At 39.3% G+C, this 144,179-nt stretch overlaps 4 protein-coding genes across 6 annotated transcripts in view; all 4 read left to right on the top strand.

The window, feature by feature from the left end:
- The window catches only part of LOC307104147 (growth-regulated protein homolog gamma-like), a gene marked incomplete at its 3' end in the record, with an annotated part of 2,339 nt that extends 855 nt beyond the window's left edge, over positions 1-1,484 (top strand). For both annotated transcript variants that reach the window (XM_079778845.1, XM_079778844.1), the window contains exon 4: positions 840-1,484. In XM_079778845.1, coding sequence (XP_079634971.1) covers positions 840-855 — 16 coding nt within the window. The remainder of the gene's footprint in view (positions 1-839) is intronic.
- Positions 1,485-5,021: 3,537 nt separating this feature from the next.
- LOC307104163 (growth-regulated protein homolog alpha-like) lies at positions 5,022-7,084 on the top strand. The gene is made up of 4 exons (XM_079778877.1): positions 5,022-5,254; positions 5,349-5,493; positions 5,601-5,684; positions 6,401-7,084. Exons 1-4 carry the CDS (start codon positions 5,152-5,154, stop codon positions 6,414-6,416), a joined length of 348 nt encoding a protein of 115 aa, XP_079635003.1. The 5' UTR covers positions 5,022-5,151; the 3' UTR covers positions 6,417-7,084.
- Positions 7,085-27,001: 19,917 nt separating this feature from the next.
- On the top strand, positions 27,002-130,360 carry MTHFD2L (methylenetetrahydrofolate dehydrogenase (NADP+ dependent) 2 like). Of its 2 annotated transcripts, XM_079772710.1 has the most exons (9): positions 27,002-27,203; positions 29,683-29,716; positions 41,023-41,207; positions 42,423-42,545; positions 58,135-58,287; positions 59,433-59,540; positions 75,458-75,550; positions 109,648-109,773; positions 129,194-130,360. In XM_079772710.1, exons 3-9 carry the CDS (start codon positions 41,054-41,056, stop codon positions 129,304-129,306), a joined length of 870 nt encoding a protein of 289 aa, XP_079628836.1. In that variant the 5' UTR covers positions 27,002-27,203; positions 29,683-29,716; positions 41,023-41,053; the 3' UTR covers positions 129,307-130,360. The 2 variants fall into 2 exon arrangements, with proteins under 2 accessions (XP_079628836.1, XP_079628835.1); XM_079772709.1 differs by lacking the exon at positions 29,683-29,716.
- Positions 130,361-134,748: 4,388 nt separating this feature from the next.
- On the top strand, positions 134,749-141,001 carry EPGN (epithelial mitogen; the record flags this gene model as incomplete). Its single annotated transcript, XM_079769927.1, has 5 exons — positions 134,749-134,791; positions 135,287-135,376; positions 138,615-138,723; positions 139,395-139,547; positions 140,947-141,001. 5 exons carry the CDS (start codon positions 134,749-134,751, stop codon positions 140,999-141,001), a joined length of 450 nt encoding a protein of 149 aa, XP_079626053.1.
- Positions 141,002-144,179: the final 3,178 nt, after the last annotated feature.

The following is a 144,179-nucleotide window of genomic DNA, read 5'->3' as shown; positions in this document are numbered from 1 at the left end:
GTCATTTGTGCCAGATCTTGGCATCTGCCTCCTGAAAACTCTATCAGGGAAGCCCAGGGTTAGCTGAAGGAGTGACAACTCATTGTTTCACAATTAGATTTGCCACCACCGTCATGAATGTGCTCTGGTGACCTCCACTCCATCCCCTTTCAAATGGGTGTGGGTGGATGGGTAGTCCTCTAAGGCTAAATAGATTCAGCCAACGATGCTAAAGGCCTCTTACCCATTAAGGACTATAACATATTTAAATTTTGTTTTATTCTTCTTGATCTTTTGGGTCCCTGCTGAATGCCCAGGGTGATCATGCCTAACTCTAAGCCTACTCCTGCCGGTTTCTTCCCTTCCGTTTCTCTTCCTCGTGAAGGAATATTTGACACTCTACCCTCCACACCCACCTTGAGAAACCTAGTTTTACATAAAACCCGGCTGTTTTTCATACTGAAAAGTGGAACCTCTGGTTTGAGACAACATGGGCCTGGGCAGTTAAACAGGGAAGAGCAGGGACTTTGCAGCAAGACCACCGTAAGGTCAAGTCTAAAATCTCTGGGAAAGTTTTTTAATCCCTTTGAGCCTCGGGGGGAAATGTACTGTGTGAGGATTAAGTGGAGTCATGCACGTACATTTTTAGCCCAGTATGACATAATCAAGTTGAGTCCACAGTCCCACTTCCTCAGTAAAGGAGCAAGCTGCCTGCTGTGCCGGGTAGAAGACACAGTGGGGCCTTCTGGGTGCAGGGTTTGGCCAGGGTCAGCGTGCAGCCATTCCCCCAGCTCAGGGGCCCCGGGAGGGAAGAGCGCTTTCTGTTAACACCCGTAACAATAACCCTTTTCTCACCTTAGGGGCAACACCAACTGAGAGAGAAGAAGCTCACGGTGGCAGTTCCTGAAAGGAGGTCCCAGCTCTTACAGGACTGAAATGAAGACGGGAACAGCTGGACTCCACAGACAACTAGAAAGGGATTACTGTATTTGTTGTTTTTTTAAACCAGAGATCTATTTATTTATCTATGTATTTATTTTCAAAGCTTGTATTTTAACATTTTAATGTTAGTATTTAAAGGTGTGAAACGTGTGAATGTGTTTAATCAAACATAACTCAGTTCTGATTGTTATTTAATTTGAAGATGAGGGGTTTTAAGTGTCTCATTAAACTAATATTTATTGGGAGACCATTACGTGCCAGGCGCTGTGATGGACGTGGAGGGGGGTGTACGGGAGGGGGGAATCTAAGCAATTTGACAATGAGATAGATCAATGTTAGGGTCAGGCAAAGTGTGTGCACACCTGTTTTTTGTACTTGTTTAAAAGAATGTCACTTGTTATTTATTGAAACTATTTTATTACTCGGTCAACATCTTGATGTTGAAGATTCCTTTGGACATTTTATGTCTTGCTTGTAAGGCATAATGCCTTGTTTAATGTCATTATGCAATGTCTCTCTTTGTCTTAGAACAGAGAAGTTAAAACTACTGTTACATTTTTACAAATGGCATAAAAATAAAAGTTTTGCAAAATATAACATGTTTAGGTTTTGTTTTATTCTTCTTGACCTTTGGTTCCCCGCTGGATGCCCAAGGTGTTGTACAGTTGGATTGTAGGTCATGCTTAACTTTAAGCCTACTCCTGCCTGTTCCTTTCTTTAGAGGAGGGCACTACATTTCTCTTACTTATGAAGGAATATTTGACACACTACCTTCCCCACCAACCTTGAGAAGCCTAGTTTTGCATAAATTCAGCTGTTTTTCGCACTGATCAATTCATTATATAAAATTAGCACTTTATAAACTTCTGAATGTTTATAAATATTTTAACAAGGCTCCTATTAAATGCTTTTGGTATGTGGTTGTTCAAACAAGTATGCAATTTTTCCTTTTTAATAAGGGTGGGCGCAAAAGATGAAAAAGTGGATTCCTCTTAAACACTCAAACAATCTGTGTTATTTACAATATTAATAACCATTATTATCTATGGAGGTAAAACACACTCTAAAGTAAAATACATGGCAAAGTAACACAAAGGGCAGTTAGGGAGATAAATGGACTTATAATATATTTCTTCAATTGTTAGAGAAAAGTATTAAGTTTAGGAAAGTTGTAATGTGGCAAGATATATTAGCATTTTTAGGGCAACCTCTCAAAAGGAAATGCAAAACTTTGGATATAAAAATCTAAAAAGGGGATACAATGGAAAATAAGGAAATACCTGAATATTACAAAAGGTGACAGAAGTGAAGAAATAAAGGAGCAGAACAACAGGTGGTGCAAGAGAGAAGGGACAAATCTTTGTTGAAGAAGCCTCATACATCATGTAAGTAGTGTCTCTCCTTCTGAAAGTGGGACTTAATTCCCTTCTTCCTGTGTGTGGAGGCCAGGTGTGGTGATTTACTTCCAAAGAAGAGATTAGAAAAAAAGGAAAAACAATATCGTTACAGTGGAGAATTTGGCAGATACCACCTTAACCGTGTGATCGAGATTATTATCACCAGTTGTGTTATGGGAATATATGTACTCCCCCACATGATGTGAAGAGGAGGGCACTTCATCTCCATAATATTCTTCCCCAAACCTATAACCTCAGTATGATCATCAGAAGATCATCATAAAAAGCCAAACTGAGGAACATTCTACAAAATCCCTAATAAGTATTCTCCGAAACTGTCAGTCATGAAAAGCAAGACAATACTGAGAATCTGTCACAGATCCGAGGAGACAAAGGAGACGTGGTGACTAAATACAATATGGTGTGCTGGATTGGATCCCAGAATAAGAAAAGGACATCAATGGAAACTTTGTGAAATTTAATTAATAACAATGTACCAATGTTAATCACCTACCTTTGATAAATGAAGTATAATTATACATTTTTCATAAATCTGAAGTTATTCAAATTTGAAGTTTATTTTTAAAAAGACAGGACAAATGGAATAGAAAGACAGTAGACTGAAATCCAACTATAGTAAAAATTAAACTAATTTAAATGGAACAAACATTCCAATTAAAATTGAATTTTTTTTACTTTTTAAATACAGACTACAAAAACAAAACAAAAATGTATGCTGCATAAAAAGTCACCCTTTAAATATTAGATCTCAAATAGCTTGAAATTAAAAGAATTGAGTGTTATATCATGCTAAAACTGACAGAAACCTAGTATAGATGTACTAATGTATTAATTACTTGTAATTATTAATCTATTATTGATATAAATTATTAACATGTTGGCTAATTTATGTATTAATGAAAGCCTGATTAATATATTAGGACACAAAGAAAGAAGTAGACTTAGAGATAAAGAAAGCTGGTTTAAAATAAAAAGGGGGCAATTTTATAAGAAACAAATAATTCTAAAAGTTTATGAAACTAATACCATTTGTTAAAATATATGAAGCAGGCCGGCATTGCTCAGTGGTTGAGGGTCAACATGTGAACCAGGAGGTCAGGGTTCGATGCCCAGGTTGAGGACTAGATCCCCACTGTGAGAGATCGATGGTTCTCTCTCATCATTGATGTTTCTATCTCCCTCTCTGAAATCAATAAAAATATATTTTAAAAAATTTAAAAAATATATATGAAGCAAATGGAGAATAACTAAAAGGAGCAATAGATGAAACCTTGACCATAGTTAAAGATTCTAGCAAACCTCTTTAAATAATAGGCAAAACAATAAAGAATCAACAACAGTATAGAAGTGTTAAGCAACATGATCAACCAGCTTGGCCTGAGCGATGTATATAGATACTTCACTTAATAAATCACCTTTTTTCCCCAAAAAACACAGGGAACTTTTTATAAAAGAGACATATATGGACCATAAAAAGTGTATTGACAAATTTCAAAATGTTGAAATATTTAAGCATATTTCATAGTATGTTTATAACTCATCTCTCAACTTCCTAAAATTTGCTTTCATTATACAGGAAGCATCAAAACAGGGTCATCATGCTGTTTTCATGCGCGTTATAACTAAGTGTGATAAAGAACATTTCCATGAGGACATTTCCTCATTTCCTATATCTATTTCTTGATATTCTTTTGTAATATTGGCATTCTTTTTTCCTTTGGTTTATATTATTTGTAATGCAATTACTCATTACTACTTCCACAAAAGTTTTAAACAAATCTTAAGTAAATGGAAAGAGAAAGTTTATATTGAAATCCATTCTTTTAAAAGCCTCAGCATAATGCCCAAATCTAATATATTGGATGGTGCTCAGAGATAATTGAAATGAATGTAAGCAATTATAGATGGCTGGAATCATCAGGATGCCTTTACTGTAGAAACAGAAGGAAAGACCAGCTGTGATCCCTTTGACTTTTTTTGTGAGGTTGGGCAAAACTAAAAACTGTGGACCCCCTGAGCCCGACCCAACCTTCCCTCCCCTCAGCAGCTCCAAAATAACCACCAGCTCCTAGTTCATGGATTAATCAACGCCCTCTAAGCACAAGAGGTGTACACAGGGATTACTAGATCTCTCTGGAAGTTCCAGGATTTCACAGAGAAAGGAAACTATAGGATTGGCACACTTTGTCCTAGATTAAACACTGAGTTAAACTTTTGACACTGGTCATCCCCTCACCCCTGATATAACACAACGTGTGACTTATTTGTGCTTGTAAAATACCAGATGAACAATTTTATGTATAATCTTCTGTATAATCTGAGAAGACAGAGCTATTTTAAGAGTGCCTTTATGCAAAGGAAAATAAAAGCGTCCAGCCAGAAGATAATTTATGCGTACGTAACAGGGAAAATTCAGTCGTTTCCCCCTCCACACATTCTTTTGAAATGTGGCTATTAGATTAACGTTCCCAACGGGTGCCTGTCTCCGCTAATAAGTGACATCCGCTCTTACTAAGCCGCTGGCTCCCGCTTTGGGGAATTGGGCGGAAAGAGAACCTCGCAGAGTCCGCCAAGTCCCTGGGGAGGCCAGGCGGGGCCGCACCCCAGATCCTCCTCCCTCAACCACCACCCCCCACCCCCCGCGACCTGCAGGTCCGGGAATTTCCCAAGCCCTGGGGTTGCTAGCTTTCCGCCTCGAGCATGGATAAAAGGGGTTCGCCCGCCTCGGGGAGCCACAGACCTCGCTCCACCAGCTCTGCTGCCAGCTCTCACACTCCAGGCACCGCAGCACCGATCCTCCGAGCTCAGCCCCATGGCCCGCACCGCCACCGCCGCTGCTGCACCCCGCGCTCCCCGGTTCCTCCGGGCCGCGCTCCTGCTCCTGCTCCTGGCCGCCGCCTGCCGGCAAGCTGCAGGTGAGACTCGAGCCCTGGGAGCCCAAGGAGAAGGGGGATGGCGGGTGGGCGCCCATTGGGAGCATCCCGCTAACCCAGCCTGTGGTCCCCGCAGCGGCGCCCGTGGACCCCGCAGCGGCGCCCGTGGTCACTGAACTGCGCTGCCAGTGCTTGCAGACCATGCAGGGAATTCACCCCAAGAACATCCAGAGTGTGCAGGTGACGTCCCCAGGATCTCACTGCGACCAAACAGAAGTCATGTAAGTGCTACCAGGCTCTGCTCCTTGTAACCCCTACTGTCCAGATGCCCCCACCCTGACCCTAGCCCGCCCTCCTGTCTCACGTGGGTTCTCCCTTCTGCCTGCAGAGCCACTCTCAAGAATGGACAGAAAGTTTGTCTCAACCCCGCATCCCCGCTGGTTAAGAAAATACTGAACAAGATGTTAAACAAGTGAGTTATGTGACTAGAGTCATTCGTGACAGATATTGGCATCTGCCTCCTGAAAACTCTATCAGGGAAGCCCAGGGTGTAGCTGAAGGAGTGACAAGTCATTGTTTCACAATTAGATTTGCCACCACCGTCATGAATGTGCTCTGGTGCCCTCCACTCCATCCCCTTTCAAATGCGTGTGGGTGAATGTGCCTTCCTAAAAGATTAGGTGGATTTGGCCAGTGATCTCAAATGCTTCCTGCCCATTAAGGAACAACACTGTTAATCTAGGCTGCTTTAGAACGGAAAGGTGGAACTCCCTGATTCGGGGCAACATGGGCTTCTCAATCTTAGTGGTGATGACCAGGGACTTGGCAGTGATCCTCTGCTCCAAATGTACGTCTAGGCTATTTTTACTATTCCTGTACCAGGGAGAAAGTATTTAATCTCTCTGAGTCTCAGTTATATGGGGGAAATAATAATATCTACTTCATGGGGTTTGCTATGAGGCTGACGTGATGTTATGCATGTACTTTTTTCATGTAACATTATTTCCTGGCTTTTTGAAGCTAATAATACAATTGTGGCCACAGGTCCCTTATTCCTCATTAAACAGCATCCAGTAGCCTGGCATTTCCTACCACACAGGGGTGCAGGGGTGCAGGTGGTAACCATTTGGTACAGGGCTAAGCAGTTACGTTTCTGAGTCCTAATAAGCAACCATTTTCTCATCACAGGGCCAGCGCCAACTGACCTAGGGAGAAGGAGGAAGCTGACAGGTTTATTGTTGTATCCTAAGTGGAATCGGAGTGAAAGAAGAGAAACAAAGAGCTCCCGAGGCTACCTGTGTTTCATTTGTTTGACTATTTCTTATGGGAGTTCTCCTATTTATTTACATGTGAATGTATTTATTTTTCAAAGTTCTATCTAATATTTAAAGACGTGGAAGTGTTTGGTGATTTGCTGTACTGTTACTGTAAATGGTCATTTTTATGTCAAATCAAAGCTGGTTCAGCCTGTTATTTAATTGATGATGATGCATTTTTAAATGTTCTTCACTCAACGAATATTTTCAGTTGGCTGGGTGGGTGGGAGACCACACGTTTTTCCACCCACTGTGATAAAGGCTGGAGATAAATAGTGGGGGTTTCGAGCAAATAGGCCACAGTGAAGGCAGGGGAATGTTCCGTGTACATCTGTTTTTGTACTGTTGAGAAGAATGTCAGTTGTTATTTATTGAAACAGTTTCACAGTATGTGGTCAACATTTCTGTTATTGAAGGAACTAATGTTCTAAATATCCCTTGGACATTTTATGTCTGCCTAGTAAGGCATAATGCCTTGTTCAATGCCAATTATGCATTGTTTCTCTCTATCTTGGAATAGAGAAGTTAAATGTTTATGGATGTGTTTTTACAAATAAGATGAAAATAAAGATTTTTACAGAAACTTCTTGCTTTGGTTTGTTTTAATATCGTGACGTCTTGTTCCTCCTGAATACCCAAGTGCTGTAAATTTATAATAGACTGTAGCTCACACCCCCTACACGGATGATATTGGTTGGCACCTCTCTCTCTTAGTTCCACTCCTGTTCATGAAAGCTTATTTGATACATTTTGAAAGTCCTGCAGGCCCTCACCTTAAGGCTCCCTTTTTTACATAAAAGATTCACTTTATTTTAGTATAAACAATCTGTTACTTAATCCTTGCTGTTTAAAATATTTCAAATGTTTATACATATTTTAAAAGAGCTCTCATTGAAATTAATATGTTAAATTGTTTTTCAAACAATTATACATCCGATTCCCTCTTACTGAAGCTGGAAGCTAAGTTGAAAAGTGGATTTGTAGTAGGCAGGTAGATGGTTCTGAGTAGAGCAGGAACGACGGGCCAGGTGCAGTGGGTCATCAGCATGAGAGCCCCGGGTGCCCAGCAACTGTCAATACCATAAGCCCTTGTAAGACCATTCCCGTAAGCATGAATCCCTGGGCCTGGGAAATTCTGGACTCGCTCCAGACCCAGAAAAACAGCAAAACCAGGCTAAGCAAGCCTTGGCTGACCTCAGGACCAGCTGCAATGACCAATGCCCCCAGCACTACCACCACCTCAGCACTGACCAACCAGCGGTGACCGTGACCCTGTGGAGACACACCAGGAAAGCTAATGGATATCCTATTGAGATCCTCCCCTGAGATCTCAGATAAAGGCCCTCAGGATGCAGGACCCAGAGTGGCTCTCTCTGTGGAGCACGCCCTTGCCTTTCTCCTTTCCCCACCCCTGTCTGTCTTTTCCCAGGACTGATTTCTCTCTCTCTCTCTCTCTCTCTCTCTCTCTCTCTCTCTCTCTCTCCCCATCTCTCTCCCTCTCTCTCTCTCTCCCCTCTCCCCACCCAAGCTCTAAGGGCCCTTCTTATGCTATAACTTGTTTCCTGAGCCCATTTCTTCTGTGGCGCACTTCTTTGACCTCAGTGACTTTTTAAGTAAACTTGAGTCTTGGCTCTGAATTCTTCTCTTAGCCAGAACTCAAGAACTGTGGTTGCTGAACTGTGTTAACACCTGGTGCTATTTTTCCACCACTAACAGATTCTTCCTCAAATAATTTGTGCAATGCAGGGGCAAAAATAGATTAAAGCCAGTGGTGGAGTACTTACTCTAGGTAAATCGTCTAATAGAGAAGGGCTTCATTTCCTAGCCTTCATGGAAAGAAAACAGTCACAAGTATAATGCTGTTCCAGTGACTCGCGGATATGCTAATGGTTTAAATGTTTCTAAATCTGTAAATTTGAATTTACATTGCCCCAGGATGGCAGGAACACATCTAGCTTTCACAGTAGACACAAAGGCTGGCATCTAATGATAGGGAAAAGGAAAGATCAGAGTCACCTTGGAAAAGGAGGGAAGTTTGTGCATAAGTTGGGAGGGCCAGCTAAGTGTTTGCTTGTGTCTGACTCAGCACCTTTCCTGTGTCCCTTGCCAGCCTTTAGTAGGAGGAAGATGGTGGGTGCATGACCAAGCTTGTCCTGAACATCTGTACAGCTACTCTGAGCCTCCATGTCCTACCCTGAAAATTCATTATAATAGTTTCTTCATAGAGCTAACCCATTTGGCTCAGTGGATAGAGCATCGGCCTGTGGACTGAGGGGTCCCAGGTTTGATTCCAGTCAAGGGCATGTACCTTGGTTGTGGGCACATCCCCAGTGGAGGGTATGCAGGAGGCAGCTGATGGATGTTTCTCTCTCATCGATGTTTCTAACTCTCTATCCCTCTCTCTTCCTCTATGTAAAAAATCAGTAAACTATATTTAAAAATAATAATAATAGTTTCTTCATAAATGCTATGGTATTTTCTCAGATTTATGAGATAAGATGCAAAAGCAATTTGTAAATTGTAGGAGGTGAACAAATGCAAACCATTCTGGAAGCTCCATAAATGCTAGCACTGATTCTTTCTTTAACCCCTTTAGACTGTGGGAAATAAAACTTCCTTGGATTCTTCAGAGTTCTTGTGCAAAGTCCTAGCTTCTTCATATACCACAAGTACTAAATCTGTAGCTATTTGTCCAGTTAATTACTCTGATCCTAACAGATAATAAAACTTCTGTAATCTCTCCCACAAGGACCCATTGATTACTTCTAGGACTGTTAATGGTGAATCGGCACCAGGTGTTAGACTTTTGTCCTTGATTTTGGGCTAAGAAAGAATTCAGAGGCAAGACTCAAATACAAGAAAAACGTTATTTAGAAAGTCACAGAGGCAGAAGTGAGTCAGGGAAGAAGTGAGCCCCACACCTGTGCCTTCCCCAACCCTTCACCTCCCTTACCCCCCTCCTTCTCCCAGGCTTGTTTCCTTTGCCCCAGGGGTAAGACCTGAGGCAAGCAGGAAGTGACACACATTCATTGTGAAATGTGTCTTTGGTTCAGAACACTTCTTGTGTGGATTCATGATAAAAATTTAAAATACAAATATTAGAAACTTAACATAGGTTTTGTTAACTTGGTGAATGCAGAAAAGGATGAAGGAGATGGAGTTATTCATAGAGTGACTGAGAACATAAGCTATGAAGAATTAGACTGATTGGGGAGTTGTTTTCAGTTCCAACACCTTCTAACTGTGTTAATTTGAGGTTATGTTTTTGATTAATTTAAACTTCACTTCTCCTTTTGTTATTGTTGTGATTAGCTAGTTTATTAATATTAATAATTGGAAGAGAGCAAAGAGAAGGCCAGGCATGGTAAACATGGTCATCTGGGCAGCTTCACCAGGAAGCTACAGCTTCACTCTCTTCAGGGAACCACCAGTCCATTCCCTGCAGATCACTGGGGAAGGGATTGAACAAAGGGGGATATGGGTGCATACTCAGTGAAGTCAGGGTGACATAAGGAAAGTGCTTGCTTGTCAGTCTAGCCTCGGGAACAATGGATTGGCTAGGGGGTAGACCCCATCAGATATGAAATTCTATAAAGTTAATTGGCTAATTTGAAAAAGCTCCTAGTTAAAATCCCCAAAGAGTTTCTTCTTGCTCATTCCCTCCTCTTCTGTCTTGTTCTCTTGCTCTCTTTGGCTCCATGGCTGGCACTCTCTCCATAGCCATGTGGACTTAAGCATCAGCATGGACCATGGCCATTGGGATCCCACATGCAATGGACTGCAGCTGGGAATACAAGCTAAGCTAGTCTGAGGCTGGACTGGACTGGACTTTAATATGGAACCAAAATTCTGGGAAGTGGCCTTAATTTTGGCCCTGCTGAAGACACAATTGGAATTCTTCCATAGCAAGGTGGACAGAGATGGGGCCTTGGAGGGGAATCCCCTTAATTTTACTTCATCAATAAAGCTTTCCTTGAACCCTCATCCTCCCATGGGGGCCTCAGGCAATTCTTTTCCTCAAAGCATCCTAAGAACTCCACTTCCACCGATAACACTTTCATGAAAGAGGTGGACTAATAGAATCTCCTTTTTGTACTTTTTCCTAGAATTGTGAGTTATAATTTGAATAAAGAGCTAGACAGTTCATGAGAAGTAATGGTTTGTCCCCTATGAGTAAAATCGTAAACAATTAATTCTTTAGTTTTGTTGGTTTATTTGAATATGAATAAATGAGATGAAATATAAATGACTAAATTATCTCACTGTACAATATATTTGTGAGTTTAACTTAGGATGTTTTATACATGACTGCTACTTCATTTTATGACAACACCAACATTTACTTATCTGCTCCACTATTAGGTTGAAATTACAGTTTTGCTATTATGAAAAATACAGCTCTCAACATTTTTGTACTGGTCTCCTGCTACACGTGTCTGAGATAATCTAGGATAAAAATATAAGAAGGGAATAAATGGCTCTCAGGGTATGCACATCTTTAACTTCACCAAAGAATACTATTGTCCAAGTGGTTGTACTGATTTATTCTTCCCAAAAGCAATTCATGCAAGTTCCTCTTCCTCCACCTATTGACCAACACTGGAATTGTCAGACTTAAAATTATTGCCAAATTCTATATAATGCTATCTTATGATGGTTTTAATTCACATTTCCCTTTTTGCTTGCTTATGAACCATTTGTATTTTATTCTTTGTGAAATTTTATTTATTTTTCCCATATGTTCTGTTATTTTCCATTTCATAAAAGTTTTTTTTCAAAACAAACATTTTGTCTATTAATCATTGGTCACTTATATATGTGGCAAAATGTTGCATGTGTGGTGTTTTTTAAAATAAAGTTTTATAACTTTTTGATGGCTAGTCTCTTCTCAAAGTAATAAAAATATTTTCTATAGTGTCTCCTAAAAATTGAATAGTTTTGTCTTTTATATTTAGAACTCAGAATTGATTTTTGTGCTCTAAAATATGAGGTAGAAATAAATTTTTTCACACATAGATAACCAATTGTCCCAGCACCATTTACAAAACTTCATCATTTTTCAATTTCTACCATAAGTTAAGATAACAAGTATGTATGATTTTGGCACTCTGTTTTCTTCCTCATCAGTCAATACATTCAGACCTACAGTGTCATACCTTCCTAATTACTATAGCATTATTAAAATTCTTGATAAGTGAAAAGGCAAATGTCCTGACATTATTTTCTTAGTTCTTTCATATATACCTTAGAATCAGCTTGTAAATATGAGAATTTTGAGTAAAAGTGCCTTGAATTTATAGATCAGTTTTGGTAGGAGTAGTTGATGCATCTTTACAATAGTAAATCTTAATTTTTGTGAACTGAATATAGTTAATAAACTAAGGTCTTTAAATAATATTAAAACATTTTTCTTGTACCTTATTTTAAAAAACTTATTTCTAAAGCCTTTTGTAGCTGGATGCTATTATAAAGGGTATTTTAAAGACTGCATTTTATGTTTTTTATATGTTATTATGTATCCATCAGCCTTTTAATTCTGTATCTGTAAATTATTTTGCATTTTCTACATAGACAATTATGTCATCTGCTATTAATGGGATTTTTGCTTTTCTATTCATTATACATTTTAATATATTTTCTAGCCTTCTTCACTGGATAAAATCTTCAATACAAGCTTGAATGGAAATGATAATAACTGGTACTCTTGTTTTGAATTCCATAGACAACTTATAGCCATTTTAATCACTTACATGTTTAGTGGGGATAATTATAGCAGGTAAATAATACATTACATAAAAGGTGCATTTATAATTCATTCAAGTCTTCAGCAAAGTTTTTTTTTTTTAAATATCAATCTACTTAAGAAGCAAAATTTTGCCTCAAGATTCCTTGGCATCTTCTGTACCTATCTTTAGTCTGTTTGATAATGATTGTCATCCATAAATCCTCAGGGGCAAAGCAAATTAATTTTCCATCTTTCAATGTGGCTCTGAAAGGAGACCATTTGATTACTAAAAATGGGAGTGCTGCCTTTCCCAAAAAATTATTTAAAAATCCCAAAGTGATTTCATATTATTTACTAGGTTTTAAAAACAGCTACAAAATATATGTATTTCTAAGCAAATTTGTCTGAGATATTTATTACACTAGCCATATATTTAGGATACAATGTTCTGTATGTACTACCACAATTTTCTACCATTGACTATGAATAATGTCAGTTAAAATGAAAGATAGGACCTTTTCAGCAATAAACCAGTCAGCAAGCATTTATTACTATGTATACAATATGTACGCAATACATGAAATTCTGTTTACAAGGTTCTGTAGGTTTGGTAACCTACATGTTATCTCCCAAGCTGCCATCATAGAATATTTGTCATATATTGTTTAGCAATATCCCTGGAAATCTTTTTGATCTATTTTTGTTTGTTTGACTTGCTTTTAGAATCTCATGAAAAGCTCATTTATTATTGGGTGGGGAGAGAATATGTTGTCCACATCTCAAGGACAATGTTTCGTGTTCCTGTTTAAGTTCTCAATTAAATTAATTCTGAACTTTTCAACTGCTGTTCCCAGACCACAAGGCCCTACCTTAATCTCCAGGACACCTCAGAAGTTCATTAGGTCCAAGTGTTACCATCTCACCATAGTTTGAACTCAGAGTGGAAATTCCAGGATTAAAAAAAAAAAAGTGTTATTCAACGTGCACTTGTGATTTAAAAGGAAACGGAAGAAATTCTTGATAGCAGGTGACTTCCTCAACCTCATAAACCCATAAACCACTACAATAAATGTTATACCTGGTGATTAAATGTTTAAGAGTTTTGGTGAAAACAAAACAAGAGTATCTGCTATCACTTCCAATCAAGCTTGTACTGAAAATTTTAACCAGTGCAGTAAATTTAAAAAAAGACATGAAATTTTATAATGAATGGAAAACAAAACTGCTATTGGTAGCAGATGACATAATTGTCTATGTAGAAAATGCAAAATAATTTACAAATGTGTAATTAGAAGGCTGATAGGTACAAAATAATATACAAATTTGGAATGTGTAGTTTTAACATCACATATACTATCATAAAAGACACCCTTTATAATAGCATTCAGATAAAACAATCTTTAGAAATGCGTTTAACAAACAGGTATGAGAAGAAAAAAATTAAGTGTTATTTAAAGACCTGGGTTTATGAACTGTAAGAGTATTGTCAATGGTCTGTTGTTGGGACGCTGTATATGATTAACAGTTTAAGTCCTGGTGAAGACATGCTCAATAATGAATAGCATTATTAGCTATGCAATCTTGAGAAAATTACTTAACAGCTAATAATTTGGGTTTTCTCACTTTGTCCCTATGAGACTCTGCTCTAGTCATAGTAGAGCACTTCTTGGTTTCTGAAAATACCGTTTGTTTTCTGTTTCGGCTCAGGGTCTTACAAGATAGAACATCTTTCATCTCCTCCCCACCTCCTAGCTCATTCATCCGGTTAATTTTTATTTATTCTTCAGCTTTTAGTTCATTAATCACCTCCTCGGGGAGGCTTTTCCTGAGCTCTGTATTAATTATCCAATTAAGTGTCACAATAAGAATCATTTCATTTTCACCCTGATTTTGCTAGTGAAAGGAAATGAAGCAAAGAGAAAGCAACTGACTTGCCCAAGGTTAAAAAAAACCTGTTAAAGGCAGAGCCTAGGCACGATGCCAAGATTGTTATCTCCATTTTCTTCCAATACTTCCCCTTCAGCCAGCAGGGCCAGCTCCACCCTGGTTGCACCCAGCCTCTGTGGAATGTTGAGACATAAAACCTCCAGAAAGAGACCCTCTGTGTATTTCTGGGTGAGGTGCATTTCTTCCCCATGACATGGTAACTCACCAGGCCAAGACATCCTGACTGCTCCTCCTTGCCAGCTCTACCAGCCTCCCTTCACTGGTTATCAGATTCTATGATCTTAGTCTGGATTTAAGCCTGTCTCTGCATTTTCTCCTTTGTTGCTGATGTTAACATGTAACTACTGAAATTTCATTAGCTCTCCCCAGAGTTCAATAGGGACCCACAGTTTCTCTGTTTTATTTTTTTTGTTTGTTTTTTTCCGTTTTACTTTATAAACAATTCAGTCAGTTGCCTAAGCCAGGGGACTTGGCTTCATCATAGACTGACTCTCTCCTTCTGCTTTGCATCCAACTGGGCTCTAGGTCCTGCCATTTCCACCCCCTTAACAATTCTCACATGTAACACCTCTCCCTTCTCTGTGAAATTGCCTCAATTATGCCTTTTATCAGCTTTCACTAGAGCAGAGGTCGGCAAACTCTTTAGTCGACAGAGCCAAATAGCAACAGTACAATGATTGAAATTTCTTTTGAGAGCCAAATTTTTTAAACTTAAACTTCTTCTAACGCCACTTCTTCAAAATAGACTCGCCCAGGCCGTGGTATTTTGTGGAAGAGCCACATTCAAGGGGCCAAAGAGCCGCATGTGGCTCGCGAGCCGCAATTTGCCCACCACGGCACTAGACCATTGGCATAACTTCCTAACCAGTCCCCCAGACTCCAGGCTGCCCCCTCCTGTCAGTCTTATTTACTGCAAAGTGATTGTTCTACAGAGCAGATCTCATCAGGTCATCCCTCTCCCTCAAGGGCTGTCTTACCACGCAGTCAGTGTCCCTGGTTTAGGTGGTGTATTAGTTTGCTTGAGCTGCTGTAACAAAGTACCACAGACCGAGAGGCTTAACAGAAATTTATTTTCTCATAGTTCTGGAGGCTAGAAGAAGTCCAAGTGTCCTCAGGGCTGGTTTCTTCAGAGACTTTTCTCCTTGGCTGACAGATGGTCGTCTTCTCCATGTATGTTGACAGGGTCTTCCCTCTGTGTGTGTGTCTGTGTCCTAATCTCCTTTCCTATAAAAACACCGATGATAGTGGACTAAGGCCCACCCTAGCACCTCATTTTAACTGAATTCCCTTTAAAAATAGTGTATCTCCAAATAAGGTCACATGGTGAAGCACTGAGGTTTAGAACTTCAACATACGAACTGGAGGACAAAATTCAGTCCATAACAAGTGGCTTACACAATTGGATTATTTATAAAATTTCTTGTTATTTATTCTCCTGGTATGCCCCAAAACATACAGAACACTAGTTGGCCCAAGAACTATCCCCGTCTTCCTTGAGCCTTTCAAAGTTTCATAGTCCTTTGACAGAAAGATCCAAACTCCTAACTACCTTTATGGTCATTGCATAAGCACATACTGCTAATCATTCAGAAGCAAAAACTTACACCATCAAGTAGGTAAACTGGTTATACTCTTTTATTGAAGGAAAAGTATGTGCACATTATAAAAATTCAAATGGTAAAAACGGTTATACAGTAAAAAACAAACAAACAAACAACCCTCAAGCCTCTCCCTTCTACTCCGGATCTTCCATTTTCCTTCCCAGAACCTGTGTGGATTACTAATTTTCTGCATGTGAGTATCATTCTTGTAATAAAATAGTCTATAAATAAATCAGTATATGTGTTTATTTGTATGTGCATGCTATAGACTATTGTGGTGTACAACATGCACACACACACTTCTTTTTTTATGCTACACATGGAGAAATACCATGCATATTGTCCTGTACCTCCCATGCTTTGTGTAAAAATATGTTTTGGTGAATATTCAATTTCAGTGAGTATTTTCATATATTTCCCTAGAGGTGGAGAGATGTGGGGCACAGTATTTTATTGCTGGAATGTATCATTAGTTATTTAACAAGTTTCATATAAATATAATTAGGGTGCTTTTAATATGTTGTTTCTTTTGCTCTAATCTCTATATCTCATTTCTTTTCCTTGTCTAATTCCATTGTCTAGTACTTCCCCAAACCTGTTATATAATAATGGTTGTTCTGGACATCCTGTCTCAGTTTTAGCTTTTTAATCCCTTCCTTCTATTTTTCTACCATTAGACACCATGCTGACTTTTGGCTCCTATTATACATGTAGGTTGTTAGTATTGTTATGTGTTTTTTTTAAAGTTTAAACTTTTTTTTAATGAATTTTTTTTATTGATTTTTTACAGAGAGGAAGGGAGAGGGATAGAGAGTTAGAAACATTGATGAGAGAGAAACATCGATCAGCTGCCTCCTGCACACTCCCCACTGGGGATGTGCCCACAACCAAGGTACATGCCTTTGACCAGAATCGAACCTGGGACCCTTTAGTATGCAGGCCAACGCTCTATCCACTGAGCCAAACCGGTTAGGGCAGTATTGTTATGTTTAATAACTTACAATATCTGTTGGGAGAATACTTTTCCATCACTTATCTTTCTTTTAAAATTGAACTGGTGAATTTAAATAACATGTCTAGTCTTTACTTGTCCTTTTAATCATTCTGATAGGAGGAGAAATAAGTTACCTTACTTGGAAGGAATGAATCAGGCATGCTCAATTTAGTACTTCCCTTTTCCCCTTTGTAACCAGGCCATCCGTGTGTGCGAGGCCCCTCCGGTTCAACATTACCGTGACTTGGTGGCTTATTTGTGGTATTCAGTAGGCAGTCTATTTGACTCACATCTTAAGCTATATCTTCCAATGTTTATTTTTAGCAACATTAAATACTGGGTTTAATTTTATTTGCCACTCATCTGATCTTTTTTTTTGTATTTGTTATAGTGCTGAGATATTTTCTTGAGTTCTTTAGACACCCCAACAGTAAGTGTGCAGTCATATTTTATTAAGAACTTTAAAATCTAGAATGGATGTTTAATGCATTCTTAGCAATACCTACAGATCATTTAATCCATTACCAGTTTATTAATATAGGCACATAGTATATGCTGAATAAATGATTATTAAATTAAATTATAAAATCTCTGTATTTGTAAATTCATAAGGAAATGCAAAACTGCCTTTACTGTTATATGTTTCCAGGTATGATTCCCAAATTTATTCCTTTTTACACAATATTAGTTAAAAACTTCAATAAAGCATATTATGGGGATGTTATTTATTCTTTTCTAGTTTTAGAGGCTAAGAAAGGGTTTCATTTCCACTCAAATATAGTACCAGAAAAGTGTCGTATAAAACCAATCAATATAATAAAATCATCTGTGTACATAAATAATGTTATAGTTACCAAAATATAATAGCCCCTAGACAATGAAGGCAACAAAGCAATCATAAGTAAAAGGGCCAGTCACTCCCTATATTGTTATTTGATACTGTTATTTGATAAAGTAGTAGAATTAAACCAAGAATATCATCTTAGGTTTGGATTAGAAATGAAATTGCCCTTTGAAGTTCTTTCCTGGGACCGAAGTGAATATTTCTTTTAAGTTAATTCTTTAGGCTGAGGTTTCTTTAAGTACAACATCATGAAGATGATTCATCTTAAAGTGGGATAAAGAAGTTCTGCTTTGAAAGGGTTTTACATACACGGAAGTTCCTGGAAATAGAGTGTGTAGATTAAAGGTATGGCTGTGGTAGCCAGATGGACTTATCCGTGAACCCTAACTTTGGCACATACTAGTTGTGTGACTTTGGAAAAGTTATTTAATCTCTCAGAGCCTCAGATTCTAAATCTGAGAGTAAAATGAGAGTAATTCCCTTTAGACCCTATAAAGCTGTTTTAAGGATTAAATAAAAGAAAAGGTAATGATGTAACACAATACCTATTCCAGGAAAATAATAATGTTTTCCATAAATATTAAAAAATACTATTTATTTTTAATATTAACATTCATGTGAACTGTCTTCCCTTTATCCCCTCTATCAGTTAAAATATACATTTGTGCCAAATGGACTTTAATAAATGTAAAAGTAACTTCCACAAACAAGGCTCAAAACTATTTACTTTTTATTATCCATGTCATTGTCCCATCCACTTAAACATGAATATGTTTTTGTTATGTGGCAAGGTACAACTGAGTTAAATGTATTTACAGTTTCTTTTTCCTTGAAAATGCATCATAAGTTTAATATGTAAATAATGTAAAAACTATTCTTTTTGTCTGAGATTTTTTTTCCTGGTCATAGATTACAATTTCTCCTCTAACAATTTAAGTGGAGATTATCCTATACTAGAGGCCCAGTGCATGATTGAATCATGCACGTGTAGGGTCCCCTACACGCTTTTGCTTTCGATCGTGGGGGAGCTGGGTGCCTGTCCGCTGGTACAGGAGCAGACAGGCACCCAGCTCCCCCGGTTTTGATGGTCCGCGGCGGGACATGAGCTCGCTGCCCCAGAGGCCCCTTCTGTTCCACAGCACAGCCATGGCGCAGATGCTGAGCTTGCGCCGCCACTGGCGACTCGAGCTCAGCGTCCTGCTGGCCCAATCGGCTACCCCGGCCACCCCGATTACTGCCCCCTGCGCCTCCGCTGGCCCAATTGTGGGCATAACGGAGTGATGGTAATTTACATATTACCATTTTATTAGGTAGGATAATAAAAGCCCAGCGACTGCATGGCAGAACGACTGGTCGACCAGTCGCTATGATGTGCACTGACCACCAGGGGGCAGATGCTCAATGCAGAAACTCCCCCCTGGTGGGAGTTTGCGCTACCACAGTGGCAGCACTGCTCAGCTGACTGGGATGAGCGGCTGTTCCCGAATCCCAGGCTGATAGGCAGGAACCCAGGCTACGATCATTGCCTCCTCACCCCAGGCTCCTCCTCCTCACTTCCTGCCACCTCCTCTGGATGCCTGCAGGCCATGCAGCACCGCTGTTGGGCTCACAGAGCTGACCCTGGAGGCTGAGAGGCAGGTTCGTGGCCACTTCGGGACTGAGCCCTACTCTGCTGCCTCTCAGTGCTATTGTCCCTGGGCCCAGCCCCAACCAGGTCCCCTGGAGAGGCGAGTGCTCCTGCTCCACAGAAGATGCCGGACCAGGGAGCAGCCACTCAGAGGGCGGATCCACAGCTGCTCCACTGACCCAGATGAGTGGACTCCCACAGCGGCCAATCCCTGCAGGCCACACCCCCCATCAGTACACGAATCCCGTGCACCGGGCCTCTAAGTTTAGAATAAGAAGAAAGGATTCTGCCATCCACTGCCCACCCCTTTCTAGTTGTGATACTCGATTAGATTTTCCTGCCTAAGAGTTAGAGCCACCAAAGAAATATGAACAATTTAATGTGGCTACTAAATATTAATAAGCTTTTAGTATAACTTTCTTAGGTGAGTACTATTAAAACACTTCAAAGAAACATAATTAATGTAATTATGAATGTTCCACATTATGAACAAATATTTAATTTTTACTTTATTTTAGATACCAAATAGTGGTTAAATTCTACCATGGGTTCCCTCTAGTGGCCATGTTATATATGATTACAATCAAGTAAAATTAATGTGTAAATAAAAGCTCTGGGGGCAATACACCTAAATATTGACAGTATTCTTATTTGCAGACTGTGTATCTTATGACAGTGGCTTTTATAATTCTTCTCCTCTTCCTCTTTCTCTTCTTTCATTCAGCTTTTCTACAACTTTCAAATTTTCAATAATGAACATGTATAAGTTTTGTAACCAAAAGTATAGCCTTATTTAAAAAATATTCCAAGGTACCCTGGATGGACAGTTCAGTTGATTAGAGCATCATCTGGATACAGTAAGGCTGCGGGTTCAATCCCCAGTGAAGACACATACAAGAATCAACCAATGAATGCATAGATAAGTGGAACAACAAATTGATGGTTCTCTCTCTCTCTCTCTCTCTCTTTTTCTCTCTCGCCCTCTCTCATCAATAAAAATATTCCAAGGTTATGTTCAAATGACTCACAACATTTAGATGGAAGTCAAGATTGGGTTCACTATTTCAATAAACTAATGAAAAGAGCTTCATCCCCTCCACAAGTAACTTTTTTATTTTCTGTTATAGCCAAAAAGAGTTTTATCAAACTTATTACTAAATTCTTACCAATCTGTTAATGAAAGTTTTCACATGTATTATTATTTTCTGTGCATGTATATCCAGAGATGACATGATATTCAAGTCAATGCCAAGCTTTTGGGTTTATGAAACACGGATTCCCTCTAGTGGCCAAATTAATTATGGGAAATAAAAGTGGTGTAAACATGTACTCTTAAAAAAGAGGCTTCTGCTTGGTCATTGAGCGTTGACCTATGAACCAGGAGGTCATGGTTCCATTCCTGGTCAGGGCACATGCCCGGGTTGAGGCCCGGGTTGTGGGCTTGATCCCCAGTGTGGGGCATGCAGGAGGCACCTGATCAAGAGTCTCTCTCATCATTGATGTTTCTATCTCTCTCCCTCTTCCTTCCTCTCTGAACTCAGTAAAAATGTTTTAAAAAGAAAAGAGGCTTCTTAGTAAGTGAGGGATGTGGATTACATCCAAAGAGAATCAACCATGCTTAACCCTTGTGTTTTACCTATTTTAATTGAGGTATAACTTACATACAATAAAATGTTCTCATTTTAAGTGTGTGATTTGATGAGTTTTGAAAAATGTATACATTATGTATCATACCATAATGAAAACCTAGAACATTTTATCATCCCAAAAGTTCTTTTGTACCCTTTTTTTAGTGAGCCCCAGATGAACAGTACAATATAAAGTAGAAATGGTGAGAAAATACTATTGTTCTTAATCTTAGGGGTCTTTCACCATTAAGTATGATTTTATTTGTGAATATTCATAGGTGTCATTTTACCAGCTTGATGAATATTTCTAGTTTTGTGAAAGTTTTTATTTTATTATGAATAAATGTTGAATTCTGTCAAATACTTTTTCTAGATCTATTGAGATCATCATTATTTTTCTTCTTTAATTTGTTGCTACCGAGAATTACATATTAATTTTTGAATGTTGAACCACTTATATTCCTACTTGTTAATGATATATTACCCTTATAATATATTGATTTATACTATTTATTATTGTTTTAAAGATTTCTGCTATTATGTTGAGGAATATTGGTCTGTAGTTGTCTTTTCTTGTGATATTTTGATATAAGAGCAATGGTGGCCTTATAAAGTGAGTTGGGAAGTGTTCCTTTCTCTTCTATTTTCTGAGAAATTTGCATAGGATCATTATTATTCTTCTCTTAAATGTTTGAGAAAAATCACCAGTGAAGCCCAATATGCCTGAAAATACTTTGTCAGAGGTTATTAATTACTAATTAATTTTTAAACATTTATATAGAGTTATAATATTTTAAATTTCCTCTTGGATCAATTTTTGATGATTTCTGTTTAAAATTTATATTTTATTTATGTTGTCAAATATATTGCATTATTATCTTATTAACATGTAAGCTTTTTATATCATCACTTTATCAACATTACTAGGGGCCTGGTGCATGAAATTCGTGCATGAGGGGGTGGGGAGGGTCCCCTCAGCCCAGCCTGCACCCTCTCCAATCGGGGACTCCTTGGGTGATGTCTGACCGCCAGTTGTCAGACATCCCTCTTGCAATCTGGGACTGCTGGCTTCTAACCACTCACCTGCATGCCTGCATGATCGCCCCTAACTGCCTCTGCAAGCCTGCCTGATCGCCCCTAACTGCCCTCCCCTGCCAGCCTGATCACACCCCCAATTGCCTCTGCCTGCCTGATCACCCCTAACTGTCCTCCCCTACTGGCCTGATCTCGCCCCCAACTGCCCTCCCCTGCTGGACTGATTGCCCCTAACTGCCTCTGCCTCGGCCCCCACCACCATGGCTTTGTCTGGAAGGAAGTTGGACGTCCGGAAAATGGCTGGTCGACCCGGTCTAATTAGCATATTACCCTTTTAGTAGTATAGATAGATTATATAGGATAGGATTGCTTAAAAAGGGGGGAGAGCCTTTTTCAGCAGGAGGAGATGCTCTTGGCAGACAAAAATACATAACCCCTATATCTGGACTGATAGCCAGCCATTTGCACTATACTGCCAAACAGGTCATTAAAAAATTGAACTGCTTTCTTACACCTTACACCAAATAGCTGCTGCCCTTAAAAACCCTCCTCAGCCTCCACCTTAGGTTCTGCCTTTGCAGTTCACCCAGATTAGTTTCTGATTGGTCAGTTTCTATGCCAATCAGCGTCAAAAGCTCTGCCTCCTAGGCAGCCATTGGCAATTCGCACTTCACCCAAATTTGGTTCTGATTGGCCAGTTTCTATACCAGTCAGTGTCAAAAGCTCCGCCTCCTATGCAGCTATTGACTCCTGGCATTTTACCCAGATTTGGTTCTGATTGGTTGGTTTATATGCCAGTTAGCATCTCTAGGCCTATCTCTGGGCCTGATCAAAGAGGGGGGCTGATCAGCAGCCCCCAAGGAGTCCCGGAGAGAAACAGAGGCATGGATGCTGGTGAATCAACAGCTTCCATGGAGGCTGGGGATCAGACCCTGCCTCTCTCTATGCAGGCCTCTCTCTGGGCCTGATCCACAGCCCTCTCAGCAGTCAGTGCTGGGTCGCCACAGCAACCCAGCACTGACTTCCGGTGTTCAGTGGAGCCTTGGTCCTTAGGGACCCTGGCTCTTTATATCCTATACTAGAAGCCCGGTGCATGAAAATTCGTGCACTGGAGGTGGGGGGGGGGTCCCCTCAGCCTGGCCTGCGCCCTTTCACAGTCCGGGAGTCCTGAGGGGATGTCCTACAGATGGCTTAGGCCCACTCCTCCAGGGGAGCAGGCCTAAGCTGCAGTCTGGCCTCCTTCTGTGGGAGGCAACCGGGCCGGCCAATCAGGGGACAGCACCACCCCTATCACCCCACCACTGACGCCTGACCTTCCTCTGCGGGAGGTGACCAGATGGGTGATCAGGGGACAGTGCTGCCTCCCCCATTGCCCCTCCACCACCACTGGTCACTGCCCCCCTCCATCGCCGTTCCCTCCCTCTGCCTGCTGGCACACTCCTTGGCTGGCCTGGCATCACTTGCTCACTGGCTCCGCTCCCCACCAACTGGTCATTCCACCATTTGGTCGATTTGCATAATACACTTTTATTATATAGGATGGCCAGTGTGCATCTTGGCAGCTCCTGCATCGAGCGTCTGCGCCCTGGTGTTCAGTGTGCATCATAGCAATCAGTTGGACAGTCTGAGGGTCACTTAGCATATTAGCTTATATATATATATATATATATATATATATATATATATATATATATATAATAAAGAGTAATATGCAAATTGACCATCATTCCAACACATAAGATGGCCGCCCCCATGTGGTCAAAGATGCCTGCCCTCATGTGGACATAAGATGACTGCCACAAGATGGCCAACAGGGGAGGGCAGTTGGGGGTGACCAGGCCTGTAGGGGAGGGCAGTTGGGGGTGACCAGGCTGGCAGGGGAGAGCAGTTAGGGGTGATCAGGCCAGCAGAGGAGGGCAGTTGGGGGTGACCAGGCCTACAGGGGAGGACAGTTGGGGGGGCACTCAGGCCTACAGAGGAGGGCAGTTGGGGGTGACCAGGCCTGCAGGGGAGGGCAGTTAGGAGCAATCAGCTTGGCAGGGGAGGGCAGTTAGGGGCAACCAGGCTGGCAAGGGAGGGAAGTTAGGGGTGACCAGCCAGCAGGGAAGGGCAGTTGGGGGAGACCAGGCCAGCAGGGGAGGGCAGTTAGGGGCAATCGGGCTGGCAGTGGAGCAGTTAGGCGTCAATAAGGCTGGCAGGGGAGTGGTTAGGGGTGATCAGGCTGGCAGGCAGAAGCGGTTAGTGGCAATCAGGCCGACAGGCAGGTGAGCGATTGGGAGCCAGCAGTCCCAGACTGGAGAGGGTGAAGGTTGGGCTGAGGGACAACCCCCCTCCCCATGCACGAATTTTGTGCACCAGGCCTCTAGTATATAGATACTGCCTTTAGCATCTGTAGTGATATCCCCTTTTTCATTCCTTATAATTTGTGTCTTTATGAGGGTGTTAATTTTGTCCTACCTACAATCTAATAAACTAGCCTTCCACAGTTTCATGAAGACTTATAGAAGACATGAGACTCCTGGACAGAGACAAATAAATTTGTTACAGCAAAAGTAGTTGCAAAAAAATGACCAATTCAGAAAGAATATGAAGAGAATAATTCCATTTACAATAGCATCAAAAAGCGTAAGATACTTAGAAGAAAATCTAACCAAAGAGGATTTATACACTGAAAACTACAAAACATTGCTGAAGAAAATTAAAGAAGACACAAATAAATGGAAAGACATCCTGTGTTGATGGATTGGGAGACTTAATATTGCTAAGATGTTAATGTGATCCAAAGCAATCTACAGATTTAATGAAATCCCTATCAAAGTCCAAATATCATTTTTTTTGCAAAAATAGAAAAATCCATTCTAAAATTCATATAGAATTTCAAGGGACCCTGAATAGCCAAAACCATCTTGAAAAAGTACAAAGTTGGAGGTCTCACACTTTCTGATTTCAAAACTTATTCCAAAGCCACAGTAATCAAAAGAGTATGGTTCTGGCATAAGGTAGGCATGTAGAACAATGAAATAGAAAAGAGAGCTCAGAAATAAGCCCTCACATGCATGGTCAAATGACATGATGAAAAAAAAAAAAAGTAGTTGCCAGAGTATTAGCATCATTGTTCCAGTTTCTTGAGCCCCATGTATCACAGAGCGATGTGGAGGACCAGATAAAGTCCGCATGTGTAGTGGGTTGGCCACGGAAGAGGAACCCTGAGTTTAAGGAATCCATCACTTTTATGGCAAGCAGTAAGGAAGCATTCATTCCCTTTGTACAGAGGGAGTCATTACCTCATCTCTCATATGGAATCTCAAGGGACCCTGTCATCTCTCAGGCTTACCAGCTTCATGAAGACTCCTGAGAAATGGTTCAGGTAAAAAGGGGTTAAGATAGTGCTGGGAGATGATGTCTTTGGTAAAGGTATTCACATGTCTGCACATTAGCAACATTAAAAACCTCTCCAAATTAAAAAAAAAAAAATCATTGAGCATCCTTATATCCAGTGTTTTGAACTCTGTCTGATAGAGTGTCCAGAAATCCCTTATCTGAAGCTCTGTACCTAGCTTGGAAATAAAGACTGCTTCTTTGTGTCATCCGGACAAGAGTAGGATGTTTCATTCTTATTGATATGACTTTAAATAGCAACTTTTCTGACAGTCTATGATTTTAGAGAAGAAGGGTCTAACTAAGAAAGCAGCAGTCAAAGGGATTTTGATGACACTTCACACCTACATTCTGACCTTGGAAGAAATATTGTTTCCTTTAACTTTGCAGCTGGTTTTATCTGTGTCTGTTGTTATACTAGTAAAACAAGACAGCATGCCCCAAATGGAATGGCTTATGCTAAGCCTCATGTCACCAAATGAAGACTTACTTATATTTCAGCTCTATCAGAATCAGACTCTTAAACCAGTCAATCAGGAATCACTCAATCATCACTAGTCAGGTAATCTGCCCCACCATCCCCTCGAAAGGAACTGCAATAACCATTCTGCTTTTTTAAAAATATATATATATATATTTAAATTGATTTCAGACAGGAAGGGAGAGGAAGAGAGAGAAACATCAATGATGAGAGAGAATCATCAATCGGCTTGCCTCTTGCATGCCCCCTATTGGGGATTGAGCCCATAACCCAGGCATATGCCTGGGTTCATGAGTGGACGCTCAACCACTGAGTACACCGGCTGGGCACAACCTGCTTTTTGCCTGGATAATTTCCTTGTTCCCCCTCCCTTCTATATAAAAGACTTTTATTTTTTACAGCTCCTTTTTATCTGCTAGATTGGATGTTGCCTGATTCAAATCAACTTTTGCTCAACTAAACACTTAAAATTTTTAAAAAATTTGGCTCAGTTTGTGTTTTAACATACCCCAGTGTAATGAATGGCCAGTCTTGATTTTCCAAAGGGAGCTGATATTTTGCTTTCTCAGTGCAAACTCACCACACACAACAGCGCGTTCCTAGGCTGTGTTAACTTGATCATAGACTGGAAAAACCATAGACATTGTTCAGTTTGCTTTTCTCTCCCCAAAGTGTCAATGATAAGGTAGAGCTACAGAAACCCTAAAAATCAAGGCCGTGTTCAGTCAGGTCCCCCTCTTCTCTCCACACACTCACACCCTTGTTTCTGTCTCCAGCCCCCAAGGTGTCCACCCGTCGCGCTAAGGGAGACAGAAACAAAAAGAACCAGTGAGACCCTCCCCGCTTTAAATCAAATTCCTCGTGGCTTCTCCGAGGCTGTGGGTGGGAGCCCTAGCTTGGGAGAAAGGGGGCGTGCTGCGGGGGGGGAAGGATTAGTGTAGCCGCCTTCCCTGGGTCCTCCCCCCGGGAAGAGCTGCGGCTGGCCGAGTAGGAGAGAAGCCAAGTCGCCAAACCACACGGCCACCCACCAGGCTTCCAGATGCAACCCCGGCCCAGACTACGTCCAGCTCAAGCCTTGGGGCCCGACCCTGCCCCCTGACGCTGGGGAGATCACGCAGCCCCGCCCCCGGCCCCCGGCCCCCGGCCCGAGCTTGGCTCCGGGCCCCGCCCCTGCACTGCTCCCCGGAACCCGGTGGTGGTGGGAGCTGCTCCCCCGCCGGGCCCGGTGGGGGCGGACCCCGTCCAGCAGCTGCGGGACCGGAGCGGCGGGGGTGAACTCCGTCCGGAAGCCGGGGGTTCGCGGTCATGGCTCTGTCCGCCCGCGTCCTCTCGCTGCTCCGCGGTCGCCTGGGCCGAATGGGGGCGCCGGGAGCGGCCGGGCCCGCGTTCCGGGCCTTTCGGAGCAGTGGCGCGAGGTACGAGCACTGCCGGACGCTAGGTGTCCCCGGTTCTGCGCGCTCCGGGGGGGAAGGCGCGGCCGGCGGGAGGGGCAGCGGGTGCGGGCGCTCGTAGCGGGCGGAGCTCCCGCGCTCCGGGCTCAGGGCTTCGGGCGGCGGCGCGGCGCCGCGGGGCGGGGGCGAGGCCTTTCTGGGCTCCGAACTTGGCCTCCGGGACCCCGAGGCCTGTCCAGCTGGCGCGGAGTCGGGCGACTTGGACGTGTTTGGCTCTGGGCTTCGGCACCAGATTGTCCCTTCTTCGCTGCTGGTGCCGCTGGGTTATCGGTGCAGACATTTGAGTCCCTCGGGAAAGCTGCCGTGAAAACGCGGGGTCTGCTCCTTCCAAACATGTCTTTTTGTTTATTTGTTTGGGTTATTGTAGTTGGTACACAAAGGAGCGGGCGCTGCCCCACGTGGGTTGTTATGAGTGTTTGAATTTCTGAATTTCTTTGTTGGTAATACGGAGTTTGGTCTTTTCCAGCCCTAACATTCTTAACCCTTTGCACTCGCTTGCTTTTTTCTCGATTCCTTTATTCTACTCGGGATTTAATTTTTTAAATACCCCAGATTTTACAAAGCGCGGCAGTAGGATAAAAAACTGGAGTTTCTTTTCATACAAACTTAATTTATTTGGATTTTTTTTATATTTCAAATTATTGATACATTCAATACAATTTGACATATGAGCTGCTACCGATGCTAACCGTGTCGAGTCACACTCGACATCCGAGTGAAAAAGGTTTTAGTGATTTTCAAAATCAGACATTAATCTTGATTTCTCAGTCTTTTTTTTCTGAATGACACTTCCCAAACCGCCATTGAAGTGATGAGTCTTTTATTCGCTGCATCTCTTTGGACCTTGTTGCTGACTAGTTTGGAAATACAGAACAGCACGGTTTTAACTGTGTGCCAGCGGGCCTGCAACACGACCCTTCCGTCAGTTACAAACGCAAATCTAAGGAGTTAAATTACATTCTCTTGTCCCCAAGCCAGTGAGTTCAGAAGAGATTCTGTTTCCAGACTTTCGGTACAAGGCTCCCAGTAATGCGTCGCTTTCACTGCCGGTCTCCCTGGCCAGAGATGGTGTCTTATGAGTCTTGTTGTGTCTCCATTGTTCAGCACAATACCTGGGAGAAAGTAATGATCAGTCATGTGGAAATATAGCTGCTGCTTATTTAATTTAAGTCCCCATTGCATGCATTTGGACGTAAGTCTTGAGTAGCTGAAATAAAAATGATTTCCTGTAGGGTTTACTTGGGAAGGCAGTTTTTAGTGACAAGGTCTGCCACAAGAATATGTGAGAAAATAACCGATTCAGAGTTCTGGTTGTGTAAGCTCTTGTGGTGTCTGGAAGAATTTGCCAGTTGTTTGGAATTACTCACTTTATTACCTAGGAAAAGGAGATTCTGGAGAATTCTATTTGCATTACAAAATTGAAGGAAGTATCTACTATAGTTATTTTATCTACTGATTTAGATGTTTAAAAATTTTAGTGTTTGAGGGCTTCTTTCCAGGATGAGGTTAACTTTTTTCAAATTGTACAAGTTGATTAATTTCTCTTAGCCTGCTTGATGTAATCAACCCCTTCACCCTATCCTCTCCATGTGCATTGAATGGGAGTCACAACAGTTACAACCCAAGTGTTTGGTTTTAGCCACTAGGTTTGTACAGATGCCTCCCACCGCCCCCCCCCCCCCCCATGGATAATTTAGATCTTTTAAAGTTTTATTAATAGTCTCTTTATAACTGAAAACTAGAGGCCCAGTACCTGAGATTTGTGCACTGGGGGTGGGGGGGGTGTCCCTCAGCCTGGCCTGTGCCCTCTCGAAGTCTGGGCCCCCTGGGGGGTTGAGGGGGACGTCTGACTGACAGCTTAGGTCTGCTCCCGCAAGCCCTCTGTGGGCATCCTTAGCGCTGCAGTGGAGGAAGGAGAGGCTCCTGCCACACCATCGCCTCTGCGCTCACCAGCCATGAGCCCGGTTTCTGAGCGGCACTCCCCCTGTGGGAGCGCACTGACCACCAAGGGGAAGCTCCTGCATTGAGTGTCTGCCCCCTGGTGATCAGTGCGCATCATAGAGACCAGTCATTCCGCCGTTTGGTCGATTTGCATATTAGCTTTTTATAATATAGGATAGGATAATCAAGTGCAATAATTTTAGAAAGCTTTTCTTAGTGTAGATAAGAACTGTTATTTCGACCCAGCTGCCTTCAGCCCCATTTGATGCAGATTTTAACTGTATAAAAATAAACAGTACTTTTGATAGTTTTTATTTTTTGAAGGCAGCACTAAAAGTCAGGATAGGGTGGTGTCTTTGATATCCTCCTGTTGGCACTAAATACCAGATATAAAGGTGAGGATGGCTGTAAGGTTGAGAAACACCTGTGGACTGGTGAGTCTCTGGTGGGGAGGAATTCGGACAGTGTGTTGATGCTTATTGGTGTCTCTTTTCTCTTCTAGGGCCAGCAGAGAGAAGAGATTCCATCTTCCAGAGGTCGCCACTGTCTGCCTCCCCACTTGTCCCCATCCTCAGTCATCATTTTTTAAATGTGTATAGTGACACATTAGTTATCTAGTTCTTCATAGTGAATGTAGTCTAAATCTGACTTCATTCCCATTGACTTAAAATTTGAACCTTAGTGTTATTCTTACTGGAAATTGTCTCTGAGTGTGATAAACTCTCCACTGAAAGATATTGAATGTTTGAAATTAACAGATTTTAGTATCAATTTCTGAGTTATATAGAGCCTTAAATGAAAGATGAAAATGCATTTTTTATATTTTTGAATAATTAGATACCTGCAATAATGGATATGTAAATACAGCTTTAGTGGAGGTTTTTTTTTGACAAGTGAAATTTCAAGTGATAATGTTTGACAGAATTTGAAAGTTATAAAATCTTGAAGTATCATTTAGCATTTTTCTCAATGGTTTTTCCTTTAAGATTTGCAGAGTCCCCCCCCCCCCCCCCCCCCCCCCCCACACACACACACACACATTTGTGAGAAATTAGATCTTATTAATGGGAAGAAAATATATTTAATGTCAAAGAAATAAATTAACTCTTCTGTTTGTTGCTGCTTATTGTTTCTAAAATGAATTCCCTAAGTAGCCCAAAAGTTAAAAATAAAAAAAACATTCTTGGTGATTAGAGTTTTCCTACTTCGTCTTGCTATATGAGGAGTTTACAAATTAAAAATGTCTTTGGGTTGTAAACATCACGTAAGTCTGTCTCAGTGCTTTTCAGTATATGGAACCGGTCAGGAACCGATCACATTTGAAGGGGAGGTCCCACACAGACCTTTTAAATTAAAGTCTTGCTCAAAGCAGATTTGCAGGTATCCTGCGACAGGGACTTCCACAAACCTTGCTTTAGATAATCCTACGTGAACTAATTTTCAGTAAATGGATATCCCAAGTTTTTGTTTCATGTTTATCCTGTTCTATTATTCCTAAAATCATTAATTTGGCAGATTTTTTTTTCTTCCTCCTGTTATGATTCCTTTTAGCATTTATAAAAATTTGTGTATTGGCCTACAGCTCTTTATAGAAGCCTCACCTTTCTTATGTCTCATTGCCAATGGCTTTATAATTTTTGCAGCTACGCTAACATTAAAAAAAACACCCTACATTTTGGAATTAAGAAAAAGATACTGGTTTATGTTATTTAAATATTAATGTCTTATAAAGTAGGTAGTTGAATTTAATAATTAAAAATCAAGTTTTATCATGAAGGCTGTTCATTTTTCTTCATATTCTCCCCTCTGCACTTATTCAATATTTATATCTTTATAGAAGAATTACTTAATTAAAGATCTTTTTATCCTCATGTGAGGCTGAAAGGACCCAGACTATTTAAGACCATTACTAAAGTTGATTTTCCACAGACTGATTTCAGCCAAGATTGAGTTAGTTCCAATGACTAGCAAAGACAGTTTCTCAAAATCATATTTTGTTTTGTTGGCAAATATGATAGTGTGGTTTTCCCATCTGAATATTTTACCTATTCTAATGAAAATGAGATATGATAGCTGTATGGCTACAGTTTTGATTTCTCAGTATACAATTTTCAATTTAGAACTTAAATATTTCACCATTTAATGTCTTATATCTTAGTTTTATGTCTGTCCTAGTTGTTTAGAAATAATATGTTCTAATGTAATATGTCCAAAATTAAGTTTTCTGATTAAAATTAATTAATAGATGCAAAACACAGACTAATATTAATCTCAGAATTTGTTACTCATGGGTTTAATTTCTATTATATTGTTAGTTCTAATTCAAAATCTCCAAATTGTGCCCTACAATACAAAGCAATTAAACTACCTTAGGACCTGAAGAGAAATTTGACTTGTTAATGATTATATTAGGCTTTTTCATAAAAGAGCTCTCATGAAACAGTTGCTGCTCTAAAGTCTGGTTTAAAATGAGATGGAAACCTAGCTGCAGAAGCAAGATGCTAAGTATTCAAGTTGAAGACACTGTTAATCTTGGATGGATTTTGGCATTTTACTGTTTTGTGAAGGAGTATTTTATATACCACCAAAGTCATGATTTTTTCTGTTTACTATTTTGCTTTAGTTAATTGGCACTTCATTTAGTTCTAATAACCAGAGTTTAGGATAGTTACAGTTTATTTTCTGGGAAGTATAGGCAAATAAACAAGCTCATAGAAACAATACTAAATGCTGATGGCTTTCTGGTCCCATATTATATTGCTCCTGATTATCTGAATATGTCTCCATCTGTTACTTAAAACCTAGGAGAGAGAGAGCTGCAAATCAGCCAATCAGCTCTTTAGTCAAATCTCTTTATGTAAGGTCAACAGAGAACATTCCCATTATACAGCTGAGGAAATTGCATGCCTTTGAGCGCAGTTAGTGACTTGTCCAAGCTCGTAACTGCTAATTAGGGCTGACACTCAGGACTTCTGGCTTGTGGTAAGTAATTAGTATTGCACTGGGCTGCCCTATACTCCTCTTCCCTGTCCCCATGATTTATTGCTTCCTAAGGAATCCACAGTTAGTGCTAGCCCAGCAATGTGGGGAGAAAAAGGACTGAAAGAGCCCTTGTTCTTCTTTCTTTGGGGGTCACTTGCAATATTTCTGCCTTTTCAGGAAATGTCACCTGAGCAAGTAATGATAGGGTAAATTGTGTGAAAGATATCTCAAAGGTCAACTTCACTTTTGATGTCTATTTAATGGCAATATGACTGATTTTCTGACCAAACCAGTTCATTTTTTTTTTTTTTTAAGACTAAAAAGAGACATCCAAGTAATGAAAATGACATTATTTAGAACTAGAGGCCTGGTGCACGAGTGCACCAGTGGGGTCCCTCAGCCTGGCCTGCGGGATCGGACGAAACCGGCTCTCCAACATCCCCCGAGGGGTCCTGGATTGTGAGAGGGCGCAGGATTGTGAGAGGGACCCCACCGGTGCACAAATCTGTGTACTGGGCCTCTAGTATGCAGATAAGATCTTTGGTTAATCTCTTCCCTCCCTCCCCCACTCCCCTTCCCTCTGAGATTCATCAGTCTGTTCCATGTTTCCATGTCTGTGTATTGAGCGTCTGCCCCCTGGTGGTCAGTTTGCATCATAGCTACCAGTTGAACGGTGGAACAATCAAATGGTTGCTTAGGTTTTTACCTATATAGATATTTATTTGACTAATAAATATATTAGTGGACCTATAAAAAAGTTCTATTCAAAACTATTTTCTAAATTAACATTTTAAAAGTAATTAATTTATATTCTTATACATTAAAACAATTTAAAATTTTAATCTTAATTTTATATTCATATTATTTTTTTGTTAAGAACTTTTCATTAAAAGTAACCATAAAATAAGTCCAAAGGAAGCTACATACTGGTCGTATTTGATACACTGATATAAGATTAGTGTTCATAATATATAAATAATGACTACAGATTAGAATAATAATCCATTAGAAAAATGGTTAAAAGAGATAAAAAGTCACTCCACAGAAGAGGAAATCTGCATGGCCAATAAGCCTTTAAAATGTCCAACCTTTAGTAATTAAGGAAATGCATGTTAAAACCACAATGAAATGCAGTTTAATTAATTGGTTAAGTTAAAAACTTTGACAATATCAAGGAAGTAGAGCAATAAAAACTTATACACCACTGATGGACTTGTGAACTACTTTGGAAAACCACTTTGGAAAACAGGTTAGCATACATTAAACACACACATGTATCCTATAATCCAGCAATTCCATTCCTGGGTATATGTCTTATGGAAATATTCTATATTAATAAAAGCCTGGGTGGTCCTTGCGTGACATCCTCATGTCATCACAAGATGGCTGCCACAAGATGGCCACGCTCACGTCACAAGATGGCCAGCAGGGGAGGGTAGTTGGGGGGGAACTAGGCCTGCAGGGGAGGGCAGTTAGGGGCAACCAGGCCGGCAGGGGAGGGCAGTTGGGGATGACCAGGCTGGCAGGGGAGGGCAGTTGGGGGTGAGATCAGGCCAGCAGGGGAGGGCAGTTGGGGGCAATAGGGCCGGCAAGGGAGGGCAGTTGGGGGTGATAGGACTGGCAGGCAGAAGTAGTTAGGGGCAATCAGGCAGGCAGGCAGTTGAGCGATTAGGGACCAGCAGTCCCCAATTGTGAGAGGGACATCCAACTGCCGGTTTAGGCCTGTGGATTGGTCCTAAACTGACAGTCAGACATCCCCCAAGGGGTCCCAGATAAGGAGAGGATCCAGGCCAGGCTGAGGGATACCCCCTCTCTGTGCACAAATTTCATGCACCGGGCCTCTAGTTATAACATATGTAGTATATAATGTATGCTACATCTTTAATGTTTAAAATACAAATAGTAGATTGGATTATAAAGGAAAAATAATGGAATTATCAAAATTTCAGAATAGTATTTAATTATGGGAGAAGATAGGGTTATTTGATAGGGGAGGGTTACACAGGTGATTTCAGTGATTATAATAATCTTTTTATTAAAGTGGGTGGTAAGGTTAATTGTATTATTTTTCCTTTTCATATGTTTTATAGCTATTTTGCATCTACTCACTTAATATAATTCAGGAAGACCTATTTTAATGACATTGAAAAAACATTTTAAGATAGATAAATATCCAGAATACTACCTATCTCACCATTTTATTTTGCATATTTCTTTTAAATCTTTAGCCATATACATGCATATTTTAAGAGTCATAATTATGTATGTAGCTACAATTTTTCGTTTCATATCTTCACTTTATACAATGGATATTTTCACATATTGCTCTGTTATAATTATTTTCAGTGGCTACCAATTTTTAAAAATTATAATACAATAAACATTTTAACTCTTTGATAACTTCACAAATATTTAATAAACACATACGATGTGCACATACTCTGCTAGGTGTTAAGGATATCATAGTAAATATATACTTGCTGCCCTACCCAGCAATTTTAACAAGGACTTACGATAATACAAAAGAGGAAGAGCTGGGTGCCATGGGAGCTCATAGAGGCAGTTCCCCAGGGTAAAGGGTCAGAGAACATATCCCAGAGTACCTGAGCTGAGACTTGAGTAATATATGTGGAAGTGAAGGAGGAACAGATTTGGTAGGGAGGTTAGAGAAGTAAGGAGAAGGAAGAGTGTTTCAGGTCAAGGGAACAGGGCATGTGAAGATCCAGAAATGAGAACCTGGCACAGCTGATACATTGAAATACAGCTGTGTGTAGTGTGGGATTTGGTGAGCTCTGTGTTCTTTAGAAGTGATGCCAAAGAAAGCTCATGCATGGGCTTGAAGCTATAGGATCTTAGATTTTAGTTAAAACTTCCTTTTCTCAGTTTTTCAGGTTAAACATTTTTGGAGTCTAATTTGACTTATTTTTCTCACACGTAACACCCAATCTCAGTAAATCTCAGTGGCTCCATACTCAAATTCAGAATCATACTACTTAGCACCCCCATTGCTACCACCCTTACCCAAGCCACTGTCATCTTTTGCCTGAGATACCACCGTAGTGTCCCCACTCCCTTTGCTCCCAGAGACTATCCTCTACCTTTTAACCAGTTCTGATTGAATAATGAAAATTGGGTCATGACACTCCTCAGAATCTCCAAATGGCTTCCTAGCTCACTCACAGTAAAAACCAACATCCTTTCAAAGGTCTGAATGGTCATGTAATCAGACATCCCTCCTTGACTTCATGCCCTGTCGTCCACTTATTCTTTCTATGGCAGACACTGACCTCCTTACTATTCATTGAACATGCCAGGCACACTCTTGCCTAAAGTTCTTTGTACTTGCTGTACAGTTTCCTTGGCCTGGAATTCTCTTCTTCACACGACATTCCCTCATTTCCTTCATTTATGCTCAAATGTCACTTGGTTAATCAGAGAAGTGACACTAACCCACCTATATAAAATGATAACCCTGTACTCTCGATATGTCCTTTCCCTCCCTTTTTCCACACAAGATATATTAAATATTTGCTTTTTTTATTTTTTAAATTGCTGTGTCTTTTTCAACTACAATATGGTTTCCATGAAATTGGAAAATTTATTTTGTGCACTATTATTTATGTTCCTGGTGCATAGATTAGTGCCTTCTATATAGAAGGTCCTTAATATATGTTTGTTAATTTAATAAGCAATGGGCATGTAGTGAGGAGTTTTACCAGGAAATTGACAGATTACATTTGGAAAATCACTGGCTGCAGTATGGAAAATGGATTGGCAGAGATCATAACTTTAACTAGGGAATTAAATTCTTACTGATATCAACAATGTGCATGTTGAAAAATTCATTTGTTTATGCACTAAGGCAGGCCTCTAGTGTTAGCTATAATTAGTAAACTAACTTAGCATCTTAGTGCTATAAAGTAAAGTAGGCACTGTCACTCTCTCAGACCCTAACATACAGACTGCAGTCAAGTTTAATCTGTATATTGTCTCTTCGGAAGCCAGGAATCAATTTATGCCAGTGTTGACTCTGACATTCTCTTTGTAGTTTCTTGACTGTAATTATCCTGAATTATTTTCAGTGATTGCCTGTTTCACAGTAGCCTATGAACAAATTATTCTGTTGAACAGAGAATCCTATATATTAAAGATGTAATATGAAAATGGTCGTTGTGCCATGAAGTGTAATGACTGACCGCATAACGACTGGATCACAGATCAGAAGGAGCGTGTGGCAGCGAGCTACAAGCAGGCAGCAGAGAGCTACGGGAGGGGACAGGGCAGCAAGCTATGAGGAGGGGTCGGGGGGGGGGGGCGGAGGGAGCTACAGGAGGGCGGCAGCGAGCTACTGGCAAGCTACTGGTGCACAGATTCATGCACAGGGCTACTAGTCAACTATAAGACACATCAGCAGCAGCACTGCTATTTATATGCTATAAAATGCAACATGGAGTTCAGGTGATTTTGTGTCTTAAAATGTAAATGAATGTTGTTTACTATAAGAGTGAATTATAGTTTATTAGCATATAAACCTGCGTCTGTAATCTAGTATTTTACCCTAACTGAATATTGCTGACACAATTTAATTTATGGAAAGTATTTAATGTTTATCTTTTAGAAATGAGCCATGCTGGAATTAGTTGCTGTATCTGCAACCCTTAATATTTACTAATATAGAGGTCCTTGTTCTCTTAATATTAAAAGACCACTAAATTAATTAACAAAAAATGAGCACTAGAAATTCATAGTAAACAGTCTTGAAAAATAAAATTTAAACTCAAAGTAAGTGTATTTTATCTTAAGTCTATCATTATAATTATGTACTAATTATTAGAATGTACAAAGACACAAACTATAAAAACTCACTCAAGAAAAAATGAATACCCTGAATAGCACTGTATATTAAAAAGTTAAATTTGTAGTTTTAAACCTACCCATAAAGAAAGTTCAAAGGTCAGATATTTTCACAGGTGAATTCTACCAAATATTTAAGGAATAAATAATAGCAACTTTACAGAAACTCTTAAGGAGGGTGGAATACTTCCTAACATTCTATGAGGGCATCATCACCCTAGTACAAAAACCATATAAAGACATTACAAGAAATGAAAACTACTGATAAATACCTCTCATGCACATAGATGCAACACAAGTAACAAAATTTTAGATGAGATCCACAATATCTGGAAAGGATAGGTACATTATGACCAAGTGAGTTTTATCCCAGGAATGCAACGTTGGTTTAACATTTAAAAATCAATCAATGTAATTCACCATATTAACAGACTAAAACCAAAAATCCATAGGATTACATATGATAATCTCAATAAATTCAGAAAAAAACATTAGATAATATTCTGATATAAGCTCTCATCAAACTATGAATAGAGCTAAATCATAGAACTAAATGTATAACATAAACCTGTGGTCGGCAAGCCGCGGCTCGCGAGCCACTTGTGGCTCTTTGGCCCCTTGAGTGTGGCTCTTCCACAAAATACCACGTGCGGGCGTGCACATGGAATGCAATTGAAATTTCGTGGCCCATGCACAGAAGTCGGTTTTTGGCCTGGGCGAGTCTATTTTGAAGTGGCGTTATAACACTCAAGGGGCCAAAGAGCCGCATGTGGCTCACGAGCCGCAGTTTGCCGACCACTGACCTAAACCCATAAAACTTATAGACGGAAACACTGGAGAAAACCTTTGTGACTCTGAGTTAGGCAAAGATTCATTGTACCAATACCAAAGGCATGATCCATAAAAATAAAATTGATTGAAATACATAAAAATTTAGAACTGATATTCCAAAGACACAGTTAAGAGAATGAAAAGGCAAAGCACAGACTAGAAGAAGATATTTTAAGTCACAAACCTGATATAGGACTTGAATCTAGGCTATATGAAGAACCCTCAAAACTTCAACAATAAGGAAACAACCTATTAAACAATGGGCAAAACATTACACAGTTCAACAAAGAGGCTAGGCAGGTGGTAAATAAGCACATGAAAAGATGCTTAACATGATTATTCACTATAGGGATGCAAATTAAAAGCACAAGGAAATACCAACATACAGTATAGGCAATAGTATGTCTAAAATGTAAAAGACTGGCAATACCAAGTGATGGCAAGTATGTTGAGCAACTGGAACTCTCATATACTGCTTGTGGAAATGTAAAATGCTACAACTACTTTGGAAAGCAGGTTGACAGTTTCTTAAAACTTTAAACATATACCTACCATATGTCTCAGCCATTCTGCTCAAATTTTGTGCAAGAGAAATGAAAGCATATGTGTATACAATGACTTAAACATGAATGTTCCAGACAGCTTTATTTATCATGACCACAAACTGGAAACAACCCAAATACCCATCAACAATTGGATGGATAAACAAATTTCTGTATATCCATACAATGGAAAACTACTCAGCAATAAAAAGAAATGAACTATTGATACATGCTACAACATTAATGAATCTTAATTATGGTGAGTGAAAGTAGTAGATAAAAGGAGAGTGTAGTGCATAATTTAATTTTTATAAAATTCATGATGATACAAACTAATATGGAGTGACAGAAAGCAGATTAGTGGTTGCCTGGTGATGGGGGAAGGGGGCGGCAGAGGTACACGGCAGGGACATGTAGAATGGTGATATTACAAATGGGGTACCAGGAAATTATTGGGGGTGATGGCTATGTTCATTTTCTTAATTGTGGTAATGGTTTCCCAGGTACATACGTATATTAAAACATCAAGTTGTACACTTTAAATGTGTGCAGTTTATTGTATGTCAATTATCCCATATAATAAAAGGCTAATATGCAAATTGTCCCTCAACTGGCAGTTCAACCAGGGGACAGGGCTGGCCGGCCAATCGCCCTCGACCCCATCCCCTGGCCAGCCCAGCCCGGACAGCCCCTGTCAGGGCAGGCTGGCTGCCCCCCACCCATGCACCATGCACGAATTCATGCACCGGGCCTCTAGTACTTCAATAAAGCTGTTATAAATTTAGGACAGTGGAGTAAATGTGACACACTGAATTTTCCATGAACTTCCATGTCTTGAAAGCTATTAAATTTTTAGTGAAAAGTCAACAAAATTAGAATCAAAAGTACAGTTTACTTATAATTATAAGGTCTAGTTTTAATTGTATTGTCTAACCAGTTTATTCTCTCAGTCAATTATTTGCCCAGGGTTATGATTATTATTAAAGTGTACTTTTGTGTTGAACTGAAGAAGTGGCTTTCAAACACGGTCATGCATAAGAACACTTGCGGGAACTTGCTAGACATGCAGATTCCTAGGCTTCACCCTCTAGGGACTGTGAATTGTGGATGTGGTCTTGGGGTCTGGGCATCTGCAAGTTCAGCAAGCTTCCCAGGCAATTTAAATGTATCTACCCATAGGCCACATTTTGGAATCACTTCTTCCCAGAACAATGTTTACATCAAAATTGTATGAACTTGATGAGCACCATGGACCACTAGGGCCAGACTGAAATGGAGTATGCTTGATCTGGTTCTACCTGTATTTACATCACCTATTAAAGAAGGCAGCCGACTTATTTGGAAGAGACAGCAGGTTTGCCCTTTTGTGTTGGCTGATATTCACTGTGCCCACATTTGTTAGAAAATGAAGTGTACAGATATTAGAAAGAATTAAGGTTCTATAAGATTTTTCTTTCCTCCTTTTCTTCTTCTGCTTCCTCCTCGTCCTCCTTTTCCTCTTCTTCACAATATTCATTGGCCTGCATTTGGCATTTTGTGTAATAATCATGTTAGCATGAAGAAGGAATCATCTTACACTTTACTAGAGGCCTGATGCACAAAATTCGTGCAAGAGTAGGCCTTCCTTCCTCTGGCTGCCGGCACCGGCTTCCCTCTGGCACCCAGGACCCAGGCTTCCCTTGCAGCTCTGGCTTCGTCTGGAAGGTTGTTGGGAAGGACGTCCAGTCTAATTAGCATATTATGCTTTTATTATTATAGATCAGGTACCTTTAAGAAATAAACACATAGTAAGAGTAACACGATTTATCACTCTTAAGTTTGACATCATGGTGAGCTGGCAAGCCTTCCCATAATGCATTTCTTTGTGCCTTTCCAGAGATAGATTTACGTTACCTATCAAAGCATAGCATTTCTTACCTTTTTAAGTACTTCTGTAAACTGCCAGTAAGTAATGTTCTGTGAATTTTTTTTTCCCCCATTAGAAATGATGCCATGGTATGGGGAACAACTGGGCCATCTTTACTGACCTGGTTCCCACAGTAATCACTGACAAGCATGGCAAGACTGGCAGCTGTTGACATGGAGCTGTCCTAAGGCTGTGGAATAAAGTTAAAAGAGTTGTGCAGTACAGAGCTCATGACTTTGGGTCTTGTATAGGGCACAGTAACTGACAGTGAACACACTAGCCTTAGGGTCGCAGTACTGTGGGGTCACATACTAGTGCTACATGGCACAAGGCTTTCAAGATGGGTGTTAGTTTTTAACTAGACTGTGCTGATCTGCTTCTTCCAAAAAATAGCAGAGCTTTCAACAGAGCCAGTATTATAGTCCAGATCTGGAGTATATGGTTTGATAATTTAAAAAATCCATATGGTAGTTATAAAGAAATGTATACTATAGATATATTATAATGAAGATCTAAAACTAAAAAGCAGATTTAGAACATTTCACAAAATTGTAAATATATTTATGAACCTGAAGAATTCGGTGTCATATATACTTGGAAAATCAAAATTTGGATGCTCACTTGGAGAACCACGGATGTTTTAGTCATTCTTGTATCTTAAACGTATGTTGTTGAATACCCCTTACTGTCGTCTTCAGTACTACATTTAATTTTTTATTCCCCATAGACACGATGCCATTATTATCTCAGGAACTGAAATGGCCAAACAAATCCAGAAAGAAATACAAGAGGGTGTAGAGTCCTGGATTTCCCTTGGGAACAGACGACCTCACCTCAGCATCATTTTAGTGGGAGATAACCCAGCAAGCCACACCTACGTCAGGAAGAAGATCCAAGCCGCCTCTGCTGTAGGTAGGGATGCTTTAGTTGTGCTTGTTACTAAAGAATGTTTCTGGTTTTACTTCAAAGTGTGATAATGAATGATCATTGTCAAATAAGTGTTATTTGAATAACATTTATTATTATTATAGATTTTTTTTTGTTACCAATGTTTATGTTCATTTCTTACCCCTTGTCTTTAAATTTCTTATTGAATCAATTCAATGTGATTGCAGATGCTATGGTGAGATGTGAGAGGAAGACTTTACACTTAAAAGGACCATTTTTATTACGTTTGCTTTAATGAGATAATAAATCTGGTCAGTTCACTCTGTCAAACTTGACCTGTCAGTGGTGGTGGTGCTATTGTTTTTACTGTATTCAAATTCACTAATAGTAGCTTATCACAAATAAGGGCAATTTGCCGCACAGGGTACTGGGCCAAAGAATGCATGTGAACCCTGTTTGAGAAATCCCTTCTGATGATGCTTAGAACACCTTTTTTTGTAGAAGGGCCTTTCCTTCCTGTGGAACAGGAGCAGAAAAAAACAGTTACACAAAGCACATCAAACTTGCGGCCCGCATGTGGCCCACAACGAATATTTTTGCGGCCCAGTCAAAATAACGGTGTGTAAGAAACATTTTAATAAAAATTTCATAGTTTAATGTTTACAATATCCTGTTATACACAATTATTAATAATGAACAGTGTTCGTTAATGACTGATTACTATAATTGTGTTGCATTCATTTCCCTTAGTGCCTTATGCGCAGATGCACTGTTTCTCTCCACTAATACCAGCAGCGAATATATAGCAGCCTATTGCCACTCATTAGTCTTGGACTGATTCATTTGGTGTGCGCAACAGGAAATATTTTGCTTTTGGAGAACAGAGAAATAGGTTTATTTGTGTTACACTTATTAATTTGTGCAGTTATTCAGTATCTGGTAAGTTAATGTTCAGGAAAAAATATTAATTTTTATTAAAATGTTCTATTATTTTACGTTAACGATTAATCATTTATTTCAGCCCTTCGTATTCAGCATGTCTCTATCAAAATAAACCTATGTTTCTATGAAAATTGAAGCTTTTGTTTTTTTGTGGCCTACATAAACTTAAACCTTGTTTATTTGGCCATGTTAGCCTTTGAGTTTGACATGCTTGAGTTACACACTGTGTAAGACACCACTAATGAAAAGCACACATCTTTGTTAATCAGGTGACTGTCTGTGCTTATTTTCTTCTAGGTATCTACAGTGAGATTATTCTAAAGCCTAAGGATGTTTCTCAAGAAGAGCTTTTGGATATAACTGATCAACTGAACATGGACCCAAGAGTCAGTGGCATATTAGTTCAGTTGCCACTGCCAGGTATTTAATGCTTTTCTATATGTCTGCTTTGGTTAGGATAAAGGGCATCTTTCAACATTATGTCATGATACTGCAAGTAATTTATATAATTTTTTCAGAAGGGATCAAGCTATTATACTATCATGTAATAGTGACAATTTCTGAGTGACTTATGCTTACAATGACTGAAAATGTGAAAGAACAACTTAGACATTGACAATACATGCATTCCTTGCTTTGCACAGTATTGCAAGACTGTAAAATGACTGTGTAAGCTGAAACCAGCCAAAATGATCTTAATCAAGGGCAAAAATGACAATTGTTCCATGACTCTTAAAATGTTTTCTCAAACCATTACAAATTTACTTACTGTGGTTTGTAAATGTATAGGGAAATGAAAAATAGTAAAACTAATATTTATTAGTACCCTGTAGTTTAAAACATTAAAACATTGAGAATGAAAGTATTTTATTTCTTTACAAAAAACTTGTCAAGAGTTTGAACAGAACTTATCGTCTTCTCATTGTATGACTTACAGTATAGAACAAGCATCTTTTCTAAGTCTTGGTGACTTGAACTTTCATATTTCTTTTTAAGTTTGGATCAGCTTTCATTTTTCTGAGTTTCTTCAAAGTGAGGTTTTATGCCAGTGTCACTTTCTCTGGGACGTTATCATTCTTTTTGTCATAACTTTCCTCATTGATATGATAAGTTCACCTTCTCTGAATTCCTGTCACTGCCTAGCTAAATGCTCAAAGGGCACAGTGTCAACATTCCAGTCACCTATTTCTTGTACAACCATTTATATTCAATTAGCACCCTATTGGAGCAACTTGAGCTTGTTTTTAGGTCATAGGTCTTACATTCACTTCATGATTGCCTAGATTTTGCCTGTCTTTGCTTGGCTGTCACCATTTTCAGATCTATTCAATCCACTTTCAGTTCTAGCAACATCACATTTTGACTCTGCTTACTTTTCCTCTTCATAGGCTAATTCCCTCTGTTATTGTTCACTTTGGGGAAATGTCATGTGAATTTACACTTGGAGACAATGAGGCAACATGCTTTGCTGTCTATGTTTGCACTGAATACAAATGTGCAGTGGCCAATCATCGATGGACTTTGAAAGAAGTGATATGTTGGTCACTGCTCCTGATGCTATATCTATTATTTACTAGTAAATAGGGATTTATGAACCAAAGAGCCAGCAGCTCTGACATAATACAGTTAATATACCATGGTCACTGACATATGAACTGTGTTGTTGAAGGGCTGGTGTTATTTAATTAGTTGTGTCTCTAAAATTTGTGCATTTTCAAGGAGCAAAGCAAGGACTGCTGATACAGTATAGGTTACATTACTTTTGTGCAGTTTCTCATCCTTCTGTAAGTTTTGACTTGCAGAAAATAAAGATGCATGATGCTTTGCCTCACATCTTTATATGGTGTTAATATTTTAATTTCTTCAACAATATAACCTAACATCTTAGTATGTTATAACTTCCGTGCTGATTAAATTACACCAAAACTTTATATGTCTAATTCCAACATGGCTGATTTTAAAAAATAATCAAGTTGGAAAGGATCTTGGAAGTTATCAAGTCTTCAAGGTTTCCCTCTGAGAAAGTGCTTCTGATAGGTAATACTATGGATTCATCATGTTAAAATTAGTATAGTAATTCATCACTTAATTTTAGAACTGGAAAGAAATTCAACATGTACAACACCTTCATTTCATATTATAGGAAACTGAGGTCTAGATATTATTAGGGGTTTACGAGAATCATAAATCTGTCCAAAAATATAGGCAATGGGTTTAAACCCAATTGTTTGGCCCAATTTTTTTTTGTACTGTATTTGCCAAGCAATCTATTTATAGTTTGCAGTTTATGAAATTTATCCCATTTGCATTTGTACTACATTCAAATCCTATATAATAAAACCCTAATATGCAAATTGACCAAACGGAGGAATGACAAGTCACTATGATGCTCACTGACCACCAGGGGGCATATGCTCAATGCAGGAGCTGCCCCCTGGTGGTTAGTGCAATCCCACAGGGGGAGTGCCGCTCAGCCAGGAGCTGGGCGGACATACCTCAAGGGGTCCTGGACTGCGAGAGGGCGCAGGTTGGGCTGAGGGTCCTCCCCCCATTTTCCCCCCACCCTCTGTCCAGTGCACAAATCTTGTGCACTGGGCCTCTAGTAGTTATATAAAATTTCCAAATAACAACATTCAATTTAGTCTGTCTTAAAATTAAATTTATATCTCTAGAAATTTTACCCCTTTGTGGACAATATAACTCATTTGGTGAATTTGTCAGCAATACCACTAGATGTCACTGGTGATCTATCTGTATAGGAATACTAGTAAATTGTTTGAGTCCTATTTATTTTGGAGGATGAGAAGCATGGAGCCAAAGGGAACATGGTGGTAACTAACATCTGGATACTCTCAGAAAGAGCAATTTTCAATTAGCTGAAAAGCCAGTAATATACAAAATAGCAGTGGCTAACATTTATTACATTAAGCAGTTAAGTCTCAGTCACTTTACATTTATTAACTTACTAGAGGCCAGGTGCATGAAATTCATGCATGGGGGAGGGTGTCCCTCAGCCCAGCCTACATCCTCTTGGCAGGGATTGGGCCTAAACCAGTGGTCAGACATCCCTTTTGCAATCCGGGACCACTGGCTCCTAACAGCTCACCTGCCTGCCTGCCTGATCGCCCCTTACCACTGTGCCTGCCTGCCTGATCACCCCTAACTGCTCTCCCCAGCTGGCCTGATTCTCCTAACTGCTCTCCCCTGCCGGCCTGATCCCCCTAACTGCCAGCCTGATCCCCCTAACTGCTCTTCCCTGCCAGTCTGATCCCCCTAACTGCTCTCCCCTGCCAGCCTTATTGCCCCTAACTGCCTCTGCCCCACCACCATGGCTTTTTCCAGAAGGATGACTGGAAGGTCGTCCGGAAGGTGTCTGGTCTAATTAGCATATTACCCCTTTTATTAGTATAGATTTAAATCCTCACAATAATCTTTTGTGGGGTTGGAGCTTTTTTATGCACATTTTACTGATGAGGGATTTGAGGCCCAGAGAGGTTAAACTTTCCTTAAGGTTACAGAGCTGGTAAATAATTGCACTGGGATGTGAATCCTTGTAGACTGGTCACTCATGGCATTACTTTGGACCATTATGTTAATACCCTCACCAGTGTATCAATGTTATCTAGTGAATAATCTGTGCTTACTATGTTGCAGGCACTCTTTTATGCAGCTTATTTTATTTAATCTTTAAAACAGCCTTATGCCGTAGGAATTATCGCCTTCATGTCACAGATGAGGAAACACAGGTTAAATGAATTGTCCGATATTACTTAATAGTAAATGATAGAGCCAGGACCCAAATTCAGGCAGTCTGATTTCAGAGCCTGCCTTTATAACCTTTATTGACCTACATTTTGCTGACTCTGAACATTACAAGCATGTGTTTCAAACATTCACATTCAGGTTCCTAGTGCATGTAACTACCATCTCCACTAGAATTGCCTCAGTGATCTTCCATCTGTTCTACTTGTTCTCCAGCCTTGTAACCTATATGTTTATGGTTTTGTCCTGCTCAATAATGATATTCCTATCATTACTCATAATTTGCTTTTGGTAAGGATAAAAAATGATAATAGTGAGAGTAAAAACTATAAATATAATTATAAAGACTGTAAATAGTAAATAGACTATTCATACTGAAGTGGCCTATGTCTTATTTTAGTAATCACATACTGGTATGTTGTTGCTAGCAGAAGATACCATTCAGCTTTGGATATCTGTAGTCTGAGTTTGTAATCTGACCTTTTGATTTACTGATTGTTATTTAACTGATGACTCACTTTTTTTTCCTCTTTGTATCAAGAGGATTGAAACTATATGACTCATTTGGGTCATATAGTTTGTTGGTCAATACAGAAAGTTGATTAAAAAGGAAAATCATAAAAACAATGCATATTTAGCTTAAACATTATAACATAAAACATTTAAATAACTCATTTTACTCATCAATGTTTTGGTGTGGGTCCAAAACTCTTGGGAACCTACTGATTAGAATTTTGTATCATCTTCTAGCATTAATAATACCTATGATTCATTGGCTATAATTTTCAATTGGAGGTGAAGCTGAGAGAAATTTTGTCTAGATTTAGAAAATGTCTCCCAATTTTCATAGTTGTCTTGCATTTATCTAAATTATTACTAATTCTTTTTATTTCTCAAGAGTCTTTCTAGAATATTCAGCTTAATTTTCATAAACATAACTGTTTTCACAGTCCATTATTATTTGGTTATATCATTTTAAAATTAAATTACATAATTTACTGCATAATAATTGGCAAAACCAGATTGAGATAAATGCACAATTATTTCTTGATTATCATGAAACTCAACTGGTAGGAGCAGGAATAGTTTATTAACTACTCTCTGATATTCTTTTGGCAAGTCCTGGACATCAGCCTGCATGTGTTACAGAAGCAGTGGGATACGTTCGTCATTTTGGTAGGTGGCTATGTGGAAGTGGGTTGAGATAGCCTCCCCTGTACATGTCTGATAGGATTGTTGTAATGAACCAATGAGTAAATGAACAAATACAACAATTCTATTCAATTACGCCTATCATTTGGTTAATAATCTGAATTCAAATTATTTCATGATTTAGAAATCTGAGATTACTTTTTACAATTGTGGTAATATCTTAAATAAAAGAAATTCCAAGTTAGAGTTATAATTCTGAAGTTGGAGGACAAATCTGCATAAGGATTAAACAATGTACAAGCAGTTTCCATGGACTCATTTGGATAGAAAGCAAAGAAATGAGGTAGGTTTATAGCCAATCAGCCAACAAAGGAAATAGAATTGAATTATTAAAAACATTTAATTTTTCTAAAGGAGGGAAGAAAAAAAAGGAAATGACAATAATAAAAACATATAACAGTTGATAGATTTGGTTAAATAAAATAACATGTTGTAAATATTAAATATCAGATTTTCTCAGATTGAATAAAAAGCAAGACCCAACTAACTAGTATATGCTTCCTATAAGAAACACACTTCAAGTATAAAGACACAGAGAGGTTAAAAGCAAAATGATGGAAAAGACATATCATGCTAACACTAATCAAAAGAAAGTGAAGTGATTATGTTAATACTGGATAAAGTATATTTCAGAATGATGAATATTACCAGGAATAAATAAAGTCACTCCAGAGTAATAAAGGAATTGTTTATTAAAAAGAAATGGCAATTTAAATTATTTATATATCTAAGAAGTAAGCTTTAAAATATTCTTTTTAAAATATTCAATAAAAATTAATAGAATTACAAGGGAAACTAAAAATTATAATAGATTTCAGTACTTCTCTCTCAATAATTGAGAGAACAAGTGTACAAAAAAAATCCGTAAAGATAGAGATATGAAGTACAGTGTCATCCAATTTGACCTAATTGACATTTATAGAACACTCTTCTAAAAAAGAACAAAATACACACTTTTTCTAAGTTCACATAGAACCTTTATCAAGATATAGCATTTTCTAGGTCATAAAGCTTTATATTGTTTAAAAGGTTCATGGTACCTAAAGTATGTTTTCTCACCACAATGGAATTAAATAAAAAATCACTAACAGAAAAATATCTGGAAACTCTCCAAATATTTAGAAAATACATAATACACCTTTTAATAACCCACATGTTAATATACTATAGTCATGGATTGGAAGACTAAATATTGTTAAGGGATCAGTTATCCTCAAATTGATTTATAGATTCAAGAGAGTCCTAATTAAAATTCTAATATACTATTTTTGTAGAAGTTGACAAATTGTAAAATTTATATGGAAATGTAAAGTACCTAGAATAGTCAAAATAACTTTAAAAATGAGTAACATAGTTGGAAGATTAATACTGCCTGATTTTAAGACTGATTATAAAGCTATGTAGTCAAGACCATGTGGTATTCCAACCAAGTTAGAAAGCCCAGAAACAGAACCATACTTATATCAACAACTGATTTTTGACAAAAGTAGAAAGATAAATAATATGCTTTCAACATATGGTGCTGGAACAAGTGGATTTTATGTGGATATGAAAGGAGAACTTGGTAAATTAGACTTCATTGAAATAGAAAACTATGCTCTTCAAAAGATACTGTTAAAAGAATGAAAAGATAAGACACAGACTGGAGTATACTTCCAAAGCATATCGTGATAACATGTATATACGGAATATACAAAGAGCTCTCAAAAATCAATAATTTACTGAAAATAAAAACAACCCAATTAAACAAAGCCCAGTCCTAGCCAGATTAACATAAATCCTCTTGTCTTAACAACAAAGAAAAGTGAGCAAATTAAGAATTAATTTTTTCTTGACCCATGAAAGAACTGAGGTTGCAGGGAAAACCACCATTCAAAAATATGGAGAGAGAATCAAATTCAGAGTCACAATCAATATCTACTTACCTGAAAGAGAAATTATCGGAGCCATAGATAGATAAGAACACTTAAATGGTAAATTTGCTGAATTTCTGAAAAAAAAAACAAACAAATAAATGCAACGAAACTATATGAAAAGGAAGACTTTAAAATGGGAATACTATGCACAGGATTCAGGATAAACTTTACATCAGGTTGGAGCAGGAAAGGAGATGGGTTAATGGGTGAATTATATGGTCCGATAAAGATGATTGTTAAAGCCGTAACTTTGTTTGGGGTGGTGGATTTGCATATGCCTACCTTATGAAAAATAGCGATTTAAATATTTTATAATTGGATTGTGCATAGATCAAAATTGAGATTGTGTCTCAAGCCATAAGTTATGATTCAACCATTTTATACGTTTAAAGTTTATTCAAAGAAAAAAGACTAGATTTTGAAAAGAATATTTTATTTCAAATCTTTCCAGACAAAATTTGAGTATTCACATAGAAACAGTCATCCTCACAATACCATTTATTCAGTTAAAAAGAAATTCTTAGATAACATTTTTATCAAAGAATTTATGAGTAAGGGGACAAAAATGAAAGGTGAATCTCCTGTATGTGGAAAAGTTAACCACATGATGGCAATGTTGAGAAAGTAGTGATTTAAAAAAATGTTAATGGTTTATACTGGAAGCTGAGTAAATCACTGAGATATCATTGACACATTAGTGAGATTGGCAGATCTCTGTAGCCACTTATGTCTCTCTCCACTCAGACCCAGGTGAAATCCATCTCAAGAGTTTTTTTAGTCTCTCAAATCTATGTAGTTACATCTTTCTGAGTAGTTGCTTTCACAAACAGGTTATCCTATATAATAAAAGGCTAATATGCAAATCGACTGAACGGCGGAACAACCGGTTGCTATGATGCGCACTGACCACCAGGGGGCAGACGCTTAACGCAGGAGCTGCCCCATGGTGGTCAGTGCATTCCCACAGGGGAAGCATCGCTCGGCCAGAAGCCGTGGCAAGCGCAGTGGCGGTGGTGGGAGATTCCTGCCTCTGCAGCAGTCGGACATCCCCTGAGGGCTCCCAAACTGTGAGAGAATGCAGACCGGGTTGAGGGACTCCCTGCATACACAAATTTCATGCACCTGGCCTCTAGTATTTTATAACTTGAGATGATTTACTTCTCAAAGTATATTTAAAATCTGGAATTCTTGAACTACAGAGGTTACTTCTTTTCTTTTTCACCTTTTTTCTTTTACAATGATATTCTTTCTATTTTCTAGTGTATTCATCTTGGGTCAAGAATTTATCAAAATAAAAAGACTCTTTTAAACATCTGGATTTTTTTTTGTAGGAAGTCTTTTAAAATATAAATTTATATGATTGCTTTGTGACCCTCTTCATTAATTTACCAATTCAACAACTATTTACTTAGAGTTCAATCTATATATAACTCTGTACTAAGCACTAGGGGAAAGTGTTAGTTGGAAAACAATTTGGACTAGCTGTCCTTGAGATGTTTGGAAGCAAGATCACCCAAACACAGCATCTCTTCTTTTCCCTTGTGTATAAAAGAAGCTCCTTAGAATAGACATGCTCACCTACCTACGTGTTTTCTTCTATAGAATATGCACTGCTTTGAGTGCTGTACTATATATTTGATAGGAGTCACTTAGTGTAGTGCCTAGGAAACTGAGGACTTAACAAACCAAGGTGGCTTCAACAATCCTTCTGAAGAATAAGGCGATTTTTGGATCTCTGTGTACTTTTCAGGTCACTTAAGAGATACATGCAGGGCAGAGGTTATAACTTTTGCGTGATATGTAGGTTCCCACTCCATTAATCATTTTTTATAGCCTGTGAAGTAAGCTTGCCTGGGATGTTGTTGTAGCTTCTATGGCCTCGTTGGAGAAAGAGCCTAAGGAAGGGTGGAGAGTCATACCTCCCACTCTGCCTCCAAGTTCTACTCTATTCTCGAATTTGGGGATGTAGAAGTACAGTGAGATTACGGTCACTCCATGTTCTTTTTTCATCCCCTCCTTGATGATGAAACAACTCTTAAATTATATTGTGCAAGTGGTAAGCACCTGGTAAATATTTCCTGTCTTGAAACTTTGATGTAGGACCTATAGGGTGTAACTTAAATATTATTTATTATTATTATTTTTAAAATATATTTTATTGATTTTTATAGAGAGGAGGGAGAGGGATAGAGAGCCAGAATCATCGATGAGAGAGAAACATTGACCAGCTGCCTCCTGCACAACCCCTACTGGGAATTGAACCTGCAACCAAGGTACATGCCCTTGACCGGAATTGAACCTGGGACCTTTCAGTCCGCGGGCCGATGCTCTATCCACTGAGCCAAACCTGTTAGGGCTTAAATATTATTTATTGACTTGAGAAGTGTACACGGCTTGTAAAAATATCTCTCATTTACGCCTAGAAAATACTTAACTCACTAAGAGGTCATAGCTAAATACTTTGATTAGGCAGGCATTTATTTCATTCAAATGTAAGCTCCAGAGGGTAAGAATTTTTGTGTCTGGTTCACTTATATATCCTAAACCCTTAGAACTGTACTAGGCGCATGGTAGATACTCAATAAATATTTATTAAGTGAATAAATGAGTGCATTTTCAAGAGCCTTTTATTCATATTTATTAGGATGAAGCTATGTTTGAAATTTCTGATTTTTCAAGTCCTGAAAAGGAGGTAATAAATGAAAAATAAACATGAATCTTTTACAAAGATTTGTTTTTAAATTTGTATCAGAGAATGTAGAAATGCCAGATATCCAATAATAGAGATGCAAATATTGAAAAATTTTAATGAAAGCCACCTTTATTTATTATATTTTTAAAAATAAAAGTCAGAGGTTAGAGAAGAATCAGACCTTTTTTTCCTTATGGCAGTCTACTCTAATTGTCCTCAGTTGTCCACTAATTTAGTCTCAGTTTCTTCATTTATGAATTAGGGGTAATAGTAGTCATTTGTTCAATAAATGTTTAGGTACTATTCTTTTTTTAAAATATTTTTTAATTGATTTTTAGAGAGAGAGGAAGGGAGAGGGGTAGAGAGATAGAAACATCAATGAGAGAGAAATGTCATCAATAGGCTGCCTCCTGCACACCCCTGGGGATCTAGGCTGCAACCCAGGAATGTGCCCTGATCAGAATTGAACCAGTGACCTCTTGGTTCATGGGTCAACACTCAACTATTGGGCTAATCCAGCCGGACTAGGTACTATTCTTTGTGGTAGGAATACAGCAGTGACAAAAATGTTGAAAATGTCTTCCCTTGTGGAGTAGCAGGAGAGACAGACTATAGAAAATAAACACAGTAAGTAATTATACTTATTAGAAGTTGATATGCTATGGGGAAAAAAAGAAATAGAGCATGGTAAAGAAGATCAAGATATTGGGGAATAGGTTGTATTTTTGTTTTCCCCTCAATATTTTATTATGACAAATTTCCAACATTCAGAAAAGTTAAAAGAATGGTACAGTGAACACCACATGCCCCCAACCTAGATTCTAATTATTAACACATCACATTTCTCCATTTATCTATCTATCAGCCCATCTTATTTTTGAAGCGTTTAAAGGTAAGAACACTTAATGTACCCCTAAACATAAGTGTGCATATTATTATTTACAGTATTTACATTTTCATGTGAAATTTACATGCACTAAGATGAATAAATCTTAAGTATACTCACCTGTAAATTTTGAAAAATTCAAACTCTCATGTAACTAGATACTTTCAATTGAGAGACTCTCCTCATTTTTTGAGATTGCTTTGGATATTTTAAGTTCTTTGCATAGCCATATAAATTTTAGAACCAGTTTGTCAGCTTCTACCAAAAAAACCTCATAGGGTTATGATAGAGATTACATTGCATCTAAAGATCAATTTGGAAGAATTGACATCCTGTGATGTTTTGTAGTTTTCATTATAGAGGTTATCTTCAATACTTTAAAATTCACTTCTAAGTGTTTTATGATTTGAACACTATTGTAAATAGAATTTTTAAAATTTGATTTTCTAATAGTTGCTGTTTGTATAAAAATACAATTGATTTATTTGTATGTTGACTTTGTACTCTGTAATCTTGTTAAATTCATTTTATTAGTTCTTTTATTTTTTATTTGTAAACTAGAGGCCTGGTGCACAAAATTTGTGCACTTGGGGGTCCCTCAGCCCGGCCTGTGCCCTCTTGCAGTCCAGGAGCCCTTGGGGAATGTCCGACGGATGGCTTCGGCCTGCTGTCCATAGGGAGAGGGCCTAAGCCAGCAGTTGGACATCCTTGGTGCTGCTGTGGAGGCAGGAAAGTCTCCCGCCACCGCCGCTGTGCTCACCAGCCATGAGCCCGGCTTCTGGCTGAGCATCACTCCCCTTGTGGGAGTGCACTGACCACCAGGGGGCAGCTCCTGCTTTGAGCATCTGCCCTCTGGTGATCAGTTCATGTCATAGCAACCAGTTGTCCCGCCGCTTGGTTGATTTGCATACTAGCCTTTCATTATATAGGATATTTAGGATATTGTGCATAACAACCATGCCATCTGTGACTAGGGTCTTCATTTCTGATCTTTAGGCCTTCCCCCGCCCCCTTATCTAATCACCACCTAGGATCTCCAATAAAACACTGAATAGAAATGGTGGGAGTAGGTACCCTTACTTCCAATCTTGGGGAAAAGATTCAGTATTTTATTAAATATAATGTTAGCTGTAAACTTTTTGTGAATGTCTATCATATTGGGGACTTCAAGCTTTTCATTTCTTTTGGTGGGCCATAACTGCAATCTGTTTAGTTCTCTTATTCTTAGGTGGGCTTCTTGCAGTTTGCCTCCCAGGAGTGTTGTCCAGGGGTCAGTCAGAGATCTGGGCAGAGTTTTTAGACAATTTGAATCTCCCCTCTATGGCTCTCTTCTTTCCTGGGTGATATCCCTTCAATTTCCAACTGACATAGTAGCCCCAAACTGTGTCCTTGGATTCCCAATGATAGAAATCATTGCAGATTTCTATCCAAATTCCAGCTGACCCATTGTCTGGAAAAGCCTCCAAAATGGAAAACTCTCTCAGTGACATTTTTTCTTTCTTTCAGATGTCCACTCCCTTCCAAATCTGTCTACTTCTAGTGACTCTCCAGTGTTTTCAGATAGTTGTTTTTTAATATAACTTTTCTGACGTTTACAATTATTTCTTTGTGAGAAGTTTGGTCCAGTGTAAATGACTTCAACATTATCAAGCATGGAACCTACATTTTTAAATAATGTGGTCAGAATAGCTCTTATAAGGAATGCAGAACTTAAGCAAAGATTTGAAAGAAGTGAGAGATTTAGCCAAAGTGACAGTTGTTTTTTTTTTTTTAAAGGATTCAGGCAGACAGAGGAGAGCTAGTCAAGGTGGGAAAAGCCTGATATGTTAGATCAGGGGTGGGGAACGTCCAACCTGCGGGCCACATAACGCCCTCAAAATCATTTGGTCTGGCTCTGCGTAGGCATTGAGGATGAGTTAATTAAATGTTTGACCAAATATAACAGGCTAATTTTTAAGATGATAATTTTGTATGGCCCACGAATGATGTTATAAATATTCAAATGGCCCTTGGCAGAAAAAAGGTTTCCAACCCCTATGTTTGAGGAACAGTAAAAAGGGCAGGGTTTTGAGAAGAGTAGTGTGAGTTGACATGCATTTCAAAACTATAACCTCTGCTATTTTGTGAATAGATTGTATGGATGCAAGAATAGAAACAGGAAATTAATTAGGAGGCTGTTACTAGAATTCACTGGAGAGATAATGGCCTCTCAAACCAAAGCAGTATCGATGGACACAGTAAGAGCAGTGACATGCTAGGTATGTTATGAAGGAAGAGCCAACAGATTTTCCAATTTATTGGATGTTGGATATGAAAGAAAGTGAGGTGTTCAGAGTGATGCCAGGTGTTTTTTGGCAAGTCGTACAAAAGGTGGAACTGTCATCAGCTGAGATGGAGAAGGCAATGGGTGGATCAGTTTAATATGACAAGGTTGTGCCCCAAAACGCTCACCCTCATGAGTGAGAGATACAATTAAATAGCTAATGTGATCAACGAAATGAACTAATGTACCGAGAACTTTTTATAGCAGTTCTGTGGGAGAGCAGAGGAGAAAAAGTATTTCAATTTATGATGAGTGAATAGGTAGCAATATATCAATGATTCGAAGCATTAATTTGACCTCATATCTCATTTGATTAGATCATTCATTACCCAAGTTATGTTCTTTTTCTTTCATATAGGAAACCATAATGATATTTTGGATTTCAATGTGCTAGTGCTTCAGGGAAATGGCATGTGCATGTGTTTAATATTTTCTTTTTTTATGTCATTTGGGATGAAGCTTGGCACTAATGACTATTTTTTAAAAATAAATCTTCATTGTTCAGATTATTACAAATGTTCCTCTTTTTTCCCCCATAGTTCCCCTCCACCTGATTCCGCCCCCCACACCATATCCTTACCCCACTATTGTCCTCATCCATATGTGTAAGATTTTTGTCCAATCTCTTCCTGCACCCCTCACGCCCCCTTCCCCCCAAGAATTGTCAGTCCACTCCCTTTCTATGCCCCTGATTCTATTATATTCACCAGTTTATTCTGTTCATCGGATTTTTTATTCACTTGATTTTTTAGATTCACTTGTTGATAGATATGTATTTGTTGTCACTTTGTTGTTCATAATTTTTATCTTTACCTTTTTCTTCTTCTTCCTCTTCTTAAAGAATACCTTTCAGCATTTCATATAATCCTGATTTGGTGGTGATGAACTCCTTTAGCTTTTTCTTGTCTGTGAAGCTCTTTATCTGATCTTCAATTCTAAATGATAGCTTTGCTGGGTAGAGTAATCTTGGTTGTAGGTTCTTGCTATTCATCACTTTGAATATTTCTTGCCACTCCCTCTGGCCTGCATAATTTCTGTTGAGAAATCAGCTGACAATCGTATGGGTGCTCCCTTGTAGGTAACTAACTGTTTTTCTCTTGCTGCTTTCAAGATTCTCTCTTTGTCTTTTGCCCTTGGCCTTTTAATTCTGATGTGTCTTGGTGTGGTCCTCTTTGGATTCCTCTTGTTTGGGGTTCTCTGTGCTTCCTGGACTTGTAAGTCTCTTTCTTTCACCAGGTAGGGTAAGTTTTCTGTCATTATTTCTTCTAATAGGTTTTCAATATTTTGCTCTCTCTCTTCTTCTGGAACCCCCATAATTCGGATGTTGGTATGCTTGAAGTTGTCCCAGAGGCTCCTTACACTATCTTTATATTTTTGGATTCTTTTTTCTTTTTGTCTTTCTGGTTGGGTGTTTTTTGCTTCCTCATATTTCAAATCTTTGGTTTGATTCTTGGGGTCTTCTAGTCTACTGTTGAATTTCTGTATATTATTCTTTATTTCAGACAATGTATGCTTAATTTCTGACTGGTCCCTTTTCCATTTTTTTTTTTTTTTTGGCATTCTCATTATGATCTTTGAAGGTCTCACTAAGTTTCTCGGGGATTTCTAGAAGATTCTTGAGTAACCTTATAGCTGTGGTTTTGAACTCTATATCCAGTAGTTTGTTTTCCTCCATTTCTTTCATTCGTGACATGTTTCTTTGTCTCTGCATTTTGGCTGCTTCCCTTTGTTGATGGAGTGGCTTTGTGTGGGAGGTGACCTATAGGGCCCAGTGGCTCAGTCTCCCCAATCACCTGAGGTGGACACTCTTGGTGCACCCCTTTGTGGGCTGGGTGCACAGTCTTGTTGTAGTTAAGCCTTGATTGCTGTTGATACACTGGGAGGAATTGACCTCCAGGCCAATTGGCTGTGAGGATCAGCTGTGTCTATAATGGAAGAACTGCTGTGCTGGAGATACCCTTATGGGGCAGGACTTGCTTCAGTGGGGCTTTGGTGCTCACTGTGTCTGCCTCTTGAGTGTGTCACTTATGGATGTGAGGAGTTGAAATCTGGTGTCGTCTCACACTGACCACTAGGTACACTTGCTCCTGGATCTCCCAGGAAGGGCAAGTCAGCTACTGCCTGAGGCCATCCAGCAGGAGCTACAGGGAGATCTGCAGATTTCTCCTCTTTGTTTAGGGTTTGGAAGTTTTGGAGCTGTTTGACCCAGCTGCAGTTTGTTAGGTTAAGCTGCGAAAGGGCAGGTCATTCATATGCAAAAGCCACGCACAGCTCTGGTGGGTTTGTAAATTGGGCGGGGCGGGGTCTCAGGGAATCACTTGGGCGTGGCAAACAGTGATGGCTGCCAGTCAGCCCTCTCTGCATCTCTGCATTTCTGCGTCCCCGCATCCCATGCCCCAGCCTAGTAAACAATGATTCCTGCGAGCACCTCTGTAAGAAAGCCTTCCTCACTTTCCCACCTGATGCCAGACAGTCTAGCTTCTCCCTGTAGGAGTCTGGGTCCCCAGTGTCTCGCCGGAAACTGGAGTTCAGAGCAGTAGGGAGCTTGTATCTCCTTCCTGATTGAAAAAAACAGCGCACCCAGTCACCAGCCCAATTTGTGCACCTTCGTACCTCTGCTTTTCCGTGCCTGTGCACGTCCTACCCGGTCTCAATGTGCTTTTTTCTTTCCTTCTGGTTGTAGAACTTCTACTCAGCCAGCTTTCCCATGGTTCTGGGTGATAGTCGTTTTGTCTTTTAGTTGTAGTTTTGGTGTGGTTGTGAGAGGCAGCATGTACAGGTGTATACCTTATGCCGCCATCTTGGTTTCCCACTAATGACTATTTTTAACACTAACCAAGTCTTTTTAATCTGGAATGCTAGAAATATTTAATGAAAGCCTATTTGTGAAAGTATAATAAAACATAAATTTAAATATGCAAGCTTATTGAGGCAAAGACTTATCATCTGGGTGTTCCCAGATCTCATTGGTATTGTTTTATTTTATAGACTTTTCCCTTCCACCAGGCCAGCCACTATGGCTCTGTACTTGTCTATTCTCTTATAGCAGTTAAATGCAGCCATTGGTCAAGAGCATTTTGTCTTACTATTTTGGTGTTAAGAAAAAGAAAAGAATACTGATTTATAAGTGATCTGGTTGTAGGTCCTCACATTTCATTTTCTATACCTCCAAATAAAAATAAAATTGTAAAATTAGACCAATTGTATTTACTTTTCAGATCATGTGGATGAGCGAACAGTATGCAATGGAATTTCCCCTGAAAAAGATGTAGATGGATTTCATATTATCAATATTGGAAGACTGTGCCTTGATCAGCATTCTCTCATACCTGCCACTGCCAGTGCTGTTTGGGAAATAATCAAAAGAACAGGTTGGTAATTTGTGGCCTACAGGACGTGGGTGTTAAGAGCCAAACTGAGAACTTGTGCATTGCCTTGATGGAACCACTTCAATCCCACCGAGTCTGTAGAAAGATATAAAGTTCTGTAAGTCAAAGAATAATCCAAAATAAGCTAAACTGGGCTTACAGGTAACCGCTCTTGCATCTTGTGGGGAATTAATTTTTTAATAGTAGGTTTGCCTCCCTACTTTTAATCTAAAAACAATGTATTCTGATGTACATTTTCTAAAATGTATTATATTTTCCCTTACATTTAAAAACAGAATGTGCTGAATATATTTGAATCATCTGTAATGACGTAGGTTTTTATTACAAACATTTACCCTTGAATTGTGCTCTAAATACCATATGTAATTGACCTCTACATTAATTGACCCCTAAGGCAATATGGTGTCAATTAATGTAGAGGCAAACATCTCTGTACACCTGTGAGAACTCCACCACTGTCACTTCCATTTCTAACAGCATCTCCTTTCTAATCTACTGTTTTCCAAACAAAAGAGAAAATTTCCAAAGGAAAGCAAATCCTAGAATTATACTCTGATATTAGTATTTGGAAAAAAAACCAATATCCTTAATTCTAACTTCTTCATTTTACTTATGAGAAACTATGCCCCAAAGTGATAAATAGTGTTAAATCTGCAAGATTTATCTTTCACACCTCTTTAAGTCCCTAAGTTTAGTGCTTCTCTCCTATGACGTTAAGTGCATGAGCTTTGTGGAAAATGCTCCCCCCACTTTATTTTGTTCCAGTTGTGCTCAAAGTGTTATTGCCAATGAAACTGACATTGTTGTGCTTTGCTTACTTTGTAATTAGCAGTTAATATGTTTAAGTCTCAGTACCTCTAATCTTCATGTAAATCTTAATATTTTAAAAGCAATTTAATGGCAACTTGAAACTATTTGTGATTTTTTTTTTCATGAGGACATAATCAGAGAGGAAGTGACAAATCCAAGAGGCATAAAATAAATATTTATAAATAATGAATGTGGATTATAGATAAGCCATACAATAATCCAAATTCAATTAGAAAATTTTAAAGAATGTTTCAGTTGGCTGTTCAAATGTGTATTTGCTTCTTGTTGATTATTTAAATCAAACTCTGTGTTTTAAGGAATTGAAACATTTGGGAAAAATGTGGTTGTGGCTGGAAGGTCCAAGAATGTAGGGATGCCCATTGCCATGCTTCTACACACTGATGGAGACCATGAACGACCAGGAGGTAGGTGGGACCTTTGAGATTCCATATACCTTTACAACTTTTTTACTTCTTAAATTAATAAAAGCTAGATGTTTGAAATTGTGACTTAGTGTATTTGTATTGGTAAAAGGAAAGAAAAGTAAGAGAGAAAAGAAAGAGAATAAAAAAGAAGAGGGGGGAAAAACTATTTATATGGGGAGAAAACTCCAATAGAACAGCCACTAATCCGAACAAATGCCAGCAACAAATACCTAGAGATGAATGCAAACTACAAACAACAACTAATATCAAGTGAGGCGAGGGAAAACAGAAGCAAAAAAAACAAATAAAAACAAAAGAAAAAGTGAAAAAATCTCACAAACAAGCATAAAAAAACCAATGTAATCAACAATTAAGTAAACAACAACAAAAGGACAGAGAGAAAAAATTTTGGATAGTGAAGAAAGAGAAGAGAGAGGTGTGTATGGACTTAGTGCAGGGGATTGGAAATTAGATATATAAGTAAGGTGAAATTTTAACGGGGTAACAAGAAGGAACAGGGAAAATCTAAAGCAGGGATAGGGTAAGAGAAACAGGACAACAAAAGGGGAAAAGTGAGGAAGAGAGTGTTGACATAAAGGTAAAGTTGAGATAGAGTAAAATGATGCTAAAGGAAAGATGAAAATAGAATGTATAACACTAATCCCAAAATAAAATAAAGAGAAAATAAAATGACACTTAAAAAAAAGGTAAAATAATAGTAGTAATAATACTGATTGAAAATAAAAAATGTAATAATTTAAAAGGTAAAGTCAAGTGAGAAAAAAAAATTAGTTTCTTAAGTAAAAGATGAAAAAAAAAAATGAGCAGTAGTGAAGGTCATTCACTTCCTCTACTGTTCTGTTTGGCATGCCTGATTCCTAGTCAGGACAATATTGAAGTTCCCTGCATTCCATTGCTCCTCAGTGTTGTAGGCCACAGTCCTGATTTTCAAGCAGGCAGTACTTCTCTGTTTCTTATACTCCTTTGTGTTTACACAATAGTCAATTTGTGATTCAACCCCTGGGTGGCAGTGTTTCTGGATTGACCTCCGGGTCTATAGGTCCTCTCTAGCTAGTGCTTAGATTTTGTTTTCCCTGTGGCATTTATTTACCGGTTTGGGGGAATGGGCTGCCCCAGAGCTGGTTCTCTGATCGTTATTCCCCGCTCTGATCTTCAGGTTCCACAAAAACAACTTTCCCCTGCAGTCTCTTAGAGTGTCCCCAATAGGGTGATCCTATGTATTGGGCTTAGTAATCAAAAGCACAGATTTAAAGAGAAAAAAAAAAAAGAGAGAGAGAGATAAAAGAGCCAGAGTAAGTGCGCGAACTCCAGCACTGTGACGCAAGTCTGTGCAGTCTTTTTTCCCCTGGGGTCTAAGCAGCTGGCACACTGTTAAAATATTTTTTTTAGACTGCCCTTTTGCGCCCAGTTCAGCTACGGATTGCTTTTTACAGATCCCTTCTGTTAGCAGCCCTATGGATCCCCTTCCCCATTCACGGATCACACCAGCCCCAATGGCCCGCGGACTTTTCTGGACGCAGACTTCCTCAGTTCCTCCAGCTCCCGCATGGCATGTGTGTTTCTCTCTCCTGCCCGGACCACAGACCTCACCTTATCCAGGCGAAATCTGACTTTTCCGTGAGGAGGCGCAGAGCTCCTCCGAATCCGTGTGCTCGCGCCACTTGGGGACCAGTGTTCCCAGGTTCGCAGCTGTTTGCTGGTGCCGTTGTTGTGGAGTCCCGGGATTTTCAGGCTTCCAACAGCATCCATTCTCCCCTTCAAGATGGCGCCGTCTCCGCATCAGAGCCGGTCGCTCCTGGAGGGATCCCAGCAGCAGTGGAGGCTGCCCGGTCAGGGGAACCCCGTCCGGGCAATCCCCCACAGTCCCCTGGGGTATAGCTGTCCCTCAGTTCACAAACACTCACCGTGCGACCACACAGACTCTCTCTTTGTTCTCTCACTCACGCACTATCTTGCAGTCTGCCTTCCCGTCAGCAGCCATCCTCCTTCGACGGAAAATGAGCTTTAGAGACTTCAGGTGACTTACCCAAGGCCACACAAGGAAGTGGTAGGGGAGAGCTGGGAGCTGACTACTGACTGTGTGTTTTGGAGGATACACTTGGAGTCAGACCCTTCTCCTGCCAGGCCCAGTGTCCTTGGACAAGTCATTTAATCTGTGTAAGCCTCCACTTTCCTCATCTGGAAAATGTGTATAATATTAATATATCCTTCACTGGATTATTGTGAAAATTAAATGAGATATGAAAGCAAAGCACTAATTATAGTACCTGACACAGTGAGTTATGTAAACCCTTGGTATAAATGAACTGTGGCTATTATGATTATTCCTATTATTATGCTCACATTAATAATCTGTGGCATCCTATATAATAAAACCCTAATATGCAAATCAACCAAACGGTGGAACGACTGGTCGCTATGATGCGCACTGACCACCAGGGGGCAGACACTCAATGCAGGAGCTGCCCCCTGGTGGTCAGTGTGCTCCCACCACTCAGCCAGAAGCCGGGCTCATGGCTGGCGAACACAGCAGCAGTGGCGGGAGCCTCTTCCACTTCCTAAGGACCCCTGGGGGGGAGCAGGCCTAAGCCGGCAGGTGGACATCTCCTATGGGGTCCCAGATTGGAGAGGGTGCAGGCCAGGCTGAGGGACACCCCTCGCCCCGTGCATGAATTTCATGCACCGGGCCACTAGTACTAATCATAAAATTTAGAGTAACATGATCCAAGGTTAATGATGTATTTTTCACTTTCATTTGAAAATTTTTTTTCTGACAAGTTTTATGTTTGTTGTATTTTGAATCAAATCTAGTCTTTGTTATAATAATTTCATAAATGTAGAATGGGAATTTATAAAGCATATAAAGTTTTATATAATAAAAGCATATAATTTTATTAGAAATATGACATCATAATACTACAAACCATGCTTGGTATACTTTTTCTTATAGATCAATATATTGTATGCTAACTTCTTTATATATTTTCATTTTTAATTATTTGTCTAAGTCTAAGAAAATCAATTTACCCTTTATTCGTTTAATTTTAAATTAGACACTCCTATGTCATAAAACATAATAAGTTTATAAAAATTTTATACTTTGTGTTATGAAATATTCTCACTTGAATGCATGTTAAAAATTGAATTAAAGTGGAATTAGTTATATAATAGTGGTTATTTACAAACCAGTTGATTTAATTTACATTTATTATAGTGGCACCTAGGTGCCGTTATAATTATAGAATCTAAAAGGTACTAAATTATATTAAAATTATGTTGGACAGTTTGTAACATGGGTGGTGTTTAAGCGCATGCATATTTAATAGGAGTGTGCTGACATGCATTATTAATATACTGAATTTTTGAGAGCTGCTTACGGAAGATTTGGAGCCTGTGGCAAAGTTAATATTTCAAATGCCCATGTCTGTTAGAGCAGTAATTATATGTAATAACTACCTGTGCATTGTTGGCTAATAACAATGATGCAGGAGGATTAGCTTGGCCAATTCAGATCTATAGAACTTGTTCTCATGACACGATGTTGAGCATTCAGTTCACGCTGTACTGCTTTGCCAGAAGAAATTCAGGACCCTAATGATTCATCTGTGTATTAAAGCCAAAGATAACTGCACTAAAAAAATGGCCATACTGCAATTTAGCTTGATATAATATGTGTCTACTCAGGGCTAGTTTTTAGTTCTTGATTATTTAGGACATGGGTTTCTGCTGTTTTGTGAGAAATAGCTGCTTTTCATTCATCAAGGGCTTGAAATATTTAGAGGACTGAGCATGTGCTAAAATTGTGAAATAAATGGGTAGTGCTGGTACTCAATGCAGCAGGGTACTAAAGGTGCATACCTTCTGCTGAGCATACATCACCACAGAAGGCTTTGTAGACAATATGGCATTAGAGCCACCATGCAGTTTATAGAGAGTAGATGAGAAATAGTTCCTGTCCTCCAACAGCTTATAGTTTTGATGATAGTGGTGGGCATGACATATAAGTATGGGTGGTTTAAATTATATTCAGTGGCACAAAATGAAATTTGGCATCCATACGCAAACATTCTAGTTGCTTAGGGAAGAGCCTGGTTAATTGGAGAACATAAAGAGACTGAGAATGGAGAGTTTCTTCTCATGAGCCGCATTCCTTATTAGGATGTTTGAGTATCATTGTGACCACCTTTGTATGGAGTAACCTACCCAGTTTTACCTCCTTTCAGAATGAAAACCGAATACCATTGGCTTTAGCACAGTCTTTATTTTTAACTTTACTGTGAGGAATTGAGAGAGTTCTGCAATTTTTTTAAAACAGTTTTTTTGGCCCTTCAGATAACAAAGTGCCATAATGACCAAAACATTATGATTTTGTCACCAAAGGAATACAGAATATGATTTTATTTCAAATTCTTTTAGAGAATTAGCAAGTTTCTTCCTGCATATTTTTATATTTTTATGTAGGACATCTCATCTAAATAGATCCCAAAATGGCATGGCCACAACATGGGTTATATGTGCCCACTTTAACTAAAAGGTTGTGGTATCATTGCAGTAGCATTGATGCTGGGACTTTTTAAAGGAGCATTTTAAAAGGTCCAGCAACCAATTGATGTTGCTTACAGTTCTATGGACCCAGGGGTGTTATTGAGTTCATTCAGGCAGCATGCACTCAGTGCTTATTCTCTGTGAAACACTGTGGGGTACAGTGTTGACATTTCCTGGAGATGGTAGTCTGCATCTTCAGGGCTCATCTTTGGACACTGTTTTTTTCAGAGCACTGCTTCTGCATTGGTGTTCAGCTTTTGCACTCAAGCTGCCCTTCAGTTGCAACTTCTGTATATCAGTTATTTTTTATTCAAGGAGCACCCTGAGTCAATGGGAAACCACAAGATATTTTGCTAGTAGAATGCCTTTGCTTTGTGAAAATTGGCTCCAGATGGGAAAATAAACAGTTTTGCCAGCCAAGAGCATTGTCTCCGACCTACAGGAGGTGCCTTCAGGTAGTAATACAGGAGTGGATGGTCAAGGAAGTGCCACATGGTGTGTAAGTGTGATTAAGGTCAGTTCAGTGCCAGGTGGGACCAGACACTCTAGGGTTTCAAAGAGAGGAGCCAAATAGGATCACCTAGAAATGCAGAAGTCATGCAGAGCGATCACTACTAAGACCCTTAGCCTTGGCAGTGGAGTGGGATGCTGCCCCTGTGGAACGAACCATTGTCAAACTGGGGCAGGGAGGATGGCAGGCATTTGTCTCTGCTCCCCCATCCCATGATCCTAAGTTAGAAATTCTCATGATGAGATACTAGGATATTATGTTTTGTGATGCTTCTATATTGATTAGACTTTACTGAATTATAGCTTTGAGTTTGCATAGTGGAAAGCAATAGAAAAACACAAATACATGTTCAAGTCTCCTTTTCTCAGCTGCATAGTAAGAGTATTGTCCAATTTCCAACATCTCCGAAATTCAGCCAGATAGGATCTGAAAAACACTGTACTTGGAAAATATGTATTCTCACATCAAACAATGGGGACTATTACATTGTTGAAACTAACATTAAACATTATTTAAAATGTAGAGTGAAGTCCAAATCTTTCTCTCTCCCTTTCATTTTCTTTTTCGCCATGACCTCAGAGGCATTTATTGTATTACCAGCACAAACCATCCTTTTTCTAAAATCGGTATGCCTAATTGTTGAAGGCATCACTCATAAGGCTATTGTGGTCTGCTCCAACCTACCTTTTCAGCCATTCCTCCTATCATTTTCTCTCTGGTACCTTATGCAGAAGCCCCATAGAACTACACATTGTTTCCCAAACGCATTGTCTCTTCCACACCTCTTTGCTATTGCATACCCCATTGCATGCCAATTCCCATTACTCACCAGCTTTCTTCTCACTTCTCACCATCTTTCAACATGTGGCCCAAATCTTCTAAGTTTTGCACATTGTCTATGCTGTTGACACAATACTAGACCTATTGCATATTAGTTATCTATCTGTTCCCCTTTCTTATACACATGGGAAATGTGAAATTCTCAATTCTCTTTTTGTATCTCTGAAATTTAGCACAGGGCTTGGTATGTTATAATACAACTCATCAGTTAATAAAAGTTTATTTAGTATCTCCAATATGCCCACTACTGTACCAGTATTATAGAAAATAAGACCACAGGCAAGGGTTTTAAAATAAAATATTGTCATTTATTGGAAAAAAAAATCCTGTATAGAAGCAAGGAAGTGGAGGAGGGAGAGAAGTTAGGTACTTACCACACACAAATTTCTTAATATTCTAAAACTATAGGCATTTATGTAGAAGTATTGTTTAAGATTCCCTTTTCCCCAAGAATCAGCTCACAGGGGTGAAGGGTGCCTCATCACCATCAGGAATGGGAGAGGAGACGTCAGGACACTGGGAAGGGAGGGGAAGTGGTTGCTGACGGCATTCATTAAAAGAGGTCACAGTGTTTTCCAGTAAAACATCTAGAGTCTATCATTTTGTTTAGACTAACTGGTTTTCCTCGAGCTGCTGACATGTAACGCTGTATTCTTACCGATGGACTGATTTCTTGATCACTAAGCATAGGGCATATTATGGTGACTAAGTCAGATATTGCCCTGTCCTCTTAAGCTTATAATCTATTAAGAAAGACATCCATTAAAATAATTAGCTATGAATGATTAATCATTGTAATTGTGCAAAGTGCTGCAAAGGAGTAGAATTTTCTATCATAAAAAGCTTAGTTGAAGGAAGGGATGAACGATTTCTAATTACACTTACATATGAATGTTAGTCCCCTTTTTTGTCTACCTTCTGTTACTGTTGTATTTTTATTATTTACCTTCTGTTACTAATCTTCATTTCTCACCTCACAGGCAAAAATAAAAAATCTCCTACTTGAAGTATCTAAGATCTAGAAGAAAAATATGCACTCTCTACAAAAAGAATAACTCATACCATAAATGATGATCTGATGACTTAAAAATTTTTAGTTAATGCCAAACAGTGTTATTTTATAAAGTTACTAAATGCTAAAAAAAAAAAAAAAGGAGTGTAGGCCCCATTTTCTTTGGTCAATAAATATCTCTGAAGTTTCTTCTGTTTTATTATTCTTATAGTTTGCTGCTCTTCTTTTATCTAAGGTCTTTTTCTGTTTCCCTTTGTGAATTTTTCTGCAGATTCTCAGGACTTCCCAGAATTGCTTACATTTTCTCCTCCCCTCATCACCATTCTGATTTAACCTCTTACCTACATCATCCTTCAGCATCCCAAATAGTCATTGTTCCCTCCTACTCACCCATTATTTCTCAGCTCAGGTGGAACTTCCTTTAGCAGGCTTCTCTGATCATCTCTCCCACCCCACCCCCCACACCACCACAGACATACTGAAGAACTTCTCTTTACAACATTTATCAGTTTGTAATTGTCACTAATTTGTGTCATTATTTGATTAATGTTCATTACACTCACTGGACAATTAATTCCACAAGAGCAAAGACCAGATCTGTGTCTCTCCCCATTTTATCTTCAGCATCTAACTGTCTAAAAAGTCTTTGTGCAATAAATGAATGAATAATTTACCTTATTTGTAGACCAAGGGTATCATAAAAGGTTTAATACAGCTATTCCTAAGTTGTATTATTAGGAACACTGACATACCACAAGATCTTAAATAGGTTTTAATTTTAAAAAAGAGGAGAGGAATTGGTCAAATAGGTTTGAGAAATCTGTATTAAACAGAACCAAACTTAACTTGACTGTGATCATTCCCAGAGGCTTTACTATAGTAATATAGGAAGCACTGCATCTCTGAGAGAATAATAATAATATTTAGTATTGGACCCTGGAAGTTGTTGTTTTTCCCCGAACAGGCTGTGTGGGGTGACCAGGCTGGCAGGGGGGTTAGTGAGGGGCAACCAAACAACTGAGCAGCAGGCTGCATGGGGCAACCAGGCCGGCAGGGGGGTTAGTGAGGGGCGACCAAACGACTGAGCAGCAGGCTGCATGGGGCTACCAGACCCGCAGGGGGGCAGTTGGGGGTGACCACACCGGCAGGGGGTGCAGTGAGTGATGATCAGGCCGGCGGGTGGGGCAGTTGGGGGCGACTATGCCTGCACGGGGGGCAGTTGGGGGTGACCAGGCCAGTGGGGGGGGGCAGTTAGGTGGAATCAGACAGGCAGGCAGGTGAGCAGTTAGGAGCCAGTGGTCCCGGATTGTGAAAGGGATGTCCAAGGGGTCCCGGATTGAAGAGGGTGCAGGCTGGGCTGATGGGACCCCCCCCCCCCCCCCATGCACAAATTTCGTGCACTGGGCCTCTAGTGTGTGTGTGTGTGTGTGTGTGTGTGTGTGTGTGTGTGTGTGTGTTGCTGTGTTTGTACTAGTATGCCCCAGAGGTCCACCCTTCTCCCAGAGGAAGGATGACTGAGAGGGCAGTAACAGCAGAGAGTTCTTTAAGATGTCTGCATTTTTTCTCTCTCAAATGCAAGAGCCTTGGAAATGCTTACTAGTATTTAACTTTAGTCTATGACCTTGTAAGCATGTTTACAGAATCAGATATTCTAGTAAGATTCCTGAGTTTATTTTCATCTGTTAATCTTGAAAAGCAGGAAATAAATGCAAGAATTAAATAAAACTTTAACAAACAAACCCCATACACACACCTTTTAGTCAGAACAACTAGAAAGGGAAGAGCAATACTTTGACTCATGCTCTCACTTGCCCCCTGTCGCACGGCTGAGCTGGCTGGTTCATTTTGTCTAGGCTTCAGGGGGGTCTGATTGCTTTAAAATTTAGTTGATTTTTTTTGTTGCTAAAATCTGTTTCATAATCATGAGTACTGCTCTCAACCCTGACCTGGCAACTTGGTACCATGAGCATTTGGTCACCTGGGGAATTTATTCATTTGGATACTAATACATTTCATTCCTATTAATAGGACAATAATCCTAAAAACATAGACTTTAAAACTCCTACTTTCATGTATAACTGCCAAGTTGTTCACACCCAGTTGCAGTCCGGAGTGGTGAAGATTGGCACCTGGGACATGAAAGCCTTGTATGAAGGAGCACAAGCTCCCTGGTCACATTGCCAGAGGTCACATTCTGCTTCTGCATTTTTCTGTTTGATAAGGATATATGAGGGTCTTGGGAGAATTAAATGAGCTAATATCTTTAAAGAACTTAGTGTTTACACATAGTAAGTACTCAATACATATTCGCTACTATGGTGTACTTATTCTAAAAATATTTAAGGTGGGCCATAGCAATATCTAAAACACAATGCCAATGAGAAATAGGTAAGAAAAATTTAAAGGACTGAAATGGAGCTAAGAATATGGCTACTGCTAAAACTGGACATATCATTAAATCTGCACAGGTATGTTCTTAGTACCAATCACATTGCTTTTTATATACTAGTGCTGAATATATATTTGGCAACTTTATTTAATTAAATATAAATTATTCTTGCTATATGATTGGATCAGTAATTTTATCCTGAGAGCTTTTTAGAAGGAAAATAATAACTAGTTACTCAATAAAGTATCTTTAAGATTAAAAATAAACACATGCTCAGGATAAATAAAACATATTCTGATATTAAGACAAAAGAGTAATTTCTCCTGAGGGTCCTTATAATCAGGAAACTATGTAATGGATCGAATAATATGTATAACATGCTTTAAAATTTAATGAAATGACAAAATTTTATAGAGCTATTTCTTTTATTGTTTAATTACAGATTAAAGCTAACTCTGGCATGAATTTCTCTTATTTCACTAGACATTTCTTCTCATTCTCTGTTTCTGGGTCATTTTCCTCTTCTCAACTTCTAAACCAGTGTTTCTCAGCTCTTACTCCCCACTTGGATCATCTGGGACTTTTAAAAAAATATAGCTCCCTGAACCTGACACAGAACAATTAAATCATAATATTTACAACTTGGACTTGAACATTAGTATTTTTTTTAAAACACAGAAGATTCTAATGCTATCAAGGTTGAGGATGAGTGCTCAGAAGATTGGAATGAGCCCAGAGCTTTACATTTCATTCCAGAGCCCTTCCATGATCAAACCTGGGCTTCATCTTCCTACCACTCTCACCCTCTATCTCTGCCCCACAGCCACTACTGCCTTTTGCTTTTCTAGAATATGTCATACTTGTTCATGTGTCAGTGTGTTTGCACTTGGAATATACCTGGATGCTCTTTTTGAAGTTATTTACATAATTTTTTGCTCACTTCTTTCGAGTTTCTGTTCAAATGTCCCTAATCACTTATTAAAATATCACCCATGTTATTACTCTCTATTCACTTACTCTGCATTCTTTTCTTCTTTGTGCTTATTACTATGTACAATTTTATTATCTATATATATAAAAGGCTAATATGCAGTGTCCCCTCAGGAGTTCGACCGGGAGACAGGCAGTTTGATCGCTCACTATGATGTGCGCTGACTACTAGGGGGTGGTGTGGAATGAAGGGAGGCCCCAGCCAGCAGCTGGGGAAGGAAGGCCCCAGCTGGCAGCTGGAAGGCCCCGATCGGCCCTGATCGCCGGCCAGGCCTAGGTACCCTACCTGTACACGAATTTCATGCATCAGGCCTCTAGTCTACATATATAAAAGCCTAAGTCAGGGGTCCTCAAACTTTTTAAACAGGGGCCCAGTTCACTGTCCCTCAGACCGTTGGAGGGCCGGACTATAGTTTTAAAAAAACTATGAACAAATTCCTATGCACACTGCACATATCTTATTTTGAAGTAAAAAAACAAAACGGCAAAAACACCCGCATGTGGCCCGTGGCCGTAGTTTTAGGACGCCTGGCCTAAGTCACCAGATGACATGCTGGTAGCTATTACGTGCACTGACCACCAGGGGGAAGAATCTCAATGCAGGAGCTGCCCCCTGGTGTCAATGCATTCCCACAGGGGGAGCGCTGCTCAGCTGACAGATGGGCATCAGACACCGGGCTCATGGCTGGTGAGCGTAGCTGCAGTGGTGCGAGCCTCTCCCGTGGATACTCCCCCTGTGTGCCAGAGCAGTGGCAGCGGCAGCAGGTGCAGCGGGGCCGGGATGAGCAGGAGCGGCACAACACCCAGCCCGGACCCGGGCTTCTCCCTGGTCGCCTGCCACTTCGCACAATACTTTGTGCCGTGTGGGATCAATGTGGACAGCAGGCTGAAGCCCGATGAGCTGGTAAGGCTGGGCTGTGGTGGCATAGCGGTTCATTGATCCCCCCAGGCCAGGCCGAGAGACCCCACCAGTGCACGAGTCTGTGCACCGGGACTCTAATATATTTATGTTTGCTCATTTGTATATTGTCTTTATTGAATAAATGCATCCACAATTTCAATTCAATAATTGGCCAAATCTGGGGCAGATTTTTCAAATATCTACAGACACTGATGGTCAGGATTCAGTCAGTTGTCCATAAAACTCTTTCTCTCCAAGGAACTGTAGGTGTTTAAAAGGAGCGAGCTTGAAACAGTATCTGACTAGTTAAAAGTGAAACCATTGGCCCAAAGTGTTTGGAAGACAACTGGAGGACTGATAAACAGCAAGTCAAACCAGCCAGGTCTTGACCAGATAAAGGCAGTAAAGCCTGGCCCATTTACTAGTCAAGCAGGGACAGAAGCCTTAGACCTGAGTGCTCTGCAACAATATCTAAAATTTAAACAGGTTAATCCAGGAAAAGCAGCTGAAGTTGGGATAGAAAGCATGCAGTAAGTGGAGTTCAGAGTCAAGAGAGTGCAGTATTATTAAGATTCATTGAGTGCTGTTCCTTTGATGAGTACTGAGTTTTCCTCAATGGTTTTTTTTCCTTTTAAACCAGACCATGGTGTGAGTTAATGTGTTGGGAATGACTCAGTTTTTCCTTATCTAGAGAATGTGACAAAAGAAACCCCACACATAAGATTCCAGCCCCTACTGGGTTTTCCATTTTGCTGTATTTGCTGATGCAGGCACAAGTAGGTATTTGAAGGTTTCTAGGCTATCATGATCTCTATAATTTATGCAAAACTGCAGAAACAAATAAGTTGCTAAGACTCTTCTTATAAATTTTTACCTGGGTCTGTGGAATGCTTAGAAAAATTAGGTTCTTGCCAAGGCTGTTATCATTTGAGCAATAAGGACATGAAACTGAGTGTGGGGGGAAAAGTCCTCAGAGAGTCAAGAGATACACATCATTCTAAGGAGTAGTTGTTGCAACTTGTTAGTACTGGTTACCCTATGGAAAAAGCTGAGGAGATAGAATGGATTAGGTTCAGCAAGCCAGAGGATTTGTTGAAGAAAAGTAGTGGGAATACCAGGACTAGAAATAGGAATGACAAGAGTTTTCACTGTCAATTAAGACAGAATATAGTTAGCAGGCGTCAAAAGTTCAGACATAACATAATCAGTCACCGAAGTAGGAATCAGTAAAAGTTTATTGTTTACACACCAAAAAGATAATTTGCAAACTAGGAGCCCTCAAACCAAAATATGGAATGAGGCTCAGGAGTATATTGTTCTAAGACAACTTAATATTAGCAAGAAAGCAGGGACTGTTTATTCTTCACAGTGATTGGTTATAGTATTAGAATGTTTTTAAATGATAGGGAATTGGTCAATGGTTACCTCATATGAACCTTGAGAAACAGTTCAAATTTTGTTTATGATTTTCAGAGGCATAAGCAAGAAATGATCCAGGTCAAATTAAACTTGTTAAATAAGCTTTCCTTGTATGACTAAACTGGTTTTGTCTGCTCAGAGAATTTTCAAGGTTAGTCTCCATTTTTTTATTTTTTTATTTTAACACTGGATAGCTAGCTCTCAGGACCAGGAACAGGTGTTAAGTTATTTGGTTTCCCATACACCCACTCCTCTCCCTTCTGAGATCCCTCAGTCTGTTCCATGCATTCATGCCTCCAACCTATTTTGTTCGTGAGTTTATTTTGTTCATTAGGTACCACATATAAATGAGATCATGTGATATTTGTCTTTCTCTGACTGGCTTATTACATTTAGCATATTAATCTCCAGGTCCCTCCATGCTGTTGCAAAGGTTAAAAGAGCCTTCCTTTTTATAGCTGCATAGTAAATGTACCACAGCTTTTTTATCCACTCATCTACTGGTGGACATTTGGGCTGTTTCCAGATCTTAGCTATTATAAAAAACACTGCTATGAACATAGGGGTGCATATATTCTTTCTAATTGGATTTAAATTATTATTTTTTTTTTTGCTTTTTTTCTTGGGCCTGCCACTTTTAAAATGTACCCTTTTATTTACTTAAGAAAACTGCATATAGTAAAATTCACTCTTTTGGGTATACAGTTCCATGAGTTTAGACAAATGCATATAATCATGTAACTACCAATAGAACCTGAACGGTTCTGTCACCATCCAAATTCCCCTGGGCTGATCCTTATATAATACTAGAAGCCTGGTGCATGAAATTCGTGCATGGCGGGGGGTTGTCCCTCAGCCCAGCCTGTACCCTCTCCAATATGGGACCCCTCGAGAAATGTCCAACTGCCCATTTAGGCCCGATCCTGGTGGGATCGGGCCTAAACGGGCAGTCAGACATCCCTCTCACAATCCAGGACTGCTGGCTCCCAACTGCTTGCCTGCCTGCCTTCCTGATTGCCCCTAACCGCTTCTGCCTGCCAGCCTGATCACCCCCTAACCACTCCGCTGCCAGCCTGGTTGATGCTTAACTGCTCCCCTGCCAGCCTGTTTGCCCCCAACTTCCCTCCTCTGCCAGCCTGGTCACCCCTAACTGCCCTCTCCTGCAGGGTTGATCACCTCCAACTGCCCTCCCTTGCAAGCCTGGTCCCTCACAACTGCCCTCCCTTGTAGGCCGGGTGCCTCCCAACTGCCCTCTCCTGCTGGCCATCTTGTGGTGGCCATCTTGTGTCCACATGGGGGCAGGATCTTTGACCACATGGGGGCAGCTATATTGTGTGTTGCAGTGATGATCAATCTGTATATTACTCTTTTATTAGATAGGATAGAGGCCTGGTACACAGGTGGGGGCCAGCTGGTTTGCCCTGAAGGGTGTCACAGATAAGGGTGGGGGTTCCCTTGGGGTGTGGGGCGGCCTGAGCGAGGGGCCTGTGGTGGTTTGCAGGCCGGCCACGCCCCCTGGCAACCCAAGGGGAGGCCCTGGTATCTGGAATTTATTTTCCTTCTACAATTGAAACTTTGTAGCCTGGAGCGGAGCCAAGCCTGCTGCTCCCTCCGGGGCGGCAGCCATTTCTGTGGCAGTTAATTCACCTTCTACAATTGAAACTTTGTAGCCTTAAGCGGGTGAGCCCGGCCAGGGTGTGCGGAAAGCTTTGCTTCCCCTGTTGCCGCCGGCAACCCTGGCCTGCTCTCTCAAGCTCCATTCTGCCGCCATTTGTTTGAATTTGTTTACCTTCTATAATTGAAACTTTGTAGCTTGAGTGGAGGCTTAGGCCTGCAACGGCTATGGAAAGCTTGGCTTGCTCTGTTTCCTGGGAAACCTTGCTCTCTGTGGCTGTAGCCATCTTGGATTGGGGTTAATTTGCATACTCACCCTGATTGGCTGGTGGGCGTGGCTTGGCTGGTGGGCATGGCTTATGTATCGGAGTGATGGTTAATTTGCATATTACCATTTTATTAGAGAGGATGTGTTCAATGCTTTGTCAAGTGCTTTTGTAAATTACTTATTGAAGAGTTGGATTTCTTGGATCTGCTGTTTGCAGGATACTTCTGCTAGTGGTTGTGAAGGAGGTACTGGGCAGCCTTCAGATTCCTTCTTCACCTTCACATAATTCAACTACTTCCTTCCTGTTGAAATCCTCCCCTCTATAAGTCTTTGTGTTCCTTACTGTTGAGCTATACTGGGTTTCAGAAGACTTCTCCAGCCTTTTTTCCTATTTTATCTGCTACAAATATTTGCATTTTGATGTGAACTCTTCACCTTCTGGAAGTATATTTTTGCAGTCATTTTCAGAGATCTGTTGTTGCTGACCATCTTGTTATTCTGTCCATTTCTTTGCTGCCTTTCTCCCTGTGGTATGTCTTCTAGTTTTCCTAAAAATAGAGACTGTGCCATTTTTGTTGTTGTATGTTACACAGAAAGGGAAGAGAGGAAATACTGCCTCACACAGCCATGTTCATGCCGGGAGTCCTTCCCTTGACTGCACTCGTCACTGCCTTTCTCTCACTCCTCTTCCTTGGTTCTCATGTTAAGCACTGAAATCCCACAGTCTGCTGACCTCTCTGATTCACACCTCACTTTGTGAAAGCATGTATAAATACTTTCCCTATAGCCTAGACTTCTTCATCATTTCTTAAACACAAAATTTCAAAGTTGGTTCATTTTCCCTTGCTATTCTTTTGTCTTGGAATTCCTTTTTTTTCCCCCTCCCCTGATTGGTGTATTACAACTCATGCTTTAAGAACTAACAAAGTATATTACCTCTTTTAGGAAGCCTTTTTTGACACCTCCTCAAGATGAATATGGTACCTGCCAAGATGAGGCAGAATTAATCTCTAACCTGTCCTGCTACAAGATGTTGCCCCATTTTTAGTGCACTTGTCTTGCTGTTTTCAGTATTTCTATATCTTATTATCAAGCTAACGAGTGACTGTGTGTTAACTTGTCAATGTAGAACTTTCAAGTGCTAGGTTTCTAGGACCCTACTTATAGCTGTCCCATATGGTCAGCACATACCCTCATTTGGGCTCATTTGATTTTCCACTGGTCAGTTGAAGGGTACAATGATATGGGTCAACTATATTTTCATATCTAGATTTTGTTTTTAAAGTGATTTAATTATTTCAAAGCAATTTTTCACAGTTAGGATATAACTGAAACTCCTCTAGAATTGAGCATTCATAAATTATGAATAAGCTAAGTAATCATTAATGGAACTCTTCTGCATTCCAGGTGATGCAACAGTGACAATAGCTCACAGATACACCCCCAAAGAACAACTGAAGATCCATACTCAGCTGGCAGATATTATCATAGTCGCTGCAGGTAAGTCTTTAGTGGGTGTTATTTGGTAGAATATCATCAGCGGAGTAATTCCTTCGCTAATTGCCAGCATGTCTGTAAGAACCACTTCTTCAGAGAATTGAGATATGTATGATTATCTTCCAACAACTGGATTCTGTCTCTTAGTAATCATCATATTAGTCATATTGGTCCACTTTGCCTGTGTTAGCATTTGTCACTTCATTATAGAAAACCTGAATAGCCTTTGGAATGAAATATTAAGCACAAGAACAGATGCACACTTTGCCAATTCTTTCGACAACATGATTGCTTCTAAACATGAATGAATTATGGGGATACTGGTAGGAAATGCTGTTGAAGGAATAGCCATGGCTGGTACATGTCGGAATTTGTAGGCCATGGTAAAAACCTTGATATAAGCTACGATGGCTGAGATCAGGAGATTGACATGGTCTGGCATACATTTTTAAAAGATTACTTGCATTGGGTCAAGGAGAATTGACTTTAGAGAGACAAGAATAGAATCAGAGAGAACCATTATTACACTTTCATTTAATGGGTCTAGCTTTTTCTAATTTGTTTTACATTTGAACATAAAAAATAATTCTTCCCTTAACTTCTACCTTTACCTTTGACTCTTGCCGCATAGTATTTCACAATGCAGACACTTGTGACTGTTCTTTATCCAAGGCTTGAATGAGAGCCCATTTAATTTTATCAGGAACTAGAGTATTTACAAACTATGAAGGGAGAGTAAAAGTTTCATAATAAATTAAGTTTAATGGAGAATAATATAGTTTAAATTAGTTTTAACAAAATTTAATTCACTTTCTTATTCTATAGGCCCTCTATGGAACTCAAAATATATATGTAATAACTTTAGATGGAGCAATTTGCCTCTTCATAGAGTATAAATAGAAATATTCCCATTTTAGAATCAACAATAATCTGCTAACCACAGTTCCTGTTTTTTTAAAAAATTATATTCAGGTGGTATACCAAATGTAAGATTTTGAGCTCAATTGACAGAAATAAGATGGATGTTTAGAGAGGCAATACACTTTGTCAGACCACAGATAGACATTAGGTGAAATACTGTTGCAGCAACTGATAGATTCATGCAAGATAAATATTACGTTGACTTCTTTTTAGAAACACTTGAAGTCACACACAAGCCTCAGAATTTGGTGAGGAGAGAGGAAATTAAGTGGTCGTCATTGCTAATCTCTAATTTTAGACAAAATGAAATTTACATCATCTTTAAAATTTGATTTGATTCTGATGTTAACAACATATAAAGAATATTTCACAGTTGATCTTAGTTCCCATTTATCAATTATAATATCGAATGCATATTTTCTTTATTGAGTGCATATTTGGAGCAAAATCCCTCAGTATGCATTCATACTCATGTTTTTCATGTTATGAGAAATGACAAATGGGTAATTACCATCCTCTTTCAAGAACCACTGCTATTCTGTTGTGACTAAATCCAACTTTATATCACTTTAAGTCATTATGCCAACACTGTCATCATCCTTGAGTTTCTCATATACACTCACTGTATTGGCACTGTGAGCAAGGAGTTAAAAAATAAGAAAGGAAGGGAAAAATAAAGGGGAAAGAGAAAAGGGACCAATTCTATATAAAGTTAACAAAATAGGAGCCTGGAGATACCCAGGTTTCTCGGTGATGAGGCAGTATTAAGGCTCTATATCTCAGCTATCCTACTCAGGGTATCCTCTTACCACCAGAGGGCGCCAATCCCATGTGCAGGCTACTTTAGACAGCCTGTTGGCCACACAGTCTTAATCCTGGCAGGAAGACAATTTTGAGTGAAGGCAGTGCAAACAGGTATTGTTCCTTGCTTTGTATTCCAGCTCTAGTGCCTCTAACTAGATACAAATGTATGCTGAATTCTGGAATAAACTCTGTATGTAGCCCTGCAATCATCCTTAGGAAATAAACATCTGTCTAATGGGAAATTTCAGGGAAGAAAATTGAGAATTTATAAGAAATAACTAAAGATTACTACATTTTTACTTCCTTAATAACCACCTGGAGAATTTTAGGATAAAATACATAAGTATTGGTAAATTATAGTGGAATTGCAGGGAAGGCATAAAAAAACCCCCACTAACAATGAATAACCACATCATGCATTCTGTGTGGGAAATAAACACATGCGATTAGCAGTGGGTATTACAAAAGGATATAATGACCTCATGGCAGAGGTATTGATTATTGTCATAACTAGAATGTCAGCATATATGGAAGCAGTACCATCTCAAAGTTAGGAAGAGTAGAGGAGGAGTATGGGTGATGTATCAGGCACATTGATAATGTCTGAAATGACAATAAAGAACGTGGTGATGAAACCTTGGAATGGGTTTACAGAAGAAAAAGTATAAGAGGAAATGGTATGTGATGATCCTGGTGCATGACTAAAATTAGCTTGTGTTCATATTAATCTCACTTCTCCAGTTTCTCAAACTTTCATAGTCACAACATTATAGGTTTAACTATATAGGACTTACCTTTTAAGCATCTATCCAAAATTTGAAATGTAGACTAATTTAGAAGTTCAAATCAGAAAACCAAATCCTGTCAAACTATGCTGTTAGAAATAAAAGGCTCTAGGTTCCTACTCAAAGCTATACCCCTCTGCATTCCCAGAGAGAAATAATCTGTTGCTAGGAACTTTGCTGTACCATGGTTATAACACATAACAATCTATCTATAGAAAAGCCTAAGCGACCTTTACAACCAGACAACCGACCGGTAGCTGTGATGCGTACTGGCCACCTGGAGTCAGGCGCTCAACGCAGGAGCTGCCCCCTGGTGGTCAGTGCACTCCCACAGCCAACCTCCTGTGGTCCCTCCCCTGGTTGGCCTTGATTGGCCCCGATCACCAGCCAGGCCAAGGAACCCCACCCATGCACGAATTCATGCACCAGGCCTCTAGTTGTTTAAAGTTGTTTATATTCTTCTCTTTACTATTACAAGGACAGGAATTTTTTTTTTAAATTTCCTTATTGATTAAGGTGTTACATATGTGTCCTTATTCCCCCATTACCCCCCCCCCCCTTATCCCTCCCCTCATGCCCTCACCCCCTTGTTGTCTGTGTCCATTGGTTAGGCTTATATGCATGCATACAAGCCCTTTGGTTGATCTCTCCCCCTTACCTCACCCTCCCCTACCTTCCCTCTGAGGTTTAATGGTCTGATCGATGTTTCTCTGTCTCTGGATCTATTTTTGTTCATCAGTTTATATTGTTCATTATATTACATAAATGAGTGAGATCATGCGATATTTATCATTCTCTGACTGGCTTATTTCACTTAGCATAATGCTCTCCAGTTCCATCCATGCTGTTGCAAATGGTAAGAACTCCTTCTTTTTTACTGCAGCGTAGTATTCTATTATGTAGATGTCCCACAGTTTTTTAATCCACTCATCTGCTGATGGGCACTTAGGCTGTTTCCAAATCTTAGCTATTGTAAATTGTCCCGCTATGAACATAGGGGTGCATATATCCTTTCTAATTGGTGTTTCTAGTTTCTTGGGATATATTCCTAGAAGTGGGATCACTGGGTCAAATGGGAGTTCCATTTTTAGTTTTTTGAGGAAACTCCATACTGTTCTCCACAGTGGCTGCACCAGTCTGCATTCCCACCAGCAGTGCATGAAGGTTCCTTTTTCTTCGCATCCTCGCCAGCACTTGTCGTTTGTTGATGAAAGCCATTCTGACAGGTGTGAGATGGTACCTCATTGTTGTTTTGATTTGCATCTCTCAGATGATTAGTGACTTTGAGCATGTTTTCATATGTCTCTTGGCCTTCCTTCTGTCTTCTTTCAAAAAGTATCTATTTAGGTCTGTTGCCCATTTTTTGATTGGATTGTTTACCTTCCTTTTGTGAGTTCCCTGTAAATGTTGGAGATTAAGCCCTTATCAGTGATAGGAATTTTTTTTACTGGTGCTCAGAACAGTACCTGATACATTGTGGGTACTTAATAAATGTATGCTGCATTGATTTTGAGATGACAACTGGAACAAATACTTCTTCAAATTATTACAAATTGAGCTGGTAATTTTTTAAAGAAAAATTAAATTTATTTAAGGATGGGGGTTGGGGTATCCAAAGGGAAGGGCTGCACACCACCCAGCCAAAGGGACATTGATTGGGTCAATGATGACAGCACCCAGGAGCTAGAGTTTCATCATTATATGCAGTAACTGGCAGGAAACTTGTCATCAGTGGGTTTGGGGGCTGAGCTGGTGGGCTTGGAATGCGGATGGAATGCAGGTGTGAGATCAGGTGCCTTCAGGACAGTTTCCATTCCTTGTATGGTCTGACTCCTGGTGTCTAGTGAGTTTTTCTTGGTCTCTTGTTCTCCTGTGGTGGGAAGCTTACAAATGGCTGTTAAGGATTATCTTGCCCTATAGGCCTAACGTTTCCCTCCTCTTTCTATTTGTTAATAATTATTCTTAATAAACAGTTATCCCACATATCAGAAACCAATCACCCAGCACCTTAGTATGTCCATTACTATAAGGGAGGGTGAAATTATCAGATACACAAGGCTGAGGAAACCAGTTGAATGACTTGAGAGGTAAAAGCTGGTCCTGAGGCAGCCACAGCACCACGTGTCTGGTTTTGCTGCTTTTCTGGGCCTGAAGCTGAAATACAACTGAGGCCCAGATGTTATCTTTAGGGAGGAAAAGGTCAGGGGTATAAACCGGATGACTAGCGATATGAAAGATCTGGCGTCTAAATCACATGACCAGTGATATGCTAGGGGAAGATAGGTTACCCTGGAGGTGAGGTTCTTGTTTTCCCAGTTTTGCCCCTTGCTAGGCATCTGGGGCTGTCTGCCCTAGTGAGTACTTGGCCCATCATTCTTGCTCTGGGGTTCTAACATTTCTCTCCTCAAGGATCTTGGCACTGAATTCTTTCAGAGAAAAGAGGGTGTAAGGTCTCTTCTATAGCTGCTTCCTGCTGAAAGGGGCAACATTTTTCTTCAGAGCCCCAAGTCCTTGCTTTCTGTCAGGGACAATGAGGCACAAAAGGAGGTTGTGATGGTGTTGAGGAGTGGTATTTTCTGAGTACAAGCAGGGCTTGTAACCTGATGGAGACAAACTGTATAACAAATCTTACTATTACTGGGACGAAAGCTAGAACAGCAAGAATTATGACAAATGGTCTGGTGGAAGGAAAGAATAGTTTGGAGGGTTGTAGCCAAATATTTAAGATTAATTTAGGATCCAATTCAAATCATAAATGAAAATAAAGCTTTGAGTCTAATATTCATAATTGTGTATTTTAAAGTCTATGTAAACATAATCCCCCCCCCTAAAATCACCCTCATTTTTATTAAACAGCCAAATTAAGACCAATATATTTACTGTATTAAGTTAAGTTTCTATTTGGTCTGATTATTTGCATGAACACAATAAGAATAGCAATAGATCCTATATGCTTTTAAAACCCTGCTTTGCTGATAAATTTTTAAGAATACTGTATCATTTTATAAAGATAAATTTGTTTAAAATTTGTCATTGTAAAGTAATTGATAAAACCATCTAAGTGAAATATTTTTTTAAATAAAAGAGTAGTTTCTATCATTAAGTGGAGGAATAGACTGATCTGAGTATAAATGTTAAATTAAGAAATTAGCCTGGCCAGTGTAGCTCAGTGGTTGAGCATCGACCTATGAACCAGGAGGTTCCTGGCCAGGGCACATGCCTAGGTTGCAAGCTTGATCCCCAGTGTGGTGCATTCAGGAGGCAGCCTATCAGTGATTCTCCCTCATCATTGATGTTTCTATTTCTCCCTCTCCCTTCCTCTCTGAAATCAATAAAAATATATTTTAAAAAAAGGAACTATGAGAAGGGTGAAGAAAGAGACTACTATAGACAGCTAAAATTGAGGGTATTAAACAGTGGAATAAAGAAGTAGAGTAGCCACCCCTTGTCTGTGGGGATACATTCCAGGACCCCCAGTGGATGCCTGATACCATAGGTAGTACTGAACACTATGTCTTTCTTATACATACATGCTTATGATAAATATTAATTTATAAGTTAGTCACAGTAAGATATTAACAAAATAATTAATAATAAACTAAAACTTATGTGACTGTGTGCTCCACATTCCTTCCCTGTCTCTCTTTCAATATTTTATTGTATTTTATAGCTTCTCTTTAGCATATTCAAATTTCCAGCATGATTACTCTGGTGCTTTGAGACATTATGAAGTAAAATAAGGTTTACTCGAGCACAAGCATTACATTACTGTGACAGGTGGTAACTAACATGGCTGCTAAGTGACTAAGGGCAGGGAGCGTACATAGAGTGGACACACTGGACAAAGGGATCATTCACATCCCAGGCTGAACAAAGCAGGGCAACACAGTTTTATCCCATTACTCAGAACAGTGCATAATTTAAAACTTACGAATTATATATTTATGACATTTTCCATTAATATTTTGTATCTATGTTGACCACACGTAACTGAAACTACAGAAGGTGAAGAAACTGAGGATAAAAAGGAGACTACTCTAGTTTTGGGAAAGGCTAAATTGGCTTGTGTAAGGCTAATGACAAAGAAGGTACTGCTGGCATGAAGAGGGCACCGATTCTAAGATTGTGTTAAAAAGTCCTTTGGTTCTTTCATAGTTCATGCTGGGGAAATACTACATTTGTAAAGGTTCTAGGAATTTTCATTATCCAGGCAGGATTGGCAGTTTTTTCCAGACATTGTCTAAAGAACCCTCCACCCATCTGAGTAAACTTTTTGGAACTAGCTTCATTCAGAAGATGAGCTGCTGAGTCAATGCCACTTGCCTATTATTATTAACCTCTGGATACAGTGTCATAGTTGGTGAAAGCTGGCATTTTGTCCACTAAGCCATCCCTTCCAGCATGATGAATGAACCTTCACAGTCATAACTCAAGCATCTACTGCAACACTTTTAAAGATAGACACTGTAATATAAAACAGGGTAAATGGGCAATTCAGTAGAGTAGTTGGAAATATTCATACTTACTCTTCATAAAATTCAAGGTGACCAACCAACTACTTTTCACCACTTCTTCCATCATATTTTCAAGTTTTAGATACACACCCATAAGACATCATCCTAGGTTCTCAGTACAGTATTTCCACTTCCTTTGAGCAGGATTAGTAATTTTCAGGATGCCAGGACACTGAGAAGTTCCAAGGGATGCGGCATGGAAATAATCGATGCCACCATTTAGAGCTCATGCCACTTGGGCGTGGAACTTATTCCTTTATAGCCCTGGGTGCTTCCTGAGCCAATGCCAGCACACTCTATGGTTTCACTAATGCTAGTGTTCTTCCCATATTCTTTTTCTCATTCTCCATCTTGTCCCCTTTAGTCTCTGCTTCTCCACTAGAATTCCTTCTGCCTTCCTAAATTTGTCCTTTATCTTAATTTTGTCAATTATTGACAAAATATTTATTGACAATAACTTAATTTTGTCAGTTATTGTCAATGGTACAGAGTGGTATAAATGCACAGGCCTTTAGATCCCATCTCTGCCAATTGTTAATTGTGCAACCTTGGTCAAGTATCCCATCTCTCTGAGCCTCAGTCTCTTCAGTGAGAAGAATTATAATAACCTCTATCATAGGATTGTTAAGCCAGCCAATCCATGTAAAGAGCATGGCACGGTCCCTAGCATATTGTAAATACTCCAGTAAATGATATGCTAATATATGTTAGTCCTTCTTAGGCCACGACATATGAATATTTAAACAGTAATTTAGAAATAACAAATCAGTTGATTATTAAGCTGCAACTTTGATATAACTAAAGGAATATATTTTTGGTTACTTTTGATACAAATATAGTATCAAAGTTAACTGATTATCATAAACATAAATAAATTAATGTAAGAAGTGACCACTTCATAAAAGCTTAGTTTTTATTTAAGGTTTGTAGCTTCTCAGGATGACAACAGCCTTTGCCCACAGCTGTGTATTCAGTTGTCCCCGGTCAAGTCTCTTGTTGCCTCTATTTAAAAAAAAAAAAAAAACTTCAAGTAATAGACTTCATTTGGGAGTGGTTTTAGGTTCCCAGAAAAACTGAGAGGAAGATAGAGATTTCCTATATACCCCCTGCCTCACACATACACAGTCTCACTCACTATCAATATCCCCAACAGAGTGGGACATTTGTTACATGAATGAACTCCCATTATCACCCCAAGTCCATTGTGTGCATTAGGGTTCACTCTTGTATATTCTGTCAGCTTGGACAAATGTATAGTAACATGTATCCATCATTACAGTATCATACAGAGTGCCCTAAACATCCCCTGTGCTCCACCTATTTATCCTGTCCTCCCCAAACCCTAGCAACCACTGATCTTTTTATTGTCCCCATAATTTTGCCCTTTCAAGAATGTCAAATAGTTGAAATCACACAGAATGTAGCCTTTTCAGATTGGCTTCTCTCACTTAGTAATATGCATTTGAGGTTCCTCTCTGTCTTTTTATGCTTGATAGGTCATTTTTGGTATCACCGAATAATATTACATTGTCTGATGTACCCCAATTTATCTATCCATTCAGTTCCTGAAGGATATGTTGGTTGCTTCCAGGGTTTGGTGAGTCTGAATACTATTATAAACATCCATTTAATAGGTTTTTGTGTGGATATAAGTTTTTAAGTCATTTTGGTAAATACCTACGAAGTACAATCGCAATTGAAAAAGTATTTTTAACATATTGGATTTTTAAAAGTACATGATTAAAATTACTTTTTCTTATTTTAAAATGTGACTACTAAAAGATTTAAACTCACACCTGTGCGTCGCTTATACTTCTACCTGAGAGCACTGGTCTAGAGATGCCAGGGAACCCCTTAGGGTTAGGCGATGGTGACTGAGACCTGGTACTCACAGGACCCACAACAGGCAGACAAACTGACAGCCCCACTGGCTCCCAACAGCCCATCTCCTCCAGACCAAAGCAATCTCTACAAACTTCTGACAGATCATTCTTGAACTGTGTACATATTCTGGAGATGAAGGAGAATCCAGAGAGGACTGAGGTTTAAGGTTTTCCCAACTGGTGGGTTGGGGCTTTGAAATAAAAAGGAATTAGATAAAATAAAACAAGATCTTGCTATTTCTTGTGTATCTGAGCTGTCGAGGAAGATTGATACTAAACACATCCAGGCCTGGGCAAGTCAGGGTCAGGTGCTTTCCTTCTGCCTCACGCCAGGCTGTTCCTGTGCGCCTTCATGAGGGAGCACGTTTACAGGAGCACGTGATGCATGACCTTGGCACCCACCGATATGTGAATTTGTGGTGGACAAGAATGCTGCCATTTTTACATCTCCAGTTGTCAGAGCAGGGACACAGTCCATGCTGTCCCACTGGACATTTCGTTGTGCCTTGTCCGGAAGCATCCTCCCTGTGAAAGGCAGGGTTGTTTTGAACTTGCTGTGGAGCTGCGCTGGTGGGATGCGGGTCGGGAAGTCTACAGAGGGTCCATTCCAGGAGCACCGGGGCAGAGTTTAAGTTCCACAACTCGGAGAACTGCTTAGGATGTCCAGTGGGTGTTTCAATGGTGCCATTTCCAATGGACGAGACATCTGACCAAATATTTACTCAGGGTGGAAGGGACCCCGAAGAGGGGCATCTGCTGCCCGGCAGAGAAAGAAGAGGGTGTAGAGAGGCCGCAGGTGGATGGGGGCACTTCACAACTCTTCAGCCAAGCGGGCCAGTGTTTCTCCAGGTTCCTAATGTGAACACACCTCCGTGTACTGTGTGTGTGTAGACTGAGATGTGATACCTCTGGGTGGGCTATTGAGTAAAAGCTATATAGATTTGGATGTTTATTGTTGTGGTTACTAGTATTCAATCTAGGGACACACCTCCTGGGTCCAAACCTTCCCACTGCGATTTAACACCTGTATGGCCTTGTTCAAGCCACGTGATGTTGTTTCCTGCCCCAGTTTCCTCTTCTGTAATGGAAGTAATAATAATGGTCCCTCGTATGTAGGGTTGTCGTAAGGCCTGGTTATCCTGTGGAGAGAAGTGACACACCTCTGGCATATGGTAGGTGCTGTGTAAGCCGTAGCTAAGCTGTCCACTTTTGTTATAAAATCTGATTGACTGGAGCTCATCAAGGCAGAGGGCACACATATGTGTAGTTAAGAACCAGATGCCACGGGGAGAGGGGCATTTTCATGGAGCAGCCACAGAACGAGGCTTGTGTGTTGTTGCCCGCCCTGCAGTGTGTAATCTTTAGAAGCATTTTTCTTTGGGAGTCTCCTATTTCCAGCGATCATCGACATCCCTAATAGAGTATGAAATAGGCTTTTTTTTTTAAAGCTCTTTTGCAGGGATTAGTAGGATGTGAGCAAAATGAGAGCAACAGAACCTTTTAAGCTGAAAAGGCTTGTTTGACATGATGTGCCCGAGACCTGTGAATACTAACTGAATTTCTCGCTTTTTGGCAGATATTTTAAGGTTATGCAGTTAGAGGCAGAGTGAAAGGAGCTGAGGATCTGTAGTTCGCTTTGCATGCACTGTAGATGCAGGGCAGTCATCATCATTGGGGCTAACCAATGTTCTTGACTTCTGCATTAGGAGTCTAAGTTTCACATATGGTCCTACACTCCTGACTTGCTTTGCACTTCTGTTCACCCCCTTTTGTGGCTTTAGGCTCAGGGACACATTTAAGATGTAAAACACAATGTCTTTGATATAATTACTAGGAGCAGAACACGCAATTCTTTGGCAACAAAGAGGAGATTATTTAGCATGCAGTGCTGGCTAGAACTTCGGTTCCCAGCACAGCAGGCAAGAGCTCCCTGTTCCGAGGGCATGAAAGTGCTTTCATGGACCAACACAAAACTCATCATGAATCTCTCCTCCTTGTCGCAATGCTGGGCTCCTCAACTAGCTTGCTACACCCCAGGGGCCTGAGGAACCTCACTTTGCTGTGAGCAATGGGCTTGTATAGATGCTTGACCTTTTCCCCGCCTCTGGGTTAGAGAGTACCGTTAAAACTTTAAAAAGCGTTAGGGGAGAGAGATTACTGGTGAGAGCTTGATCCAGGGCATAGCACAGCCAGGTCTGTGGCATTTCCAAATCAGTGAGTGTTGACACATTGAGAGAAGAGTACAGACAATGAACAAAATCAAAATGTACACAGTCCACTTGTCTTTCTTTTGGAACAATCTGACATTGTGAAAGGGTAGGGGAGGTAGAGACACTTAGTTGAAGGGGTCTGTTCTCTCAGACTTTTACCCAGTCATCTCTCTATACTTCCACTCCCCTCCCCATTCCAGCCCCCACAACCCATCCCCAGAGCCTGAGTTACCAAGTAGACAAAGACTCCCTGACCCACAACAAACAAGGTTTATCAATGTATAAGAGGACACAACTATAGATTTTTTTCTGATGTTAGTAATATGTCCTTACTGTAAAAATATAGACAATATGGACAATAAGAGGGGGAAAGAATCCATATTCCCAGCCAAAGCCAACCAAAGTTAATTTTATGTTTGGCCTTCAACTGTTATATTTACTATATGTAAATCCAAATATTACACACTTTGTTCATCTGCACATAGTTTTTGTATTTTACAGCTCCATACTGTGTACATTTCCTCATAAAATGTGTTCTTCTAAAGCACAGCTTCTACTGACTCCATAGTATTTATTCTGTGCTGTGGATATACTACAATTCGTTTAATCAATTTTTGATTATGGGGCAGTTAGATTGTTCTGTTTTTTTACTATTATGAATAATGCAATGAAAAACTGTGAACATCACTGTAAACACCTAAGATTATTTGCACAAGGTCCCTTTAATAATTATTATATTTGTCTTAAGTTCTTTATTTGCTTATGAATGGTTACTTATAGTCTCAAACATAAAATTAACCTGTATAAATTTAAACTTTATTAATCAATGTTTCTCACAACCTGTATTTTCTGTTCATACTTACATTTCTGCTCTGTTCGTGTTGGATTTGTCATGATCATACGATGCTTTTATCATCAAATGCATTTTACTTCCATTATATGACTTAGCCAGGTAACCCAGTAGACCTGCTTTTTCCACCTTAATTCTCACAGCCTGTTATATTTTCATAGTATTTTTTTCTACCATAGAAAGCCTGCTTTCAGTAACCATATATTTCTCATGCCTATTTTTTGTTTTTAGTGCTTTACAAAACAAGAAGAAATTGTTTTCTCAATCCTTTATGGTCTGATTATTTGATTTCTGAGCCTGGGTTGCCTAGTTTTTGCTCAAAACATGGGCTTATTCATTCTTATTCTTTAAAAAGTAGGACCTAAAAACTAAAGTTTTACATGCTTTGGATCTCTGTAGTTTTTCCTGGCCATCTAGTCTGTTTTTCTGGTAACCCCATCTATTTTTCCTATTTATTCTTCTACTCCTGTGCTGTCCGTTTATCTCTCTTGAGGCTCTGGTCAAGGCAGAGATGGCCATGAGATTCAGGGTCAACATGCTAGTTGGGATTAAAGGTCCACTATTTCTCTGTTAGCAAATGAGTATATCTACAATTAAAAATAGAATAGGCTTGCCCTAGCTGGTTTGGCTCAGTGGATAGAGCATTAGCCTGCAGACTGAAGCATCCCTGGTTCAATTCTGGTCAAGGACACATGCCAGGGTTGCGGACTCAATCCCCAGTAGGGGGTATGCAGGAGGCAGCCAATCAATGATTCTCTTTCATCATTGATATTTCTCTCTCTCTCCCTCTTTCTTCCTCTCTGAAATCAACAAAAATACATTAAAAATTGGATGGGATCTAAGATAGCTAATCCATATCTAATAAAGAGTGTTACCTACAGCCATTATTTTTTCCTGGTATATCAGTAGATGATTTAAAAGCTACTCTAAGGCTCCATGCCCTTTTAAAATATGTATTTTGAATATTATTACTCATATCAACTATTGACTCCAATAAATGTTATCTGGACTACACTGAAGAGGAGGTTTAAAGCATTTTTTCTACCATATCTTCACTGGATTTATACCTTTACTAGAGGCCCGGTGCACGAAATTCGTGCACGGAGGGGGGTTGTCCCTCAGCCCAGCCTGTACCCTCTCCAATATGGGACCCCTCGAGAAATGTCCGACTGCCCATTTAGGCCCGATCCCAGTGGGAAGTCGGATCCCTAAACGGGCAGTCAGACATCCCTTTCACAATCCAGGACTGCTGGCTCCCAACTGCTTGCCTGCCTGCCTTCCTGATTGCCCCTAACCGCTTCTGACTGCCAGCCTGATCACCCCCTAACGACTCTGCTGCCAGCCTGTTTGCCCCCAACTTCCCTCCTCTGCCAGCCTGGTCACCCCTAACTGCCCTCTCCTGCAGGGTTGATCACCTCCAACTGCCCTCCCTTGCAGGCTTGGTCCCTCTCAACTGCCCTCCCTTGCAGGCCGGGTGCCTCCCAACTGCCCTCTCCTGCTGGCCATCTTGTGGTGGCCGTCTTGTGTCCACATGGGGGCAGGATCTTTGACCACATGGGGGCAGCTATATTGTGTGTTGCAGTGATGATCAATCTGCATATTACTCTTTTATTAGATAGGATAGAGGCCTGGTACAGGGTTGGGGGGCCAGCTGGTTTGCCCTGAAGGGCGTCCCGGATCAGGTGGGGGTTCCCTTGGGGTGTGGGGCGGTCTGAGCGAGGGGCCTGTGGTGGTTTGCAGGCCGGCCACGCCCCCTGGCAACCCAAGGGGAGGCCCTGGTATCTGGAATTTATTTTCCTTCTACAATTGAAACTTTGTAGCCTGGAGCAGAGCCAAGCCTGGGGCTCCCTCCGAAGCCAGCAGCCATTTGTGTTGGGGTTATAATTGAAACTTTGTTGCCTTAAGCGTGTGGGCCCGGCCAGGGTGTGCAGAAAGCTTTGCTTCCCCTGTTGCCAGCGGCAACCCTGGCCTGCTCTCTCAAGCTCCATTCTGCCGCCATTTGTTTGAATTTGTTTACCTTCTATAATTGAAACTTTGTAGCTTGAATGGAGGCTTAGGCCTGGCAAGGGCAGGTGGAAAGCTTGGCTGCCTCTGTTACCTAGGAAACCTTGCTCTCTGTGGCTGTAGCCATCTTGGTTTGGGTTAATTTGCATACTCACTCTGATTGGATGGTGGGTGTGACTTGTGGGCGTGGCTTGAGGGTGTGTCGGAGGTATGGTCAATTTGCATATTTGTCTATTATTAGATAGGATAGTTTATTAATTTTTAATAGACCTTTCTTTATATGAGGTTTATCAAGTTATAGCTTATAATTGTACAAAAAATCTGCTTAGCCCTAGCCAGTTTGGCTCAGTGGATAGAGCATCGACCTGCAGACCAAAGGGTCCTGGGTTTGATTCTGGTCAAGGCACATGCCTCTTTTACAGGCTCCTCTCTGGCCTAGGCCCGGGTCAGCATGTGGGCATGAGGCAACCAATCGATGTGTTTCTCTCACTTTGATGTTTCTCTCTGTCTTTCCCTCTCTCTTCCACTCTCTCAAAAATCAATGGAAAATATCCTCAGGTGAGGATTAAAACAAAAACAAAATATCTGCTTAACAACACCCATAAAAGTCATAAAATATGCCTTAATATTATGTGAAATTTGGATACATCATACTAACAGGGGATGGCATTTTGTGCTTTTATTTAAAGTATCACATTGCTAATTCTGAAGTGTAACAAAATAAAAGGGAGGAGAATGGAAATACAGAGGACCTAGGTGAGATATGAGATGTGTCTATAAAGAACAGCATGAATTATGGTGGGTCAGTATGGAAGGTGATCACGTGGAGGGGATGGCATTGAAGTGACTCCCAAGGTATTGTGACCTCCAGTAGCCACGACCAGGTTTTATTTATTTTTAAATATCTAGTGAAGAACCTTGCACTGGGGATTAGAAAACTCATTGCTAAATGAATACACTTCCTTCTTTAGAATTCAGATGTTTATCTTTGTTTAAGGTTTTTTTCCTAGAAGTTGAGGAGAGCCTTTATAGGGGCAGATGATCTCTCCAGGGTCCATTCACCCTTAATACCTTGTTTGGGCTGTTTCACTTCAGGGAGGCTTAATATGGCATTGCATCAGCACCCTTGACTCAGAGCTTGCACCTGCAGAGTTCAGAGGTACGGTAGGGAGGAGGCAGAGAAACAGCTGAGACATGATGACCGTCTTCAATGAAAGAATAAGAAAATACTTTGCTTTAGTGTCTAGTGTGGGTAGGAACATGTGCCCTTCTGTGGTGAAGTCATCATTCCTCTGGTGTATTCCGAGTGTGTGGTATAGCTGATTGTCTCTTCCAAACATGTGTTGACTGGAAGAAAGTGAAATGATTCCATTATCTACAGTCAGTTATTATTAGTTGTAGTTTTGCAGTAACATTCATGCATCTAATTAAAATACAGGAAAATTGAAACTTTAAAAAAATCAGGGATCAAAATGCCACGCATCAACACTTGTTTAACCCGTGTAGAGATAGTGTTTGAAATGGGCTGTGGAGAATCTGACTGCACACCTGGCCGCCTGCTTCAGGTGTGGCTTTGGTTCTGAAGGACAGAGATGAGAAGAAAGGAATCACTGGTGCCAGCATATATCTCATCAGACAGCTTTGTATGAAAGCCCTTTCTTTTTGCCTGTATTGGTATGTATAGTCAAGGGAAGGTTTCTGTCTCTGTCCCTTCGACTTCTACCTGAGTGCATTTCATCCAAATTTATTTCTGATTTGGTTAGCTAATAATTGCCTAGTTTATATTTATTTATTATTTATTTAAAATATATTTTTATTTATTTCAGAGAGGAAGGGAGAGGGGGAGAGAGAGAGAAACATCAGTCATGAAAGAGAATTATTGATCGGCTGCCTCCTGCATGCCCCCTACTGGGGCTTGAGCCTGCAACGTGGGCATCTGCCCTTGATCAGAATCAAACCTGGGACCCTTCAGTTTGCAGGCTGACACTCTAGCCACTGAGCCAAACTGGCTAGGGCGATAATTGCTCATTTTAGAATGACTTGCCTTTGTTACAAAACTTGAGAATTAATTAGTACTATGCATGAGTGTGGGCTTTATGGCTGGGGTTCCTCTCTCATATTTCTTCTCTGAGTATGCAGATTACAGGCCATTCACTCTTAGTATCTTAGCAACTAATATGTGACCTTTAAATCAAGATGGTAATCTATAACAGGGATCAACTATTATACTGCAGAAAAGGCAGGTACATTTCCATAATGTTCTTATTATGTTTTCCCATAATTCATACTTACACTGACTTTAAAAGGTAACTAGGAAGATTTACTCTCTGTAAAACACACACACATACACACACGACTCATTATGATATACATTCACCCTAGGATAGTTGGTCAGAATATTCTTAAAAATAATGTGGCACACCATATCACAGTGAATGAAATTCCCTTTGTTTTTACTAGGAGTAACATAAGCACTTTTAGGTTACTAAGATATCACCCCAAATTTACTTTTTGGGGGTATTAAAAACTATTTGAAGGGATTTTCTCCTTACTTTATGATAAGTTTTCTGACTTTATAGTGGAAATTCTGCGAAGGAATACTGAATGGCTTGGAAATAACTCAGAACATGGTGTTAGTTTACCTAGGGCACTAGATGAGATAGTAACTTGACTACGTCTCTTCAAATACAAATACATAGATTTAAAAACTTGGATATATGCTGTGAACACACATAATCTCAGTTCTCAAAATACTACATCCAGGAATTTATCCTATTGAGAATAGTAATGAGCTTACAGAGATAATATTCAAGGATATCCATCACAGATTTATTTATGATAGCAAAGAGTTGGAAACAGTCTAAGCACCCAACAACATGGGAACATTTAAGGAATGATGGTGTATCTACAAAAAGGAATGCTTACATCCAATTATATTCTGAAGAATAATTAGATTAGGTTACATATGGTAGAAATCCAAATATGTGTTTAGCTTTGCAGAGCTTGCAGATTGTGACTACAATTCTCTGTCTGCCAATAACTACACACATATATATTTTTTAACAATAAGTACATATAAGTACTTTTAACAGTAAAAGACTTGGCATTTTCTTAGCTGAGTAGAGTATTATATTTTTATTCTAGTTGTGCTTTTACAAAACACAGCCTGCCATATGTGTCCCTTCCATAATGTGCAGCAGTTATAAAGAGCATACCCTCCTAGAATGATGCTTTAGGAATTAATAAGTTGTTGAAAGGGCCAAAAAATTATCTATTTCCATTCCTTTTTGTCATAGACCCATATTTTTTCTGCAAAATATGTGCTCCAACTGCAAAAAACATAAGCTTCTGGGACATTTTTTATATGACTTTGATCGCCAAGGAATTTGTAAACAAATCAAAGCCTCTTTTTACCTGTTACATATTTATTAAATTTAATAAATATTCTTGCATATTAAATTATTTTTTTCATCATCAATGTACCTCATTTCCCTTAAGGATTCTAGCCTGTAAACTCTAAGTGGAAGCTAGTTAGTACACTGTTAATCCTATATAATAAAGAGGTAATGTGCAAATTGACCATCACTCCAACACACAAGATGGCCACCCCCATGTGGACACAAGATGGCTGCCACAAGATGACCAGCAGGGGAGGGCAGTTGTGGGCAATCAGGCCAGCAGGGGAGGGCAGTTGAGAGGGACCAGGCCTGCAAGGGAAGGCAGTTGGGGGCAACCAGACCTGCAGAGGAGGGCAGTTGGGGGCGACCAGGCCTGCAGGGGAGGGCAGTTGCGAGGGACAAGGCCTGCAGGGGTGGGCAGTTGGGGGCAATCAGGCCTGCAGAGGAGGGCAGTTGGGGGCGACCAGGCCTGCAGGGGAGGACAATTAGGGGGGACCCAGGCCTGCAAGAGAGGGCAGTTGGGGGTGATCAGGCCTACAGGGGAGGGCAGTTATGAGGGACAAGGCCTGCAGGGGAGGGCAGTTGGGGGGAACCAGGCCTTCAGGGGAGGGCAGTTGGAGGGGATCTGGCCTGCAGGGGAGGGCAGTTGGGGGGGATCAGGCCTGCAGGGGAAGGCAATTGGGGGGATCAGGCCTGCAGGGGAAGGCAGTTGGGAGGGATCAGGCCTGCAGGGGAAGGCAGTTGAGGGGGATCAGGCCTGCAGGGAAAGGAAGTTGGGGGTGACCAGGCCTACAGGGGAGGGTATTTTGGGGTGACCAGGCCTTCAGGGGAGGGCAGTTGGGGGGGACCAGGCCTGCAGGGGAAGGCAGTTAGGGGCAAGCAGGCTGGCAAGGGAGGGCAGTTACAGGTGATCGGGCCTGTAGGGGAGGGCAGTTGGGAGCGACCAGACCTGTAGGGGAGGACATTTAGGGGTGACCAGACTGGCAGGGGAGGTCAGTTAGAGGTGACCAGGCTGGCAAGGGAGGGCAGTTAGGGGCAATCAGGCCAGCAGGGGAGGGCAATTAGGGGTGACCAGGCTGGTAAGGGAGGGAAGTTAGAGGTGACCAGGCCAACAGGGGAGGGCAGTTGGGGGCAACCAGGCCTGCAGGGGAGGTCAGTTACGGGGAACCAGGCCTGCATGGGAAGACAGTTGGGGGTGACCAGGCCATCAGGGGAGAGCAATTAGGGGCAATCGGGCTGGCAGGGGAGCAGTTAGGCGTTGATCAGGCTGGCAGGGGAGTGATTAGAGGGTGATCAGGCTGGCAGGCAGAATCGGTTAGGGACAATCAGGCAGGCGAGCTGTTGAGAGCCAGCAGTCCTGGATTGTGAGAGGGATGTCTGACTGCCCATTTAGGCCCAATCCAGGGCAGTCGGACATCCCTAAAGGGGTCCCAGATTGGAGAGGGTGCAGGCTGGATTGAGGGACACCCCCCCATGCATGAATTTCATGCACCGGGCCTCTAGTCCTAGAATAATTATGTAAAGAAAAGGCTCCTCTCTCCCCCTACTGCCAAAAGACAAAAATAATCACTCACTAATGATATTATTTTCCTGAAATCAGCTGGAGATCACAGTCACATAACAATAGTGGCTAACACAGTTAAAATCAGGGCATTTTTAGCTCATTTATATGTGGCCTTTTACTCTCTCTATTTTTTTGAAATATATTTTTTATTGATTTCAGAGAGAGGAAGGGAGAGGGAGAAAGAGATAGAAACATCAGTGATGAGAGAGAATCATTGATCGGTTGCCTCCTGTACACCCCCTACTGGGCATTGAGCTCATAACCCAGGCATGTGCCCTGACTGGGGATCGAACCATGACCTCCTGGTTCAGGGCTCAATGCTCAACCACTGAGCAATACTGACCAAGCAAGCCATCTTTGTTTTTTGCTCTAAAGAAATAATAGGATATTTGCAAAATAAATTGAGTTGCTAAAATTACCAAAAGGTGATTAATGGTGGAACTTTATTTATACTTTGATTTTTTTGAAAAAAGAAGTTTGAAGCAACTTATTAAAAAAGAGACATTTTTGTTACATAGAAAGGTCACTTAAAGTAAATTAATACCACAAAACTGTATATAACACAATATTCATATTGTATTTGACATTTCAATGAGAAAACTAAGAAGCCAAAGGCAATTGTCATTAATTGAATGCTACTGTTTTCCAAGCACCATGCTCTGTGTTTTCATCTCCTTAGTGTTATTTTTACAGCAAACCTAGGGCAAGGGGTGTGGAGTGTTACTGTGTTTACTTTTATAAATGTGAAATATAGTCTTACCATTAGTATAAGATCACACGAAGCCCAACTTCTCTCCGTGACTCAGACTGCATGCCTGTGCAGACCTAATGGCCAACCTTATTCCCTACGGGGTGTCTGCTAGTTCTCCATGTAGAGCTGTCAGTGTCATCTGTCTTCCCACGTGAAGAATTCCTCCGACCATGCTTTGTCCAATTATGCCTCATGGAACAGAATGACTGCTGTATATCCACATTCCCCCCGGAATCTGTGATTTGGACATTTCTGGAATTTCTGCTTACCTCTCTTTCCCCTCCTGCCAGTTCTTGCTACTACTGCCAGGTAAGACACTCCCAAGACTTGCAGAGACACTTACAGCTATTTCACCTTCTCGTTTCTTCTAAACAGCCCTGCAGTGCCAGCCAAGCCAATCTTACCTTATAATAGAGAAACATGCAAATTGACCGCACCTCCGCTATGCCCACGATTGGGCCGGCAGGAGGCTGGGGGCGGGACTCCGGGTGGCATATCCGCCGTTGAGTAGATCAAGATGGCGGTGCCCAGTGGCTGGGCCCATGCCGCCGCTCCCGGGGGTGCCTGGGGCGATCGGCACCCCGGGGGGGCGTGGCCGGGCCCATCGGCACCCCGGGGGGGCGTGGCCGGACCCATGCCGCCGCTCCCCAGGGTGCCTGGGGCGATCAGCACCCCGGGTGGGCGTGGCCGGACCCATGCCGCCACTCCCGGGGGTGCCTGGGGCGATCAGCACCCCGGGGGGGCGTGGCCGGGCGATCGGCACCCCAGGGGGGGCGTGGCCGGACCCATGCCGCAGCTCCCGGGGGTGCCTGGGGCGATCGGCACCCCAGGGGGGCGTGGCCGGGCGATCAGCACCCCGGGGGGGCGTGGCCGGGCCCATGCCGCCACTCCCCGGGGTGCCTGGGGCGATTGACACCCGGGGGGGGCGTGGCTGGGCCCATGCCGCCGCTCCCGGGGGTTCCGGGGGTCAATAGGCCACCTGGGGGGGTGTGGCCTGGCCCCTCCCGCCCCTCCCGGGGGTCCGGGGGTCGATCGGCCACTTGGGGGGGCGTGGCCAGGCCCATTCCGCCCCTCCCGCCGCTCCCGGGGGTCCCAGGGGCCGAGGCTTTCCTGGCCTTGGGCACCAGAGGGGAGCCTGCACTGATCGCAGGAAACCACTGGGGGTCGGCTCCTGTGATCGGTAGCAGGGTCGCTGGGTGCGGCCAGCCCAAGGCCAGGAAAGCCTGGGGCGGAGGCTTTCCTGGCCTGGGCACCAGTGGGCAGCCTGCAAGGATGGCAGGAAACCACTGGGGGTCGGCTCCTGCGATCCTTAGCAAGGATGTTGGGTGCAGCCCGGGGCCAAGCCTCGACCCTGAAAAAGGCAGAAGGCAGTGGCCACAGCCAAGGCCTGGGTCCCTGGTGCCGGCAGAAAACTGGTGCAGGAAGCCAGGTGAATGAAGGTCTATTGCACGAATCTTCGTGCAAACGGGCTACTAGTTAAATTATAAGGCACAAATGAGAGAAACTACACTCAAATAATGTTCTGTCTCTTCTTAGAAGCTCTTTCCTCCTCACTAGCGCATGAGGGAGGGGGGCATATGTCACAAGGAAAACTTGGAATTTCTTAGAATTCTGAGGATTTATTTGTTACCTTAAGATGTCTAACTGGTGCTTACTGAACTGTATTCAGTTGCTTTCTCACATTAACACATTTCCAATTTAAAGCATATAGAACAAGAGCCTTGATGACTCTTGTTTTCATATGGGATGCTTCCTTTTGTCTTTCTCCCCATTAGACTAACATGCCACTTTCCTAGGACTAGCTTATTAAGCTGGTCTAAAGCTATACTCTCCCTCCCTCTCTTCATTTCCTTAACACATTTACTGAGCACCAAGTAGTGTCGGGCAGTGAGTTCAGTGCTGGGTGTCCCACAAAACTGACTTAGTTACTGACCTTATGGAGCTTTAGTCAAATAGCAACATGCAAAGAGAATGCGTCCATCTGGTGTGGTTTTATTGCAGTGCGTTTCAGTAGGGACATTCAAGTTCACCAGGACAGGGCTCTGTCAGCTACCCTCCCACTCCCAGTGTCAGCCTACTGTGTTTGCACCCTGTTAGGCTACATGGGAAGGGCGAGTTATGGTAGGAGAAGAACTCTACTACAAAGTCTGAAGCTTTCCAATCCACTTTGGTGAATTTTGTTCATTTTTAAACACAATCTTTGGCTTTTTTGGTAGTTTTATTGTTTTGTTTTATTTTTCTGCTTTCAATAAGCATTTTCTTAACCTCAAACAATGTACTAGTATTCTCTTGATTTCCTTGCTTTCATCTCAGGTCTGTTTAGAGTCTCATGGGTCATTTCAGTGTTTCCAAATGAATATGAATGTGTTGCCCTAATTTTTCGTTTGGTTCTTGTATCACAAAACATGTAATAAGGAACTAGTAATTCTCACAAAACAAAGCTTGTAGGCAAGGTAACAGAGCCAACCATTAAATCCCGGAGAGAACAGAGAGCTTTTCTCATCCTCTCAAAGTGCCTGTTCTTTCCTGACTTTGGCTCGTACACTGACCTCATCTATGACAGTGAACTCTGTGAGATTTGGTACCGAGAATAGTTTAATAATATTGTTTTGAATGTTCTACAGAAAACCAAAATTAAAAGTAACACCACTCATTTTGTTGGTAGGGTGACAGAACAATCTCCTTGTTACTATTTGTTTCAACTGTTGTTACATGATTATTATAGTTCAAGATTGTGCCACTCCCTGTTTGTGGGGGTGGGGTCTCAAGTGAGAGTGAGATTATTCATTATATTCGTCATCACAGTCTCTCCAATCTGCTGGGAAGTGGTATGATCCTCAGACCAAAAAGATGAGGTGTAGGGAGGTCTTTGCTTGGTGGTAGAGATAGATCCTTTTATTGGCTTTGAAGGAAATGGGTCAGAGTGCCCAATGAACTGCTTTTGTCAGTGGGAAGGAAGATATGAAAACAAAGACTGGTAGTGGCTACAAAAGACATCCAGGTGAGTTGTGGAGAACTTGTACTAGCACTCTGGACTAGACTATAGTTTGATTCAAGCAATCTTAAAATTCTGCAAAAGCAGTGACCCCACTGTGAGCTTGACAGCTTCCCAATACGTTTTCCCCCTGAGATTGATAGTGATATTAACAAATATGATTTGTAAGTATTGTATAATGATGTGTGACAACATTGGGAAGATGTGTATAACTCAGTGAAGTGATATTTTTCAAATAAGTAATGCATAATACCACTATATCCACTCAAAATGTAAAGTGGACCAATATTGGGTTTTAATACTATAGAATATGGAATCTCATTGAAATGGCTTCCAATTACACATTGCAACTAACCCTGTAGAAACGGTTTCTTGTCTAGTTTTGATGTAGATTCAAAGAAAGATGACCAATTATCTTAGAAGTCTTTTAGAACACTCCCTTTTCCAACTACATGTGAGTATGATGCTGGATGCAAAAGCAGATTGAGAATCTAGCTTCTTCTGTTGCCTGGACATTAAAAGATCATCCAAATCGTAAAACAGTGCCTCCCTTCTCACTATTTTTTGTTTGTTTGTTTTGGGATATGTGGTTATTTTAATTAAAATGTGTCATTTTAACATGTAATGGGTTTATTATTGTCTTTTTAAAAAGAATTAAATAAATATTTAAGCAGTTTATCAGTTTTGATTGCTTATATGATAAAGTCAATGAACGTAAGCCACATAAAAAAGTTCTTTCGGGTCTTTAATAATTTTTAAGATGTAGACCTGAAACCAAAAAATTTGAAACCCAGTAATTTGCATAATGACACTGTTTTCATTCATGTCTGTTCAAATGAACATTTGAGAGGCCTATCTAAAAATAGCAGGCTTTTATTTTGTTTTCTGGCACTTATCATTGCCAGACACTGTGTGTGGTATTTATTTATTTATTTATTTATTTATTTGTTTGTTTGTTTGTTTGTTTCTTAGCTACCTTCCCTATGAAAAAGTCGGCTCCATTAGGGAAGAGATTATTGTCTATCTTGTTCGTTGTCTTATCCCTTTCACTTTCTCTGATGCCTGGCACATAATAGCTATTCTGCAAATATCTGTTGAAATAATGAGGATATTTCCCATCTGGATATTTTCCTTATAGTACCAAAACTTTAGATATTCTCTGTATAATTCTTTTTAATTATGCCTCACACCTTTGCTGTTATTTTTACATCTCTCATGGATTTTTATACTCCCTAACAAGTCCAGTTTTCACATAGTGTTCTCTTCTGCTTTAACCCCTCATCACCCTCTTTTCACAACATACATTCATATAGAGATGAGTTTTATTTTTCCTGCCAACAATGCTGACCACTGTGGCCAGACACAGCCTCTTAGCTGCACAGTCCATCCTAGGTGTGCTGGAGCCCTCAAGGTAAGAATGAAGTTCTGTTGCAGAATGGGAAAGAATGCCTCTCCATCATGGCAGTCTCTCTTAGAGTGGCACAAAACACAATACAGAATTTTTAAGAGCTGCCAATTCTTTATTTATGGGTTCTTCCTCTCTACATTCCTAAATGGACTCATGGGAGCCTGGAGTAAAGCCTGGTCTGAGCTATGAATACTGAGATGTACTTAGACTCACCTCTCCCATATCAATAAATATGATGCTGTCTTCAGTCCATCACTTACACCTGGTCCCCTCTTTCTTTAGGGCAGGATCCCAACTTTGGTCACACATTTCAATTAATTGGGTCCCACACAGAGAAATTCTGATTTAGTTGATCTGGGATGCAGCCTGGTCATTGAAAGTGTTCAAAGTTCCCCTAGGGATTCTAATGTGCACACCTTGGTGGAATGTGCCTTGGGGGCTTCCTCAGCCCTCCCCATGGGGACTTCTGTCATGCCCGTTCCTCCAGATCATTGGATATACCCAGCCGTGGTTTTTTCAATAACTTAATGCAATGTAAAACTAGCTATTTCTAACATTTTCAAGGGAGAAACTATGTATTTAATAAATTCAGGATACACATGAACTAGAATATGATCCATTGAAAGTGAATCAGCCTTTCTCTTCTCTGAAGTGCATAGTGGGAATTGAGACTCCAGCTTTATCTCCAACCACTGCCCTAGGCATGCATCCTAGACTCTAACCATCTCAAATTCCTTTCAGTTTCCTTAAACCTACAAAGTTCATTGGAAGTTTATATTTTTGTTCTTGTTATTGTTTATATGCTCTGGTTTTTCTGTTTAGAACAGTCTTTCTGACTTTTTCACCTACTTTTCAAGGCATCTCTCAGAATCGACATAGTCCTTTGGAAAACAAGACCTCTCTGCCACAGGCTAAGTTAGTATCCCCTCCCTAACTCATCTTCCTCTACACCCTGGACATTTCTACATCACAATGCCATACTGTATTATAATTGTCTGGCTTTCTTGTTTGACCATGGATTTCAAAAAGTGCACTATGTTTTTAAAGAATATATAGCTTTATTGATTTCAGAGAGGAAGGGAGAGGGAGATAGGATCATCAATGATGAGAGAGAATCATTGATCGGCTGCCTCCTGCACACTCCCCACTCTGAATTGAGCCTGCAACCTGGGCATGTGTCCTGACTGGGAATTGAACCGAGATCTCCTGGTTCATAGGTCCAGGCTCAACCACTGAGCCATACCGGCTGGGCAATAGACTATGTTTTGTTGTTGTTGTTAATCCTCACCCAAGGATATTTTTCCATTGATTTTTAGAGAGAGTGGAAGGGAGGAAAGAAGGAGAGCAGAGAGGGAGAGAAAAACAGATGTGAGAGAGACACACTGATTGGTTGCCTCCCATATGTGCCTCTACTGGGTCCACGGATGAACCTACAACCCAGGTACCTGCCCTTGACCAGGAATCGAACCTGCAACCCTTCAGTGTATGGGCCAATGCTCTAATCATTGAGCACACCTGCCAAGGGTACTATGTATTTGTTGTTAAATTTATGAGTTATCCGTTATCTAGACAGAGCCCAACGTACAATTGACTAATAAATATATGAAAGATGACTTGATGTCACGAATAATCAGACAAACATAAACTCAAAATTACATAATTTTTTCATACATTAAATTTTCAAAGAATAAAAAAATCTGATGAAATCAAATGTTGGCAGGGTGAGTAAAAATGTGGAACAAATACAAATCATACACATATGTATATATGTCCCTCAGCCCAGCCTGCACACATCTTGCCCTCACATGTCCACTGGACTTTACAGAGAAAAGGTTCCAGGTAGAAGCTGATTGAAATATTCAAGAGTGACTCATAACTTTCTGAGAACAAAGGAACCCAGTACTGTTCTGGCACCCAAAGGATTAGAAGCTGGAAGCATCCAGAGATTGTCCTTGGTATGGACATTATTCTAATGAGAAACATCATAAACCAAACAGGGATCAGATAGGAACCAAGAAGCCAGGGAAAGAGAGAAAAGGGGATATGCCCTGTAGTCATTGCCACTCACTCACTGGTTTATAAGCACTTCTAGAAGATGTGCAGGAAGACTCTTGGGGGAAGACACTGAGACATTTTTACTACTACTGTAGATTATATTTAGCTAGGTTGCATATAGCTGTTATCTAACTGCTTCCGGAGCAATAATGCTGAAGAAAAAACTTCTAATCTAGAAAGAAACATATGCATTAATACAAATTCCATTGCAATTACTCTTGTAATTTATGTAGTCGGACAGCTTCCAGCTAAAGGAACAACCCACCTGAATAAGCATTTTCATGGTGTTACTTTTACATCCAAACAGGAGTTCTGGTTTTGTTCCCAGTCTCACCTCTGACTCATCATTGTGAAACTAAGAAATCACTTAGCCTCTCAGCACCTCAAATCTCTCTTCTGTGAATGAGGATAATGGGTCAACCTTCTCTTGCTTCACTGAATTGTTGTGAAGTTTAATTAGATAATGTTTGCATAGCTCTTTGAACTCTACTAATTAAATTTATGTGTAAATATGGAACTTCCTTTTATCAGGATGCCTTGACTGAGCTATTTCATAAAGACTTTAAGATGACTATGATAGGAGGATTCATTGGGAAAGGATTAATGTTTTTGTAATTCTTGTGAACTCAATTCAGACATTGTCAAATAGGCATATGAAAATTGGATTCTAAATTGTAAGAATAAAGATATAGCCTGACACTTACTCAAGGGGTAATGGTTGTACCTTCATATCAGTAAATTTAGCTCTTAGGGTGTAGAATCATGTTTGGTGTGTACTTGAGGTATTGGTATTGTTTTTTAAAACATTATATTTATTTAGTTTATTTTGCTAAGATAGCACTGGTGATTAATTTCTTATTTCTTATATAAGGAATTATAAAATAACAGATTTGCAGTCACTTAACAAAAAAGTCATAACTTTTGAAATAGTGTAATTCTGTGTAGATCATCCATTGGTTAGGCTACTTATCAATCAAAGTAATTTTCATCCACAGCAGAAAAATCTTAACTGAATCAGAAATCTTTTTTACTAAATTTCCTGTTGAGAATAGTTCATCCTAAAGTAGTTATTTTTGAAAATATGCATTAATAATATGCCTTTTTCTACTGCCAGAAATAAATTTATAAGTGGATTGTCTTGAGGAAAAAAACACCATAACTCCATAAACTTATGTTGGACTTTAGTGTATAATTATATTTATAAGCTAGAATTTTTAATGTTGATATTATAAGTGTGTAACAATTAAATTTTATACGTTACTGGATATCCCAGAATATAGAGTGGATAGGTTTTATCAGGAACTCAGACAACTGATATAATAATTTTGAAAACTACTAAATACAAAAGTATTCCTAATTCCTCTGCAAAATTTCTTTTTCTAACCTTTGCAAAAGGTTTCAATGTGGCTTTTGGCTTAGAACAAAGACTAAATCTTAAAACCTAAGAGGTTTTCTCTACTCCAAGGGGAATTTAACTTTATGAGGTAATTTTACTTGGTGGTTTTTGGCCAGCCAGGAGGGAAAAGGAACGAGTCAGAAGGAAATGGAGAAACATAGCTCGGGGGAAAGAGGAATAATAAGATAAAGACTATTAGATTTGTGCTGAGATTTGGAAGGAGCTAGATGAGAGAACATTTTTAGTTTTTCTCTTTTTTCTCTCTCTTTTTTTTTTTTTTGCCTTGGCCAAGACATATTTTAAGGGAATAATTTTGGAATCTGAATACCTTTGGATATGCCCTCAAAATCATTTAATAATGCAGACCATTGAATATTTGGAATTTTATTCCTTTATGTTCTAAAAGACCCCTCAAATGAACACTTTTGTGTACATCAAAAGTTCCTCTGAATGGTTACTACAGTTCTAAATTATCCTTGGTAAAATGATGCCATTTAGAAGGTAAGGATAAGAATTTGGGATATGGTCTAAATATACATGTAAGAAGCAGTAATTACCTCAGAGGGGCACGGTCTTAAGTTTAGACTGAGGTAAGGGGAGTCTAGGACTGGTCAATTGAAAGTGCTGCTTGTGTTCCTTGTGCCTCAACCCCCTTCCTCCCCCACCCCCTCCGACACACACAAAACCGCCTAATTTCTAGCCCATCTCCAGCTGCCAACCGACTCTACTGATTTGCAGTTCCCAGCAGATAGAAGGACTGGAGAGATTTCACAGAAAATAAAAGCAAGACAAGACTGAAGAAAGTTCTCATAAAATCTTGCTAAGGAACCTGAGGCAAAATTTTTCTATAGGATTTTCCAAAGTTCAAAAGACAATGAATTCTTTGGTTCTCGGGGTCATTTTGAAGAATAGATTCACTCAATTTACCTCCATCTCCTTCCTGTGAAAATTTCCCTTATAGATATGGAATAAAAAATTAGAGAGACAAAACCACATTGTGTTGTAAGTAATAAGACCCATCTCCAACAAGGATAAACTTTTTTAACTGACTGTGTAATTAACGGATTCCTAAAAGGGGCTTCTTATTCATAGAAGATAAAATAAATTCAGCATTTGGGGAGCTGTAATGAAAATAGGTCAGTTCAGATTCAATGAGAGACTCATATTCCCAATCAGAGAGACCAACAGCTCCCTGTCCCAGCAAGAGGCTCAAGGGGCCACAGAGGGCATCCATGGTTTCCAAGTTGAGGTCTTGGATTATGGACAAGAGAAGTTCTTAATTAGATCTTCGTGGATCCCCAATATTGTTGAATGCTGGCTCTTCCCACATATCACCCAAACAATCCATTGATAAGACGAATCTGAGTTTATGGTTACTGAAGTATGGGAAAGCACCTTAGAAGCCGTGGTGTGCTGGAGCTAGCTCTGATCAGCCTGAGTAGCTGGATCCTGAGCATTTATTTCCAATTCCATGTTCAGTGATGTCACCTTGGTAACTCGAAGTTAGCCAATATAGGAATATTTCTACCAAACAAATCATCAAATTCCACAAATCAGGGATTTATTTTTATCTTCTGGGTTCCAGATTACTTTAGTAGCATCTTAGGTTGTGGAAGCAAAGTTGGGATATTTAGGGAATGTTGAAGTTTGCGTTAAGACAAGTCTTTTTATGCATAGGCTTGATTAAGATTGGGTAAGGACCATAATATAAAAGTTTAGGATTGGTAGACAAAACAAGGAGAGGGTTTTGAAACAAGGTTTTCTAACAATCTTGGAGAATAGCCATTTGATGCTATCTACTGAAAAGTCAGACAGTTTGATGTTAATTAAAATGAATTTTTCTGTAAGTTCCTGATATAAAATTACTTGCAACTTTTATCTTTCTGAGCGAGAGTTTCCTGGAATACTAGTAATAAAGTCATGTTGGTGAAGACAGTGGAATAGTAAAGTCATGTTAATGTTCACAGTAAGCTAATGGGTGTGGATGGTTTCGGTTCTCACATATAATACTTGAGCCTTCAAATTATATAAGAATTAAGGATAGGCTTCCATGGAATTATCACACATAAAAAAACATAAAGCTCATAGGAAATATTCTCTTGAAATCATTTTCAACTTTACAACAAGAAAAAAAAAATCTGACTCCACATCCTAATGATATGTATGTCTTTTCTTTAACAAACATTTAAATAGCTTTTAATGCCCTTTCACTATTATCAAGTGATAAGGATTTACATATATTGCACTTGTATACTTTGGGAACTAGCTATATCAATCATTTGCCTCTATAAGACAATAATGTAAATGGATGACTTAGAATATTTAACATAAAAATAGATTTTTATGTCTATCATAATTTCAATCATTAAGTGAATTTTTAATATCTTTCTTTTCTTTAGTTGGACCTTTTATTTAGTCAGAAGTCTACAAGGGTTCAGAAATGAATTAATTGTGAGAAGAAACATTTTTTTTCAGTATGACTAGACAAAAGAGAATGTTTAAATCATAGAGTTGGAAGGAATCACTTACCTTCCCAATTCTATCCCATTTTTACCCTGTTGTGAATATTTGTAATGAGGAATAAATACAATATAAAGTTTCTCTTTGAAGAGTATTTTATTATCCTTAAAACATGCTGAACTCTATGTTGATCTAAAATCTATTACCAACCTTTGTTCCCTCCTTCCTTTATTCTTCCCTCTGAAGACATACGGAATAAATATATTTTTTGTTCAGTTTAACATATTGAAGATACTACCACAATTATTGAGTTTTGAATTTGGTTGTATTTTTTTCCTGAGATAGTCAGCCTGAGTTTATTGAACCATTCCTCTATTTCAGAGGTAGTCAATGTGTGGACTAGGACTGGTCCATGATTATTCCTCACACTTTGAGAACTATATGTTATAGGTCCTCAGGGAGCTGTGCCAGAATATAAATCAGCATCCTCTTGCCTTCATTGAAAAAGTCTTGCTATGGAAAAATAAAGCTAGCTGAATTAAATAGTGCTAAACAGTGTGGTTAATGATATAGTTGCTTTACATTGTGGCACAATCTTTTTTATATTGTTGCAGATAAACAGTTGAGCTAACTCATTTGATAGCATTTACTTCTTTTTTTAAAATATATTTTCTTGATTTTTTACAGAGAGGAAAGGAGAGGGATAGAGAGCTAGAAACATCGATGAGAGAGAAACATCAATTCAGCTGCCTCTTGCACACTCCCTACTGGGGATGTGCCCGCAACCAAGGTACATGCCCTTGACAGGAATCAAACCTGGGACCCTTCAGTCTGCAGGCCGACGCTCTATCCACTGAGCAAAACTGGTTAGGGTGCATTTGCTTCTTATAACATAAATTCTAGATCCTTTCTAATTATTCTTCTCTAGATTACAGCCAATGCTTCCAGAAAGAGCCTCCTAAAAATACAATGGAAAACATTACTTCCTTGTATCTGGACACTATTTGTCTTAGCATCATAGCCTAATAGTTTTTAATGAGTTTTAATCAAGTGCAGCACCTCAGAATTATATATTTATTTATTTTCAAATTCATGCTACTTATAGTTCATTATTTCAAAGTGGCTACCTACAAATTATTCTATCCAATTTTGTATCATTTGTGAATGTAGGTTATGCAGTTACTGCTCTCTAAAACAAACAAAAAAAAAACAAAAACAAAAAAACCACCAATTCAGTCACTTTAAACAATAACATTTAAAAGAAAATTCTCATGAGTTTGTGGTTCAGTGGGTCAGTTATGGTGACTTTGGCTTGTTCCTCTGATCTTGACCGGGCACTCAAGCATTGGCTGGAGGCTGACTGGTCTAGGATCATCTCAGCTGAGACAACTCAGCTCTCCTCCACAGGATTTGTGTCCTCCAGCAGACCAGCTGGAGCCTGTTCTCATGGCTCTGACAGGGTCCCGAGAGTGGTAGGAAGCACACAAGGCCTCTGTAAGGATCAGCCTCAGCTCTGCATAGAGTAGGTCAGAGAAGCGTAGAAAATGGACCTGGAGGTAGACAAGGGGAAAATAACTATCACCATGCCAATGTGCTCTTCAGAGCTCTTTATAAACATTTTGAAAATGTCACTGACAAACACTTTTCATGGAATACCTCAATGGACCTTACAGATGCATTGATCAACAGTTTAGAATATGTTATTTAAACAGCTATGACTGTACCAATAAGAGTTTTCATCCAATCCATGTTTTTCCATGCTGTTAATAAGGGTTCAAATTTGATGCTTCAATTAAGAAATCATCTGTAGTTTCCTGAACATAAATGATCATCACTGCATTATTTATAACAATAAAATATTGGAACAAATGCAAGGCTGAATAATTTAATATGGTAATCCACATTATAAGTTATTTCATGTGGTTTTTAAATTTTAAATAATTGATGAAATGGGAAAATGCTCACAATTTAATTTTAATGACAAAGTGTTACGATATATAGTGAAGCACAATATAAACAAAATTACAGACATCATATTTTATATCCAATATAGAAATATTTTGAGATCCTAGAAAGAAATGCAATAAAAATATATTTATTATCTTTGGATGGCAAAATGATATTGATTTTTATTCTTATGTTAAAATTTTTAGATATTTTCCACAATAAATGTACATAATATCATATCAGAAAAAAATAAACATACATTTAAGTTTTTTGTATTTTGTAATTTTCCTGGGAATTAAAATCAAGCTCAGATTTCCCCTACTTTGAAAATTGTGCATTTGTCCATTGCCAATCTGATATTTTCTGAAAAATTATTATGAACAGTTACAATTGGGAAGGAGAGTATAGTAGCTAGAATTTAATAAGTATTTAAAAAGCATAGTAGCAGATTTTAATAAGTATTTCAAAAGCATAGTAGTTAGATTTTAATAAGTATGTCATCAACATTTTCATCTTAAAATATTTCCTGCAGTCATATGAGTGCACATTTTCTTTTTCTATTGAATGCCAAGAAGAAACAGGACTTTATTATTATCTTGGAGCAATCCTAAATTTCTATTCTAGAACCAATAAAAAGGAAGAGGTCTGTGGGACAGAATGGGAAAGCAGAAGGAAAATATCTCCATTGATGCTTCATTGGTTATAATATCATTATGTGACTGAGGGACCTATGAGATAACTATATCTATTTTGACACTGACTATTTCTTTATAGCCTTTACATTCCTACTAACGCTGAAAATCCTATGTCATGAGGTTACACTTAAGCCATCTGGAATACTTAAATGAATACATTCAGGTGCTAGAATAAAGCCTCTGAAAACACAACACGTAGCTCTTTTCCTGCAAAGGATGTAGAATGTGAAGGTGAGTAAATCACCTACCAGACACGATGCCCACCAGAGGCATTGTGGTAAAGTTGGCCACAAATTCTCTGATTCTCCTCCCACTGAGAAGTGGAGTCTCTACACTCCTCTTAAATCTAAGTGGATTCTGTAGAGTAGAATATAGCAGAAGTGACACTGTGCCAGTTTCCAGGTTTCAGCCTTAAGTGACTGGCAGCTTCTACTTCCTGATTCTTGGAAAACTCATTCCAGGAAGCGACCTGCCAGGCTGTGAGAAGCCTAAGCCACATGGAGTAGTCATGCCTATAGGCCCCAACTGACAGCCCTAGCTGAGCTCAGCCAACTGTGAGCATCAACTGCAGACATGTGAATGAGCCTCCTTGGAAATCGGCCAGTCACATCTTCAGGTGACTCCAACCTCAGCCACTGTGACTCCATTTATCTGAAAGACCCCCAGGAAGATCCATCCAGCTGAGCTCAGTCAACCCCCAGAACCATGAAACATAATAAATTGCTATTTTAAGACACTAAGTTTGGAAATGGTTTGTTGATTAATAACCAAAAAACTAGAACATTAGCCATTTGCTGGTATTGTACTTGAGATAAAATTTGAAAATACAGAAAATAGATGGTGACATAAAATCTCTGTAAAACTATCTTTCAAACTGGAATGGAGACATATACTCTATAATTAATCAGAGAAACCAAGAACAAATAAAAAGAAAGCTTAAGATAGCATTTCACATTTGGAGTATGTGTATGGCACTTTATAGTTTACCATAACCCTGAGGAATATGAATTATTATCATCATTATTTTTTATACTTTTCCTCCCTCCCTCCCTTTCTTCTCTTTGTCTACCTCCAAGTTCCAAGTTGTTTTCACTCCACTAAACCTCAGAAGGAGCCTCATTCATCTCCATATTCTCCCCAAGCCATTTATAGTACACGAAATACTAAAGAAGGCTGCTCAAACAGGTACTCATTTGAAGAAGTCTGATAGGCGTTCTTAAAGGTGACAGGATAAATCCTGGCAGGGTGTTATCCACAGAAGCCCACGTTTCTTCTGCTTGGTCAGAAATGATCAGTACAGTTAGGAACACTTTTTGTTGTTGTTGTTTTAGGAAGAGTTTTTATTGTGTATTTTTTTTAAAGCCATGGCAACAAAAATATTAGATGTGTAAATCTTTTTTATACTCATCACCAATTTTAAGTCTTTTCTAGAGTGTTTTACAACTCTGTTTTGCTTCTAGGTATTCCAAAGCTGATCACATCTGATATGATTAAAGAAGGTGCTGCTGTAATTGATGTGGGTATCAACTATGTCCATGACCCAGTAACAGAAAAGATAAAATTAGTTGGAGATGTGGACTTTGAAGGTAATAAATTATATCATTCTTGATAAGTAAAGGTAAAGAAAGATTGTATTTTTCATGTTTTGATAGTAGAAAGAGAAAGTTTCTATTTGATGGTGGCAATATTACTAATCAGTGTAACTCCTTCCTCTGAGGGCAGCACGGTGAATAAGAGCGAAGTGCAGGTGGAGCTTATCAAACCGCACACGGCTGCCCTCCTGGGCTGTCACAGGCTCCCTGCATGGATGGAGCTCCCAGTCCAGCAAGCTGGCTCCAAGTGAACATGTGTGTCTGTGTGTATATGTGTGTGTGTTATGTGTATCTGTTGATCTCTTTAGGAAATGACCTCATTTCTTTATTTCACTTTTCATGTTCAGTCACTAATGTCAGATAGCAATAATTTATTTCAATGTCTCAACTTGAAAGAATGAGAATATATTTCAAGTCTTGACCCTATTGCCTATTTTTTTGCACTGTCATTTTGCTTCTTGATAACATTACAGTTACCCTGTGTTTATTGTAAAAATCACCACACACTTATGATGCATCCAGATGGCATAGACAGCACATGGTCACCAGCTTGAGGCAAGAAAAGCTGGGATGTTTTCAGTTCATAACCTTGACTGTGCTTGTGGGACAAACTTACCCAGCAGTTCACCACATCTTATAAGACCCTTCTCTTATAGGATAGTTTGTTGGCCTCATCATTTCCATGCATTCTTATGTTTAGCTAAGAATATCTTTTTGCTTATGAGGATAGTCTGAAAATAGTTTAAAATGAGCATTTGGGGTTGAGTGCATATGCTTAGTGCACTTCAGGTGGCAGACTGCTCCACTTGGTAGAATCTATTAAATTCAATTGTGGTTGTGTATCAAAGTATATAATGAAATAAAAAAGGGAAATGACATAGAGAAACAAGCTATGAAATGAACAGGAAAGAGCATTTGTCTGGGACTCTGAAGAGGTGCTTTTAGACCTGGTATTCTAACCCACTAACTTTGCAACCTCTCTGGGCATCGGTGTTATTATCAGTTAAATGATAGAATGGCTCCTTCTAGCTCTAATGCTTGGTATATTTTGTACATTCAACTGAGTGCTACCAAATGATTGTGTAAAACCCCATAAATGTTTGTACGGTCAGATTTTTCCGATTCTATCATAAAATACACCCATCTGATTGAAAAATCTCACTCTTGCTACATTGCTGGTTCATGGAGCTGGAAGACCTGGACTTAGTAAAGAAGGCCTTGCCATGTAGGCCATGACTCAGCCACCCAGAGGAGCAGGCAAGTGGTAGGTTTCGACATGTCGTTCTTCAGGTTGTTCTTTGGGACTTAACCTGAGGTGAGGGCTGATCCCTTGGCTGAGAAGGAGGAACTTTTAACTTGGGTTGTGACACAAAACTTATAAGGTAGTGTTTGGCTGCTAATTGCCACAGGGAAAGTGTGGCTGCCTTGTGAGTATTGGTGAAAGTTTCACTAGAACTATAGCCAAGATCAACAAAACGGATGTAGATAAAATCAAGTGCTGAAGGAAATTGTCCTTGCTGAAATCTTTGGCTTACTAATAAAGGAAACAGGACAACCAACGTCAAGTAGATTACTTTGATGGGAATACTTTTTTAAAGAATAATTTCATCAATGACCCTATTAGAGGAATATTAAAAGTATGTAAATAATTGCAAATTTAATGATTTATAAAGCCAGGAATCATTTTATCTATTTTATTTCTAAGAAAATCCAGATGCCTATTTGTAATCTTCATTATTAGATGTTTTAGCCTCAGTTTTGAATCACTCTGTCAAAAGAGTGATATTTTATAAGGCTCCCATTAACTATAGTTTTTGGAAGGAAACATAAAAACACCCTATTTGTTTTTTACTGTAATGTCAGGTTTTTGTTTTGTTGTAGTTATTATTTTCTCTAGAGCACATCTTTCTTCATCTATGAAAGTTTCCTGTTCTCAGTTTTCCTCTGCTTCATTCTCTTTTATCTTTCTCCTCCTTTTGAGCCCAGAATAGAATAGAATAACCCTTTCTAGGGTAATGGCATTGTATGGTGGTCAGGACTAAAGGTGACATTGAGAGAAACAATTGTCCATTTCTCCACCACTGCTCAAAAAATTCCCTACCACACCTCAGTCACAGATTTGCCAATATTCTTAAAGAGGTGACAGGAAAATCTAGCATAAAATTATATTGAGGGAAAAGAAAATATGAGAGGCTTTTCTACATGGGGCCACCATCTTGTATTTGTTCTTCATTTAGTAATAATAGTAGCTAGTGTTTGAGATACTTTCGATGTGCTAGGCACTGTTCTCATCCTCTTACATTAATTATTAATTTATTATGAACCCCATAACGTAGGTATTGTCACTATCCCCAGTTTACAGAGGCACACAGACCCTGGGCATCTTGCCTGAGATGACATAGTCATGTAGCACCATTTTTTTCAGAGCCAGACTCTTACAGTATCTACCCTTTATTGCAGGAGTGGGGGAACTTTTTTCTGCCAAGGGCCATTGGGATATTTATAACATTATTCGAGGGCCATACAAAATTATCAACTTAAAAATTAGCCTTCTATATTTGGTCAAACATTTAATTAATTCACCCCTAATGCCTTGGCAGGGCCAGGCCAAATGATTTCACAGGCTTTATACGGCCCACGGGCCAGACATTCCCCACCCTTGCTATATCTCCACTGTTTTGTACTTTACTTGGTTAATACACGAAGTCACTTTTTTATTTCACCCCCAGGATATGTATATATCAAGTTTCAAATGTGCCTGGACAATGCTTTGGTGTATAGCAGTCCTCAGTTTGCTTGGTTCTGATGTGCAGAGATTTCAGTTACCATAATTTAGCTACGTAACACCAGTCCCCCAGCAAAGAGGTCTGAATTTTAGTGGTATGTTAACTCTAATTGCATAAAGTGCAAACTTCACTGCTAGGTCCTTAGTCCAGAAAGTATTATGTAAATATCAAATGTGGGTTGTGACCAATCACATCACAAGTTTCTAAGTCTGTTGGTGATTGGCTCTGGCACATTCAGTTCAGATAATAAAGTGCACAGTTCTGTTGACTCCTTATCCCCCAGTGATAGACCTCATGACATTTTACAAACACAGATCATGGAAAGAGGGAATTGCCAGGAAAGAAATGAACAGTGATGATACTGAAGGGGAAATTTGAAATAGCTGATCAGGAGATATTGACAATGTCTCCATTTGCCGCTTAAAAGACTCTAGATATACAGCTAGAGGGATTTACTGAAGGCAAACTTATGGACATGTATAGAATGTCCCAGGACAGGTTAGGGGTGAGGCTGGGATGCCAGATAGATGGGGTAGCAACAGAGGGCAGGCCAACCGCAGCTGAATTGGGCCGTACTAGTTGATAGGTGGGCCACAGGATGGGAGTCTGCTTCGAATCCAGGGCCCCTGGCCTTGGGAGGTTGGGCTATCGCCACTGCCATAGTCCACAAAGTCCCCAGTAGTTGAGGCAGTGGTACACTAAGGCAGTCCAAGGCAAGGAGGCCTGGGTCATATTTTCAGGAACCAGGGACAAGTCTACAAAAAAGCCTTGGTTTCTATTCCAGGGCCCAGGGTTGCACAGGGCTCCCAAGACTTTGCATATCTCCTGGTTCAATACTAAGGTTCTTGTGCATATGCCTCCCTGGGTAGGGCAAGTAACCTGCTGTTAAAATACAGCCCATGGATATACCCAGAATGGGATTGCTGGATTAAATGGTAGTTGTATTTTTTGTGGGACCTCCATACTGTTTTTCATAGTGTCTATACCAATTTGCAATACCTCGGACAGTGCACAAGAGTTCCTTTTTCTTTACATCCTGGCCAACATTTACCCCTTGTCTTTTTGATAATGGGCATTCTAACAGGTGTGAGGTAATATCGCATTGTGGTTTTGATTTGCATTTCCCTGATGATTGATTATGTTAAGCATCTTTTTATGTTTCTGTTGGCCATTTGGATGCCTTCTTTGGAAAAATCTATTTGGCTTCTAGGCCCATTTTTTAATTGGATTGTTTGGTATTTCATTATTGACTTGTATGAGATCTTTTTATATTTTTGATATTAACCCCTTATCCATATGTGGTTTGCAAATATTTTCTCCTATTTTATCAGTTGCCTTTTAATTTTGTTGTTTATTTTTGCGGTGCAGGAACTGTTTAGTTTAATGTAATCCCACTTATTGAGTTTTGCTATTGTTACTTATACTTTTGGTGACATATTCAAGAAATCATTGCCAAGACCAATGTCAGTGAGTTTTTTTCCTATGTTTTCTTCTAGGAGTTTTGTGGTATCTTATGTTTAAATCTTTAATCTATTTTGAGTTAGTTTTTGTGAGTGTTGTGAGATAGAGTCCAGTTTCATTTTTCTGCATGTGGTTATCCACTTTTTCCAGCACCATTTATTGAAGAGACTGTCCTTTTCCTCTTGCGTATTCTTGGCTCTCTTGTCAAATATTAATTGACCCTTTATGTAGGGGTTTATTTCTGGGCTTTCTTTTCTGCTCCATTGGCCCCGTGTCTATTTTTATGCCAGTACTATATTGTTTTAATTCCTGTAGCTTTGTAGTTTGAAATCAGGAAGTGTGATGTATCCAGCTTTGTTCTTTGTTTTCAGGATTGCTTTGGCTACTTTGGGTCTTTTATGGTTCCATTCAAACTTTAGGATTGTTTTTTTCAATTTCTGTGGAAAACGCCATTGGAATTTTTTAGAGAGATTGCATTAAATCTATAGATGGCTTTGGGCAGTATGGACATTTTAGCAATACTACTTCTACCAATCCATGAGCATGAGCTATCTTTCCATTATTTGTGTCTTCTTCAATTTCCTTCATTAAAGTCATGTAGTTTTCACTGTGTAGATCTTTCATTTACTTGGTTAAATTTATTATTCAGTATTTTATTGTATTTGATACCATTGTAAATGGTATAGTTTTTTTATTTCATTTTCATATATTTCATTGTTATTGTACAGAAAAACAACATATTTCTATACTTCAGTTTATAATCCAGCCTTCCTATTTCTTGATATATATCCAAAGGAAATGAAAATAGGATATAGAAAAAATATCTGCACTAACATGTTTATTGCAGCCTTGTTCACAATAGCCAAGATATGGAAACACTCTAAGTGTCCCTCAATGGATGAATGAAATAAAGAAGATATGAGATAGATAATAGATAGATAGGGAGATAGCGATAGATAAAATGGAATATTATTCAGCCATGAGAAAGAAGGAAATCCTGCCATTTGTGACAATAGGGATGGAACCTGAGGTCATTATGCTTAGTGAGAGAAGCCAGAGAAAGATTAATACTGCATGATATCACTTATATGTAGAATCTTGAAAAGCTGAAATCATAGAAACAGAATAGAATGGTGGTTACTAGGGGCTGGAGGTAGGTGGATTTGGGAGATGTTAAGTGGTGTGAACCTGCAACTAGAAGATAAGTTTTGGAGATATAATACACAGCATAGTGACTTTAGTCAACAATACTGTATTATAAACTTCAAATTTGCTGAAAGACTAGATCTCAATTGTTCTCATCGCAAAAAAATAAATGATAATTATGTGCCACGATATAATTGCGATATGTAAATGTATTAAATCAATGGGTTGTACACCTTAAACTTACACAATGTTCTGTCTTAATTAAAAAACCCACACTGCCCTAACCAGTTTGGCTCAGTGGATAGGCCCGCAGACTGAATGGTCCCAGGTTCGATCCTGGTCAAGGGCATGTACCTTCGTTGTGGGCACATTCCCCAGTAGGGGGTGTGCAGGAGGCAGCTGATCGATGTTTCTCTCTCATCGATGTTTCTAACTATCCCTCTCCCTTTCTCTCTGTAAAAAATCAATAAAATATATTTTAAAAATATAAAAATTAAAAATTAAAAAAACCCCACACTGCACAGGATTTTAGCTTCATGCTGGGAAACAGTGGGGGCAGGGATAGGGACAGAGTCTGTCTCTCCTGGTTCTCTGCTCCTCAATGCCCTGTGTACCCTTTGGGGCCTCCTGTGAGGTTCTGTGTGCCACTACTGCAGGGCACCCTCTCATGGACAGTGCCCTCCTGGAGCTGGCTCACCTCACCCTTTAGGCCACAGGGGATAGAGGGATGCAGGACCAGCACCAGCTCAACTGAGCAGCGGGAAGATCCGTTTTCATGATGGAGTCTGTGCTTGCACTTGGGGAGGGATGTGTAGATGAAAAGGGGTGGTCCTAGAGAGGGAGAAAAAGAGGGTCATTAGCCCAGCTTCCCTGGAAAATGAGGGGGAAAGAGAAGGCCCAGACCCTGAGCTGGTCTGTCCGTCTACTCTCTGTCCTACAACTCGCTGTTTCTGAAACTGTACCAGAAATGAGACACCCCAAGCCTTGGAGGGGACACATAGCTGAGCCCACTCCTATTATCAGTTTCTTCCTGAACCATAATTCCCAACCCTACAGAGGCCCAGGGGCTTCTCTGACCTCTCACAACACCCCTTTGCATCTAGAGTTGAGGAGGACAATGGGAAGAGGAGGAGTTGCTCAGGCCCTCCCAGGAATCCCTGGAGGCCAGAGCGGGGCTTGGGACTGGGATACTGGAAAGGGTGGGAAGATGCTATGTGTCAGACATTGTTATAGGCACTTGGAATACAATAGTGACCTAAATAGGCAAATCCTTACCCACAGGTAGCTTACCTTCTATTGGAGGAGAAAAATAATAAATAAATATAAACATATTAATATAATATCTTAGGCAGTGTTTAATGTTACAAAAATTAAACAAAATAAGGGGGGTTAGAAAATTGTGGAGTGAGGTTGTTTAGAAAGGGTAGTCAGGGAAGGCTCACTGCTGACCTGAACAAAATGAGGGAGAGTGACATGTGGATATGTGGGAGAGGAACATGCCAGGCATCTGGAGCAGCAAGTGTATAGACCTTAAGGAGCAGCATGCCTGGTGGAGCTCAAGAGGTTGCAGCTGGGGTGCCATATCAAGTGGGGCCTATGGACCATGGAATGGAATTTGGATTTTCTAAGTGCAATGGAAAGCCATTGGAGGATTTTTTTTGGGGAAAAATAACAGTGGACATGTGTTTTAGCAGGATCACCCTGGCTACTGAATAGCAAATAGATGTTAGAGAAGTAAGGGTATAGATAGGGTACCTATTAGGAGGCTATTGTAATTATCCAAGTAAGAAATTATCCAAGGTGAGACTGGCAATCGATGAAGGTGTTACGACGTGGTTAGATGGTATTATAATTTAAAAGGAGAGTTAGAATGATTGGGTAAATGATTAGATATAAAAGAAAGAGAAGAATCAATTATGACTCTTAAGAATTTTCAAATACACAAGAGGGAAGGTGGCAATTCTAGAATCCTTTTGAGATGAGTCTGAAAGGATCAATGAATTTCACCTAAGTCTGTGTAATTACGTAAAGAGTTGGCAGAGGGAAAAGGGACTCTTTTCAGGTAGAGGGAACAGCAGATCAAAGGCAAGGAAGAAAAAATTACAAAAGTCTTTCATACTCAATAGTAGGCCCAGCATTGCATGTTAAATGAGTAAGGTATATTGTAACACTTGTGGTCAGAATAGCTGGAGCCTTACCTTGCATCCTTCTAAAGGATCTCCACTGGACAGGAAACCTCTCCTACAGCAAAAGGGACCCTATAATTTGGGACTCCATTTGGTCAGAATTATTCCTCAAATTTGAAACCCAATAGTAGAAACCTGAGGACAGAAGAAGATCTAATATTATGTAGAAGCCTAGTACTATTTTTCTGAGAAAGTACTAGAAACGGAACTAAAACACACCTGGAGTTCTCTTAAAGCAGTTTTTATCTATATTTTCTCTTATAGTTGCTTCTAGATGTCTTGTATATGCATAGTGCTCCACATTTGAAGCCTAAGAGTTACCTTTCACTCCAAGCTTTTTTTATATTATGACCAACCTTTCATAAAAGATTATGGAGTCAGGCTGACTGAGGTTTGAATCTTAGCTCTGTTGCTTAAAACAATTAGGCAAATCGCTTCACCTCTCTGAGACTTGATTTTATCATCTGAAAACTGAGGTAATAATACCTATCTTAAAAAGTTGTTTTGAAGATTAAATAAAATAATCACTTCACATGAGCTGATGTATGCAACTTGCTGAGCATATGGCTGGGAGAAAATGGTTTGTGTGTGTTTGTGTATGTCCACACTACTCACCTTTTCTCTCCATTCCCGCTATAGTACTAATCTAGAAATATATAACTTCACATTTCAGTTACCACCCTGCTCACCTTTACTTTTCTGGCCTCAGCTCTCTTCTGTGTAATTACATCAAGTCTGTTCTTTACCCAACAGTCACATGAATCAACTTTAAAGGACTCTTACTTATCCCCATCTTCTCCCAACCCCTAAGCAGATCTCATCTAACTTACTCATTTTGCTCTTAATCCTTTACTACCTTGAACTTTTACTTAGTTCTTCCCTGCTATACTTTATGCCTCTGTAAGGCAAACTTCTTGCCTTGCATTTCTTTTGTATCTCCACCCCACATCAGGTCCCAGTCATCTTAGTCAGATCATTGGTCATTCGTATGACCATCCTCTGCACTTATAAATGTCAAGTATTACTCTTACAGAGATAATTCTTTAAAGTTGCCTTAATAGCAACAAAACTCCTACTCAAGGTAACATCAAACAAAGTATTAATCTATAGCAACCCAGATCTAATAATGATACATACATTGAGTCATTTGTTGATTTACTCCACACATATTTCTCACCCAACACACCTTCAAGGTACCAGGCATAGTCCTTGCCTCACAGAACTTATATTCTCTAGATTACATGTTAAAACAAAGCTTATTTTGAAGTAGTTTTAGCACTATTTACTCCCAAGTGTGTGTTGTACAAGATGGAAAACTAAGAGCCTATTACCAAAATCTAAGGACATAAGACTCTTTTTTAACTATATCACTTTTATAGAACTGTTAATCTGTGATATTGTAAAAAAACAAACAAAAACAAATTAAAATTACTCCCTACCAACTCAGTTTTCAGTGTTAATCATTTTATTTGATGACTAGAGGCCTGGTGCATGGATTCATGCACCTGTAGGGTCCCTTGGCCTGGCCTGCACCCTCTTGTAATCTGGGACCCCCTCGGAGGATGTCAGAGAGACGGTTTCAGCCCGATCCCCTCAGGCCAGGCTGAGGGACCCCACCAGTGCATGAATCCATGCACTGGGCCTCTAGTATGCATATAAGATCTTTGGTTAATCTCTTCCCACCCTTCTCCCTTCCCCCTTCCCTCTGAGGTTCATCAGTCTGTTCCATGTTTTCATGCCTATGCATGCATTGAGCATCTGCTCCCTGGTGGTCATTGCGCATCATAAATACTGGCTGGTCAGCCAGTCAGGTGGTCGGCTGGTCACTTAGGCTTTTATATATATAAATATGTGTCTTAGTCAGTTTGGACTGATATAGTAAATTACCATAGACTGAGCAGCATAAACAACAAATTTTTATTTCTTATAGGTGGGGATGTTGGCTACCATAGTCAGTTGGTGGTGAGGACCCACATCTGGGTTACGACAGCTAACTTCTCATTCTATCCTCACATGGCACAAAGAGTGAGAGAGCTCTCTAGGGTTTTTGTTTTGTTTTTTTAAAAAAAGCATTAATCCCTTTCATGAGGGCTCCACCCTTATGGCCTAATCACCACACAAGACCCCAGCTCCTAATACCATCACATTGGAGATTAGGATTGCAACATATGAATTTTGGAGGGACACAAACATTCAGTCCATAATAATACAGTTGATCAGTTTGACTCAAAATATCAACTATTTATGGTAGATGATTACAATGTAGCCCAAAAGTCCAGCTTTGGTATAAGAGAAGACTTAATGCTTTAACCCAGAAGTGATCTTGTCCAATCATTTTGTTGATGAAAATTTGCAAATGCCTGTTAGAGACACTGTTACTAACACTGTGGTCATAGTACCCATATATAGGTCATTTCACAAAACAGGTAGAGCCACTGATAGTCACTACGAGATCCCTGTCATCAGTGAGCAAACCATCTCCATTGTTGCTCATTATGGACAAAATGCTCATTATGAAGTCTAGGTCTTTTTTTTAAAGAATAGTTTATTGATTTTTAGAAAGAGAGGGAGAGGAAGAGAGAGAAACATCAATGTGAGAGTGTGACATCATCCGGCTGCCTCTTGCATGCCCCCTACTGGGGATTGAGCCTGCAACCTGGGTATGTACCTTGAGCTAGAATTAAACCAGCAATCTTTTGATGCATGGGACAACACCCAACCAGCTGAGCCACACCTGCCAGCACAGTATAATGTATTTAACATTGATTGATATACTCTTACAGTGAAGAGTTAAAATTGAAGCACAAAAAGGGCATCCACAAGAACAAGAGAAGTACCTGATGCCCCTGGAGATCCTTTTATTCTTACACTTAATGATGAGATTTTTTTGAATTTTTTTTCTCATGGCCTCATATTAAAATACAAAGGTCAATGAGAGGGAAATTTTATGTTGTAGTATCTTTGGTTATGATAACTATTGAGATCAAGGCTCTGCCAGGGGATTTTGAGGATACTCCAAACAGACTATGTAGCTTACAGATTTTCTACTGTAGAATAGGAATATTCATTGGCTTGAAGGAAAGGGATTGAAGAGAATGATAGGGGTAAATGATGATTTTGTTTTTTTAAGAAAGTAATGAAAGGAAGATATTTTTAGTCATTTTGATAGAATACTAGAAATATCATAGCAGTGACCACTACTCCTGATTTCCAAAATAGAAACTGTCAATGATAGCCGACAGCATCCGTAGTCAGAGAGGAGGTTCCACTAGTGGATCATAGAGTTCATGAAAAGAAATTTTGAACTTCCATGGCATTACTGATTTGTTATTTGGCTCCACTGAATGCTTCTGTGTAGTATGAGCAGTATTTGTATATATTCACATCTGTGAAGCAGGTAACTAGATATATTCAATTTGATTTAATATAAAGAGAAAAGTAACTAAAGCAAGAAAAAAATGGCTTAGCCACCCTACACATACAGATAGCATGGGAACTAGGGGAAAGAAGTATTTGTAAGTACAGATCACCACCTAATAAGGCCAATACAATCTATATATATAAAAGCTTAAGCAACCATTCAACCGTTCGACCGGTAGCTATGACACACACTGTCCTTCAGGGGGTAGACGCTCAACACACAGGCATGGAAACATGGAACAGACTGATGAATCTCAGAGGGAAGGGGAAGTGGGGAGGGTGGGAAGAGATTAACCAAACATCTTATACACATACTAGAGGCCTGGTGCACGAATTCGTGCACCGGTGGGGTCTCTCAGCCTGGCCTGCGGGGATCGGGCCAAAACTGGCTCTCCAACATCCCCCGAGGGGTCCCGGATTGCGAGAGGGTGCAGGCCAGGCCAAGGGACCCCACTGGTGCATGGATCCGTGCACTGGGCCTCTAGTTGGTATATAAATGTGGATCAGAATGTCATACATTTGTACCCCATTAGGACATTAATCCTGCCAGTCCCATTACTGCACCACAGGGGCCATGATAATGAATGTCTTAATATATGTGGAAATCTTACAGAAACCCCAGGAATCAGGCAATCAGATAAATGCAAGAGAAAGCATAGTAAATTGCCTCGAGGGCACCTGATTTTTGTTGCCTTGCAAGAGTTCAGTGGTGAGCCATTCACTTGTCCAGGAGCTCTTTCCTCCCTCTGGCTTATCATGCTCTTAAGTGTCATTTTTATATCAACCACATGAGAAAGTGGAGTGGTTTCCATATTACCTCCTGAGTCATACTATTTCTCTAGACCTATGCCAGACAGGTTTTTCTGGTTGTTATTCATGCATTTCATTCTCCTGAAGCTTGTCTCCCCTTCACTATACTGGATATGTTTAAGAGGTCATGCCTTAAATGGCCTGCATTTAGAAGCATGGGAAAATTCTCCAAGCATTTAATTTAGACAATTACACATGTATACTAGGAGGCGGAAATTTACATGAGAGGAACAATAAATTTTTCTTCTGCTGTCTTGCCACAGGTAAGGAATCATTCCTTTTCCTTTTGGGGAAGGGAGTTGGTTTTCAAAGTGAGTTGCAGCATTGCTGGAAATCTGACATGGGCCAAAGAGTACTTCCTTCAAAGTGACAGAGAGCTGGGCAGAATACAAAGGGAAATGAAATGTTCCTATAGAAACTTGAGACATCAGTTCCTCTTCCTCCACCCAGAAATAGATGTATGAAGCACAAATATATTCTTTGACTTTGCCAGAATATACAAGTTGCAAATTGTATTAGCAAAATTAATTCTGTGAAGATACACCTGGAAATTCCATTATTTGGGACCTCTGGGGTACATCATGGGCTGATGCAGAAATGCACTATCTGCCTGAGAATCAGTGAGTTTTCTTAACAAAGCACTTTGGTGAAAGTTTGGATTATTAAGTCAGGCCCTGGGAACTTAGGAACATAAAGTTTCCAGAGAAAATGATGACATTGAACACATAAGCCAGAGACACCTGTCATGAAGCATGGGTTGTCAGTGCCAAAGGTTTATGATCACATACTTCTTCCTTTTTGTTATCAAAACTGTGGAAGGGCATTTTAATGTCCCTTATGTTTCTGTTAGTGTTTTTATGAGTAATATTTCTAAATCTTGTAACCATGTGTCACCCTGGATTTTGGAGGCACACATGTACACTGAACACCTAGTTTCTTCCACCATCCCTGCCATCACCTGAAATGAATAACATCTGCTCCTAAGCTATAGTTTTTGTCCTGACATTGAAAAGTGCTCGTCATCAAGTAAGAATAATAAAATGATGTCAAGCTAGTTTTTTCTTAATTTTTCCCTTTAGAAATCTGAAGTCAATAACATGAAAAAGAATAGCTGTCCACATTTTGGATAAAAAGGAACACAAAGATTAGATATATATTCCAGGCTGAAAAATGATTTCCTGAATAAAAATTTAATAACATACAAGAACCTGAAACTTAACAAAAATGCAGCAGCATGAATTTCTCCTTTATTTTAATTATCTTCTGAAAATTATTTAGTATTCATTTTTCTATTCAATTTCTCATCTTGCAAAACTTGCTATTATTAAATACTAGAGGCCTGGTGCACAGGTTCATGCACTGGTGGGGTCCCTCAGCCAGGCCTGCAGGGATCGGGCTGAAACCAGCTCTCCAACATTCCCTGAGAGACTCGGATTGCGAGAGGGGGCACAGGCCAGGGACCCAACTGGTGCACGATCGGGGCAGGAAGGGACCACGGGAGGGCTCCAGGTAGTGTCTGGCCCATCTCGCCCAGTCCTGATCTGCTGGACCCCAGCAGCAAGCTAACCTATGGGTCGGAGCATCTGCCCCCTGGTGGTTAGTGCACATCATAGTGACTGGTCGAATGGTTGAACAAACGGTTGAACGAATGGTCGGACACTTAGCATATTAGGCTTTTATTATATAGGATATAAATGATCAAATTAATTCACAAAAGACTTTCTTAAAAATGTATTTACCTTGAACACAGTAATACAGCTGTAGTAACTCCAGAGCCCTCACCTCAGGGTCATGCAGCCATTACCTCCTCTCAACTCCATCTCTTTCTACTCTCTTTTCACCGTATTCTTTGGTCACAATGAACTTCTTTCAGCTCTTCTATTGCATAAGATTCATTATGTCCAAACCTCCTTCACTTTTACTATTTGCTGTGTCTGCATTGCATTCACTCCTTCCTTACTCCCTCAGGCATCCACGAGATCTTGAAACTTTTCTGTCACTTTACAAATATTTCTCTGACCCCCATATCTGATTTCTGTTCCTCATTGAAGTGCTCATACAAGTGCCAGAACTTATTTCAATCTTAGCACATTTCACTTTATGTTGTTTTCCTCGTTCCCTCTACCCCAGATAATAATCTAACTTCATTAGAGAAAGGTGCAAACACAGAACAGGAGTTTAGTTTCCCATTTGATCTTATCCTGCCTCATAATATTTATAAATGTGTAACTACTTTAACCATTGCTCTTAATATCCAAAATGTCCCGCATTATCTGCGAGGCTCTACGTGAACTGGCCTTTCCTTGTCGTCTCTTGCAACTCTTCCCCTTCGCTCCTATGTGTCAACCATACGGGCCTTCCTGCAGTGTTTCCAAGAGTTCATGCTACCTTCCACATGCAAGAAGCTTCTTTCCACCTTCATCGCTAACATTGTTCCCTGACCAGGAGCACGGTCTACTCCTCACCTCTCCATTTCACTGGGAAAAGTTTGATTCATCAGATTTCTGAACCTGACATAGATAAACATGTGCATACAAAGCTCAGGCTCAGTGAAGTCTTCCTAACATTTACAATGCAGTGGACATGTCGTTTGTAGCACATTTCATAGCCTATTTAATTCATTGTATTTGTGATATGCATCTCCCAACGAGACTATAAGCTCTAAGGGACAGTGACTATGGCTGTTCTCCAGGAGGCTTTTGCTTTCTATCTGGGCTCATTTGTAGCATGTGTGGGAACAGCGAGTAATTGAGTCAGGAAAATAGGCAAGGGTTAGGAAATAATGCAAAACAGGATGCAGGGCCAGGCTATTAAAGACCTTAATTATCATGACAAAGAATTCATATTTTATTCTAGAGACAGTGAAGATTCACCCAATGTATATACACTGAAATGATCTAATCAGTGTTTTAAAGACTAAATCTGGCTGCCGGTTATATGGTTAATGTGGTAGAGACTGGAAACCAAGAGACTATTATAATAGACTATAAAAAATGACTACACGTATCTCCAATCTTCATATGAACATCCCATTGGCATTGTGACTTTACTATTCTTCCTATCCCAAGCCTTCAAATTTGAGTTTGACCATGTGAAATCTATAGAACTTACTTTGCAGGGTCTAAAGTTCACAGAGAGGTCATTCAAATTATTAAGTTAATTTGCCTTTCCTCAAAATAACTTTTTTTCAGGAACCTGCTTTAAACATGGCCACGTCATTTCCATCTAAATCTCATTCCTTAGAGCAAGTGCCATGCAGATAATAGGATTTGCTGATTGTTCTATTTGCCTAAGAGTTCCAGTGACTTTAAAATTATGTTGACTTTATGAAATTGAATTTAACCCTGGTTTTTATAATACCTGTTCATGAGTCTCTTATAAAAGAGCTGATAGCAATCAAGGTCTAACACCTGATTCTCATATAAACAGAACTTTGGGCATTTTCCTTAAAACACACTTATACTCCCTCACACCTAGACACACACACACAGGAAGTCTCTGAAGGAAATTACTACCTTAAAATGCTTCTGTATTTCTTTTCAATGGAGCATATAGAACACTTTTGCCCACACATTATAGGATTAATCTTTAAAAGCATCAACTTCTATAAGCAGGTATAAACCCTTGTCTGCCCTCAGGGAAAGACCGGCCAATAAAAGGTTATTCTGGAGAAGTAATGCTTGTTAACTTACTCTCTTGCACAAGTAATTGGGGAAGATGCTTTTCAGAGTACCAAACATGTATTGAACTTAACTTTTTCTCACATGACTAATTTTAGTCATAAACCACCTCTGATACTTTATAAACTCATCACTTAAGACAGCTATGAAATAGTTGTGCAAAATCATTAGACTAGAGAATTTTTTTAAGCATTGGCATCTGTACCCACTGGCATTTGCCCATGGTAATCCCTTACCTTTCCTGAGAAATCACTTACTTCCATATCCTAGTCCTTATGTAAATAGACAAAGAATGCAGTAAGACTAGCCAGCAGCACATCAATTTATGCAGAGGTGGGCAAAACTAGGTTTACAGCTGTGAGTATGAAAAACACTGAGTTTATTCTTGCATTACTATTTATTATTATATTATGTTCCATATAAACAACTGTAAACCTCCTTTGCCCATCTCTGTATTTCCTTCTCAGACATAGATTCCCATGAAAATCAAATCCAAAGGAATAAAGACCTTGTATATATTATAGTAGAGGTCCAGTGCACAAATTCATGCACGGGTGAGGTCTGCCCTCCCAGATCTGGCCGATTGGGCCAGCCAGGGGGTGGGGCCATGGGCAGTTGGCTGGCCAGCCCCACCCCCTGGTCAAACTTCGGTTGAACTCCCAGTTGAAATCCTGGTCAAGGGGATAATTTGCATATTAGCCTTTTATTATGTAGGATATGTATTTAACAAATTCATTACTGTCTGCCTTTTAGGACTATGTACAAATTTCATTTTCATATCTATTCACTTTATTTTAAAGATAAAATATATCTGAAACAAGTATTTGAATAACCAGGGGGTATTCACAGTGATATCATAAACTTCTGCCTAGATAATAATCTACAGGGCTCTGTTGTTGATAAATGCTTATGGATGTCCAGGGAAGCCCTACTCTGGTTCAGGTGAAAACTCATTACCCATCACATATTCTAATTCTGTGAGATGATAGGTAGGACAGGATAACTGTGTTAGTTTCTACCAATAAATTGTGGGAAAATGCAAAAAACAAGCTACACATTTTGGGCAGGTATTATTTCAGAAAACAGCTCATTTCCATTCCCTCTTTCTTCCCCACAAAGATCACTTTTTGAGCACAAGAATGCGATAGTAACCATGTTGTGGAAAATGTAAGTTGGTAAAGAAGGGTCATGACACCTAAGCAAACAAGTGGTTTATCTGACCTGACATCCAGGAAGAAAGCGACGCAGACCGCTAAGCCAGATGTGTAACTTGAAGAGTTAGATATAAGCCAAAGATGATAAGCTATGAGCACCTATAGTAAAAATGTAGGAAAATTGCTAGATTAGAACTTTTTCCTCTTGGTTTCTATTTTCAGAATGTCCTCCTAACCCTTGAGAAAGCAGTTTATTTTTGGCCTTTCTTGGGACTTTTCTATTTGCTCAGGTCATGGTAATACAGTTGTACTGGGAAGGGGTGGAATTATGCAATCATAGAATTTTTCAAACCTGGTTTTGAACAATGTCTCTACAGGAGAGTGGTAAGCCAGTGACTTCAGTGAACCACATTTTCCTCATCTATTAAAATCAAATAATAATTAAATATTATTAAGATAATGTATAGGAAGTTATTGGCAAGTAGTAGGGGCTCAATTGATAGTAGCTATGGTTATTTATTTTTTCAATATATTCATAATTTCAAGCCACTTTACTTTTCAAAGTTGAAAATTAAATTATGTAAAAATGATTACATACCCACAATAGATTCCCTGAGATAATAAATTATATCTACCTTTTCTTATTACTGATTTCAGAGAGGAAGGGAGAGAGAGAGAGAGAGATAGAAACATCGATGATGAGAGAGAATCATTGATCGGCTGCCTCCTGCATGCCCCACACTGGGGATTGAGCCCACAACTCGGGCATATGCCCTGACTGTAAATCAAACTGTGACCTCCTAGTTCATAGATTGATGCTCAACCATGCCAACCTGGCTTTTATCCATCTTTTGATTGTGAAATAAATCATTTTGTTTTCTATTGATTTAATTTGTATTTGATTATTAATTTACCATATTATTTAGTATTTTATTTTCATCTATTAATATTTCAAAGTTAGTATTTTACAAATCAATTATTTTATACACTTTCAGTGTAAATAGTAGTAGTAATCTATATAGTACATTTCTGCTAGAGAACTGCTAAAATATTTGAAGGCATTGCTTCTTCAATCATATAGAAAGGGTCTTGGGTGGCATTACTCATGTCATCAAGTCAGTTTATTAGAAAACAAAAAATGCAGTTTGTCAGCCTCAGGAAAAATAAGTAGTTTGAGTTTTCCAGGAAATTAGCTTGAAATAAATTGTTTTGATATTGCTTGCATCCAACCAACAGCATTGACATATTCCTGCAAATTGATTTTAGATTTTAAATTTCAAGGGCTATTTAGTTCACTTTATCAAAATGTAGTGAATACCTAACATGTGCGTGAAGTTCAAAGATTGAAAATGACAACCTCTACCACCACAAAGACTTGGTCTGCCTTCTAAGTCCTGGTGTCTGGTGCAGAGAACGACAGCACAGTGTAAATTCCATGACGGGGGTAGCTATAAAGTTCCTGGAAACGAAGAGTGGAGGTTCATGTTGGAGGGGTGAGATTTTGAGAAAAATTATAGCCAGGTGACATTTTATTGGCTTTTAAAGACTAATAAAGAGTTTCTTAGTTGGATATGGTAGAAGACTATTCCAGGTAGAAGGAATAGTGAGGCTATTTACAGCATGGCTCTGGACCTAGTCTAGGGCTTTTACAGCATAGGGTAGGATGGAAGTATGGCAAGGGAATGCTTCATATAAAGAGTCATTTTGGAAAACTAAAATATTATCTTCCAAATCACAATATTCTTATCTTTACTTCGTTACATATCATAAGAAGATTTATAATACACACCAGTTGGATTTTTTTGTGTGTGTGATGTCTTTAAACTTATTTGGACTTTTCTTCAAGTAATATTATTGCTTTGCTTTTCATATGATTTTAAAGAATTATTGCCACCTGATACTATACTTCAAATAAGGTAAATATAAATTTTATAAGCCATATTTCCAGAAGGCAATATAAATCTAACAAAAATAATACTTAAGATCTAGAAGACATCTGCTGATTTTGATTCATGTAGAAGCATATATGAGCCAACTTGTAAAAGGCTATACATCTAAATAGCATGTGTTTAATAATATCAGATTATGCATTAAAGAAGTATTCTTTCCACACTAGATATCATACACAGGAATGTTTGTCTAAGTGTGTGTGTGTGTGTGTGTGTGTGTGTTATAGCCTACTTTATTATAAAAATAATTTGAAGTTGTTTTGTTTTAGTTACATGTGTAAAGCAGAAAAATCTACTGTATTCTGTTAAGTTAATTAAATAAGGAGGCCAGTAGACTGAGGTGGCTCTAATGCCATGGCAGCCTGTGGAAGCAAACAGAAATCTAAGCTTTTCAATGAACTAACGTTATGAAGTACAAACCTAAAGACCACTAGTCACAAACATCCAGCTAGACTCAAAGCTCTCTCCTTCAATAACTTGCTGACTTTGCTTCCCCCTTTTCTCTATAAAGGTCTCTGCCCGATCACTTCATATGTCTGATTACTTTTTTCTATACCTGAAACTAATATAATATTGCATGTCTACTGTAATTGAAAAAATAAACACAGTTTTTTAAACAAAAAGCCTCTCCGGAGTTCTGTCAGTGGAGCTCTCCTAACCACTTCCAGTTTGGCGCTGCCCAATTGCAATCGATAAATGCTCAAATAAACCTAAAAATTTTTTTAGTGCCTCAGTTTATCTTTTAACAGTTCAGTATGTTTAAAAATATAAACTCCCCAGAAAAATGTAAAAGTGAAGAGTACTTTCTGTTTCCTCCATTAGCTGTAAAGAAGAAGGCTGGCTTCATCACTCCAGTTCCAGGAGGCGTGGGACCCATGACGGTGGCCATGCTTCTGAAGAACACACTCCTGGCAGCTAAAAAAGTCATTTACTAGGCCACATGAAAGAACGAAGCAAGCTGAAATCATGCTATTTATTTACTTGACAAGGGGGAAAATCCTTTATATTTTACTACAAAGCTATTTATTTCTACATTATATTTATTTTTTCATGGATGGAATCATTGTGGATCAGAGGATTCACACAACTTTATGCATTTCCTGCTAACAGATTTTGAGTTTTAGGGAAAAACAAACAAAACAATTCCAATGGAAACATTGGTAACATTTATTTTATGAATAATATTTGTTCATAATATTAAAACAATAAAGGGCTCATAATAAATAATATATTTTGACACAATTAAATATCACATGCCATATGTTTTCAACAAATGTTTTGTCAGCCAAATGGACACCCATGTAAAATGTAATTCAGGTTTTGCCATAAGCATGATCACTTTTTAAATATTTTAGTTCTATATCATATGCTAAAAAAGAACTAACTTGCTAAAAGAAAGATACATACAAAAAGTAAAATATTGATCTTATATATCTCCTAAATGCATCCTATAAGGCATCCTAATAGTAAATAATGTTCAATCAAGGAAAGAGAAATATACAAGGAGAACAAAAAATGCAGTGCTGCTTGGGAAGATAATGATTATATGAAATTATAAATGACTACTTGTTATAGTAAAAATGTAGTAAGAATGTACTAGGTTTACATGTAACTTCTTTGTTGTTCTAGAAAAATATGTAGACAGTGCCTTCTTTGAGGAATAATAGAAAATCCAAAAGCAAACAAATGCACAAAACAAAACTAAGGTGGTCTTTTCCCACAAAGATCAGGAAAAGATGACATATTATGAGTGAGGCCTTCATTAAAGAACAAATTATGATTTTTCACAAATGCAGAAATCAATTGGGAAAACACACAAACAATGTGCCAATGTTAAACATTAGAATATGACTAAAAATCTGTTTTCTTTCCCACAGTTCTACCCTCTTCTCTTACAGCATTTGGTTCTCAAAGTAGATGCCATGCTTCTAACACAATTTAAATTAGGAAATACATGTGACTCTCAGTTGAAGGTATCTTGAGACTGCTCTAGCCATATAATTGTATTGTTTTCATACTCAAATCCCAGTATATTTATGTACCAATAATCATTCTTACCCAATGCATGTTTTTAATGATGTGTATACTTATTATGTATGTGAGAATAAACTAGATGTTTATGATTAATAGTATTTTAACTGTATAATAAAAGCAATTTGAATAAGAATACCTGTCTTTTTTCCTTAAGATATCTTTAAGTTTATTTGTTCATATATTTATTATCTATTTCTTTACAGCATGCTGAGAAATTACAAGTTTTTCAAGCAGGAAAGTAAAGGTCCTATGGCTCATTCCACAATCAGCCTAGATCATCTTTGTCTGATAACCCTGACAGAAGTTTAAATTTAAAGCTCTCACACAAACATTTCAGAAATGGGCCTTTTTAAAATTTTAAGGGCTGCAAATTCTCAAAACAAACAAAATGACCAAAAATATATGTGCACTGAAAAGGTGAAATCTGTCATTTTGAGCCCACCCTGCTTTCCCCAAAGTGCAGGAGGGGTTATTTTTTAAAGGTTTTTGCCCTATGGCTAGGCTAAAATTCAGGAGTGAGCCTTTCCAGAAACTAATTAAAATACTGTAAAGGAAAAATGAGTCTGATCTTTGTTAAAAATGGTAAGAAATATTTTATTCAAGACTATAGCAATAGGATCAAGACTATAGCAATAGAGATTGAACTCAACTCCCAATACAGCAAAGACAGCTAGGGATTTATAGCCAATGAGCAGAATGAGGGGATTAGTGAATGGAAAATTATTAAGAGGAACTTGATTAGTGCCAAGGGTTGGGGGACTCTTGCTAAACTACCTTACCACCATTCTTGCTAAAAGACAGGCCAATAACTTATGATATTAAGAACTGGGGGAAGAGAAACTTGGTCAGATATGGGGGGTGGTCCATATACTGACTTAGTAAGATTCTTTTCTAAAACTGGGCCAAGCATGCCAAGTCAAGACCTAGGCAAGAAGAGGACCCACAAGAGCCTGATTAAAATGTGGCCAAGGAGGCAGCCTTTGTCAACACATAAAGGAGATAAAGTTGGTTTGTTGGTATCGTGACTTTTAAATATTTGGAGTCCATAAAAGACATATGATGACTTTGTACAGAAGCTTTGGGAAAGTAAATTGCCTTCTCCTAAAAGTATCTGTAAAAATGACCCTACATAATTAATTGAGACTGAACAATAATACAAAAATATGGAGGCAAGAATCGACCATTATGCACACCCTGTCTTTCTGTATTTGTTCATAGTAACAGTTATCCTTAATAGAGAACCTATCATATGCTAAATGCTTTATTTTCTTTTTGGTACTGACAATCACCATTTGATAGATGAGAACATTTGCTTTTTGGGTTATTAAAGTCTCAGCCAAAGCCAAGTGGATGATGAAGGCAGCATTGGAATTTGAAACAAGTCTGTTGGGATGATATGATCCAGAACCCACTCTTTTCACTACACCATTCTGCCTGCTTCTCCCCACACCAAGAATCCTTTCTTGTATCAGTATATGTCCAAATCCTACTTATTATTTAAGGTTTACTTCAATTGAAACTTATCCATGGCAACTGCTGGGAGAGTTTAAGTTCCACCCCTGAGCTCTTACAGTTTATGTAGACATTCATGGCAGGTATCAGTTCCTACCCTTACAACACCCATGTATGTATTTTCCTTGTCTCCCTTTAGTTCCTTGAAGTCAGAATCCACACAGGATTTGTCTATTTGTCCTGCATACATCATAACATCTAGCCCAGTGCCATGAATGTTGCAGGCATTCAATATTTTATGAATGAATAAATGAGTGAATGACAACTGAATCCATAAGAATACCATTTCCTGCCAATATCTAGCATCAAATTTTGGTTGAGTTAGTAAAAGAGCAAGAAAAAAAGAAAGGAAAGGAAATAAGAGAAGAGGAAAAGGAAGGAGAAAGAAAAGGAATGGGAAGGGAAGGGGAGTGAAGACACTTGCAGAGATGCTTATGACTAGAGGAGCAAGATAAATAAATTTAAAAAAGGCAAAAAATGGTAGGTAGGAGGGGGAAATGATAGTGGAGTGTTGCAGCTCTCAGCCTTCTCCTTCCTCCCTCCAACCTGCTCTAATGTGTATCAAGAATGAATAGATAACAATGAAGCCACCTTACAACACCCATCTCACCCATTTTTCAGGATTGGAGAAAGGACTTTCTGAAGAGAGGATTGAAGAAGTGAAGATTGGAGTCTCTCCTACAGAGAATGTAAGTGGGATCCATCAGGATCCAGAGGAAAAGAAGCATGTGGGATGACTCAGAGCTATTTTCTGATACAAACCTTAAGCTGATGTGGCAGATGAGTTTCTTTATTATGTAGCCCAACTCACCAGAATAGGGAAACATCTGGAGAGACACTGATCCATTTCTCTAAGCCCAAATGTGTGTGAAAGCCACAGTTAATATTTAGATTCCAATGATAAAGGTAGTTTATTTGAAGCTTATTTTAGGAGATAATTAAGAGAATTCCTCTGAGAGCAGTATACCCACTCCTACCAGAGGGCACAGCTGGTGAAATGGAAAGTGCATATGTCTGGAATCAGAGCACAGATGCAAGTCTTAACTCTGGGGCATGGCCTTTGGCAAGTCACTTAATTCTATTGAGCCTTCATATCTTATTGTAATATGAGAGTAAAAACAAGACCTGTTGTTAATTTCTTTATTCACTTAAGACAGATTAACTATATGATGGATGCTGGAATTGTTAGGGCCAGGATTACTGAACAAAGAATTGAAATGTGCGCAAAAAGCTTTTGTAAAATGCAAAGTACCTTGGGAGCACCAGTTAATAGTTATTACGATGATGGTTGGTTTTACTTCTATGCCCCAGTCTTCAAAATAAAGGTATTTGACATTAGTCCTAGCTTCTTCCTCTAAAAACTGCAATGGGTTGTGACAGTTTACTGAATCTTTTGTAAATGATTCCTTCTTAAATCCTCACCAGTGGTTCACAAGATGATTATTTGACTTATAATTCAAGTAATATTGGCCTAGGAGAAATATTATCCAGAAATTATCTTAATAAATAGTTGAAAAAACTCCACAGAACTAGAAAACAAAATGTAGGCACATTTAAAGTGAGCCAAGGACTATATATTCTTTTAACTTTAAATGATGACGCCTGTGGTAAGTGATTGCCCAAGTTATAATGAGTTCAACAAGCTCATTCTTGTGTGCCTTTTAAAGCCAAATTCATGTTTGAATAGTAATAGGGATCCTTTCTGGTAAATTGAATGTGCTGGGTGGACATGATGCAAATGATAAACTATCTTGACTTAAACAGCTTTCTAAGGTATAGAAAATATGAGCAACTGAAATTCCTGAGAGAAAGTCACGACAACTCTGCAGAACGTATTTATAAATTGTTCACAACAATTTGGGACAAGTAAAAATGTATGAGAAACTCCTCATAGTCACAATATGTACTAACATTAATTACATGTTTTTGCCTTTTAAATGGCACTAGATTAACAGTGAGAAAATTTTGAATGTTGCGTTAAGTTTTAAAATTTCTATTCATTAGATGTACCAACCTAAGTATTTTAATTTTATTTCAATGGAAAATTTATTATGTTATTATTATTGTTATTATTATTATTGTGTTTTCCTGGTCCTCTCTCTAGTCTACTCATTTGGGGCACAAATTTAAGCAATGTAGTTCCCAGAACTTAGTAGCCCATTTCATTTATTCAGAAAAATATTAAATGGCAGAATGACATAATGGTAAATGTTATACAATTAAAAATAATCATTTGTGCAGAACTTGTAATAATAAAATGAGATATCAAAAACTAAAATGGAATATGAAACCTCTGTTTTTACACAAATGAAATTGTTCTCCCCTGCCACTAAGTGACAAAATATCTTGATTTGCAATGAAACCCAGTCTGTACTGAAAGGTAGTGCAACTGGCAGGAATATTTCTTTTATTAACAGGTTATGCTGTTTCCTAGTTTGCAAATATCAAAACTCCCTTTATTGGAATCTGATAGAGGTTGCTAGGAGCGTTGGAGCAGGTACAATTCTCTTTACACCACTGGGGCCTTTCCTGACGTCAGATTCTTTTTTTATTGTTTTAAGCACTTTTACTTTCCCGATTGTGCCCACAGGTAACAGGAAATAAGTGTTTCAAAGGAAAACTTGATCATGTTGGGAGATAACACAGATATCCTCACCCGGTGTGTGAGCGCCTTGAGGCTTTAAGTCGCTGCCAGAAGTACATATTTTTTTGATTGGTAACTGCCAGATGACGCTTCATCAAATATAAATGCAAGGAAGACTCAGAGTGCTCCATAAAAGCCTTCCACCAGTCAGGCGGAGGAGAGCAGATACTGTCAGCAAGGACAGGAGATGGCTTTCAGGGTTTCAGTGTCAGTCTGTCTCTTATTCAATGGTAGGTGGTTTCTTCTTCTTTGTTAACTTTGTGTCAGTGTAAAACGTGAAATGGATTTGTTTTCTCTCAATGAGTGAGAAGTTGGCTTTTCATAGTTGTTCTTCATGACAAAGATTAGTGCAAGGAATCTGAATTAATTTAATTTCTTATGTAATGTATGTTCCTCTCCTAATACATATTTGCTTTATAAAACTGAAAGGAGGTTAATACATTTTAACTACTATATGACAGCATCCTCGTGATTAAATCAGTATATAAATATATTCACTTTCTCTTAAATATTAATGTGTCCCTATTTTATATAATTATAATATAGTCAATGGACGGAATATGGATGAGAAACTGTCAAGAAGTTGCCCTACTTAGGTTATGGATCTCAAATGTAAATGGATTCAAAATAAAACATAAAGGAAATAAATAGAATAACTTTCAGTCTGTTGCTTATACATAGAAGGGGGCTCACCTGCTAAAGATACCTTTTCCCCCTTCATACAGCAATGGCAGCATTAAGTGAAGAGGTGGCCTTGAACTTGACACTCGCAATCAAAACCCAGCCAAGTAATTGGACAGTTAACAAAACAAAAGGTATTTTCTTTGCATTTTTGGGACTTCCCTTAAATTATTTCCCTTGCATTTCAAGGGACTTCTTAATTTTTGAGAGAATTTGGATTGTAATAAGAGCAACATTAGAAAATGTTTAATATATATTTTATGATGAGATAATCAACTCTTAGCATGATGATGTTAAATCAAAGTGACAGGTAATTGGGTCTGCAAAGAATTAGCTTTTTAAAAGGAGGAAGTGAGGAAATTAAAGAAATGTCTCCAGTTACTTTTCCTGAATGTTAATTTAAACATGTCACATTTTCTGCTTGATTCATGCTTGGTTCCCTGTAACTCACATGTGTCCAGGGGCAATTTGTCACCATTTTGGCATTATATTTTGATCTGTGACTATGAGCTTTGCAGCCAAAGAAATTATGGCTACAAAATGAAATCTTAATTCATGTCCCCTCATCTTTGGAAATATTTTTTCCTTGTTTCTTTTGAGGGGCTTTTGTTGTTTTAACATAGGCTATATTTTCTAACTCCTCTACCCACTTTTTATTTCCTATTTTATTATTATTATTACTTGAATAGCTTCCCACTGCTGTTGAGCATCAGCGTATTTTCAAACCTGTTTAAACTCTTAGATGTGAACTTGGAAAGCTTGTAACCTGCCAAGACCTGTGTACTGCATGGTTATGATTTTCACACAAATCACATACTGCCCCCTGATGTGGGGATCAGTGATGTGACATAGGACAGAGGAAATGCCATATCATGCTCTCAGCGCCAGGAAAATAAAAAGGATTAAGTCAAATATTTTGTTTCTGAATATGAGGTAGTAATAATTAGGAATTAATTTCACTGCTCTAACCAGTTTGGCTCAGTGGATAGAGCGTCAGCCTGCAGATTCAAGGGTTCCAGGTTCGATTCTGGTCAAGGGCATGTACCTTGGTTATGGGCACATGCCCAGTAGGGGGTGTGCAGGAGGCAGCTGATCGATGTTTCTCTCTCATCGATGTTTCTAACTCTCTATCCCTCTCCCTTCCTCTCTGTGAAAAATCAATAAAATATATTTTAAAAATTCATTTCACCAATAATTTTAAATTTAAAAATGTATTTGAAATATTTTTGCCCATTTGAGTTTTTAAAATTTTATCTTTATTGTTGAAAGCATTACAAATGTTTCCCTTTCCCCTCACCGCCACCCTCCCCATTACCAGTAACTCTCTCCACCCTGCTCCCACCCATTGAACTTTTTAAAAATATATATTTTATTGGTTTTTTACAGAGAGGAAGGGAGAGGAATAGAGAGTTAGAAACATCGATGAGAGAGAAACATTGATCAGCTGCTTCCCGCACCCTCCTCCTCCACTGGGGATGTGCCCGCAACCAAGGTACATGCCCTTGACTGGAATCGAACCTGGGACCCTTCAGTCTGCAGGCCGAGGCTCTCTCCACTGAGCCAAACCGGTCAAGGCCCATTTGAACTTTTAAATATCTATTAATCTGCAAACCAAAATAAGTGTAGGGTTTAGAAAGACTTTTATGTCTTCCTGTCTTCTGAGCTTTTGAACAAAAAGGGAAAGAAATCTGTTTAGTAGAAAATAATACTGCAGAAAATTAAAATATGGCTTCTCTCTATGACTGAGTTCATAACATTATGCCCAGACCACTTTTTTCTTTCTTAATAGGGAACTGCAAGTAAAATTCTCCAAGTTACAGGTAATAACAATGAAAATAAAAGTGATTGAATATATCTCTATCATTTCCCCTTGCTTTCTTGATGGAGAACTTTAGTTTTTCCTTGCTTTTTATTTAACCTGAATCCAGATTTTTTTTTAGAAAAGATGAATCTCTATAGTATACCCTTTCTTTGGAAATGTTTTCTTTCAGGTCTCACATTTTCTAGCAAATCTTGATTCAGGTTCTAGTCTTGAAGTAGGAAGAACCTAGCTCAGTTTATAATGCAAAATTCTCACTGCTTCAGAATTAATTATTAAAATGAGAAAATAGATTAATGACTCCACATGAATGTGCATCTTAAGATAATATTATGTGTTCTCAACCAAAAGGAAGTTCTACAACATGGGATCTTGTTGGTGTCTTAGGACTTAAAAATTTAGTATTTTTATTATTAAAAAAAGTCTGCCTTTTTAGATCTGAACAAATAAATAGGAGTGTCTTAATCTGCTTAGCAAGACAAATATTGTGCAACATAACTAAGGATGAGGAGCTATTCATGACATATTTATTCATAACAATGACAAAATAAAATGCCACTAAATCTACTTGAGAAAAATTTAAGAATCAGCAATGAAAGTATAGCAAAGAGGACTCAGTTATACAGTTTTACCACTGTGCTTTCCACTTCAGAAACCCCAGGGGTTATATAAGCGTATGTCCTGAGTACATCAGGGAATGAAGAGTAAGCATCCTGAAGGAAATACATTTTGCCACATCGCAGCTTCTCCCGGGGGGTTTCCCATAAAGAAGCTTCTGGACACTTGGCCACAAAAGTTCTATCAAGTGTGGCCACTTGCACAGTATAAGAGTTAGAAATCAAAACCCAGGTTTTTAAGTTCCAACTCCAAGGCTTTTCCCACTATTTCATAATGTCTCTTAAGTGAATAAAATTTCTAAATGATATTTGAAAGTACTGTCTTAACTATGTTAAGCCCGGGCCATAAGTTGTTTCTGGCTTCTTGTGTAGGTCATAACCATATCTCTTCTGAAATCAGTTAGAGAAAATATTCCCTTTTCAATTAGCCACTCATGGCAGTCCACATAAGAGGGAGTTCTCATCTCATGCTCCTCTGGGAAAAGAGAAATCAAGTTCATTGTTTCACAGTTATAAACCCACATCTTTCTAAGCGCTGACTTCTTAGGTGTAAAGGAGAGAATGAAAAAATTGTGTGAGATCTTTTATACTTATTAGCATTCAGGCATACATTTCGGAAGCCTTGCTCTAGAAAGCCTCTAAAACTAGAGTTGATGCTGCCACCTTTTGGCAAACTTGTATCTATCCCTTACTATGTAGCTTCTAAAGAATGAAATTTACCTTCATCCCCTAATTAATTAATTATATGTCTAGGTGATATTAACCTAAGCTTTGTGAATATAACCTGCCAAGGGAACCAATCAATAGTTCAGTGGACAGAGCACCCATAGAATATCAAAATTAAAGGTCTCTTTAACATGTTATAAAACTACTATAAAAATGTGACCTACTTCATCTGTTAATATTATTTCTCCTTTATCCTATATGACGGCACAGAAGGACCAATAGCCTTGAAGTTCTCACATCCTTGCCTGGAACACCACGATAGTTACTGCATCAATGGTGTTTGTGCCTTCCATCGTGAGTTGAAGAAAGCCATCTGCAGGTAATTTGCAAAGAACTGTCCAAGTCCTAGAGGCAAGAGAAGAATTTATGCCTCTGGTGTTTCACACAGTACATTTCCACACACCTCTATTTTATGGAGAGATAAAAGGGTACATGATCTGATCGTGACTCACCAATGCTCTTTGTAGTTGAATATCTAAGGAGTCTTTTTCTAAGCTACCTAATCCTCATTACTCAAAAATATGGTTCCCAGATTAGCAGCATCTGTGAACCTGGGAGCTTGTTAGGAATGCAGAAGCTTATGCTCCACCTCAAAACTACCGAATCCATATCAGCATTTTAACATCATGCAAATGTGATTAGGATGAAATGAAATAGGGTATGGTAAAAACACTTGGAGAATAGAGAATTCTAGAGCAACTAAAATACTATTTTGATGATCATTGATTTGCTCAGCATCTTCCTATATAGGAAGTAAATTTTCTAGATCAAGGCATAAAGCACACGTACTATCTTCATTTTACCAATGAGGAAAGGCACATTGATATGAGGTCTTAATGAAATGATTATTGTAAAATACATAGCTTCTTCAATACCTGTAACAGATGGGCTTTCATTTGGTATTTGCATCTTCATTCTTTGAAACATTCTTTTCTTTGTATTTCTGTCATTGTGAATCTTAAAATTATTCATTTTTTTCTTTTTGTAAAGGTGTTTTACTGGTTATACTGGAGAAAGGTGTGAGCATTTGACCTTAACTTCATATGCTGTAAATTCTTATGAAAAATACATTGCAATTTGGATTGGCGTCGGAATATTATTAAGTGGCTTTCTTGCTATTTTTTACTGCTACATAAGAAAGAGGTATGGAAAAAAACACACAAAATATTAAGTCACTGGGTACTCGTTCATTTGAACAATATTTATTGAGCCCCTACAATGTACCAGGTTAAATTTTTTAGTGAAAATCTGGCTGCAAATCTGGCTAGTTCCTACATATTTGTTTTGATACATTTTCTCATAAACTCAGATTAGCAGTGAAAATTTATCTGCAGTTGCAATAAGATAGCTCCAATTTCCCTCCATCCTCTGTCTGCCTACATCAAAGTTACAAATGAAGAGGCCAGTAAGCTCCACAAGGGTAGTGAAAAGTGTGTCTTGTTCAAAATTATATATTCAGTGCCAAATACTGTGCCTGGCACACAATAGACACTCTGTATATATTTGTTGAATGAAGAAATCAAGAAATGAATATTAAATGAATAAAAAGTGTGGCAAACATGGACCATTTACTTCCAAACAATCAATTGAAGGTATATTCAGAAGATATTATCTACTGCTAGAAGTTTAAGAAGATAAGCTGGATCCACTAAGTATAAGTTACTTGTGTATTAATTCTTATTTCTGGTGTATCCACACTGGTAATTTTTTCCCTTAAATCCATGTGGCTAGGGAAACTCAAGAAATGATGTGAGCTAAATTAAAGAAAAAAGTAGAAATACATTTCCCTGGCATACTCTATTAACTAAGTTTTAATTTTAAAAGTGATCAAGACTGACTATCAAAATAAGAAAAAATTTTGGTTGCTTAATAATTGCATCTTAGAAAGAATAAATTGTTATATCAATTATAGAACAATTCATATGAAATATGTTATATCAATTGATATTATTATGTCAATTGCCTAAGGAACCAAAAAGAGGGGGGGAAAGGAAGTAGACCTTTTAATGTTAATAAGACTGCTGTCTGAGGTCAGGTTCCCTAAAAGCAGAACACAAAATGGGGATTCCTGTGCAAGTGATTGGTCAAGAGATGCCCTAAAGTAGGACCTAGAAGGAAGTAAGGAAAGCTAGAGCAGAGGAAGAAGGTAAGCAAAGATATGGTATTTGCTAAAGTCAAGTCTCAGCCTGACTCCACAGGGTGATCTCAAATGTGAATGGCATTATAGACCTATCCCAAGAAGGTGAGGGATCTTGGTTTTAGTACCCTGTGTCATCAGCATGGGTGTCAGGATGCTCCTGGCAGGGTAGTGGGCACAGACCAGGAGTCTCCCAGGAATTCAGGCAAAGTTTTCTGTGGGCCCAGGGAATCCTCTGGAGAAGGATACTGTTCTGGGTTTGTTAACACCCAGAGCTGCTGGGCATGGATCTACCAATGGGTAAAAGGGACCAGCAACAGCTGCTATCCCAGAACATTTATATAATCTACAATAAGGTATACAAACAGCATTCAAATTTTTATGGAAATCAATACTCTGTTTTAGGTGTCTAAAATTGAAATCACCTTATAAGGTCTGTTCCAGAGGAAGACCACTGTGAGTGCTTTGTAAGAAATTTTCATGAGGCATTTGTAAAAATCAGTGGGCCCCAAATTGACATCTTCAAATGAAACAACAAAACTTCCCCAGCTGACTAGACTTGAACGTGATGGAAGCTGGGATCATGATGAAATGAGGGAATACATTTCGACAGAAATCACTAGACTTTGTCATTGTTAGGATACCAAGAGAGCCCATGGAACAAGCTTACGGTGACAGAAGTCAAGGTCATAGTACTACTCTGGGTCTGTTGCTGTTGTGTGGTTATTGTTCTTACTGAAGAGAGACTGAGTGCCATGCTTCTGACCGTGTCCGATGTGAGTTTTCATGGGAAGAATTATCAACCTTGCAACAAGTCAAAGCAACGCCAAGCTTGGGCTCTTCGTGTACTAGCTACCAGTATTTTGGACCGCTGCTCCATGGACCTAATCCCAAACATGCTGTTTTCACAGTGTCTAAAAGCATGTGATGTCAACTATTAGGATAAGATCAGTGCTATGGCACCATCGGTGAACCAAACAAGTGCCTGGAGTCTAAGTCAGAGACAAGAAAATGGAAGGTCCAAGGAAAAATACATTATACCCAGCTTGTGACAACATTGTGGAGCCTTTATCTGTGAAATATGGAATAAGCTAAAGAGTTTCTGATGACTGGAAGCTACTGGATATCAAGGCCTGAGTAGGCAAAACATTTCTTTTTCTGCATGGATTATAAAATGTTGTGTTGGACTCACTGGTATCCTAATGCTTGTGTTTAGCACTTCCTCCTATTGTTCGTGGAATTACCTGGTGACTACTCATTTGGACTGAAATTCTAGAATTCTACTAATACATGAAATTCTACAGCTGATCCTGAAAGAAAAACTAAAGAATTGGACACAGGAATTTTTTCATCAGCCAAAAGCATGTGGGAAATTTATTAACCACTTCTGAGTACTTGATAGCAGATTTGCACATAGAGTGAGGAAATGCAATAGTTATTCTAGAAATAACTATTTGGGAATTAAGGTCCTTCCACTTTAATCATATTTTTTTTCATGTAATTAGAATAATCTTGGTCAGGACCACTGATATTGTTGGGCTTTAATTTCATTTTCTACGGGGCCCTTATAGCTCTAAAATTTGACCAGGGGAGAAAAAGCAATTTGGGATATTCTCAACTGTACCTCAAATCCAAAACACACCACTGTCTATCATCTGAGGTGTATATTTTAGTGTTTGTTTTGTAAAATAATAGTTTAAAATTTTGTTTTTAAGTGAAGCAAAACATATAATTTAAAAATAATGTCTATAACTTTTCTTTTAGATTCAATCTATAACTCTTGACTTTTTCCATTGTAATTTTGATCAGCAAAACCATTTTGATCATGAGATGGGCTAAAAGAGGATCAATCATGAATATTCTTACCATGATTGCCTAATAACAAGCCTTTCTCTTATATTGTTATGACTTTCCATTCACTATTAAAACTTTACATTCTGCTTTCCTTTGAGTAGAAGGTATTTCATTTGCTTTGTTTTGCCTTCATAAGGAATTTAAAGCAGATGAATTGCATGTCAGCACTTTCTGATTGTCCTCACAAAGTATGTAAAGGTTACATCATACCAAGAAGTGGGGAGGTGAAGGTTCCTCCCAGTGACTCCAGGGACCACACCTAGAAAGCTATGCTCTCCCTGAGCATTTCAAAAAGGTGTTAAAAAGCTGGGGAGAGTCCAGGAAGAAACAATAAAGCTTAATTAAGGACTGCCTCCTGATGAAAGAGGAATTAATGCTGGAGTCTGGAGAGGTTATAACCTAAAAAGTTATACATATTTGCAGTCTATAAATATTTCTAAATTACAAACACAATATAATTGAAATTATGCAACATCAGACGAAAATTAAAATGTCCAGATTGCCAAACTGAAAAATACATCAAAACAAAAAACAATAGGATTCCAATTTTTTCACCTGTGGAACAGTACGCTTACCAGTATAAAATCCACCTGGTGAGACCATAGAAAGTTAGTGTGGCTCATAAGAAGCCACATGTTTATGGTCTGTCCTACACATGATCTTGTGATCCCATAACCCCAAGAGTTAAATTTGCAGGAAGGAACCTCTGGCATTCCTATGGAGCCAATATTTATGTGTGGAATCAGGACCTAAATGAAAAAGGTGAAGAAATACAAGATGTTCTGCAAATATTTCACTCCCCCCCCCGCCCCATGTGCAATAAGGCCCTGAAAGAAGTCTACCATTGAATCCCTTGCATCAGAACTACATTTCCTCTAGCAATCTATGGATCATTAGGTGGGTGGCTCACTTAGGCAAGAAATGGAGTATGTTCTGGCATTTTTTACTAAGTGAAACTTGCCAAGGGGTTCATCAATGTCTTTCATTCCCATTTTGCCTTCTTGCTGTGTCTGTCCTTCAATTCTTTGAGAACACATGCTAGGACTTCAATATTCATGACTTAGCATTTTGAAGCATGATGGGGTTATCGGTAGAAGTGGAGTTCTTGGGGTGCCCATGAGGAAAACAATTTCCTGAGGCCCCCATGAGAGGATGGGGCTTTGTGGAAAGCTTTATTGATGATGTAAAATTAAGGGGGTCTTCTCCAAGTTTTCATCTCTGTCTCTCTCGCCATGAAGAAGCCCAATCTTGTTTTCAGGAGGGCCAGAATTAAGGCCACTGCCCAGAATTTCTGTTCCATCTTACAGCCCAGTCCACTCCAGCATCTGTGTAGTTTAGCTTGTGTTCTCAGCTACAATCCATCGGGTGGTCCCATGGCCATGGGCCATGTGGCGGCTTAAGGCCAACTGGCTATGGAGAGAGAACAGGCGAGTGCATGGGCGAGTGTGGGTCATGGAGCCAGAGAACAAGTGAGAATAAGTGCTAACAAGGGCACAAGAGAGAAAAAGCTCCTTTTCTGGGGATTTTAAGCAGGAGCTTAGATTTCATGCGCTTCTGACAGGGTTCACCCCTTAGCCAATTTATTGTTCCCCAGGCCAGACTGACAGACAAGCACCTTCCCTGCATCACCCCAATTTCACTGCACATGTGCCCATCTTTCCCTTTGTTAGATCCCTTCCCCTAGTGATCTGCAGGAAATGGACCAGGGGTTCCCTGGGGAGTGTGCAGCTGTAGCTTCCTGGTGAAGTTGCCCAAATGACCATGCTTATAGTGTCTGGCCTCCC

Source organism: Cnephaeus nilssonii (assembly GCF_951640355.1).
Source record: "Cnephaeus nilssonii genome assembly, chromosome: 1".
Taxonomy (NCBI): Eukaryota; Metazoa; Chordata; class Mammalia; order Chiroptera; family Vespertilionidae; genus Cnephaeus; species Cnephaeus nilssonii.
This window is presented reverse-complemented; position numbering and strand designations above follow the sequence as displayed.

What these genes read in the sequence shown, in the direction of transcription:
- LOC307104163 (XM_079778877.1), top strand. Translation starts at nt 5,152, where the DNA reads ATGGCCCGCACCGCCACCGCCGCTGCTGCACCCCGCGCTCCCCGGTTC. An exon ending in CGCCTGCCGGCAAGCTGCAG is followed by an intron (nt 5,255 to 5,348) that starts GTGAGACTCGAG and finishes TGGTCCCCGCAG; the next exon opens with CGGCGCCCGTGGACCCCGCA. An exon ending in TGCGACCAAACAGAAGTCAT is followed by an intron (nt 5,494 to 5,600) that starts GTAAGTGCTACC and finishes TTCTGCCTGCAG; the next exon opens with AGCCACTCTCAAGAATGGAC.
- MTHFD2L (XM_079772709.1), top strand. Translation starts at nt 27,094, where the DNA reads ATGGCTCTGTCCGCCCGCGTCCTCTCGCTGCTCCGCGGTCGCCTGGGC. An exon ending in CCAAGCCGCCTCTGCTGTAG is followed by an intron (nt 41,208 to 42,422) that starts GTAGGGATGCTT and finishes ATTTTCTTCTAG; the next exon opens with GTATCTACAGTGAGATTATT. An exon ending in AGACCATGAACGACCAGGAG is followed by an intron (nt 59,541 to 75,457) that starts GTAGGTGGGACC and finishes TCTGCATTCCAG; the next exon opens with GTGATGCAACAGTGACAATA.